General features: G+C 48.3%; 1 long non-coding RNA gene across 1 annotated transcript; it reads left to right on the top strand.

The window, feature by feature from the left end:
* Nucleotides 1-12,407: 12,407 nt before the first annotated feature.
* Nucleotides 12,408-94,329, top strand: LOC123765929 (uncharacterized). Its single transcript, XR_011230600.1, has 3 exons — nucleotides 12,408-12,637; nucleotides 39,358-39,428; nucleotides 94,050-94,329. It is a non-coding gene; the product is annotated as an uncharacterized lncRNA (long non-coding RNA).
* The last annotated feature ends 15,773 nt before the right edge of the window (nucleotides 94,330-110,102 follow it).

Raw genomic sequence — 110,102 nt, 5'->3', positions numbered from 1 at the left:
TTGCTGGAAGATTCTTAGAATTGTTAGCCCCCTTCATTGCTACAGTATAATTATTCGGAAAACTCTTTACTCATCCAGGATTGTTAATTAAGGAATCTCTTAATTCCTGCTGCCGGGCTCCCTCCCCCCGTTTTTCGTCTCCGTATTGATTCATCTAGGGTTTCCCTCTCGTCTGTGCTCTTGCCTGTCACGATAACACTGCATGCCGCTTCTGCCCACCCTTACTGCCTTATATCTTTCAGCCCGGGGGAGGTGATCTACGCGACAAAAAAATCGACGCACGCTCCGACTGGACCAGGTATCGCTTACATGGTCAGGAATCAACACTCTTCGGATCCTACAAGCGCTCCTGTCACCAGGCGAGATTTCTACAGGATCCTACACGCTGCCCACTCGGCGCTAGGCTTGCCTCCAGATGACTACGCCCGCACCCAGCTGTCTCGGGACGGGCTCGCCACATCAGAAATAATGGCAGTCGGCAGGTGGAAGAGTAGTGCTCTCACATCCTACGTCAGACGGGACGTTGTTGCTCTGCCACTTTGAGTGCCTCACGCGGCCAGCTGGCACTCGCCCTTCGGGGGGGGGGGGGGGGCCCGGCCGCTGGCCTGCGGTGGGGGTGCAGCGCCGGTCCCCAAGTGTCCCGCTGTTCGCAGCTAATACTTTGCCCAGTCTAGGTGCTAGTAAGCCCTACTTGTAGTCACACCCCCTTCTCCTTATTCATTAGGTCCTTTACGCGGCCTCTTGGCCGGGTACATTACGTGTTATGTGGTCTCTCACTTATTAGTTATTCTTTGTGTCCTGCCTGTTATATCCTAGTGTTATATAATTACTACACATTTGCACTCGGCCTTAATTCTAGTACCAGTTAACCTTTAGGTTTCTGCAGAATTAGTTTCCATGTCACTATAGGCTAAGGTCTCATACTTACTACGGGTGTACCTTTTAAGTTAAATCTAGTCCTCGGACTTGGAATTGTTACTGTTAATTCTTACTTTATATATTTACTTTATATATTTGAATATAAACTTTATATATTTACTTACTTTATATATTCGAAACTTTATATATTTACATGTTCAATATTAAGTTTAATATAATATAAACTTTGTTTATATGTCTATAATATAAACCGTGTTTAATATAAACTTTATATATTTACTTACTTTATATATTTGAAACTTTATATATTTACATGTTCTGCAGAATTTAATCTTCAATAAATTTAAAGCCCCATACTGCCAGTATCTTTCTCCCCCTGATCAGAAAATGGCCACTGCTTGATCGCAAGCGGGGATGTTTCTGATGGGGGAGAAAGAAACATTTGCGCAGCGCGTCCAGCGGCGTTGCGCGGGCAGTCTGGGGCTGTATAAATACGGGGAAACAGAGGGGCTCTGCCCTCACTCCGCCTGCCCCTGCCGCTGCCCTCGCAAAGCCCACCCACCTCCCCTTTGCAAGCGGCTGTCTTTGTACCCCCGTCATGCTTTGCACAGCTGTCCCCTTTTCTCCCCACTGCATGTGGGAAGGGGGGTGCAGCGCCGGTCCCCAAGTGTCCCGCTGTCCGCAGCTAATACTTTGCCCAGTCTAGGTGCTAGTAAGCCCTACTTGTAGTCACACCCCCTTCTCCTTATTCATTAGGTCTTTTACGGCCTCTTGGCCGGGTACATTACGTGTTATGTGGTCTCTCACTTATTAGTTATTCTTTGTGTCCTGCCTGTTATATTCTAGTGTTATATAATTACTACACATTTGCACTCGGCCTTAATTCTAGAACCAATTAACCTTTAGGTTTCTGCAGAATTAGTTTCCATGTCACTATAGGCTAAGGTCTCATACTTACTACGGGTGTACCTTTTAAGTTAAATCTAGTCCTCGGACTTGGAATTGTTACTGTTAATTCTTACTTTATATATTTACTTTATATATTTGAATATAAACTTTATATATTTACTTACTTTATATATTCGAAACTTTATATATTTACATGTTCAATATTAAGTTTAATATAATATAAACTTTGTTTATATGTCTATAATATAAACCCTGTTTAATATAAACTTTATATATTTACTTACTTTATATATTTGAAACTTTATATATTTACATGTTCTGCAGAATTTAATCTTCAATAAATTTAAAGCCCCATACTGCCAGTATCTTTCTCCCCCTGATCAGAAACAGATAATTTTAAGTAGAATATTTACAGTAATATCAACAAAAAATGATTACAGGTAATTTGAAGATATTTTGACACAAAAGCAGATCAGAATAATACACAATAAAGACAAATACCTTTTTGATATTCCAAGAGTACGACTTAATCAAACCAGAAATGCTCTACCAATCAAGGGACCCAGAATGTGGAATGACCTTCCCAATCATGTTAAAGACTGTACCTCTCTCAACTCTCTCAACCAGTACACTTTCGCACCCATATGTCGCCTGAGCGCGACATATATTTTTCCCTTGAATGCACCCAAATGCCGAGCTCAAGCGGCATTTGAAAAAATATTTCTATAACATCCAATTCTTATCCGCTCGACTTGGAGATAGTATAAACATGTTTGCCATAAAATTTTCGTTTTTTTTAATAGCCACATAGCCTATTTAGGAGAACGGCATTATCGTAGTAAGACCATTGTATTGTTTACACGACGAGTGTAATCGATCTAGTTTTTTATTTGGTGCCGGTCTAACGCATCTTTGTGTGACATTTTATACATATGTTCTTCTAGAACATTCTATTGCAAACACATTAGTAGAAAAACTTAAGTACGTACATCGAAAATTAAGGTCAGGACAGTGAAAAGAATATAATACACTTTTTAATAGGGGTTTCGCCGCTGTGCCGTCGTTTTTTTTTTTTTTTTGCAGGGATATTCCTGCGCTGGGCCCTAAGCCTCTGGCTGGCCCACTAAGTGTTGCTTGTTTCTGTTTTACTTGGGCGGAGTATGAATATTTATGACTCGTATGGTCGCTTCAGTAAGATTTTGCCATATGTGTTTAACAACTTCTTCTGCTCTGTTGAATCTAAGTTGAAATCTTAATGGGTTTGTAACTGTGCACTGTGTTAGATAATGTTCCAGTGGTCTGTCGGGCATTTCTCCTGTAACGGTTCTATTGTTACGTAAAGTATGGTGACAATAAACACAGACACTAAGATACTATATATATATTTGGTCGAATATACAGAAGTACACAGGTGATACTTTGGTGTGAGTTGAGCGCACTGAGCGTCGGTACAGTATCTCGCAAGTGTCTGCTCTAGACCACACTTGAAAGTAGACTCGTTAATGTTTGCTATTCTGCTGCTTATATGCTCGGGCAACACCTCACCATGTTGCCCGGGCAACGCCTCACCTCATTCATCTCCAAAGGTTGACAGGAATATTAACAATGCATTTGGAGCGAGTATATTATTGGGATAATCTACTCGCTACAGAACTCCCCCTCCCAGGGGATAAAAGGAAAAATACTTGATCAAGGAACTTAGCTGGTCGGTGAATTGTACGCCCTGCTCGCGTTACATAACCATCAAAGTTAACTTCCTCCTCTTCGCTGATGTCATCTAACTGGGGTCGTAGGGTGGGAGGTCGCACAGGATCGTCCGTCGTCGTAGGATCAGGTTGTGGTGCGGCTGGTAACTGGGGTTGTAGGGTGGGAGGTCGTACAGGATCGTCCGTCGTCGTAGGATCTGGTTGTGGTGCGGCTGGTAACTGGGGTTGTAGGGTGGGAGGTCGTACAGGATCGTCCGTTGTCGTAGGATCAGGTTGTGGTGCGGCTGGTAACTGGGGTTGTAGGGTGGGAGGTCGTACAGGATCGTCTGTCGTCGTAGGATCAGGTTGTGGTGCGGCTGGTAACTGGGGTTGTAGGGTGGGAGGTCGTACAGGATCGTCCGTTGTCGTAGGTGTCACTTGGTGTATAATTTTACAACAGCATAAATACATGTATAACTTGACTACAATGACTTAATAACATTAATACATATGCTTATATCCGGTAACTAAATAGAACATGGTCTGCAGAACGCGGAATCCTTATTAACTATTGGTACAAGTAAGGCAAACGTTTACATAATTTTCAAGTAGAATCAGGGCTTATAGAGTATCATATAGTGGCCTAACACATGACAGAAATAATGCGCCAATCCCAGACATAATGTGAAATGGTAAATTACTAGTAGCTGTAGAATACACCTATAGGACAAATTTAACAATACTCTTACAAGTGAGAGTAAGTAGCTGCGGACAGCGTAATACTTAGGGGCCGGCGCTGCACCCCCCCAGTTTACCAACAATAAAGGACAAAGTACATAGTACTGTGCGTAGGGTTATTTGCCGCTGACCATTGGAAGGGGAGGAGGGTGGGAAAATTTTTTACAATACAACAATACAATACAATTTTATTTAGGTAAGGTACATACATACAATAAATTTTTACAAGGATTGGTTGACTTATAGGTAGAGCTAGTACATACAATGCCTAAAGCCACTATTACGCAAAGCGTTTCGGGCATGATAAACTTAAATGACAAGCTTAATACTAATTGAGCATTATGAGTAGAATGAAAACAAGAAATGAAAACATAGATGAAAAAGCAGCACAAATACAATTATGTCGACAAACAGCGCTCTTTAAAGAAAAACAGACATTGGTTGACAATAGAAGGGTAAGGTAGGTTACAGGGAATTTATTAGGTATAGCTTCGTTTTTAACTTAAACTGGTTGAGAGAGGTAGTCTTTAACATGGTTGGGAAGGTCATTCCACATTCTGGGCCCCTTGATTTGTAGAGCATTTCTAGTTTGATTAAGTCGTACTCTAGGAATATCAAAACTGTATTTATTTCTGGTGTGGTGCTCATGGGTTCTGTTACAACCTTCTATGAAGCTTTTGAGATCAGGATTGGCATTATAGTTTAGCGTTTTATATATGTATAATACACATGAGAGAATGTGCAGTGACTTAATGTCTAACATATTCAGAGATTTGAGTAGGGGTACCGAGTGATGTCTGGGGCCAGAATTGGATATTGTCCTAATAGCAGCTTTGTGTTGAGTAATTAGAGGACGTAAGTGATTTTGGGTAGTAGAGCCCCAAGCACAAATACCATAGTTGAGATATGGATAGATAAGGGAGTAATAGAGAGTCACCAGGGCAGGGCGTGGTACATAATATCTGATCTTAGAAAGAATGCCCACAGTTTTTGAAACTTTTTTTGATATGTTTAGAATGTGTCCCTGGAAATTCAGCTTGTGGTCAATGAGAATGCCAAGGAATTTGCCATCTAATTTGTTACAAATTTGGGTATTGTTTATTTTGAGATTTATTTGATTAGAGGATATATTGCCAAACAGAATATAGAAAGTTTTGTCAATGTTAAGGGTGAGTTTGTTGGCAGTTAGCCACAGATGGACTTTATTTAGCTCAGTATTTACTGTGGCATTTAGAGCAAGGGGATCAGGACTGGAGTAAATGAAGGTTGTGTCGTTAGCAAATAGAATTGGTTTGAGGTGTTGGGAGGCATTTGGAAGGTCATTAATGTAGATGAGAAAGAGGAGAGGGCCAAGTATGCTGCCCTGAGGAACACCAATGTTGATGGGTAGGGTGGGAGAAATTGTATTATTCACAGAAACATATTGGAGCCTGTCAGTAAGGTAGGATTTGAGGTATTGTAGGGAGTGTCCTCTGACTCCATAATGATGTAATTTAAGAAGAAGGTTTTGGTGGTTGACAGTATCAAAAGCTTTATGCAGGTCCACAAACAACCCAACAGGGAACTCATTTTTCCTTTGACTTGTGAAGCGGAGCGAGGCTGGAGCAAGAGAGAACGCATCTGAATCTGAATAATACAGGAGAAGATGCCCATTGGGGCGAGCCTTGAAGTGGGGACAGCTGAAGAGTAGTCGGTGAGAGGAAATGCTGAAGTTGAAGAAAAAGTGCCATGGCTAAACCCAGCTGCGTGGCAATACGTCGATGCTGCAAACAACCCAATAACTGGCTAGGCTTGGAGGCGGGTCTGGAAGGCGGCCGTGGCAGTGCTTCAACATTCAAGGTGGAAACAATCTGTCTTCAGGTGGTGTCTTCTTCTTCTTCAATTTGGTGTTTCTTCTTTCTTCTTGCTTCGAGTAATCATTTGATGTTTGTACTCGTCGTAGTCTGGTGGGAAAAGATCCTTTGACAATGGGGTTTCGTCGCATTCAACGAAGATTACTTCGTTCCTTAGTGTGTACTTTAAGTTTGGATCATTCAGCAGGCATTCCGCATACCTTGTGTTGAGTATTTTGCTGGAGAGGCGTCTGTATTCGGGAGTTCCAAGTGTAAGTTTTTCACGTTGATCATATAGTGCGGAGACTCTTGGAGACTCCTCTGTTGCTGGAGATGGTGATTGTGCTTCAACGTCAATCGAGGCAGTAGAGTCATCATCGGAAAACAAGTGTTGGTTTGCAGAAGCATCAGGTGTAGGTACCTGTGAAGCTGGTGTAGTCTCAGGTGCGGCTGGTGTATTTTCTGGTGAAGCTGGTGAAGTTGGTGCAGTCTCAGGTACCACTGGAGAAGTAGATGGTTCGTCTGGAGTAGTAGCAGTGTGCAAGGATGTTGTAGAGTCTGTAGCAGGTTGCACAGGGTGGGCGTCAGCAGACAGGATATCTGCCAACGCAGTTGAAGAGATGGTGATGTTGATGTTAGAAGCAGAAGTGGTATTTGTTGCTGAAGTCGTGGCATTGGTGTTGGCTGAGGCTGTTGTTGTGAAGAGCTCGTCACGAACAGTAAATGTTGGTAAACCGTTGTCAGCGTACATAATGTTCAGAATTCGTACAAATTCCTTGGTGTTCGTGCCTGCAATCATTTCAGCAGTGCGGATGAGTCCCATTATGACATTATGGTTCCTGTTAGGGAGCAGCATCTGGTGTGGTGAGGGCTGGCTTGTTGATTCAGCAGAGTAAAGTTGTGGCTGTCGCTGCTGCGTCGATGATTGGTTGGCGGGCTGGGACCCAGGGCCCCAATGGGATGCAGTCTGTGCAGAAGCTCCGCCCCCTCCCGGAAGCAGAGGAAAGTTGGCGGCTTGCACGTTGAATGTTGACGGTTCTCGTCGTGTGGTGTTGGCTTGCCTGGCTTCGGTCATCTTCTGTATTTCTTGACGTCTTTGTGGACACTCAGCAGAGACGGCAGTATGGTGACCTTGGCAGAGAAGGCATTTGAGGAAGTCGCTGGTGCATTGTTTGAAGTGGTGATACTCGGCGCACTTGCTGCACCGTTGGTCCTGAGATGGGCAATGTTTAGTGAAGTGCTCATAACTATAGCACTTAAAACACTGTCGTAGCTGGTAGTAATGTTCTCTTGTTATTTGTCGGGGTGTACAAGCGAGGCCGAAGCACCGGAAGCCGTTGGTGGTAGCAGAGGTAGCTTCCTCAGGCGAGGTGAAGGTGACCTTCGTAGTGGAGAGGTGGCTGTCCTGCACAGGGATGAATTTTACAGTGACTGCAGCCAAGGAAGGGTTATCTTCGGTTATGCTGGTGGCGACGTCGGTGGTAGCTTTTTCGGAGATGAGGGAGCTCACTCTCCTTACAAAAACAGTCCTGGCTGCGAGGTAGTGTCGTGGTGGGGTGAGGAACATGTGCGCCTCCTTGAGAGCAGTGAGGTGAATGGGGTTAAAGAGGCGTTGTACGGCCTCGGCACTGCTGAACAGCAGTTGAGGGAGTCCTTCATCGTTGACTACGACGTCCAGGGGTGCAACATTGGTTGTAGTGGTGATCAAATCCGATATCTCTGATCGAGTAGGGGTCTGGTTCCCTCTGAATCGTACCTTGATTCGGTAGATCATGGCTCTAATCGTTGCTGCCTAATGTTTACCCACCCGGCAGTGCTAGGTGCAGGAGAGCCTGATCTAGAGGGTTGCACTTTCCTTAAGAGGTCTCCCGTCTCTTACTGGTTTAATGCACCGGATCAGGGTGGGGTCTGACCTCTTAAAGCAAAGTACTCGATGATGATGAACGCATGTCCCCTCCTCTCTTCTTATATAGTCCCCCCGCGGCGCTCCGCACGCTGCGCTGCGGATCGCGCTGTGCAATTGTCTTCTCCTCCATCAGAAATTCCTCCGCATTCCTACGTAATGCAGCGGTTATTTTCTGATAACGGAGGAATGAGACACCGACAGCATTGGGAACTATTTTATTTAATTTTTTAGTAGAAACAAATAAATAAATTTTTCAGACCATGTTAATGAACAGGTAACTTGTATAATTTTACAACAGCATAAATACATGTATAACTTGACTACAATGACTTAATAACATTAATACATATGCTTATATCCGGTAACTAAATAGAACATGGTCTGCAGAACGCGGAATCCTTATTAACTATTGGTACAAGTAAGGCAAACGTTTACATAATTTTCAAGTAGAATCAGGGCTTATAGAGTATCATATAGTGGCCTAACACATGACAGAAATAATGCGCCAATCCCAGACATAATGTGAAATGGTAAATTACTAGTAGCTGTAGAATACACCTATAGGACAAATTTAACAATACTCTTACAAGTGAGAGTAAGTAGCTGCGGACAGCGTAATACTTAGGGGCCGGCGCTGCTCCCCCACTCCGCAGAGCCAGCTGCATGGCCGGAGATCGACCCCCCCCCCCCCCCCCCCGAAGGGCGAGTGCCCGCTGGCCGCGGAATTGGTTTGGTTTGATGTCCAAAGAGCTTGGAAAGGATGTGTGAGGAAAAAAGATGGGGCGATGAAATTCTTGGAAGAGGATTTGGATGTGGAGAGAGGAGGCTTGAAATTTCGGTGGCCCGTCCACCTTGGATTGGAGATGTTTTTCCCAGCAAAGCCTGTAGCTTAAGTTCTTCTTGGGCGGCAGGAGGCTAGTGGTGGGGCAGGGTTATGTCGTCCTGGTTCACTTGAGGTGGTCTGTCTGGCTTGGAGGAGGCGTCTTCCTTATTGAGGTGGTGAGAGGTAAGTTCGCTGTTGCTTGGTGGTGTCTTGGCCACGAGGTATTCGCATGTACTTCCCAAATGACATCGGCGTTATTGGTGTTCCTGTCGGGTCTTCATCTTCTTCCAGGAAGGTCACTTGTTCCCTCTTGAAGTCGTATTTAGGGTCGATGTATTCACTCTCCAGAGCGCAGAGGTAAACATAATGTTCCACGGTCTCGTGGTGGACAAACACAGGGTAAGGAAAGCAGGTCTTGAGCTGGTTGATGATCCTGTTGCATTCTAAGGCAATGACCATTCTTGTGCTTCGATTGCTGTTGAAAGTGTCATCGTGAATGAGGTAAAATCCATAGTAGGGATTTTTCTTGCTTGATTTTCTTGGGTTTAGTTCGAAGTCTGGGGCCTCATATGTGACGGTCTCAGCCGAGGTAGATGGAAACAATGGTGATACTAGGAACTTGGTTGGTTGGCCTGGTGTGGACGTCTGTGTAGCAGGAGCAGAAACGTTGGGAAGCACTGGAAATGATGTAGCTTGGATATCGAAGCTTGCCGGCTGATTGGTTGTTGGGTTGGCAGTTACTGTTTATTTATTTCATCTAGTCGTACTTGGCAGTCCATGGAGACGGCGATGTGATCTCCTCCGCAATTGAGGCACAGTTTGTTGGGTGGCCTTGACTGTAGCAGCAGTCAGAGCCGTGTTTTCTGGTGTTGATGGTACCAGGGTCCTGGGTGGCGGTGTAGACACTCGTGTGGCTGACGAATATGGTTCGTTCAGCCAAGTAGCGACGGTTAGGAGTGATGATCAGGTTGGAGTTTCGTAGGGCGTCCTGGTGTTCTGGTGCAAACAGTTGCTCCAGAGCTTGCTCGCTTGTATAGAGCAGTACAGCGCCGTCAGCATCGTCACGGATGTCCAACGGGGCTGCATTCGTGATGTCGACGATTTTCCTTAGTAATTGGGGTCCGGTGTAGTATGTTTCGTCACGAAACCGGACCTTTATGCGGTAAATCATGGCTCTAATCGTTGCTGCCCAATGTTTACCCACCCGGCAGTGCTGGGTGCAGAGAGCCTGATCTAGGGTTTCGGTCGTCTGCTTTATTTTGTTTATTTTCATGCCTTTTATCTGGCCGCTGAAAGTTTTCAATGTGGAAGCGTGATGACATCTTGCCTGACATATGAGTGAAAACGTCACGCCTCCATCGTCCGACGGCCTTAATTGTTTCCTGCACATGCCCGTCAATGTGACAGCTGCGTGGCCCGTCCAATCCGTAAAGAATGTGGGGCGTAGTCATTGTGAGGGCGCAGGCCGCGTAAGGGGCATCAGCGTGTAGGGCGTTGACTTCTCATCTGACGTTGGGGGCCGTGCCACCAGGAATGGCGTAGCCGAAAGTTCTGCGTCGCGGGGTATCATGGAGTTTTTCCTTGTCTGCGTCCACGTCCGTGCCCGTACACCCGTTACCTCTGCTATTAAAAAAACAGTCAGGAATTTCCAGAACTGAAAAAAGGTACAGAGTCGGGCGTACATGGCTGATAAATGCTGCTAGGTAAGCAGCGTCCTGGAAGTGTCCAATGGAGCCCCTTCTGGTGCATGGGTATACAATTAAGGCGGCCGTCTTGATGTCCGCGTGTTTTATTTTTTCCTTTGACTTGTGAAGCGGAGCGAGGCTGGAGCAAGAGAGAACGCATGTCGATGATTGATTGATGAAGATTAAGCCACCCAAAAGGTGGCACGGGCATGAATAGCCCGTAAGTGGTGGCCCTTTTGAGCCATTACCAGTATCAATAGCTGATACTGGAGATCTGTGAAGGTGCGATTGCACCCTTGCATGTCGGGAGATGTCTCCCTTGTGAATGTGTTAAGATGAAGATGAAGCCACCCAAAAGGTGGCACGGGCATGAATAGCTTGTAAGTGGTGGCCCTTTTGAACCATCACCAGTATCAATAGATGATACTGGAGATCTGTGGTGGTGCGACAACACCCTGCGTGACGGGAGATGTCTCCCAGACCAAATGGTGACCAAATGGTAAGAGATCTTAGAGAGAGAGAAGATTAAGCCACCCAAAAGGTGGCTTGGGCATGAATAGCCCATAAGTGGTGGCTCTTTTGAGCCATTTCCAGTATCAATAGATGATACTGGAGATCTGTGGAGGTACGACTGCACCCTGCGTGACGGGAGATGTCTCCCGTGGAACGCATGTCCCCTCCTCTCTTCTTATATAGTCCCCCCGCGGCGCTCCGCACGCTGCGCTGCGGATCGCGCTGTGCAATTGTCTTCTCCTCCATCAGAAATTCCTCCGCATTCCTACGTAATGCAGCGGTTATTTTATTTAGAGTGACACGCAATTCGTCTTTTATGAGAGCCTGAACTATTTCAATACACTTTTCACCTTCACGTTCCACAGGAATATTTTGGGACGACACAATAACAGAGTCAAGCAGCTTTTGCTGGTCCTGTTCATCCTGGGAGATGGAATGTTGGGCAGATAACACATTTGCAGATGACACTAAGATCTATGATAAAGAAGGAAGTGAAAGTGATATTGAGACCTTACAAAGAGATCTACATGAACTCCACCAATGGTCAGATGACTGGCAAATGCTCTTTAATGTCGATAAATGCAAGACCTTGTCTGTAGGGCATAACATTCCACGTCACAACTACCAAATTGCCAGCTTTACCTTACAACAGATAGATGAAGAATGCGACATTGGAATCAGAATCCATCATTCACTAAAAGTTGCACAACAAGTGGGAGCGGCAGTAAAAAAAAAAAGCGAACCAAACCTTGAGAATAATCAAGCGTGCCTTTACCTTCAAGGAAACTAAAGTAATCCTTCAATTGTATAAGTCTCTGGTGCGCCCCCACCTGGATTATTGCATACAGGCATTGAGACCTTATCTTCAGAAAGACATAGCTGCTCTGGAGAAGATGCAACACCGGACAACAAAAATCATACCAGAGCTTAGTCATCTCTCGTATCAGGAAGGGTTGAGGGCCACTGGCCAAACAACACAGCAAACCAGGCATGACAGGGCGGAGCTCATCGAAACACTTAAAATACTAAACAATTTGGACGATGTCGATCCGGACGCTTTCTTCAAAAGGTCAGATGTAACACAAACGAGGAGCAACAGGTTCAAGCTCAACAAGCCACAATGTAGGACAGAAAACAGGAGAGGCTTTTTCACCCGTATGGTTGTAAACCCGTGGAACAGCCTACCCTCCAGAGAGTAGGTAAAGTAAACGCCAAAACTCTACTGGGTTTTAAAATACAGATAGAAAAGATCATCCAGGCAAATGGGTAGGACCTTTAACAAGCCGCCAACTTCCTGTCCTCGTTGAGGCCACCAATATTAGTGGCTCTCAGGTTAATTAAAGGTCGGCATATATCAGTAACCAAAGAAAATGGGAAGAGCGACGTGGCGGGTAAGCGAGCGAGCGAGTGACGTCATCACAACAACGGTTGCTATAGACGTCTCCACGACTCGTGAAGTTCGCCTGTCTTAAAGACCTGTGTCCACAATACCCGCCAAATTGTCCCTCCCACAGTACTCTCAGGACACTTATGGCAGTGTAAGTGTGTGGTGAGGCCACACCACTGAAGACATTGAGGATATACCACGAGGGAGAGACAAAACTGTTGAAGGAAGGAGTCACTGGCTCCACCTGACCACCTTGTTCCTCGCACTCTCATTATCCACCGTAAGTACTGGAGTACTTTCTGCTCCACCATTGTCTTACACCCCCAACATGCAATTGTTGGGAGTGTGGAAATAGGCCTATGGCATTGTTGGGGTAAATTATAAGCCTATGGCATTGTTGGGGTGAAATATAAGCCTATGGCATTATTGGGGTAAATTATAAGCCTATGGCATTGTTGGGGTAAATTATAAGCCTATGGGATTGCTGGGGTAAATTATAAGCCTATGGCATTGCTGGGGTGAAATATAAGCCTATGACATTGCTGGGGTAAATTATAAGCCTATGGCATTATTGGGGTAAATTATAAGCCTATGGCATTGTTGGGGTGTGGACATTGGCCTATCGAATAATAATAATAATAATAATAAGAATAATAATGAGAAAATCCCCTGGGACTGTGTGGTGTCGCAAACCCACGACCAAGGCATTGCCAGCCGCATACTCTACCACTGTACCACCACTGACGACTTCCTAAAAGTCTTACAATCAGATTTCTACTGATGTCACAGGAAGTCTGTGACATCCTTATATCACAGGAAGACTTGAAGCCAGTCCAAGTATTACGTAAGACCCCAAAGCACTCGGGTAAATGGGTAAAGTGTTGTAGTTGAACACTGTACGCCCATCTTCAGATACTACACTGAAAATCGCACTAAGGAAATAACATCACATGAGACCAGAAGACATGGCAGGATGTGCAGAATACCCCCGTTGAAAAACAGAGGTGCAACTGGTACTCTGAGAGAGAACTCTATCAACATCAGGGGTCCGATGACTGTTCAACACGCTTCCACTACACATAAGGGGCATAACTGGCCGACCCCTCACAGTGTTCAAGAGAGAACTGGATAAGCACCTCCAAAGGATACCTGATCAACCAGGCTGTGACTCATACGTCAGGCTGCGAGCAGCCGCGTCCAACAGCCTGGTTGATCAGTCCGGCAACCAGGAGGCCTGGTCGATGACCGGGCCGCGGGGACGCTAAGCCCCGGAAGCACCTCAAGGTAACCTCAAGGTAAGGAGATATACATCAATGAACGATCCACTGGGGCTGTGAGGTGATGCAAACATTGCAGGTTCGCATCACCTCACAGCCCGAGTGAATTTTCTCATTGATGTATATCACGTTAGTGTGATTTTCTGTGTATAAATAATAATAATAATATTAATAATAATATTATTATTATTTATTCAAAATATTGTGTGTACAAAGAACATAAGAGTAATAAATGAATAAATCCACAAGGGCCGAGACGAGGGTTCGAACCTACATCCGAGAAGATCCCAGACGCTCCTTAACTGCGCCAACCGAGAATACTCGGTTTGATTTTTTCGTACCCATTCTAAATTTGTGCGAGGTTGGTTGTGCACGAAATGGACTCTTAGGACCTCTAGTGAGAGGTAGCCATCTTGGAAAAAAATCCTCTTATGATCTAGGGCTGCTGGCTGGGTTAGTACTGAGTGAGCAACCATGAGTGGCGCATGCGCCTCTGGCTCCCAAACACCTGTCCGATGCGGAGTTGAAAGATCGGGCTTTGTCGGTGAAATTCAAACCTTAATGTTTGAAGAATATAAGGGTCATAATATTAGTGAAGCTAGGTGCAATAAGGACCTAACACAAAGGTCAGATGCAAGTGATACAGCACCTATGAGGACAATACAGCAAGCGTATCCAGTTGTAGCTCTTGAGCGCCACCCTTGCCCACCTATGCTATCTCCAATTTATTTAGATGATACATAGATGAATCGTTTTCTGCGTTCAGTGATGATGCATCTGATAGAAGTAGCATAGATAAACAGTGTTAGCGGCTTCCATGGTTGTGTTTTCCATAGATATTTTCAAGAATAGCTGAATCTCTTCTTTACTGACGGACACTCTTTGAGGCTGGCTGAATCTCTTCCAGACTGACGGACACTCTTTGAGGCTGGCTGAATTTCTTCCTGTGTGGGACCTTACGAGGCGAATTTTTCACGACTACCTTACAAATTGATCTTTCCCTGTAATCTTTGCAAGACTACTTTATGTTTTACAAGCTTACCTTGAGGTTACCTTGAGGTGCTTCCGGGGCTTAGCGTCCCCGCCGCCCGGTCGTCGACCAGGCCTCCTGGTTGCCGGACTGATCAACCAGGCTGTTGGACGCGGCTGCTCGCAGCCTGACGTATGAGTCACAGCCTGGTTGATCAGGTATCCTTTGGAGGTGCTTATCCAGTTCTCTCTTGAACACTGTGAGGGGTCGGCCAGTTATGCCCCTTATGTGTAGTGGAAGCGTGTTGAACAGTCTCGGACCTCTTATGTTGATAGTGTTCTTTCTCAGAGTACCAGTTGCACCTCTGTTTTTCAACGGGGGTATTCTGCACATCCTGCCATGTCTTCTGGTCTCGTGTGATGTTATTTCTGTGTGCAGGTTTGGGACCAGCCCCTCTTTTATTTTCCACGTGTAAATTATTATGTACCTCTCCCGCCTGCGCTCAAGGGAGTACAGTTTTAGGCTCTTTAGTCGGTCCCAATAGTTTAGATGTTTTACTGAGTGGTGTTATGATCTCAGCCTACAGGAGAAACGAGTCTCCCTCCTTGAGAGTTATTCAGCAAGCCTGACCTGATTAGAAGGTCTAGCAAATATTGAGGTGATAACCCATATGAAAAATAGTATGGTGGATTCAGTGAACAGTTTAAGATTATGGGCAGTAAGTAAGGAAATAGATAAATGACTGGCTAGGAGATGTGGACATTTTGCTGGAGGCGTGAGGCTCGCTTCTGGAGGGGCTTTGACCTTACTTGAGTGCCAGACATCGCAGGGGAAAGCCGCGCTCCGCTGAGCTCCTGTCAGAAAGGAACCCCTAGTGATATATCTCCAAGAGAAGAGAAGTGTGCAGACGTGCCAGCTGTAGAATTGAGCTGAGAACATTGTGGTCTCAAGTCTTGGACGGCGAGGAGAGTTTAATAAGCTGCTCAGAGGCATTTTCGTGGGCTGTGTGGAGCGCCCTGACCAGACGCCGTCAGAGGGAGAGCGCCCTCGACCAGATAATCTGTGGTTTGTCCTTTGGGGAAGAAGTTGCTGAGAACTTCGAAGCCAGCACAGATGAAGTAGTTGATGAGACTCTAAGGTAGTGGTGGAGCAGAGGACCTCGAGCTGTGAGGAGAAGCAGTGAAGAGGAGTATCATGTGCTTCTGTAGAGGTGGTGAAGCACCATAGTTGCTCGAGGAAACTTCATGGTGTAGCAGCCAAGAGAGCTGTGGAGGAACCTAGCCGAAGGGTGAAGCACCGTAGTTGCTCAAAGAAACTTCATGATAGCGGCCTGGAGAAGCTGCAGAGGATCCTGGTAGTGAAGCCCGGAAGAACCTAAAGATATCAGGGTAGTGAACTTCCAGAGGTGGAAGGGAAGTTCTGGTGGATTACTTGTAGGGAGTTGATAGTGTTTAGTTGTCATTAGTGTGCAAGACGCAGTGAGAGGTGAGTGGTTGTTTGCATTCTCACGTCAAGGAGTGTTTCATACTGAAGTTAGAGTTACAATCGTAGGATGGATTACCTACAGATGTATATGTTCTAGGACTGATAGAGCGATCGATTGATCATTGTTGTGTATCAATGAACATTTATACTGATATATGTTATTGCATTCAAATGCTGATTTTCTTTGTACACATTTATAGATACATATATATATTCTCTTGCTGATGGTGCAACAGTGTATGTAAACTTGATCAACTTAAGGAGGTTGATAGTATCAGGTGGTGAACCAGGAGATAGGACACCACTTGATAAGCTGATGATAGAGTTCTGATGATGTTGGAGTGCAACCTGATTGTAATAGTATAGAGTATAGGATTCATTATTACTGTATGTGTGTATGTATTGTGTATGTGCTGTGTCCAGTAAATGTATCCCAATTTGCCGGTGTTTGCCCTTGTCCTAGTGAGGCTTCCCAGGAGGTAGTAAAGAAGGAGAGAGAGAGAGAAAGAACCAAGAACCACTGCTGTGGACAGGGTAGAAGGTAATACTAGTAAGTCATAGGGGATTGAGGAGATCACATCTGATAAGGAGAGAGAGGGGAGTCACAGCGGCTTGAGTGGGTGTGTGCACGTGACAACGGGGTTAAGTGTTGGAGCCGCATCCCCTAAACGTGTGACGTTGAGCCCCTCTCCAAGAGCCAGAAGCGCCAAGGGTGATCTCCTAGTATAAGCACTCTACCGAGTTGTGGGTTGGGTTGTCCATAGAGAAGGATCAACGACGACAACACCAACCAACCCACAGACTATAATAGTGGATTCTAGCAGTAAAGGATCTCTGCACGCTCTCCAGGTCAGCAATTTCTCCAGTTTTCAAAGGTGCTGTCATTGTGCAGCAGTACTCTACTCTAGAGAGCACAAGCGTTTTGAAAAGTATCATCATCGGTATAGCATCTCTAGTGTGAAAAGTTCTTGTTATCCAACCTGTCATTTTTCTTGCAGTTGTGACGGCTACTTTATTGTGTTCTTTAAAGGTAAGGTCTTCCGACATGAGTATACCCAGATCCTTTACATTGCCTTTTCGTTCTATGTTATGATTTGCCTGAGTTTTGTACGTGGTTTCCGTTTTTATATTTTCATTTTTTCCATAGCGCATGAGCTGGAACTTATCTTTGTTAAACACCATATTATTTTCTGTAGCCCATAGAAAGACCTGATATACATCTGACTGGACGTTCGCCGTGTCCTCTATGTTGCCTACTCTCATGAAGATCCTAGTGTCATCTGCAAAGGATGATACAGTGCTATAGGTTGTGTTCTTGTCTATGTCCGATATGAGGATGAGAAAAAGTACTGGAGCAAGCACAGTACCCTGGGGGACTGAGCTCTTTACGGTTGATGGGCTGGATTTTATTTTGTTGACTATTACACATTGGGTTCTGTTGGTCAGGAAATTGTAGATCCATCTGCCTATTTTTCCGGTAATTCCTTTTGAACGCATTTAATGTGCAATAACACCATGGTCACATTTATCAAAAGCTTTTGCGAAATTTGTGTAAATTACATCCGCGTTATGTTTGTCTTCCATAGCATCTAATGCCATATCATAGTGGTCCAGCAACTGCGACAGGCAAGAGCGCCCTGTTCTGAAACCATGTTGTCCGGGGTTATGGAGTTGCTGTGATTCCATGTATTTTGTGATTTTACTTCTTAGCACTCTCTCAAAATTTTTATGATGTGCGATGTTAGTGCTATTGGTCTGTAATTTTTTGCCTCTGCCTTATTTCCTCCTTTATGAAGTGGTGCTATCTCTGCTGTTTTTAGTATATCAGGAATAACGCCAGTATCTAGGCTTTGTCTCCACAGAATGTGGAGGGCCTGCGATAGTGGTTTTTTACAGTTCTTTATGAATATGGAGTTCCAAGAATCCGGACCTGGTGCAGAGTGCATAGGCATACTGTTTATGGCTTCTTCAAAATCCAGTGGGGATAGGGTGACATCTGATATATGATTTGATGTTGGTATCGTATCCATAAAAAATTCATTTGGGTTATCAATCTTTAGTGTGTTTAATGGCTCGCTGAAAACAGAGTCGTACTGCGTCCTCAGTAGCTCGCTCATTTCTTTGTTGTCATCGGTGAAAGTACCATCTCCCTTTCGCAGGGCCCGATACTAGATGTGGTTTTTGATCTTGATTTTGCATAGGAGAAAAAATATTTCGGATTTCTTTCTATTTCACTGATGGCCTTTTGCTCTCTTTGCCTCTCCTGGGTTTTGTATGATTCTTGTAGCTTCCATTCAATTGTTTCTATTTCTCTACCTAACCTTCTTCGCCGTTCTTGAGATAGGGTGCGACTCTCAAGTTGTTCCGCAATTCGTTTGTTCGCCTATATAGGGAACGACGTTCCCGTTCCAATCTGCATCTCTTCCTCTTTTTTCTTAGAGGTATGCGGTTTGAACATATTTCTAGTGCTACTGAGCTTATTTTTTCCAGGCACTGGTTCAGATTTGCATTTTCTAGCTGTTCTTCCCAGTTTATTTCTGTGAAGTCCTGGTTTATTTGCTCCCAGTTTATCTGTTTATTATTAAATTTGAATTTGCTGAAATCTCCTCCACCGGGAATCTGGACTGGTTTTGAAGGTCTACTCCCCATGGTTGTCATAACTTCAATTAAGTTGTGATCTGAGTAACAGGTATTTGTAATCATTATGTTCCTGATCAATTCATCATTATTAGTGAAAATGAGGTCCAGCATGTTCTCCTTCCTAGTTGGTTCTACTATTTGCTGGTTTAAGGCAAACCTGTCGCACATCCGTAGCAGGTCATTTGCATGTGCCTGTTCATTTAGTCTACTTCCTGGTATTCTTTCTGATATTACTGTATTAGCCAGGTGCTTCCATTTCAGGTGCCGTAGGTTGAAGTCCCCAAGCAGGATGATGTTCGGAGCTGGATTTGTGAGGTTTTCCAAGCAGTGTTCTATTTTCATTAGTTGGTCTTTAAACTGCTGAGGGTTTGCCTCCGGTGACTTATATACAAGGACAATAACTACATTTAAAATCTCTATTTTGATTATCAGCACTTCCACCATATCATTTGAGGTGTTTAGCAGCTCAGTACAGATGAGTGTGTCTTTGATGTAGAGGCTGACCCTACCCTGAAGCCGGTGTTTCCTATCACATCTGAAAAGATTGTACTCTGAGATCCATATTTCACCATCATGGTAGTCCTTTGTGTGGGTTTCTGATTTCACCATCATGGTAGTCCTTTGTGTGGGTTTCTGATAGGGCTGCAAACACTGCATTTGCCTCATGAAGGAGACCATCTATAAATTGAACTTTGTTGGTTTTGCGTGTTTTTATACCCTGGATGTTGGCAAATATAAATGATGTTATCGTGTTAGTGGAAGTGCTGGAAGCCTTACTTGGTGTTAATATCTGAGGCTCTGGTAAGGAGGCCACTGTGTTTGCGTCCAGGGTGTGTCGTTTTGGAAGTGATTCGTCCAGTTTTGGTAGTAGGACGGGTGTTGTCTGGCGTAGTACCTGTGTGCTTGTTGATAATTTGAATTCCAGTCTTGTGGGTATCTCCGTTCCCCTTGACTACATACCACCTACAGGTACTAATGCCAAGGGTGTACGTGAGTGCGTTATTTGCAAGCACACAGAACAAAGAAACAGGAAGCAAAATTCTATCTGTACCTGGTGTAACAAGAGCGAAGTCGCACTGTGTATCCTGGACTACTTCGTTGATTATTACTCACTACCAAAGTACTGAGTGTGTAATACAGTGTGTTACTGTGTAGTGTGTGAAACTGTACATATTGTAATTTTAGTGAATTTTTAACAAGTAATATTGCGACAATAAACATTTATTGTAGACACATTGCTGACACATGTATCACAGTTTCATTGAACATTATGAACGTTCTACTGTATACATATTGTAAAGGATACAAATATGCATCATATACGATAAAAAACAAACAAATAAAACCGCATTGGAAATACATAAATCAGATAATTGAAAATATATTTGTGCCAACATCTGGTGCTTGAATGGCCCACGCGACTGTCTGGGCGTGTCACGCACGGGCGACCAGCCCCTGATGACATCACAACGCACCTTGTCCACGTCCCCACAGCCAAAGTAAGTGGAATTTGGTATTTATTTTTACATAGACATGTTCAGGGAAGGAAATTTATCATTTTACGAAGAAAAAATAATTTTTAGGGAACACTTTATTTCATGCGCACGAGGAATTTCACAATAAACTCGGCACAGCATGGTAGTTAATCGACTGAGCTACAACATGGATAATAATTGCAACCGAGAAATCAACTTGACCTACCACGGATCCTGCAGTCTCTCCGAGACACAAACTAGGTTTTTACACAATTCCCCCATGCACCTGAGCTCTGTCAATAAGCTGTTCTACCTCTTCGCCCTTACTTCATTACACACTCTTGGACGTAGATTTGAACCCTCGTCACGACTCTTGTGGATTTGTTCATTTCAAACTTGAAATGAAATAAACAAACTCATTTCAAATTTGTTCATATCAAACCTACCCGTACTATCAAAAATATTTGAAAAAATTATCTACAAACAGCTGTACTCCTACCTCGTAAAATTCGACATACTCGGCCCCTGTCAGTTTGGCTTCCACTCCAAAAGAGTACTAACGACGCAATTATTAGTCTCCTTGATATAATTTACTCAGCCCTTGACAAAAATGAGTTTCCGATTGGACTCTTCATTGACCTGAGAAGGGCCTTTGATACTGTTAATCACAACTACCTCTTATGTAAACTGCATCATTATGGAATCTGAGGCCATGCCCTGCACTATATCCAATCCTATCTTAGTGATAGACACCAATGTGTAGCCATCAATGATATAACCTCTTCCACTCTACCAATAACCATTGGGGTGCAACTGGGCAGCATCTTGGGACCTTTCCTATTTTTTATATACATTAATGGTCTGCCCGATGTCACCAACATTCTGAAACCTACATTGTTTGCTGATGATACTACCCTCATCTGCTCTAACCCCAAAACACATACACTAAATAATGCTGTTAATAATGAACTAAAAAAATGTCCACTTATGGATGTCAACCAACAAACTAACACTTAACATAGAAAAGACCTACTACATCTTATTTGGAAGCAAATCAACAAATGCAATTCAGCTTCAGATAGAAAATGTTAACATTAGTAATAAAAATGATAGAAAGTTTCTTGGCCTATTCCTAGATAAGAGACTCGACTTCAGCACCTACATACAACACATAACTAAGAAAGTCTCTAAAACAGTTGGTATACTCTCCAAAATCAGATACTATGTATCTAACTCTGCTCTCATCTCTCTATATTATGCACTAATCTATCCCTATCTTAATTATGGTATCTGTGCATGGGGGTTCAACCACTGCAAACCACCTCAGGTCCATCATCCCCTAGCAAAATCCCAGAATAATAACAAATTCTGCTTTCAGACAACACTCAGCCCCCATGTTTAACTCCCTAAACATGCTAAACATAATCTCACTCCACACATTCTCTTGTGTCAACTACATTTACAAAACCCTGTTCTTAAATGCAAATCATGCTCTGAAACTCTCCCTGGACAGATGTAGTAGGACCCATTATCACCACAACAGAAATAAATATATCTTTGATATCCCCAGAGTCAAACTTAATCTGTGCAAACAATCTGTGCAAACAATCTTTGCAAATAAAGGGACCTAGTCTATGGAATTCACTCCCTAATGAATTGAAAAGCTGTCCAACTTTTGCGTCATTCAAAAACAAAACTAAAAAGTACCTAATTTCATCTTCATAGTTTTCTACCTTGTTGCTTTAAAATCGCACTGTATCTAGTGCTACCCAATCTCCCAATCTTCATGTACCCAGTCCAAACAACTTTACCATTGTGATCATTGCTGTCTTCTTATATGTGCTTTCAATTTGTTGTATGGTGCCTATTAATCTTCGTTTAAATTACCAATCAAGCTGTCAATGCAATCAATCTGAACTTTAATATACCAATGTGCTTTAATATTCCTACTAATCTCTCTCATCTCATTTTTTTTCTTTCTTGCAATGTATCTGTTATCATTTTATTAATTCTGCTAGAATTTACCTACTTAAAATTATCTGTTAGATTAAGGACCCGCCCGAAACGCTGCGCGTACTAGTGGCTTTATTGTAAATACCATGCTATGTATTCTCACAAACCCAATGTACCTTCTTGTATATAAATAAATAAATAAATAAATTTGATGCATCACGCTATTGTGATTTCTATGTGTAATGGGAGTATTGTTCAATTGAAGGGACAGCAGTTACACATACTGTACTAATGAAGCCACTATTACGCAAAGCGTTTCGGGCAAAATTAATAGTAATATAGAATTTTTTTATTAATGTTGTGACGGGGTAAAACGCTTAATACTATAAGAGAAGTAAGTTAACAAAATGAGAATGTTCAAGGAAAAAACAAATAATACAAAGGTGATACATAAGTATGACAAGCATTTATTTATTTATTTATATACAAGAAGGTACATTGGGGGTTAAGAGAGAACATAGAAATGAAGTTGATTTTACATTCTTGTAAAGCCATTAGCACGCATAGAGTTTTGGGGAAGTCCTTAAACTAACAGATAATTTTGAGTAGTTAATTTACAGTCAAATTGACAAAAAATGTGTACAGGTACTTTACAGCCTTACTTTACAGGTACAGAGTATAGTCAGAGTACATGACATAGATTATTACATTATGGAGTCAGTAGTTCTAGCAACAGTACAGTAGTTTATTTACATTAATTACAGAATGGAAATACAAGGTGTAATTTAGAACTGCTCCTCATGACATTTTCTTGGAACATATCAGAACATAGAGTAACATAAACATACTATAATTTAAGGTTAATGGGGCCAACACTTACAAATAACCAAGATCATAAAGGACACGAGTAAACATTTTATCAAAGAAATGCATGAAATTAAATGACATTAAATGTAGACAGTAAATGTAGAAATTATATGAGTAATACAGTGTGCCCTCGCTTGAACGAGCTATATGGGGCGTAGCCAATTAATTTCAGTGTGGAATTCATTCCATCAATCCGGCCCCAGCATCCCCCTCCCCCCCCCCCAAAAAAAAAAATTAATACATATGTCAGTACACATTTGCCTTTTGAAAAATTTAAATAACAAAGAATTTGAATTGCAATGAAATAAATTGATATTGCACGTTACAGTACTGTACTTACCCTACCAGTTGAGTTTCATAGTGCAAACTTTGTTAGCCTTAATATCCTGAGAGTGCCACACATATGAATATAAATTGTTTAAAGAACAGTAACTTTTCTAACAAATGTACATTATACACTACAGTCTGTACATAAAGTACAGACCACTAGAATCACAGTACTGCAGTACACTTATATCATATAAACTACACTTTGTACATTTAATGTCATTAGAACTGTGCTGTACAGCTCAATTGGTACTCCCAGGTAAGTTATGGCTAGTGCTGGGTGCTGGTCTAGTGGCCTGGGCATCCTCAGAAGGTGTGTCCTTGCTAGTGCTGGTCCAGTTTCCTAGACATCCTCAGCAGGTGAGTCCTTGCTAGTGATGGGTGCTGGTCCAGTTGCCTGTGCATCCTCGGAAGGTGAATCCTTGCTTGTGCTGGGTGCTGGTCCAGTTGCCTAGGCATTCTCGGAAGGTGAGTCCTTGCTAGTGCTGATCCTGTTGCCTGGGCATCCTCGGAATGTGAGTCCTTGCTAGTGCTGGGTGCTGGTCCTGTAGGCCTACTGTGAAACCGTACCAAAAGCTTTTGAATCTTGGTTTGTTTCTTTGTTGTGAGCTTCTTTATAATATCTTTCATGCCCTTTAGGTGCAGGTAATAATCTCTCAGCTCTTCATTATTAGTTACAGCAACCAAATCTAGCAGATCATTAACCTTTTGCAATGATGCAGCATATGGAATAGATAACACACTATCATCTTCCTCTTCCACATCATTACTACCAGTAACACACTGGATAATCTCATTATCAGTTAATTCACAATAACCTGGATCATCAGCATCATTATCTAACCATGCATTCACATCAGAAAGTTGCAAATCTTCCTCACCTGCATCTTTGAATGTCTCAAAAATCGTATTATCAAAGCCCTGAAAATCAGTGATCTTCGTCTTTATTCTAACCAGGTACCGGACTCAGAATTATATTCCATGCATTCTTTAATGTGGTGACCTTCAACTCACTCCATTCCTTGACCTAGTTGTAAATTGCATCTTTAATTGAATATTTCTTGAAATTTTCTAGTGTTCTACTAGCCTTCGTATCCTTATTAGGCATCTCGTCTTCCTCAGAAAGCAGAACTTCCATAATATCTGAATTCATAGCTCTTTTATAAATCCTTTGAGAGCATAGATAACCCCTAATCCATAAGCTGTATTACAGATGTAGTGTTTGATGGTAAAGCCATACATGTTATTTTGCCATCAGGCGATGTTAATTTAGCAATGGGGGTGAGCTGGGGCATTATCAGTCAACAACATTGCCTTTACCTCAGCAGGATGAATTCTACACATATTGATCTGCTGCTTTTTTACTTCTTTACAAAAGTGATTCTGGAACCAATCCTCAAAAGTAATGTGTGAACCAGGCATTTTTTGTGTTGTAGTAGATGACAGGTAGTCTGTTCATGCAGTTTTTCAATGCTCTGGGGTTGGCACACTTCCCAACAATTGCGTACTTTGTTCGGTGACTGCCATCTGCGTTACAGCACAATAATGCTGAAAATCTTTCCTTCTTTACCTTGCAACCAGGAATACTCTACTCAAGCCTGAAGGCCAAAGTGTTTCTTTGAAGGCATTTCCAGTTAAAGCCTGTTACATCTGCATTGTACACTTAAAACCAATTTAAATTATTAGATATCATGTGGTGAGAAAGTTTAAGCTTATATGCATTAGCACTTCCAACATCTGCACCTAAGGCCTCGCCACAAATTTTCTTGTTAATGATGCCCTAACTCTCTTTAAATCGACATGCCCATTCAGTGCTAGCCTTGAAATTGTCTATGTTTAACTTTACAGCAAGTCTTTCAGCTGCATTTCTAATGGAATCAACTGAAACAGCAATTCTTTGCTGTGTAAACCATTTAAATACGGACGAGTCCAAATCCGTATACTTAGCAGGCTTCAATGTTTTCCTGTTGCCTATTGCATGAGTTTGAGCAAAGAATTTCTTAATATTATCCTTCTGGTTTTTTATATCACAAACTGTAGCTTTACCGACGTCGAATTCTTGGGCAAGTCGAGTGACAGTATCCTTGCTCTGCTTTCGCATTCAAATCAACTTTCTGATCAATTGACAAATGTTTTCTCTTTTGTTTTAAACCTTCATACATAAACCTTGTTTTATACAGTACAGTTCTGTATTAACCCTTAAGCTGTGCATGGCATACATATACGACAGGATCTGATGGCAAAATTAAATTTCTCAAATTTGCTCTAATGTTGTCGGAAAATCCGACACCATTTAATAATCATACAGATAATAGCTGTATTGTATAAACAAGTAACCCATAGAAAACGTAACTTGTAGTGGAATTACCGTCTAAAGAAAACGGGATATCATCACCACATACTATTATAATTCACCACCTATTATGGTGGGAATTATTCTTAAATACATTAGTCTTTGGACTTTACCATCATAAAAACATCTTATATAAATTAACTTAATTATCAATATTAAAGTAGAGTAAATGTGACCCTTCTATCACTTTCTGACATGTGGACAATGTAAGCCAGGCGTGAGGGTGAGGAAGGGGCAGCGATTGTTGTATCACCTCCGAGACGTGTGGAGCAAATTTGGCTCCTATCATATCTGGACAATGTCGGCCAGGCGTCAATAGTATGGAGTGTTAGATGCAGCCATTGTTGAGACTAGACCAGAGGCTCACACGGGAGCAAATTCGGCTCCTGTTAATTTACTTGGACGTAGTGTTATGGAAACCAGAAGTGTACCATTATCAACACGCTGTCTACAAATCAAGTTAAGTGTTCTTTCCGAAACCCATTATCTATCATTAGTGGCCATTAATGTCATTATATAGGGTGACCCGGTTAGAGCACGTGGAAGCCTCAAACTAAAGGTAATTAAGCCAGGTCTTCAATGTTCCATGTACAGTTTTCTCTGATATAGCTTGTCATATATAGGTATCTGGCTTCACAGCTAGCGCACTTTTGACAGGTCAAGACGAGGATGCAAGATTTTGTGCACCAGTTACTGGGTGATGGAAGCTACCTCAAAGAGGATAATTTGGTGTCTACACCCTAGTTATACCTGGTGGACTAGCCTGCTGTACTATAAGATAAGGAACCTCTTCAATGTATGTAGTTAATTCTGTAGTTTGATTGGCTGCATATATATAAACTAATAAAACCCCCCTAATGTGTAGAGGATCGATTTGTGAGATTATGAGATTATTGCAGAAATACAGTCCACTTAACATTATACAAATTGCTATTGAAGTATATAAATTAACGTAAATATAAATTCATATAAATTAAATAAATATAAAACTCACAGGTCGGTACCCATATTATTTGGTCCTTCGAACCGGATGACGGATTATTTGATCCTTTGAACCCACATTTGGTCATCTTAGTACCGGATGAACCAGTTAACCAGTGGATTCATTAAATATCTAGTGCAGTGTGATTTAAACAAAGGCCAGCCAGTCAAAGACAGCGCCTCGAGGGAGCTCAGGAGCCTCCCTCAGCCCAGATCAGCCTCATCAGCGGTTTCATGCACACCCACAGATATTTGGTGGCGTGTTATTTCGTGAAATGACAGCGCTAATATTGAAGCCAGCCAAATTAGTGGCTGTGTCCTCGCAAGATTGTTCACGGATTTCGTGGTGTTACATTTCGCGAGAGATTATCCACGAATTTTGTGGACTTTATTTCGCGAGGTCACTAATAATATTTAATACTTCTTGATAATATTAGAAGTTTCATAGAGGCTAATTAAGAGGCTATTATCAATAGTTGTGTATATTATTTCTCCAAAATAGAGAATTATTTAATATAAATTGCACTAGTGATCACAGTATAATATTTACTAATTGCCAACCCACAACAGGGTAGGATATTAACACTGACTAGTTGAACTATTATCGTTCATCCTAGTCCCATTATTACCATAGTCAGTTGTACTATATTGAATAACCTAACACCATTAATGAATGGTCCAGACCCTATTTTGGGTGTAATTTTTATCAACTCGAGTTGAGTTGTATATATAATAATTTACTTATGATCATTACACCTTTGAGTGATTAATTAGTGTCAATTCCATCCTAGGGTGATATAGAAGAGCTAACCTAAAGGTACTTCCAGTGACACTGGTTTATCACTCAAATTATTAGTGTGTATGATTGTATATATATAATGTGTATTAATTTTAAGTGCTAACCTCCAGTAGAGGTAGGATTATTGCCTAGTGAGTTCAGAATTTACCCTAGGCTACCATTAGTGTTTGTTCAGTATTATGAGCAGCCCAAGTACAAGTCCCACAAGGCTTCACCAACAAGCCAGTATGGATAATGCAGGGAGAATGAAAAGAACCCTTGCAGGTCTTAAAGGCCACTTAACAAGACAGATCAAGAAATGTGAAGATTTGTCACAACAATCTCAAGTTGATTATGCTGACCTGGAAAGCTATTATCAAGCAGCTGCAGGTAAATTTGAGCAAATCAAATGTCAAATAGCAACATATGTGGCTGAACTTGCCAACACCAATTTATCAGAAACAGAAATAGACGACATTATGGTTGATCTTGCGAATTATGAAGATCACACTCAGGCCACGTTACAGCCTTATGTCAAATTAATTGCCCAGAACAAGGCAACAGCAACAGCAACAACAACAACAGTTGCATCTAATACGAGTCAAGCAGAAGCTCGACTCCCTCCAATTAATTTACCCACTTTCTCAGGAAAAGATGAGGAAGATTGGGACGAATTTTGGAACAAATTCGTTGACCTTGTAGACTCAAAACAATCTTTACCAAAGAGTAGTAAATTCTCTTATTTGCAAGGCCAATTATCAGGTGAGGCTAAAACAGTAGTATCCCATCTGAGATTAACTAATGACGGCTATGATCTGGCAGTAAAACTCCTCAAGGATAATTATGCTGATCCAGAAGTGAGAACATCACATTTAGTTCATGAGCTGTTGCATTTACCCCCACCGGAGGCTTCAGCTGATTCACTCCAAGTCTTCAAGCTGGAGGTAGAATCATTGATCAATGCCCTCAGCCTGACAGCAGATACAAACGGGGCTGAGTGGGTCTTGAAAATAATTGTCCAGGAGAAAATACCTAGGGACATATTGAGACAAATGAGTGCTCATTACAATAAAAGTATCTTATCCATGAATGAAATATCTGGAGGTTTAAAGTCAGTAGTTCATCAATTACGAACACATGACAAATTAAAACCACCAAGTAAACCCTCAGAAACCAATAATAGTAAACCACAGAGTACCAAAGGTACTCCAACTCAATCTAGACAATATAATTCAACACCAAAGTGGAACAGTGGCAGTGTGGGCGTATATGCAGTGGGACCCTCCAAGCCTATAGTTACTGTGTCACCCAAGAACATGACACCAAAGGGTACAGGAAGCTATGGAACATGTTTGTTCTGCAATGAGAAACATTCAATGTACCACTGCTCTAATTTTCCTGATAGTGACGCCCGTGTTGAGCGACTCAAAGATTTGCAACATTGCACGAGGTGCCTCAGGAAACATAACATCAAGGACTGTGATACCCAATTACACACCTGTAATAGGTGTAACAAAGGTCAGCACCATGCAGCATTGTGCAGAGACACCAAAACAACGTCTCCAAACCCCAAGGTGGAAGATAGCATTCCCACCACAGTACAGTACTGCAAGGTGCAACAAACAAAGAGTGTCCAATCGGCAAAGTCTAAAGGTAATACGACTTTGCCTACTGCCCAAATTACCATCCTGAATAAGAGGGCCAAGGTCCATACCCGTGGGTTGTTTGACCAAGGATCCCAAAGAACATACATCACTAAAAGGTTGGCAGATGAATTACAATTAAGGCCTGTAGCCCAGATGTCATTCAACATCTCAGGGTTTGTAACAGATGCAGGACCTCAAGTCTACCAGGTGGTACAACCATCAGTACGCTTAGGCAGGTACGTCTGTCGAGTACAAGCCATTGTGGTGGACAAAATACCAGTAGACCTACAAGTTCAAGGTCTGAGAGCAACAGCCAAATTCCTGAGAAATAGAGGAATAAAATTGGCAGATAATATTAAGTCTGATCACCTCACTGACTTCGGTCTCCTTGTGGGGACAGACTATTGTCATCGATTCATCGGTAGCCCTACTAAATATCAGGGTATAACCATGTTAAACTCTGCAGGAGGTAAATTACTCTCAGGCCCAGTATCAAGCCTGAGGAGACCTATGCCTGCAGATAAACAATACCAGTAGAAATCTAAATTTGTCAGCTGATTATATTTCTCCAGTAGCATTATACTAAGGAGATTACAGCTGACTATACCAACAGAGGTTGATGTTAGTATCATCATTTAAAGCTGAAGATGAGTTCATGAGGCCTCAGTGGCAAATCAGTGAACAGTAGCCTAAAACAGCTACAAGTCACTGCGACCAATGTCACTGAACCCACTGCAGTCTCAGAACCATACTTTACTTTAATGATGAGCTATTCAATCTTCTGAATCAATTAACTAAATTAAACCCCAATAAATCTGATGACTGATTTGATACATTTATTATTTAATCAAGATGTATTCCATGGGCCTCAGTGTTTACATATCAGTGACCAGTTACCTGAAGAAACTTCAAGTTATATCTAATGTCACTGATTTCACTGCAGTCCCTGAATCATACTTGACTGTAGTACTTGATCACATCCAGTCTTCTGGGTTAAATAATATGTAATAAGGCTTGAATATTAGCCTTTCAAGATTTGACAGGGAAATGAAATCGCATTAGACTTCTAACCCCTGCAACTCTAGTACGGGACATCCGTCCTGTATGAACAGACACACAAATGTGTGATTACTAACTACTAACATCAAATTAATCTAATAATCCGAAGGAGGAGTATCGGTGTTCGTCTGTTCTAATTAGGACTTCGACCCGTGAGCAGCCCCTGGGGAATTATGTCGGAAAATCCGACACCATTTAATAATCATACAGATAATAGCTGTATTGTATAAACAAGTAACCCATAGAAAACGTAACTTGTAGTGGAATTACCGTCTAAAGAAAACGGGATATCATCACCACATACTATTATAATTCACCACCTATTATGGTGGGAATTATTCTTAAATACATTAGTCTTTGGACTTTACCATCATAAAAACATCTTATATAAATTAACTTAATTATCAATATTAAAGTAGAGTAAATGTGACCCTTCTATCACTTTCTGACATGTGGACAATGTAAGCCAGGCGTGAGGGTGAGGAAGGGGCAGCGATTGTTGTATCACCTCCGAGACGTGTGGAGCAAATTTGGCTCCTATCATATCTGGACAATGTCGGCCAGGCGTCAATAGTATGGAGTGTTAGATGCAGCCATTGTTGAGACTAGACCAGAGGCTCACACGGGAGCAAATTCGGCTCCTGTTAATTTACTTGGACGTAGTGTTATGGAAACCAGAAGTGTACCATTATCAACACGCTGTCTACAAATCAAGTTAAGTGTTCTTTCCGAAACCCATTATCTATCATTAGTGGCCATTAATGTCATTATATAGGGTGACCCGGTTAGAGCACGTGGAAGCCTCAAACTAAAGGTAATTAAGCCAGGTCTTCAATGTTCCATGTACAGTTTTCTCTGATATAGCTTGTCATATATAGGTATCTGGCTTCACAGCTAGCGCACTTTTGACAGGTCAAGACGAGGATGCAAGATTTTGTGCACCAGTTACTGGGTGATGGAAGCTACCTCAAAGAGGATAATTTGGTGTCTACACCCTAGTTATACCTGGTGGACTAGCCTGCTGTACTATAAGATAAGGAACCTCTTCAATGTATGTAGTTAATTCTGTAGTTTGATTGGCTGCATATATATAAACTAATAAACCCCCCCTAATGTGTAGATGATCGATTTGTGAGATTATGAGATTATTGCAGAAATACAGTCCACTTAACATTATACAAATTGCTATCGAAGTATATAAATTAACGTAAATATAAATTCATATAAATTAAATAAATATAAAACTCACAGGTCGGTACCCATAAATGTTTTCCAATTTTTTGTGCATACTAGCAAATCCTGCAACTTTGTCTAAATGATCATAAACGTAACTTGAAAAATAAGAAAATAAAAAATAATTATAAAATTGAATATTGAAAACTTCAGATTTTGAAATCAGCTGCAAAAGTATAAACTATCACCAATTGTTCATTTGGTGTTATTATGCTCTCAGAATAGTATATGATCTTCATTTTCATAGATTTAGAATATATGTTTTCAGTTTAGTTTACTGTAAAAAAATCGTCAATGTGGCATTTGAATTATGCGCCAAATTTACAAAAAAAAAATTGATAACTACAAACGTTTAGAGTTTGTGAAAAATCCATTCTAATAGGATTGTAGAACACACAGCAGTGAACATTATTTGTAAAAATGGTTAAAATCTGTTAGAAACTGAATTTTATTAAGCTGACTCAAAATTTTAGAGATACTTGAAGTTTTGAAGATACTTAAAGATACTTGTAATTGAAGTTGAAGTTATCGACAATGAATAAGGTAGTTCTACTGTAATTCATTAATTTACTTATATGTTTTAATAAACGTTGTTTGGCATTCGTACTCGAATATGTGAAAGTTGTAGGTCAATATGTGTTGGAATGATGTCAAGAAAAAATAACCCCCCAAAAAACTAAATATAGGGAAAATTATAATGATTTAGGGGATAAAAATGTATACTTTATAAGTGATAAAGCCCTAATCTGGTCCCTAATCATCAAAACTGCCTAAAGAGACAAAGAAAATAGAATTTGAAATCTGTGAAAAACTCAGTAAAAAAAAAATCAAAGTCCCAAGTTCTGCCAGTTGTGACTGATTTATCTGGTGATCAATTTCATTCTATCTTGACATAGTTAGGGATGGGTATGCACTCTCCAGGATGTAGAGGTTACAACAAAAGGAGATAATAAACAAAGGAGACAAAAAAAAGGACATTGGTGAAAGTAATAGATATTAACATTAGTCAATGCATTTTTATGATATTTAACAAAATAGAGCATGATAACATACTCATTATTATTGGTATTATTATGTATTACTCAGCAATGCTATACAGACACCAGCTGCATATTTACTGTGTGGACACTTCTTACTACTATTCTTCTTTTTTGTACATTGGACAAGTTCTTGCGTCTCTTTATTACTGCATTATCCCTCAGTTCCAGTTAATAGGAGCTGTTCTCCTTATCAACAAAATGTTCTTCTTAAAAAAAAATCTAAAATACATTTCTGAAAATATTGGAATGAAACTTTCATGATGCTTAAGCCAATAAGGTGAGATTTGTTTAACATTTAATATTTATTTTCACATAATTCAAATATTTTCTGGGGGGAGCCCCGTCGGCTCCCCGGAGCTTTACCGGTTGATATGCTAATGTCAGACTTTGGCATCAGTCATGTGTATGAAGTTCTAGGGCCTACCGGGGACCACGGCCAGAACCTGGCCCCCTCAGAGAGGCAAGGGGAGCAATGGCCTATAGAAACCCCCGTGTGGTAGGAAGCATTCTATGTCTGCCATCGACCGGGTCAAGCATCCAGAAAGGTAAGCATTCCAAAACAAACCCGTATTCTGGTGAAAATTGCTACCTAAAGCCGAACTAGTGGATAGAACTCTTCAACAGAAAACAAGGAAACTAGTATGACGTCATACGTCACCACGCCGCTGTCTGCACAGCTCCCCCCTCCCCGGGAGGGGGAAGGGGGAGCCCCAAACCTCCCACGCCGGCTATCCACCCATCAGTTCTTCGGCTGATGCTATAGGCACCGGTTATGTGCTCCGGCTCCAGTGGTTGTTTCAGCACTGTACCTAGAGTGTGGTGTATGTTTTCTAGGTGGTTCGTGAGCCGGGAGTGATTCTCCAGTACTCGGGCTGCATGCGCCTAGGGTTCCCTTCCCTAGGTGCCCTGTAAGTACTGCCCTTGGGGCTTGGGGCCGCCTTCCACAAGTTCCTTGGGTCCTGCCCCTGCTTGGCCGTTTACTGCTTGGTTTTCGGCCGCTCTTTGTGTGCTCGGGTGTTCTGTCTCCCTTGTTCGCCTTAGAGTAAGGGGCAGTTTTTGCACTGGTGAGGCGCAGGGTACTGTGCAGCTTGTCTTTACCAATCATAGCGGCCGGCTCTGTTCCGCTTGGGTACGCTGTTCTCTTGCGGGGTTTTCTTTTTCTTTTTGTTTATCTACCTGGTGGGGGGGTCTGCCTTCGTTCTTGCCCCTTGTGTCCCTTGTGTTCTGAGTATTTCCTGGTGGTACCCCCTGCTAGGTCCCCGTGAGTGTACACGTCCCGGGGGTTCAGCTCTTAGAATGTTGTTTGGTAGCTTTGGGTGCCGGTTAGCAGTACCCTGCCTGGGATTACCTGAGCGCGAGTCCTCTTATAGTAAATGCTCGGGACCCTGGGAAACCCCTGGGGGCGTGCGAGTCCGATGGATGTGACCCCAGAGTCCCCCCCTCGCTTCCTGCGAGTTTGAGGGTTGCTCTTACCCTTGTCTCTGGGTGACTCTCTGTTTTGCCTCCGTCTGCTGCCTGTGGGGTCAGTGACACCTTCGACCCGGAGTCCTGCGAGTTTGGTTGCTCGTTGTGCCATGGTTACCCAGTTGTGCTGACAAAGCTGGTACGGGCAGCAGGGGCGTTGCACTTGAGCCTTGGTGGTGGCAACGGTCTCGTGGTTTCCTCCCCGGGAGCCCCGGGGCTGCCCCGTTGTAGTTCGTTTTGGGACTTGGGGGTGTTGGTTGCTTCGGTTCCATCCACGCCAGCTTGTCTTTCCCCTGGATCACCCTTCCTGCCTGCATCAGGTTCCTTACCCTCTGTAGGTTCAGGGCGGGGTTTTTGATGGTGTTGAGACTCGGGCAGTCTCGGGGAATTCCCCCTCCGGGGTAGTGACGGGGGCATTTGAGCCTGTTCCTCCAACCGTGTTGTATGAGTCTGCCAGTGGGCTCCCTTCCTTAGTGTTTTCACGGCTGCCCCGGTGTTCTGGTACGGCCGGGGCTTTGGGGGAACGGCTCGGCCCCGGGGCCTGTCGTGTGGGTTCCCGGGGCTGGGGAGGGGCTGACTTGGGGGGCCTTGGCCCCATTGGACCCCGTGGGGTTTTTTATCCCCCTCTAGGCGGGGCTTGTGGTTACGCGGAGTGGGGTCTTTCCTCCCCACTCGTCGTACATGCTGTTGGGCGTCAGCCCCTTCCCGGGCTCGGTTCCTTGGCCTTTGAGTCAGTTGGTTCCGTCCTGTGGGTGGATGTTTCCTCCCACCCTTTTTTGGGACGGTGTTTTCGTCATGTTTCCTCGTTCGATGGGGTTCTACGTGACTTCTGATCTCGGATGCGCCTGCGCCTTTGTGTGCCTTCGGGACTAGTGTTGGCTACTGTGTTCTCGAGGGTTAGGGAAGGTTTTTCACTACTTCCCGCATTATTGGAACGTCTGTCGGCTCCTCGTCCTTGTCCCCGTTTCGGGCTACTTGTGGCCCGGTTGGGCTACTTGTGAGCCTGTTGGGCTACTTGTAGCCCTGTTGGGCTACTTGTTGCTCTGTTGGGCTACTTGTTGCTCTGTTGGGCTACTTGTCGCTCTGTTGGGCTACTTGTCGCTCTGTTGGGCTTCTTGTCGCTCTGTTGGGCTACTTGTTGCCCTGTTGGGCTACTTGTCGCCCTGTTGGGCTACTTGTCGCCCTGTTGGGCTACTCGTCGCCCTGGTGGGCTACTTGTCGCCCTGGTGGGCTACTTGTCGTCCTGGTGGGCTACTTGTCACCCTGTTGGGCTACTTGTTGCTCTGTTGGGCTACTTGTCGCTCTGTTGGGCTACTTGTCGCTCTGTTGGGCTACTCGTCGCCCTGTTGGGCTACTCGTCGCCCTGGTGGGCTACTCGTCGCCCTGGTGGGCTACTCGTCGCCCTGTTGGGCTACTCGTCGCCCTGTTGGGCTACTCGTCGCCCTGGTGGGCTACTCGTCGCCCTGGTGGGCTACTCGTCGCCCTGGTGGGCTACTTGTCGCCCTGTTGGGCTACTTGTCACTCTGTTGGGCTACTTGTCGCTCTGTTGGGCTACTTGTCGCTCTGTTGGGCTACTCGTCGCCCTGTTGGGCTACTCGTCGCCCTGTTGGGCTACTTGTCGCCCCGTTGGGCTACTTGTCGCCCTGCTGGGCTACTTGTCGCCCTGTTGGGCTACTTGTCGCCCTGTTGGGCTACTTGTCGCCCTGTTGGGCTACTTGTCGCCCGGTTGGGCTACTTGTCGCCCTGGTGGGCTACTTGTCGCCCGGTTGGGTTCCTTTTTGGGCTCTTTGCTTCTTTGGCCGGTTTTATTGTTCCTGCTTCCTTTTTTTGGCTACTTTCTAGTTCAGTAGTCCTGGTTGGCGCCTGCCCGCAGAGAGGGCTGTGCGGTTCGGCCAGCGTGTCAAGCGCATGCGCTGTGGAGTTTGTTTTGGTCTGGGCGGTGTTTCAGTGCTGGTGTTTTGCGCCCTTTTTGCTACGGTGCTTCGCCTCTCGTTCTTCTCCCTTGCTGCGGTATGTGCCTCTTCGCTCCGGGGGTGTCCTGGTTCCCAGTTGTGGGGAGGACGCCGCGGTTTTCCCTGTGTCATGGGTGTGGGCCGCCTCCTTCGCCTCTCCCTGCTCTCCTGCGGGTCCGGCAGGGTCTGGCTCTGGTGTCTTCACCTGGCGGTGCTCCCAGGTTCTTCTGGGCACGGTTGAGTCGTGTCAAGTTCTTGCCACCATTCGCCAGGTGAGTTTCTGCGGTCTGGGGCGCAGAAGCGCCCGTCTTTACCCTTCATGTGCATGTCCAACCCATGCTGGAGTCATTCAGGGGACCCACCTTTTTTAATGTTGTGAGGTGTGGGGGTTGTAGGGTTAGTTCTGTACTCACCTGGTAAGGCTCCTGGCTGTGCTTGCTCCTGGTTTGAGCTCTGGCTCTTGGGTCCCGCCTATCTGGTAGAACTTGCGGGAGAGTACCAGTGGAGTGCAGTGGTGCTATTGGCACATTTGGGGAACACTGTATTACCATCAGAGGTCTGTGCTTGTTACATGACCTACTTGCAAGCATAAGCCTTCTTGCTGGTTCGTCCGTGGACTTCCAGGACACACTAGCCTGTTTTCGTATAGCAGTTCCGGCCCATCCTGGTTGTGGGGGTATGTGGGCCGGCGGATTGCTCCTATCAGCTGCCTGGTGGGGCACCCTCTGGCCGGTCTAGCCTGGCCTTGGGCCGGGCTTGAGGTGTAAAAGAGCTCCCAGTACCTCATCCAGCAGGTATCGAGCGGGGTTTCTCCGCCGTCGGTCGCCTGGTGCAGGTTTCTGGGCCTGCAGGATTTTGTTGTGTCTCCGTTGGCCCTGTCTGGGGTCTGCCTGCTCTGTTCTCTGCCTTTGCAGAAGGGAGTTGCTATTTACATGTTGCATGTTGCAGTGGTGCCTGTTGCTGCTGCTGCACGTGTGCATTGGTACCGTGTTTCACGGTGGCGTGTCCTTTTTCCTGTGTCCGGTTGTGGTGTGGCACTTAGCTGCTGTTTTGTGCCTGGGGATTGCGTGGGGTTTTTGTCCCTGCCTGATTGTCCACCCCTGGTTGTTTTCCTGGGGTTTTTGTGCTTCTGCTCTTTCTTCCTGCCTCCTCTGCAGCAGGGGTGTTCTGCGTGTGTTCTTGGGCGTTTTTCAGCCTGTGTCCTGTGCTGTGCTTCTTTGTCTCGGTCTATTGCAGTTGTTCGTACCCCTTGGTTCGGGTACTGTTCTGGCGGCGACCCTTCCGCCTTCTTTGGTTTCCTAGATTGCCCTGCCATTTTTTTTTGGGGGGGGTCTTGCGATGTCTCTCGTCGGACCCGTCGTTTCTGAACTCCTGGCTGGCTTGCATGCTTTGGGGAGTTTTTCTGTTCGGCAGACGTTCCATCTCCTTGTGCCACCTGGGTTTCGGTGGTCGCGCCCGAGATCTTCCTGCGGCTCCACCTTTTCCTGGGCTCGGAGGGACCTTGTCGGGGCTGCTTATGTTCTGCCTCGCGGTCGCGCCTCCGGTTGGTGGTCGGGTGGCTTCGTGGTAGGTGTCCCACCTGCGTGCTTCTCTTGGCGGCTGTATGGGGTATTTTGGCGGTCCTTCCTTTTCCTGTCCCTTCATAGGTGATTACTCTTGTTAGCTTGGTTTACTCTCGGCTGGGTTTTCTGGTGGGGGTTGGGGGCCGTCGTCTTGCCACATACTGTCGCCTCTTTTCGTGCGTCGCTGGCGGAGCCGCCTCAGCTTGCTTTCGGTCTTGGTGTTGCTTCTGCACCGTTAGTAAGCTGTCTGGTGCGTCGTTTCACCTCCGGCCTGTTCGTGCGCCGCTTGCACCATCCTGGTCTCTGGTCAGCGTGCTCTGTCTTCTCCTCGGTTGGTAGTGCCCCTTCGGTTCCGGTGTGTTTTTTCGTCGGCTCTTTCCTTTTGGCCTTTGCCTCTGGGGGTCGAGTCGCTGAGTTTTCTTGCTCCTTTGATTTTAGCGTTTTGGTTGTTCGGTGGCAGCAGTCTCCATCTTTTCTGGCGCGGGGTGGGGCTGCTGCGTTCTGGAGGGGTCCAGGGTTTGTTGGTGCTTCGTTGGTCGGGCTGGGGGTGTGTCGTGTTTGGTGTTCAGTGGCGGCCCTCTGCTTTTGATTGCGTGCCACGGTGTTTGGGTCCAGAGCGTGTTTTGCGTTGATCCGGTTCTATTCTTCCCGGTTCGTGGATGATGGTGTCCTGGGTGGTCAGCCGTGTTCTTGCGGCTAAGCTGCCTGTGTTCTTCCCTCATGCCTGTGGCGTTCGTGGCTTCGCTGCTCTCGCTGCCATCTGGGCGACGTGGCCTTGCGGTCTTTCGGGCATGGATTTTTGGTGTTCGTGCGGGGGCCTTGCTGCTCGTTGTTCTCGGGACTTTTTGGGGCTGTGGCACCTTGGGTTGGCGTTTGCTGCCGGTTGTCTCGCTTCCGTGGGGGTGCGTGGTGTCCGCCTCCCGGTTCTGTCCCTTTGACCTTCCTCTGTGGGTAGTTAGCTCCGGGGAGCCGACGGGGCTCCCCCCAGAAAACCAGCGTTGAATGTAGTGAAACGCCATTTTCTGGGTGAGACCCAGAGGCTCCCCGGCAACCCTCCTTCCCTCCGGTCGGCGGTTTTTCGCGTGTTTTGACATCCAGCCTCAAAACTGATGGGTGGATAGCCGGCGTGGGAGGTCTGGGGCTCCCCCTTCCCCCTCCCGGGGAGGGGGGAGCCTGCGCAGACAGCGGCGCGGTGACGTATGACGTCATACTAGTTTCCTTGTTTTCTGTTGAAGAGTTCTATCCACTAGTTCGGCTTTAGGTAGCAATTTTCACCAGAATAGGGGTTTGTTTTGGAATGCTTACCTTTCTGGATGCTTGACCTGGTCGATGGCAGACATAAAATGCTTCCTACCACACGGGGGTTTCTATAGGCCATTGCTCCCCTTGCCTCTCTGAGGGGGCCAGGTTCTGGCCGTGGTCCCCGGTAGGCCCTAGAACTTCATAGACATGACTGATGCCAAAGTCTGACATTAGCACATCAGCCGGTAAAGCTCCGGGGAGCCTCCGGGTCTCACCCAGAAAATGGCGCTTCACTACATTCAACGCTGGTTTTTTGCCCAACCCCAGCTTTTACAGCCCAGGCTGTAACAGCTTATTGGTCAATGCACATGGTTTGTATTACGTAGGCTGTTAGAGAGGGAGGGAGGGGAGGCAGTCAAGAACCTACCCATACCTCCTTCCCAATTCCAGCCCACCCTCCTTATTCCAGCCCACCCTCCTTATTCCAGCCCACCCTCCTTATTCCAGCCCACCCTCCTTATTCCAGCCCACCCTCTTTACTCCTGCCCACCCTCCTTACTCCTGCCCACCCTCCTTACTTTTGCTCAAAGCATAATACCTAAAAAAAAATATTTAATTTTTCTAAACATGTACTATGTTTTGGTGGGAAAAATTTAGGCATAGAAACCTTAAATTTGTTTTATTTTGCCTTAATAGGTAATACTGCTTCCAGTCTCTGCTCGGCTACCCAGGACGATAGCAAACACAACTTTTGCCCATTAATGATGGTAAGGACAATTTTATTCTTACTGTACTACCAGTGTGTGTGTTTATCATGTTGATGTCAATAACCAGTGATTGTGAGTGTATTAATCAAGATATTTTCATTAGTGTATTAATGTTGGTGTTGTCATTTACCAGTGATGGCGAGTGTATTAATTATATTGTCATTACCCAGTGATGGTGAGTGTATTAATCATATTGGCATGACCCAGTGATGTTGAGTGTATTAACCCGTGTGTTGCTAAGGGCTATTTGTCCCTTGTCACCCACAGGCGTGTAACAAAAAAAGAAAAAAAAAATTCTTCCTAACCAAATAGGATTCCTAACCTAACCAAACCTGTTAATTTGTGTTCCCTGACCACGAGAGAGAGAAAAAAATTAATCGTACTGTACTTACAAATGACATAAATGAGCCGACAATATGAGCGATGACGTCACACCCTGCATGCTTGCTCATGCAAGGTGCGTCCCAGAGGCATTGCGCGCAGTTCTCAAGCAGTCAGAATTGCCACAAATTTATTTTTACTGCATTATTTACAGTGTCTAGGTATATTTTATCACAAATATTATTCAATAATTGTGTTGCATATAATGTTACTTCATGTTCAATGGTAATAAATGTTGCATACATTGAGTATACACATGTGCACAAAAATATTTTCCCATTATGCCAATGTAATATGTATTCACATTGTTCATTATTATATTTACACACACGCACACACTATTTACAGGTTTTTGCAATATTATTGCACATTTAAGAAGTCTTGGAGAGAGTGGTAGTCATTGAAGCAGTTGACAGCACATAATGGAACTGCACACGCTTCACACCATGTTTGCATACGTTTACGTTTCTGATCTCTTTTTTTTGTTCTACAAACTAAGCAATCACGTTGGCCTATTGCATGCTTTCCAGCTGGTGGCAAATGTTTTAGTCTGTGTGCTTGAAAGCTCTCCGTGTGAGTGAGCCTGGGTGTAGCAGCATGCTGCAACACTGGGTTCATGATGGGTCTTTGTATGCCAGGAACATCTTTGCCAAACTTTGCTAATAACTGTCCCAAGTGTAAAAGCAAACGAACGGAAACTTGGTTTACGTCCAGTTTTCACCAGATACATATTGTAGCTGTTCAGCATGCTTATGTCAACAAGATGGAAAAACACTTTTTTCATCCACTTCAATGTTTTCCGCACACACTCGACAATGCCCACCATCATGTCAAATTTATCAACCAAATGCATGTTGATATTATAGTCAAGAACACAATCTGGCTTATATACTGGATCTTGCATTATTCGGTTCACCTTGCCACTGTTCACCATTGTACCATCATGAACTGTTGTCAGCAAATTCACTTCTCTCTTGTCTTTCCACCTGAGCGTATTTGATAACTTTTTCTTAGCTAGCAGTCAAGTTTATTGGCAAACAATGGCATTTCCCTTCTTCTTGGCTATACTGTGCCGAACAATCCAGTTCTATTTTAAATCAAGAACCTAGCTTGCAAAGGACTTGTATAGCAGTTATCCGTGTATAAAATGTGGCCCTTGCTCATCCATGGTGCCATCAGTGACTTTACCACACTACCTGAGAAACCATGTTGGTCGTTACCGGGAATGTCTACATCGCTAGCAGAATACAAAATCGTGTGTAACACATATCCTGTTTCACAGTCACAAAGAACAAAGAATTTCAATCCAAATCTGTTGCGTTTGGTGGGAATATACTGCTTGAATGCAACACGTCTTATACAAAAGCACAAGGGAATCGTTAATCACCAGCTTCTGTGCTGGTACATAGAAATCTCTGAACTTTCCAATCACTTCATTCATATACAGTAGTGCTTCACTCGCCAAAGTCTATCATCCTCTGTCTGGTCTTCATTACTTGCAAAATAAAGACACCTGAGGAGTATCTGAAACCTGTCTCGGGACATATATTTCCCGAAGAAAGGTGTTGGAATAGTCTGGACTTTGCTACAGTAATCTGTGATAGCGTGTTTGACACAATGTTTCATCAACATACATATTGCCAAAAATACATACATTTCACCTACAGTATGTTTTTCCAACGCTGCAATCGTGAATATTCTCTTATCTCTTTTCCAATGAGATGAGTCGCATGAAGGTTCATTTCGTATACAATATATTCCATGAGCGGCTCATCATAAAATGCTGTAAAGTAATCCATTTCACACATGTCCTCACCATTATCAGGGAAAAGGTCTGTAATTCAACTTCTTTATTGCCAAAGGCAGGAATTAGAGGAATAAAATCGTCACCATCACTCCACACAAGTACACCTGCTGTCCTGCGAGACGCAACAGCGGCACGACAGCGAGGAAGCGTTGCACACCGTGGACCAGGAGCTGAAGCCCGTCTTCACAATGTACGGCCACTATGTGAACATGAGGTGAAATCACGTGAACATGAGGGTCTTGGTTCCTCATGTGGTGCCATGCGGCGGCGCTTGGCTGGGCGAGACGCCGCTGACACGACAAATTCTCGCCCAGTATCACCACTGGTACTAGCAACAGGCACGGTAACACTATGCTCTGAATCCACTTCACTAAAACCAGAAAATAAGTCACCTTCCTTTGACTCGTCGTCCAAAATATCCTCGTACTCTAAATAAGCACAAGAACTGTGTGGTCGTGGGTGAATTGGAGTAGACACTGGGCGAGGAGGCACGGGTGAGCATGTATGCCTTGCCGTGGGAGGAGACTGTATCTCATATTCACTGTCTGTGCTACTATCATCGGTCAATTGTCTGTAGTCCTTATCAATGTCAGAGTCATCAAAAATCGCTTTCCTCACCATCAGAAAATAGTTCACTAGTTATTTTCTCTTGAGTAAGTGATTGCGTGGTTCGTGCTCGGGAGGCGTTTGGCCGTGCGTTCGCCATGGTAACCGCTGCGTAATTGGGACCTCCCATGCATTGGTAGTGTGAGCTGGATTTTTTTTTAACAAAATGGCAGCTGGTTTACTATAGCCCCTGGGCAGCATATGGGCCCCCCCCCTACCCCGCTGGCCATTCAAATCTTGTGCGGTATTCCATCACCTCATATGACGTGATGCACAATTTATAGCAAGTTACTCAACACATCATATGACGTGTTGTGCAGTTTAAGGTTTAATCATGGTGTTATTAACCAGTTATGTTGAGTGTATTAACCCTCTGAAATGCAAATAGTGCATAATTTTGCTCAATCAGGGGTGCGCATAACACCTTAACCACTGCACTGCGCCAAACGACAAATGCCATTCGCCTTTACTGCACCGTACTGACAAAAGTATTTTTTATTTCTTTGTATACGGTCAAAGCGCGCTTGCGGTAGGTTGGGTACAAAATGGACTCCTAGGACCTCCAGTGAGAGGCAGCTATTTTGGAAAAAATTCCCAGAATGTTGTAGGGCTGCTGGCTGGATTAGTACTGAGTGAGCAACAATGGGTGGTACATGTGCCTCTGGCTCCCAAACACCTGTCCAACGCGGTGTTGACTTGGGTACAAGATGGATTCCTGACGTGTTTGCCAGAGTGAAAAAAATTCCCAGCATTCCCCACAGTCATGGCCAGGCTCATATGCAAGGTAGCAACCATGTCGTATTCATCCATATCGAGCTCCCAGCCCTAGTCGGCCATGTTTTAAGAAAACATCATCTGATGTTGGAATACAAGGCATATTGCTTGAAGATGAGCATGCCAATGATTTTGATAACCCAAATCTGGAAAAAGACCTAACACAGGTATCTGTTACTAGTGATAGGATAGTGAAGTGAACGATGTGGAGAGTGTGTACAGTACACAGCTCCCACAGCCCTGCCATGCCGGACTAGGTCATCACCATCAGTGGAACAACACAAATGAATTTTTGTATGTTCCACTGAACATTTAGTGCCAAATGCAATTCATTTGGACCATCCGGGAATTCGTTAGAGTGGGGTATGTTAGAGTGATGATGCACTGTATTTGAAAAGAAAAAGTGCAGGAATAGAGAAGTGATTGCAAATATTATTCAGCAGATATGTAAGTAATAACATTTAGCAGATACTGTACTGATATAAGTAATAAAATGTACCAGATATAAAAGTAAAAATAATGAAGAACAGAAGAGTGGGAAATTAGATAATTAATCAAATTAAGATTTCTAGAGTAAACAAATTGAGATTCAAATAATTAATCAAATGGAATACAAATAATTAGCTTAAGTTAAGAATTAGATTAATATTGTAATACATGAATATTATATGGTAATACAAGATGGGCAAGGATATGCAATATGAACAGGCAATACACAGGCAAAAAAAAAAAGAGAACAAAGTGAGAATTAGACAATTAGATTAAGATTGTGAATAAATAAATGGATTCAGATTCAAATTAATTAATAAAAAAGGAAACATAATTAATCAAATTAAAAATTCAGTAATCTCTTAAGATTGTAATACAGTAATATCATATGGTAATAAGACAAGTTGGATAAGGGTATGCAATAGAAACAAACACATATGGGCTGGAAACACTGATGTACTTAAAGCTTAAGAATCCATTAACAATACTGGAATATTAGACAACAAACAAGACTAGTAGCTAATATTAATGGGCAAATATATAAGTGAGAAATTATATTATTAATTTTTAATTCAGAAAGTAATGAATTAAAGAGTCAGATGATTTGACAAATTAAGAGTTCAAGGTTTATTACATTTTGGGAAATTGAAGTGTTAGTATCAACAGATAAATGGGTAAGTTGCAAATATTGTAAGCTAAGAATCTGATAACTAGACAAATTAAGCATTCAAAAAATTTTTACATTTTATAAAATTGAAGTCATTGTAGTAATAGTTATAAGAGGGTAAATTACATGAAATTGAGGCCAATAATATAAAAAAGAGCATTTATTAATTAACCCTCAAACCGCCATATCATATATAAATGATATCAGTGACAAAACCGAAACCGCGCACATCATTTATATATGATTTCGTGTCTAGTCCTATAATTTAAATGCCCCGCCTGGGATAGGGGCAGCTATAGTACAGCCACGACCGATAGTTGCCAGATGCCACCTAGAAAAAAAATCCAGGCCAACATTCTTGGGTGTTACAGCGTCAGTATTGAGCAAGCCACCAAGGCTGGCGCACGCAGCACGAGCACACAGCACCGCTGTTCAGCTTGTGACCACAGCATCGCCAACAAATACCATAATATAAATGATACTGCTATTATTTAGCAGTGATATTATTACTGAAGCCCCCTGACTGTGATAAAACTGACCAGGATTATGATAATAGCAGGATTGTGGTGATATTTAGCGCTGTGCTCCATGGAGGGAGGAGTAAAGCTGTGCGAGGGAGGGTTGTGGCGTTGTCTTCTGACTGTGTGTGGCCACCATTTATTGACTGCACTCACCATACCAGCTTAGTGGTTCGATATGGTGAACACAAATGTAGATACTTATATATAACGTTTGTATAGTGTGAGATAACAGAGAGAGGAGTAGGTTGAGAGCCGCCATTTTGGTGAGGGAGGAGCGTCGTCTGCACGACTTGGCGTGTTGTTTACTGGTGGCCACTATGATCTTTGGGCACCATACCAGCTTATTTGTTCAGGTATGGTGAATAAAACAAGTAGATACTTATATATAATGTGAGTGTATATAGCGTAATAACACCACAAACAATATTGTTGGAGGACAAATATTAGTGCCTTTTGGCCTTGAGGGCGGCCGCCGATCAGCTGACTGTGTGAGTAGCTACGTCTTATGGCCTTTACTCACCATACAAGCTTAGATGTACAGTTATGGTGAACAAAACATGTAAATACGTATATATAACGTCTGTGTATAGTGAATAAATACAGAAAGAGTATTGTGGGAGGTGAATGAGGGTGAGTGAGGAGGTGTTGAGGGAGGGAGTGGCAGTGAGTGGCTCGCTGGTGTTTGGCGGTCACTCCTCGTTGCTTTTTGACTCACAAGACCAACTTAGTAGTTCGTTATGGTGTACAAAACATGCAAATACTTATATATAACCTGTGTATATAGCGTAACAACAGCAAAACTATTTGTTTATTGTTTTAAGAACATAATAATTGAATCACTAATATGCACACCGTAATTTTGAGTACAGCGATGGTTCACACATTTTATAATATAAATATACCACAATTCACTGTATGGAATAATATTACTGCAAAAAAACTAAGAAAAAATCAGAGACATTGAAATAATTAGGTAATAATATATTTGTGGCAACTGCTGTCTGACAGCTCGGGCGGAGTAGACCTCGTCTGGCGAAGGCTCTGCCAACGCCCCTTTTTTGCCACACTTCCCTACCCTATTGCGGCTAAAATATGCCACCTACGATTTTTTTGTTATTTTTTCCGTGATCAGGGAACAAAAATGAACACTTCTATAAGACGAAAGAATTTTTTGGATTTTTTTTTGTGTTGCGCCTGTGGGTGTGAATTCCATTTGGGCCCCTAGCAGTTTGAGGGTTAATATAGAAATATAAAAAAGCCAAAATTTAAATATGGTTAGGCTAGGTAAGGCTTGGTTACTCATGTGTTAGTTTCAGCAATGACATTGGAAGTTTGCTGGTTTCCAGTTATGTCACAATCAACAAAGAAAGCCTATAATTGTTGGACATTTTTTTATTTCATGTCTTTTGCCTCTTCTTTCTTAGCAATGATCGTTCCATTCCTGGTGTAGCACTGCTTGATAAAATTTGGATTTTGTTTGCGAATATGATGCATTCTGTAGAGGAGGATCAACACTGCTTGGGTAGGCACTCATTAACCCCTTAAACTGTGGAATACATACATATACAATGGGAGTAACTTTCCCGAACACCACGCAATACATACATGTACAATTAAGGGTTTAGCGCACAATTTTATATGCCCCGCGAGGGACAGGGGCAGCTATAGTCCAGCCACGGCTGATAGTAAACAGACGCCGCCTAGAAAAAAAATGGTAGGTTAACATATCCTCATGTGAGAGCTTCAGTTCTGAGTGAGCCACCAAGGCTGGCACACGCAGCATGAGCTCACAGCACTACTGTTCAGCTTGTGACCACAGCATCGCCTGAAAATGTCAAAATATATATATATATATGTACTGTACATGGTATTATTTAGCGGTGATAGTTTTACAGAAGACCTCCTGACTGTGATAAAAATGACCATGATTCTGATAATAGCAGGATTGTGGTGATAATTAGCGCTGTGGTGGGAGGAGTAGTCTTGGTGGGAAGGGAGGTAGCGTTGTCTGCTGACTCAGTGTGGCCACCTTTTACTGTCTGCTTTCACCATACCAGCATAGTGGTTTGCTATGGTGAACACAAATGTAGATACTTATATATAATGTGTGTATAGAGTGTAATAACAGCAATAGGAGTGTGTTGGTAGCAGCCATTTGGTGAGGTAGGTGGTGTCACCTGCATGACAAGTCATGTTGTGTACTGGTGGCCACTTTGGTCTTTGGGCACCATACCAGCTTATTTGTACAGTTATGGTGAATAAAACATGTAGATTCCTATATATAATGTGTGTGTATATAGTGTAATAACACCACAAACAGTATTGTTAGAGGAGAATTATTAGTGCATCTGGCCCTTGAACCATTGAGAGAGGCAGCCACCAGCTGATTGTGTGTTTGTAGCTACGTCTCTTATTGCCTGAACTCACGATACCAGCTTAGATGTACAGTTATGGTGAACAACACATGTAGATACTTATATATAATGTCTGTATATAGTGAATAAAAGCAAAAACATTATGGTGAGAGGAGAATGTTGGCGAGTGAGGAGGTGAGGGAGTCGCAGCCAGTGGCTGGGTGGCTGTTGTATGGCGGCCACTCTATGCTCCTTTTTGACTCGCCATACTAACTTAGTGGTTCGTTATGGTGAACAAAACATACATATACAGTGGCACCTCGATCAACGAGTTTAATCCGTTCTGGCACCGAGCTCATTACGTGGAAAACGCGTCTTAAGAAACAAATTTCCCCATTTAAATTAAAGGAAATCAATTTAATCCGTTCCACTCCTAAAAACATCCATACTTGTATGACATTTTATAATGTAAATATGATACTGCACATGTAATTATAAATGTTTTTGTTGTACTGTTTTCATGTTTACCTTATGAAGAGTCGTTGCTGGCTTGAGGGTGGGGAGGGGTTATAGTGTGGATGGAGAATCCACCTCTGAGTCAGACGGGCTCTCTCTTCTTGGGAATTTCACCCCCACTGGGACCGGGTTGTGGTTCACTGTTACTGGCTCCTCTTTTCTCTGCTTTTGCAAAAAACATATTTATTGACAATTGCTTTTGTCTCTGTTTTAGGATGTTCCTAAAATGAGACAGCAAATTGTCATTAAACATGTTCACACACCGGGTTGTCACTGCTTTATCAGGGCAGCTTTTCCAAGAATGCGGTTACCTTTTCAAACATTCCCAACACTTCACTGATCTCACTGGAAGAGGCAGCATCCTCCCTTACCTCCTCATCCCCTTACTAATGGTGCAAATTGTTGATGAGGACCTGCCATACTCCCTTGTGAGATCAGTCACACAGACACCACGCTCATGCTTTGCTATAATTTCCTTCTTCAAATCCACAGTAATTGTGTGTTTCTTCCTCTTGACAACACTATCTTTAACAAGCAGCTTCTTTGGCAACATCGTGCGTTACAAATTGTAGTCACAAAACCACAAAAAACCAAAGAAAAGCGCAAATAAATGCAGAGGGATGCTTGTCGTGTGCGATACAACAACAACAACTCTGGCGTCGGAGGCGTCCGAGAATTTGCGAGAACCAGCGAGAAGTTAGGAAGCACCATGTGGTTTTGCTCGTTAATAGAGGTGAAGTTTGTCAATAGAGACAAATTTGCTGCGAGTGCTTCACTCGTTACTCAAAATGCTCGTAGATAGAGCCGCTGTTAATCGGGGTACCACTGTACTTATACTTATACTGTGAATATAGTGTAATAACAGCAAAACTATTTGTTTATTGTTTCATGAACATAATAATTGAATCACTGATATGCACACCATAATTTTGAGTATAGTGATGGTTCACACATTTTATTATATAAATATATCACTACACTTTATTGAATAGTATTACTGCAAAGAAACTAAGAAAAAATCAAAGACACTGAAATAATTAGGTAATAATATCTTTGTGGCAACTTCCGCCTGACAGCTCGGGCATAGCAGACTGCCTCGGACACTTGCTCTGTCAATGCCTGTTTTTTTGCCAGATTTCCCCGCCCTATTGCGGCCAAAATAAGTCACCTGTGATTTTTTTTTTAAATTTTTCCGTGATCAGGGAACACAAATGAACACTTTTATACGACAAAAGAATTTTTTGGATTTTTTTGTTGTTGTGCCTGGTGGTATTGCAGGCCAAAAAGCCCCTAGCAGTTAAAGGGTTAATGAATAGAATGTTTTTTTTATTTGCAGTTTATTGAATGAGATCTTATCATTGGGATAAGCGAGTTTAGTGAGCTAAATATCTACCTGTTTTATTCACCATACTAGTACAAATAAACTGGTATGGTGCCCAAAGACCATCGTGGTCACCAGTAAACAACACCGTCGTCTGCACGGTGGCGTCGTGCAGACGAAGTCACCGCCCTCACCAAAATAGCGGCTCCAAACCTTTTCTTGCTGTTTATACCCTCTATACACACGTTATATATAAGTATCTACATTTGTGTTCACCATAGCGAACCATTAAGCTGGTATGCTGAGTGCAGTCAATAAAAGGTGGCCACACATAGTCAGAAGACATCCCCACCACCCTCCCTCCTACAGCATTACTCCTCCCTCCATGGCGCACAGCCCTAAATATCACCACAATCCTGCTATTATCAGAACCCTGGTCAGTTTTATCACAGTCAGGGGTCTTCTGTAATAATATCATCGCTACATAATAGCATGAACAAGTATATTTTGGCATTTTTAGGCGAAGCTGTGGTCACAAGCTGAACAGCAGTGCTGTTACCTCATGCTGCGTGCATCAGGCTTGGTTGCTCACTCAATACTGAGGCCAATAACACCCGGGAGTTTGGCCCACAATTTTTAAAAAAAATGGCGTCTGTTTACAAGAGCCCTGATGAAGGTGTGGTGAACCCTGTGTATCCGCGGGTCGTTTAAATCTTGCGTAGTACTCCAACACATCATATGACGTGATGCGCAGTTGACTGGAACAACGTCCAACACGTCATATGACGTGATGCGCACTTTAAGGGTTAATTGTAATCTGAGATATAATGGGAAAGTTTTCCACCAGTCAGTGAATTCTGACCCAACATCTTAAGCAAATCCGCACATCCCGCCGCTTCGGCGAACCAGAGTACGCCAAACCGGGTGGTTATCTTGAGATGATTTCGGGGCTTTTTAGCGTCTCTGCGGCCCGGTCCTCGACCAGGCCTCCACCCCCAGGAAGCAGCTCGTGACAGCTGACTAACACCCAGGTACCTATTTTACTGCTAGGTAACAGGGGCATATGGTGAAAGAAACTCTGCCCATTGTTTCTTGCCGGCGCCCGGGATCGAACCCGGGACCACAGGATCACAAGTCCAGTGTGCTGTCCGCTCGGCCGACCGGCTCCCTCTGATATGATATTATTGACTGTGATAAAACTGACCAGGGTTCTGATAATAGCAGGATTGTGGTGATATTTAGCGCTGTGCTCCATGGAGGGAGGAGTACCCAGCAAACAATTTTAGGTTGCCACAACATATCTGGAAAGTATTTGAAAGTATTGGAAACGTTTGTTTTATCGTATCAGATACGATATTGTGTGTGGACTTAAATAGGTTTCCAAAACTTATAACCAAGACATATGTATCTAACACTAATTTGAGATGTTGTGGCAACTTTACACTCCTAACATGAGTCATTCATAATCCATTCATATACCAATATGAATCTCTTATGAAAGGTTTGAGCCAATAATCTGAACCCTTTTCACATCTTTGTGTTTAAAGTTAAATTTCTTGAAATTAAATTATATTTTATATTATATTATTTTTATTATATTTTATATTATATTATTATTTTCAATTTAAATATTAAAACCAATTTAAGGGTAAAAAAATCTAATAATTTATATTTCTTTTATTATTTACTAACAATTATAATTATTTACTAACGGAGAGAGGGGAGGCTGTACGGCGGAGAGTGGCGGCTGTGGCGGACAGTGGCGGCGGTGGCGGATAGTGGCGGCGGGCGGACAGTGGAGGCGGCGGGCGGACAGTGGAGGCGGCGGGCGGACAGTGGTGGCGGCGGGCGGACAGTGGTGGTGGCGGGCGGACAGTGGCGGCGGTGGCGGATAGTGGCGGCGGGCGGACAGTGGCGGCGGGCGGACAGTGGCGGCGGTGGTGGACAGTGGCGGCGGGCGGACAGTGGCGGCGGCGGGCGGACAGTGGCGGCGGCGGGCGGACAGTGGTGGCGGTGGCAGACAGTGGTGGCGGTGGCAGACAGTGGTGGCGGTGGCGGACAGTGGCAGCGGGCGGACAGTGGCGGCGGGCGGATAGTGGCGGCGGGCGGACAGTGGCGGCGGGCGGACAGTGGCGGCGGTGGCGGATAGTGGCGGCGGGCGGACAGTGGCGGCGGTGGCGGATAGTGGCGGCGGGCGGACAGTGGCGGCGGGAGGACAGTGGCGGCGGGAGGACAGTGGCGGATAGTGGCAGCGGGCGGAGAGTGGCGGCGGGCGGACAGTGGCGGCTGTGGCGGATAGTGGCGGCGGGCGGACCGTGGCGGCTTTGGCGGCGGTGGTGGACAGTGGCGGCGGCGGGCGGACAGTGGCGGCGGCGGGCGGACAGTGGCGGCGGCGGGCGGACAGTGGCGGCGGCGGGCGGACAGTGGAGGCGGCGGGCGGACAGTGGCGGCGGCGGGCGAACAGTGGCGGCGGCGGGCGGACAGTGGCGGCGGCGGGCGAACAGTGCCGGCGGCGGGCGGACAGTGGTGGCGGCGGGCGGACAGTGGAGGCGGCGGGCGGACAGTGGAGGCGGCGGGCGGACAGTGGTGGCGGCGGGCGGACAGTGGTGGCGGCGGGCGGACAGTGGTGGCGGCGGGCGGACAGTGGTGGCGGCGGGCGGACAGTGGAGGCGGCGGGCGGACAGTGGAGGCGGCGGGCGGACAGTGGTGGCGGCGGGCGGACAGTGGTGGCGGCGGGCGGACAGTGGTGGCGGCGGGCGGACAGTGGAGGCGGCGGGCGGACAGTGGTGGCGGCGGGCAGACAGTGGTGGCGATGGCGGACAGTGGCGGCGGTGGCGGACAGTGACGGCGGTGGCGGACAGTGGCGGCGGTGGCGGACAGTGGCGGCAGTGGCGGACAGTGGCGGCGGTGGCGGACACTGGCGGCTGTGTCTGGCGGTGGTGGCGGGCGGTGGCGGGTGGCGGCGTCTGTGATGAGTGGTGGCGGCTGGCGGTGGTGGGTGGTGGCGGCGGTGGTGGTGGGTGGTGGTGGCGGCGGTGGTGGTGGGTGGTGGTGGCGGCGGCGGCTGGTGATGGTGGGTGGTGGTGGCGGTGGTGGTGGGTGGTGGTGGCGGCGGTGGTGGTGGGTGGTGGTGGCGGCGGTGGTGGTGGGTGGTGGTGGCGGTGGTGGTGGGTGGTGGTGGCGGCGGTGGTGGTGGGTGGTGGTGGCGGTGGCGGCTGGTGGTGGTGGCGGCGGTGGTGGTGGGTGGTGGTGGCTGTGGTGGGCGGTGGCGGTGGTGTCGGCGGCGGCTGTGGTGGGTGGTGGCGGCGGCGGCGGTGATGGGTGGTGGCAGCGGCGGTGGTGGTGGGTGGTGGTGGCGGCGGCGGTGATGGGTGGTGGCGGCGGTGGTGGTGGGTGGTGGTGGCGGTGGCGGCTGGTGGTGGTGGGTGGTGGCGGCGGGTGGCGGTGGTGGGTTGCGGTGGCGGGTGGCGGCTGGTGGTGGGTGGTGGCGGGTGGCGGCTGGTGGTGGGTGGCGGCTGGTGGTGGGTGGCGGGTGGCGGCTGGTGGTGGGTGGCGGGTGGCGGCGGGCGGCGGGTGGCGGCTGGTGGTGGGTGGTGGCAGGTGGCGGCTGGTGGTGGCTGGTGGCGGGTGGCGGCTGGTGGTGGGTGGTGGCGGCGGGTGGTGAGTGGTGGCGGCGGGTGGTGAGTGGCGGTGGTGGGTGGCGGTGGCTGGTGGCGGGTGCACGCGGCTGATGGTGGGTAGTGGCGGGTGGCGGCTGGTGGTGGGTGGCGGCTGGTGGTGGGTGGCCGGTGGCGGCGGCTGGTGGTGGGTGGCGGGTGGCGGCGGCTGGTGGTGGGTGGTGGCAGGTGGCGGCTGGTGGTGGCTGGTGGCGGGTGGGGGCTGGTGGTGGGTGGTGGCGGCGGGTGGTGAGTGGCGGTGGTGGGTGGCGGTGGCTGGTGGCGGGTGGCGGCTGGTGGCGGGTGGCGGCTGGTGGCGGGTGGCGGTGGTGGGTGGCGGTGGCGGGTGGCGGGAGGTGGCGGGTGGCGGCTGGTGGTGGGTGGCGGGTGGCGGCGGGTGGCGGCTGGTGGTGGGTGGTGGCAGGTGGTGGGTGGTGGCGGCGGGTGGTGGCGGCGGGTGGTGAGTGGCGGTGGTGGGTGGCGGTGGCGGCTGGTGGCGGGTGGTGGCGGGTTTCGGCTGGTGGTGGGTGGTGGCGGGTGGCGGTGGTGGGTGGCGGTGGCTGGTGGCGGCTGGTGGTGGGTGGTGGCGGGTGGCGGGTGGCGGCTGGTGGCGGGTGGCGGCTGGTGGTGGGTGGCGGGTGGCGGCGGGTGGCGGCTGGTGGTGGGCGGCGGGTGGCGGCTGGTGGTGGGTGGTGGCGGGTAGCGGCTGGTGGTGGGTGGCGGGTGGCGGCGGGTGGTGGGTGGTGGCGGCGGGTGGTGAGTGGCGGTGGTGGGTGGCAGTGGCTGGTGGCGGCTGGTGGTGGGTGGCGGCGGGTGGCGGCGGCTGGTGGTGGGTGGTGGCGGGTGGCGGCGGCTGGCGGCGGCTGGTGGTGGGTGGTGGCGGGTGGCGGCGGCTGGTGGTGGGTGGTGGCGGGTGGCGGCGGCTGGTGGTGGGTGGTGGCGGGTGGCGGCTGGCGGTGGGTGGCGGCGGGTGGTGGGTGGCGGGTGGCGGCGGGTGGCGGCGGGTGGCGGGTGGTGGTGGGTGGTGGTGGGTGGTGGCAGGTGGCGGCTGGTGGTGGGTGGTGGCGGCGGGCGGACAGTGGAGGCGGCGGGCGGACAGTGGAGGCGGCGGGCGGACAGTGGTGGCGGCGGGCGGACAGTGGTGGCGGCGGGCGGACAGTGGTGGCGGCGGGCGGACAGTGGCGGCGGTGGCGGATAGTGGCGGCGGGCGGACAGTGGCGGCGGGCGGACAGTGGCGGCGGTGGCGGCGGTGGTGGACAGTGGCGGCGGGCGGACAGTGGCGGCGGCGGGCGGACAGTGGCGGCGGCGGGCGGACAGTGGCGGCGGCGGGCGGACAGTGGTGGCGGCGGGCGGACAGTGGTGGAAGTGGCAGACAGTGGTGGCGGTGGCGGACAGTGGCAGCGGGCGGACAGTGGCGGCGGGCGGACAGTGGCGGATAGTGGCGGCGGGCGGACAGTGGCGGCGGTGGCGGATAGTGGCGGCGGGCGGACAGTGGCGGCGGTGGCGGATAGTGGCGGCGGGCGGACAGGGCGGCGGCGGGCGGACAGTGGCGGCGGGCGGACAGTGGCGGCGGGAGGACAGTGGCGGCGGTGGCGGATAGTGGCAGCGGGCGGACAGTAGCGGCGGGCGGACAGTGGCGGCTGTGGCGGATAATGGCGGCGGGCGGACCGTGGCGGCTTTGGCGGCGGTGGTGGACAGTGGCGGCGGGCGGACAGTGGCGGCGGCGGGCGGACAGTGGCGGCGGCGGGCGGACAGTGGCGGCGGCGGGCGGACAGTGGCGGCGGCGGGCGGACAGTGGCGGCGGCGGGCGGACAGTGGCGGCGGCGGGCGGACAGTGGCGGCGGCGGGCGGACAGTGGAGGCGGCGGGCGGACAGTGGAGGCGGCGGGCGGACAGTGGAGGTGGCGGGCGGACAGTGGCGGCGGCGGGCGAACAGTGGCGGCGGCGGGCGGACAGTGGTGGCGGCGGGCGGACAGTGGAGGCGGCGGGCGGACAGTGGAGGCGGCGGGCGGACAGTGGAGGCGGCGGGCGGACAGTGGAGGCGGCGGGCGGACAGTGGTGGCGGCGGGCGGACAGTGGTGGCGGCGGGCGGACAGTGGTGGCGGCGGGCGGACAGTGGTGGCGGCGGGCGGACAGTGGAGGCGGCGGGCGGACAGTGGTGGCGGCGGGCGGACAGTGGTGGCGGCGGGCGGACAGTGGTGGCGGCGGGCGGAGAGTGGTGGCGGTGGCAGACAGTGACGGCGGTGGCGGACAGTGGCGGCGGTGGCGGACAGTGGCGGCGGTGGCGGACACTGGCGGCTGTGTCTGGCTGTGGTGGCGGGCGGTGTTGGGTGGCGGCGTCTGTGATGAGTGGTGGCGGCTGGCGGTGGTGGGTGGTGGCGGCGGTGGTGGTGGGTGGTGGTGGCGGCGGCGGCTGGTGATGGTGGGTGGTGGCGGCGGCGGTGGTGGTGGGTGGTGGTGGCGGCGGCGGCTGGTGGTGGTGGCGGCGGTGGTGGTGGGTGGTGGTGGCTGTGGTGGGTGGTGGCAGTGGTGTCGGCGGCGGCTGTGGTGGGTGGTGGCGGCGGCGGCGGTGATGGGTGGTGGCAGCGGCGGTGGTGGTGGGTGGTGGTGGCGGCGGCGGTGATGGGTGGTGGCGGCGGTGGTGGTGGGTGGTGGTGGCGGCGGCGGCTGGTGGTGGTGGGTGGTGGTAGTGGGTGGTGGCGGCGGGTGGCGGCTGGTGGTGGGTGGCGGGTGGCGGCGGGTGGTGGTGGGTGGCGGGTGGCGGCGGGCGGCGGGTGGCGGCTGGTGGTGGGTGGTGGCAGGTGGCGGCTGGTGGTGGCTGGTGGCGGCTGGTGGTGGGTGGTGGCGGCGGGTGGTGAGTGGCGGTGGTGGGTGGCGGTGGTGGGTGGCGGTGGCTGGTGGCGGGTGGCGGCTGGTGGCGGGTGGCGGCTGGTGGCGGGTGGCGGTGGTGGGTGGCGGTGGCGGCGGCGGCTGGTGGTGGTGGGTGGTGGTGGTGGGTGGTGGCGGCGGGTGGCGGTGGTGGGTGGCGGTGGCGGGTGGCGGCTGGTGGTGGGTGGTGGCGGGTGGCGGCTGGTGGTGGGTGGCGGCTGGTGGTGGGTGGCGGGTGGCGGCGGGTGGCGGCTGGTGGTGGGTGGCGGGTGGCGGCGGGTGGCGGCTGCTGGTGGGTGGCGGGTGGCGGCGGGTGGCGGCTGGTGGTGGGTGGTGGCAGGTGGCGGCTGGCGGCGGGTGGTGGCGGCGGGTGGTGAGTGGCGGTGGTGGGTGGCGGTGGCGGGTGGCGGCTGGTGGCGGGTGGTGGCGGGTTTCGGCTGGTGGTGGGTGGTGGCGGGTGGCGGTGGTGGGTGGCGGTGGCGGGTGGCGGCTGGTGGTGGGTGGCGGGTGGCGGCGGGTGGCGGCTGGTGGTGGGTGGCGGGTGGCGGCGGGTGGCGGCTGGTGGTGGGGGCGGTTGGCGGCTGGTGGCGGGTGGCGGCGGGTGGTGGGTGGTGGCGGCGGGTGGTGAGTGGCGGTGGTGGGTGGCGGTGGCTGGTGGCGGCTGGTGGCGGGTGGTGGCGGGTTTCGGCTGGTGGTGGGTGGTGGCGGGTGGCGGTGGTGGGTGGCGGTGGCTGGTGGCGGCTGGTGGTGGGTGGTGGCGGGTGGCGGCTGGTGGTGGGTGGCGGGTGGCGGCTGGTGGTGGGTGGCGGGTGGCGGCGGGTGGCGGCTGGTGGTGGGTGGCGGGTGGCGGCGGGTGGCGGCTGGTGGTGGGTGGCGGGTGGCGGCGGGTGGCGGCTGTTGGTGGGTGGTGGCGGGTGGCGGCGGGTGGTGGGTGGCGGGTGGCGGCTGGTGGTGGGTGGTGGCAGGTGGCGGCTGGTGGTGGGTGGTGGCGGCGGGTGGTGGCGGCGGGTGGTGAGTGGCGGTGGTGGGTGGCGGTGGCTGGTGGCGGGTGGCGGTGGCTGGTGGCGGGTGGCGGCTGGTGGCGGGTGGTGGCGGGTTTCGGCTGGTGGTGGGTGGTGGTGGGTGGCGGTGGCTGGTGGCGGCTGGTGGTGGGTGGTGGCGGGTGGCGGCTGGTGGTGGGTTGCGGGTGGCGGCTGGTGGTGGGTGGCGGGTGGCGGCGGGTGGCGGCTGGTGGTGGGTGGCGGGTGGCGGCTGGTGGTGGGTGGTGGCGGGTGGCGGCGGGTGGTGGGTGGCGGGTGGCGGCGGGTGGCGGCTGGTGGTGGGTGGCGGGTGGCGGCGGGTGGTGGTGGGTGGCGGGTGGCGGCGGGCGGCGGCTGGTGGTGGGTGGTGGCAGGTGGCGGCTGGTGGTGGCTGGTGGCGGCTGGTGGTGGGTGGTGGCGGCGGGTGGTGAGTGGCGGTGGTGGGTGGCGGTGGCTGGTAGCGGGTGGCGGCTGGTGGCGGGTGGCGGCTGGTGGCGGGTGGCGGTGGTGGGTGGCGGTGGCGGGTGGCGGGAGGTGGCGGGTGGCGGCTGGTGGCGGCTGGTGGTGGGTGGCGGGTGGCGGCGGGTGGCGGGTGGTGGCGGGTTTCGGCTGGTGGCGGGTGGCGGTGGTGGGTGGCGGTGGCGGCTGGTGGTGGGTGGTGGCGGGTGGCGGCTGGTGGAGGGTGGCGGGTGGCGGCGGGTGGCGGCTGGTGGTGGGTGGCGGGTGGCGGCGGGTGGCGGCTGGTGGTGGGTGGCGGGTGGCGGCGGGTGGCGGCTGGTGGTGGGTGGCGGGTGGCGGCGGGTGGCGGCTGTTGGTGGGTGGTGGCGGGTGGCGGCTGGTGGTGGGTGGCGGGTGGCGGCGGGTGGCGGCTGGTGGTGGGTGGTGGCAGGTGGCGGCGGGTGGTGGCGGCGGATGGTGAGTGGCGGTGGTGGGTGGCGGTGGCTGGTGGAGGGTGGCGGGTGGTGGCGGGTTTCGGCTGGTGGTGGGTGGTGGCGGGTGGCGGTGGTGGGTGGCGGTGGCTGGTGGCGGCTGGTGGTGGGTGGTGGCGGGTGGCGGCTGGTGGTGGGTGGCGGGTGGCGGCGGGTGGCGGCTGGTGGTGGGTGGCGGGTGGCGGCTGGTGGTGGGTGGCGGCGGCTGGTGGTGGGTGGTGGCGGGTGGCGGCTAGTAGTGGGTGGCGGCGGGTGGTGGGTGGTGGCGGCGGGTGGTGGGTGGCGGTGGCTGGTGGCGGCTGGTGGTGGGTGGCGGCGGGTGGCGGCGGCTGGTGGTGGGTGGTGGCGGGTGGCGGCGGCTGGTGGCGGGTGGCGGCGGCTGATGGTGGGTTGTGGCGGGTGGCGGCGGCTGGTGGTGGGTGGTGGCGGGTGGCGGCTGGCGGTGGGTGGCGGCGGGTGGTGGGTGGTGGGTGGCGGGTGGCGGCGGGTGGCGGCTGGTGGTGGGTGGTGGCGGGTGGCGGCTGGCGGTGGGTGGCGGCGGGTGGTGGGTGGTGGGTGGCGGGTGGCGGCGGGTGGCGGCTGGTGGTGGGTGGCGGGTGGCGGCTGGTGGTGGGTGGCGGGTGGCGGCGGGTGGCGGGTGGTGGTGGGTGGTGGAGGGTGGTGGCAGGTGGCGGCTGGTGGTGGGTGGTGGCGGCGGGCGGACAGTGGAGGCGGCGGGCGGACAGTGGAGGCGGCGGGCGGACAGTGGTGGCGGCGGGCGGACAGTGGTGGCGGCGGGCGGACAGTGGTGGCGGGCGGACAGTGGCGGCGGTGGCGGATAGTGGCGGCGGGCGGACAGTGGCGGCGGGCGGACAGTGGCGGCGGTGGCGGCGGTGGTGGACAGTGGCGGCGGGCGGACAGTGGCGGCGGCGGGCGGACAGTGGCGGCGGCGGGCGGACAGTGGTGGCGGCGGGCGGACAGTGGTGGCGGTGGCAGACAGTGGTGGCGGTGGCAGACAGTGGTGGCGGTGGCGGACAGTGGCAGCGGGCGGACAGTGGCGGATAGTGGCGGCGGGCGGACAGTGGCGGCGGGCGGACAGTGGCGGCGGTGGCGGATAGTGGCGGCGGGCGGACAGTGGCGGCGGTGGCGGATAGTGGCGGCGGGCGGACAGGGCGGCGGCGGGCGGACAGTGGCGGCGGGCGGACAGTGGCGGCGGGAGGACAGTGGCGGCGGTGGCGGATAGTGGCAGCGGGCGGACAGTGGCGGCGGGCGGACAGTGGCGGCTGTGGCGGATAGTGGCGGCGGGCGGACCGTGGCGGCTTTGGCGGCGGTGGTGGACAGTGGCGGCGGGCGGACAGTGGCGGCGGCGGGCGGACAGTGGCGGCGGCGGGCGGACAGTGGCGGCGGCGGGCGAACAGTGGCGGCGGCGGGCGGACAGTGGTGGCGGCGGGCGGACAGTGGAGGCGGCGGGCGGACAGTGGCGGCGGCGGGCGAACAGTGGCGGCGGCGGGCGGACAGTGGCGGCGGCGGGCGAACAGTGGCGGCGGCGGGCGGACAGTGGCGGCGGCGGGCGGACAGTGGAGGCGGCGGGCGGACAGTGGAGGCGGCGGGCGGACAGTGGAGGCGGCGGGCGGACAGTGGTGGCGGCGGGCGGACAGTGGTGGCGGCGGGCGGACAGTGGCGGACAGTGGCGGCGGTGGCGGACAGTGACGGCGGTGGCGGACAGTGGCGGCGGTGGCGGACAGTGGCGGCGGTGGCGGACAGTGGCGGCGGTGGCGGACACTGGCGGCTGTGTCTGGCGGTGGTGGCGGGCGGTGGCGGCGTCTGTGATGAGTGGTGGCGGCTGGCGGTGGTGGGTGGTGGCGGCGGTGGTGGTGGGTGGTGGTGGGTGGTGGTGGCGGCGGCGGCTGGTGATGGTGGGTGGTGGCGGCGGTGGTGGTGGGTGGTGGTGGCGGCAGTGGTGGTGGGTGGTGGTGGCGGCGGCGGCTGGTGGTGGTGGCGGCGGTGGTGGTGGGTGGTGGTGGCTGTGGTGGGTGGTGGCGGTGGTGTCGGCGGCGGCTGTGGTGGTTGGTGGCGGCGGCGGCGGCGGTGATGGGTGGTGGCAGCGGCGGTAGTGGTGGGTGGTGGTGGCGGCGGCGGTGATGGGTGGTGGCGGCTGTGGTGGTGGGTGGTGGTGGCGGCGGCGGCTGGTGGTGGTGGGTGGTGGTGGTGGGTGGTGGCGGCGGGTGGCGGTGGTGGGTGGCGGTGGCGGGTGGCGGCTGGTGGTGGGTGGTGGCGGGTGGCGGCTGGTGGTGGGTGGCGGCTGGTGGTGGGTGGTGGCTGGTGGCGGGTGGCGGCTGGTGGTGGGTGGTGGCGGCGGGTGGTGAGTGGCGGTGGTGGGTGGCGGTGGCTGGTGGCGGGTGGCGGCTGGTGGTGGGTGGCCGGTGGCGGCGGCTGGTGGTGGGTGGCGGGTGGCGGCGGGTGGCGGCGGGTGGCGGCTGGTGGTGGGTGGTGGCAGGTGGCGGCTGGTGGTGGCTGGTGGCGGCTGGTGGTGGGTGGTGGCGGCGGGTGGTGAGTGGCGGTGGTGGGTGGCGGTGGCTGGTGGCGGGTGGCGGCTGGTGGCGGGTTTCGGCTGGTGGTGGGTGGTGGCGGGTGGCGGTGGTGGGTGGCGGTGGCGGGTGGCGGCTGGTGGTGGGTGGTGGCGGGTGGCGGCTGGTGGTGGGTGGCGGGTGGCGGCGGGTGGCGGCTGGTGGTGGGTGGCGGGTGGCGGCGGGTGGCGGCTGGTGGTGTGGGCGGGTGGTGGCGGGTGGCGGCTGGTGGTGGGTGGTGGCGGGTGGCGGCTGGTGGTGGGTGGCGGGTGGCGGCGGGTGGTGGGTGGTGGCGGCGGGTGGTGAGTGGCGGTGGTGGGTGGCGGTGGCTGGTGGCGGGTGGCGGCTGGTGGCGGGTGGTGGCGGGTTTCGGCTGGTGGTGGGTGGTGGCGGGTGGCGGTGGTGGGTGGCGGTGGCTGGTGGCGGCTGGTGGTGGGTGGTGGCGGGTGGCGGCTGGTGGTGGGTGGCGGGTGGCGGCTGGTGGTGGGTGGCGGGTGGCGGCGGGTGGCGGCTGGTGGTGGGTGGCGGGTGGCGGCGGGTGGCGGCTGGTGGTGGGTTGCGGGTGGCGGCGGGTGGCGGCTGTTGGTGGGTGGTGGCGGGTGGCGGCGGGTGGCGGCTGGTGGTGGGTGGCGGCAGGTGGCGGCTGGTGGTGGGTGGTGGCGGCGGGTGGTGGCGGCGGGTGGTGAGTGGCGGTGGTGGGTGGCGGTGGCTGGTGGCGGGTGGCGGCTGGTGGCGGGTGGTGGCGGGTTTCGGCTAGTGGTGGGTGGTGGCAGGTGGCGGCTGGTGGTGGGTGGTGGCGGCGGGTGGTGGCGGCGGGTGGTGAGTGGCGGTGGTGGGTGGCGGTGGCGGGTGGCGGGAGGTGGCGGGTGGCGGCTGGTGGTGGGTGGCGGCTGGTGGTGGGTGGCGGGTGGCGGCGGGTGGCGGCTGGTGGTGGGTGGCGGCTGCTGGTGGGTGGCGGGTGGCGGCGGGTGGCGGCTGGTGGTGGGTGGTGGCAGGTGGCGGCTGGTGGTGGGTGGTGGCGGCGGGTGGTGAGTGGCGGTGGTGGGTAGCGGTGGCTGGTGGCGGGTGGCGGCTGGTGGCGGGTGGTGGCGGGTTTCGGCTGGTGGTGGGTGGTGGCGGGTGGCGGTGGTGGGTGGCTGTGGCGGGTGGCGGCTGGTGGTGGGTGGTGGCGGGTGGCGGCGGGTGGCGGCTGGTGGTGGGTGGCGGGTGGCGGCGGGTGGCGGCTGGTGGTGAGTGGCGGGTGGCGGCTGGTGGTGGGTGGTGGCGGGTGGCGGCTGGTGGTGGGTGGCGGCGGGTGGTGGGTGGTGGCGGCGGGTGGTCAGTGGCGGTGGTGGGTGGCGGTGGCTGGTGGCGGGTGGCGGCTGGTGGCGGGTGGTGGCGGGTTTCGGCTGGTGGCGGGTGGCGGTGGTGGGTGGCGGTGGCTGGTGGCGGCTGGTGGTGGGTGGTGGCGGGTGGCGGTGGTGGGTGGCGGTGGCTGGTGGCGGCTGGTGGTGGGTGGTGGCGGGTGGCGGCTGGTGGTGGGTGGCGGGTGGCGACGGGTGGCGGCGGGTGGCGGCTGGTGGTGGGTGGCGGGTGGCGGCTGGTGGTGGGTGGCGGGTAGCGGCGGGTGGCGGCTGTTGGTGGGTGGTGGCGGGTGGCGGCTGGTGGTGGGTGGCGGGTGGCGGCTGGTGGTGGGTGGTGGCAGGTGGCGGCTGGTGGTGGGTGGTGGCGGCGGGTGGTGGCGGCGGGTGGTGAGTGGCGGTGGTGGGTGGCGGTGGCTGGTGGCGGGTGGCGGCTGGTGGCGGGTGGTGGCGGGTTTCGGCTGGTGGTGGGTGGTGGCAGGTGGCGGCTGGTGGTGGGTGGTGGCGGCGGGTGGTGGCGGCGGGTGGTGAGTGGCGGTGGTGGGTGGCGGTGGCGGGTGGCGGGAGGTGGCGGGTGGCGGCTGGTGGTGGGTGGCGGGTGGCGGCTGGTGGTGGGTGGCGGCTGCTGGTGGGCCTCGGGTGGCGGCGGGTGGCGGCTGGTGGTGGGTGGTGGCAGGTGGCGGCTGGTGGTGGGTGGTGGCGGCGGGTGGTGGCGGCGGGTGGTGAGTGGCGGTGGTGGGAGGCGGTGGCTGGTGGCGGGTGGCGGCTGGTGGCGGGTGGTGGCGGGTTTCGGCTGGTGGTGGGTGGTGGCGGGTGGCAGTGGTGGGTGGCGGTGGCTGGTGGCGGCTGGTGGTGGGTGGTGGCGGGTGGCGGCTGGTGGTGGGTGGCGGGTGGCGGCGGGTGGCGGCTGGTGGTGGGTGGCGGGTGGCGGCGGGTGGCGGCTGGTGGTGGGTGGCGGGTGGCGGCGGGTGGCGGCTGGTGGTGGGTGGTGGCGGGTGGCGGCTGGTGGTGGGTGGCGGGTGGCGGCGGGTGGTGGGTGGTGGCGGCGGGTGGTGAGTGGCGGTGGTGGGTGGCGGTGGCTGGTGGCGGCTGGTGGTGGGTGGCGGCGGGTGGCGGCGGCTGGTGGTGGGTGGTGGCGGGTGGCGGCGGCTGGTGGTGGGTGGTGGCGGGTGGCGGCTGGCGGTGGGTGGCGGCGGGTGGTGGGTGGTTGGTGGCGGGTGGCGGCGGGTGGCGGCTGGTGGTGGGTGGCGGCGGGTGGCGGGTGGTGGTGGGTGGTGGTGGGTGGTGGCAGGTGGCGGCTGGTGGTGGGTGGTGGCGGGTGGCGGCTGGTGGTGGGTGGCAGCTGGTGGCGGGTGGCGGCTGGTGGTGGGTGGTAGGTGGCGGGTGGCGGCTGGTGGCGGGTGGCGGCTGGTGGCGGCCAGCTGGGACACACCCTTCACCACTGAAGGTCTGAGTACAACTAACCATATGTCTCTCTCACCCACCAGCCCAGTGTTGCCAGCTCGCGCTCTCAAAATGTTTCCTTCAAAGATTGTATAATATCTTTGAACAACAAGTTTGATTATCAAGGAAATAATGCATATATTATTGTCACATTAATACTGTGCAATATCTTATTACATTCCTGCTAAATAATTATAATTTGAAACAGGACAAAAAATCCAACATATATATAAAAACCAACATTAGAGATCACGAGGCCTAGGCCTCGCCTGTGACCACACATCCTGCCTCCCTGGCCTGCTACACTCACACACCTCACACTCTTAACTCTCTCATAATCACTCTCACTCTCTTACTCTGTCACTCTTACTCACTGTCACTCTTACTCTCTGTCACTCTTACTCTCTGTCACTCTTACTCTCTGTCACTCTTACTGTCACTCTTACTCTGTCACTCTTACTCTGTCACTCTTACTCTCTGTCACTCTTACTCTCTGTCACTCTTACTCTCTGTCACTCTTACTCTCTGTCACTCTTACTCTCTGTCACTCTTACTCTCTGTCACTCTTACTCTCTGTCACTCTTACTCTCTGTCACTCTTACTCTCTGTCACTCTTACTCTGTCATTCTTACTCACTCTCAGTCACCCTTACCCATTCATACTCACTCTCTCACTCTTACTCTCATACTCTTACTCTCAATTACTCTTACTCTCAATCACTCTTACTCCCAATCACTCCTACTCCCAATCACTCCTACTCTCAATCACTCCTACTCTCATTCTTACTCTTACTCTTACTCCCAATCACTCTTACTCTCAATCACTCTTATTCTCATTCTTACTCTTACTCTCACTCTTACTCCCAATCACTCTTACTCCCAATCACTCTTACTCTCAATCACTCTTACTCTCAATCACTCTTACTCTCAATCACTCTTACTCTCATTCTTACTCTTACTCACTCTTACTCTCAATCACTCTTGTTCTCATTCTTACTCCTACTCCCAATCACTCTTACTCCCAATCACTCTTACTCTCAATCACTCTTACTCCCAATCACTCTTACTCTCACTCTTACTCTCAATCACTCTTACTCTCAATCACTCTTACTCTCATTCTTACTCTTACTCACTCTTACTCTCAATCACTCTTATTCTCATTCTTACTCCTACTCCCAATCACTCTTACTCCCAATCACTCTTACTCTCAATCACTCTTACTCCCAATCACTCTTACTCTCAATCACTCTTACTCTCAATCACTTTTACTCTCAATCACTCTTACTCTCAATCACTCTTACTCTCACTAACTCTCAATCACTCTTACGCACTATTACTCACACATTCTCTCAGTCATCCTTACTCACTCTCATACTCACTCTTACTCTGTCACTCTTACTCTCTGTCACTCTTACTCTGTCACTCTTACTCTCTGTCACTCTTACTCTCTGTCACTCTTACTCTCTGTCACTCTTACTCACTCTGTCACCCTTACCCATTCATACTCACTCTCTCACTCTTACTCTCATACTCTTACTCTCAATTACTCTTACTCTCAATTACTCTTACTCCCAATCACTCCTACTCCCAATCACTCCTACTCTCAATCACTCCTACTCTCATTCTTACTCTTACTCTCACTCTTACTCTTACTCCCAATCACTCTTACTCCCAATCACTCTTACTCTCAATCACTCTTACTCTCAATCACTCTTACTCTCAATCACTCTTACTCTCATTCTTACTCTTACTCACTCTTACTCTCAATCACTCTTATTCTCATTCTTACTCCTACTCTCACTCTAACTCCTACTCCCAATCACTCTTACTCCCAATCACTCTTACTCTCAATCACTCCTACTCCCAATCACTCTTACTCTCAATCACTCTTACTCTCAATCACTCCTACTCTCACTAACTCTCAATCACTCTTACTCTCACTCTAACTCTCAATCACTCTTACTCTCATACTCACCCTTACTCTCAATCACTTTACTCTCACTCTTACTCATTCTGTCACCCTTACTCTCACTCTTACTCACTCTCAGTCACTCTTACTTATACTCACTCTTACTCACACTTACGCACTCTCACTCACCTTCAGTCACTCTTACCCACTCTCGCTCACTCTTACTCACTCTAGTTAATAAGAACACGCCAATATAAGACAACAAAACGTTTTCAGATTCTTTCTCACCACTTTCCAGCAACTTTTATAATTTATATAAATTATCTTAGGGAATAATACATAAATTATATATTTAAACATGATATTAGTGTTTAGTGGAATGCATAAGGAGTCAAATTGTGTTAAAAAGAGCGATTTTTAGAAAATTTGGAAAACTACTTTTTTCTGTTCATATTATAACTAAATGGATTTTAAAGGTTTCACTCAGCCAATATATATCATTCACAATTTATTAATGAATTTTACAAAAAAACACCATAAATTTTATATTTAAACATGTAAAAACTATTTGTTTTACATTTGGAAGAAAATAATTGTAGAAAAACAATTTATAATTAAACCTTTGTGTTTGGATTTTTTGAGTAAAAGTTTCTCAAAGGCTCTCCTGCACCATTCTCAATGCAAATCATTCCCACACCTATGGGAAGAGATAGGCGAACGTTGTGTAGATGATTTGTGTTTGCTGGGTAATGCTGTAGGAGGGAGGGTGGTGGCCATCTTTTATTGACTGCACTCACCGTACCAGCTTAGTGGTTCGCTATGATGAACACAAATGTAGATACTTATATATAACGTGTGTATAGAGGGTATAAACAGCAAGAGAAGGTTTGGAGCCACCATTTTGGTGAGGGCGGTGGCGTCGTGCAGACAATGCCACCGTGCAGACGACGGTGTTGTTTACTGGTTACCACCATGGTCTTTGGGCACCATACCAGTTTATTTGTACAAGTATGGTGAACAAAACAGGTAGATATTTATATATAATGTGTGTATATAGCGTAATAACACTACACAGTATTGTTGGAGGAGAAATATTAGTGCGTCTGGCCTTGAGGGCGGCATAGCCATCAGCTGACTGTGTGAGGTCCTCCGTCCTTGTGCCTTTACTCACCATACAAGCTTAGATGTACAGTTATGGTGAACAAAACATGTAAATACTTATATATAACGTCTGTATAAAAGATATACTGTAACCCCGCGATTATCCGGGATTCAAACTTCCGGAAAACGCCCCTATACGGCCAAAATCGCGATCGAATAAAGTTATCACAATATCCGGCCAAAATAGCCACAGGGACTGGATTAAAGCAGGTTTAGTTGGATAAAATGTTGGGGCCCGGTTAATTTTCTGCAGAAATTACACTATCCGGTCAGTCGCCCGGATAATCGTGCCTTTGTCCGTATATGAAAACATGAGGCGGGCCATACGGTATTAATCCCGTCTGCCCGAGACTCGAGGCGCATGGTGTAGGTGGGGGTGGGGTGGGTGGGTGGTGTTGGGAGAGAGGGGAACGTTGGGAGGGACCACCTGGGGGGATTAGGGGGGGATGGGGAGTGGCCTATACACTACAGTACAGTAATTACTATCAATTTTAGAACAATTCATCATAGCCAAAATCAAAAGAAATACTAGTAATTATATAATAACAAATTCCATACAAGTTTCCTAAAAACAATATGCACAGGCTGAAGTTTCCTTCAAAAATATATATTTTTTTTCCTCCTGGCGGCCTACGTAACGTGCTTCCTCCCTGCCCCGACTGGACCCGTCCAGGCCTGGTCAAGCCATGTGCTTTCTAACCTCGTGTTACACCACAGTGCCACGCCATTAGTGAAATATTTTTTAAATAACTTTTTTATTTTCATAGTAACTTTGAACATTTTTGGCCAAGACTATGTCTGGTAGCAGCATGAATCGTTCTGGAGGTGGTAAGAGGAAGAAGGTTGTCCTAACACTTAAGGACAAGCTACATGTTATACAGCTTTGTGAACATGGCCGGTCGACCTCAAGTGTTGCCAAGGAATTTAATATAGGCACTAGTACTGTTCCTGATATAAGGAAACAAAAAGAGAAACTTATGCAATTCATTTCAACCTGTGAAAGTGAAGGTGCAAGCACTAGCAGAGGTTGTGGTAAAAAAAACTATGAAAACTTCGACGCATGTGCAGTTGGATGAGGCTGTGTACAAGTGGTTTGCTCAGCACCGCACAGCTGGCGTGACAATTCGCGGCCCAGAAATACAAAATGCTGCAAGCAGATTTGCTGAAAGCCTTGGAATAAAGAATTTCGAAGCGAGTGAAGGGTGGGTTGCAAGGTTCAAGGGTAGGCACAATATTGTGAAGAGGAAAATTGTCGGTGAAAAACTGAGTGCAGATGAAAGCAGTGTAGAACCATTTAAACATAAATTACGAGAATATATTGTGGCAAATAATATATATTCGTATCAAATTTATAATGCAGATGAAACTGGGTTGTATTGGAGGAGTTTACCAGAAAAAACTCTAGCAATGAGGAGTGAGGGTTGTGTGCCAGGACGTAAGGTTTGCAAGGACAGGCTCTCAGCCATGATGTGTGGGAATGCTGACGGCACAGACAGAATCACGTGTGCAATTGTTGGCAAATCTAAGAAACCAAGAGCCTTGCAACATTGCTTGGACAGACTGCCAGTGAAATATTATAACTCAAAAATGCATGGTTTACACAGGAGATCTTTCTTTCCTGGTTTCATGACGTGTTCTGCAGGGAAGTTCGTGCCTATCAAATTAAGAAACTCAAAATAAGGCCAAGCGAAGTTCGGGCTTTACTGTTGCTTGATAATGCGCCTGCCCACCCCAGAATTGACACGTTAACCTCACATGATGGCAAGATAACGTGTATGGCACTTCCTCCTAACACAACCTCTCTCATTCAGCCTATGGATCAGGGAGTTATCTGTGCTACGAAGAGGTTGTACACCAAAAAAATGCTAAACGAAGTTTTGGTGGTTTTGCTTCTTCCGGAAGATATTGAACTCGGTGTGGATAACAGGGCTAAAAACCCCTTCAGAATTTGAAAAACTATACAATCAAGGAAGCCATTTATAACTGGGCCAAGGTGTGGAGTGAATTAAAGGAATCGACTTTGAAAAATTCCTGGAAAAAACTCCTCACGTCTACGGTCAGAAATGAGGAGGATGAAGAAATGGATTTTGAAGGATTTACAGATGAAATCCATGGAATGTTTAGCCGGTGAAAACTTAGAAAGGCAGGATGTGGTTGTTTGGCTTGAACAAGATGCCAATGATACAGGATATGGTGTGATGAGTGAAGACGAGATTCTACAGTCTGTTACTGGTGAGGTGGACGAAGAGGATGAAGAAGGCAGTGAAGAACCAACACCAATGACCACGAAATACAGTGTACTCATGACGTATGTTGACGGATTAATAAATTTTTCATCTAATTGTGCTCATCCAGAGGTTGGAAACATGTATCCGTACCTTAGACGAACAAAAGAGCTGATCATACAACTGGCCAGTGAACACAGAAGGCAAGCAACACTTGATTCATATATGATACGAAAATCAAACCAAGCGCCTTCAACAAGTGAGGCGGCACGCGCAACCCAAGCGCCTTCAACAAGTGAGGCGGCACGCGCAACCCAAGCGCCTTCAACCAGTGAGGCATCCTCAGCAGACAGTGAGAACTAACTTTGCCTAATGAACTGTACAGTAATTTTAAGTGTTAATTTTAGTGTTGTGTTACTATAAGTTACGTAAATTGTCAAGAATTTTTAACTTCAAGATGTGTCATCAGTCAAGAAGACGAACAACAAAAAGGTAAGTTGAGGTTCTAGTTGAATATTTAATAATTATATGTGGCATGTCAATTCAAATTATGTTATTTGTAGTATAAAAATAGTTGGAAATGATTAGTTTTGGACTCGTAGGTGAAAAAGTACCATTATCCAAAAACGTGCTAATCCGGCTGGGGGTCCTTCCCATATAGTCCGGATGATCAAGTGGAGACAGTATAACGTAATAATACCACACAGTATTGTTGGAGAAGAAATATTAGTGCGTCTGGCCTTGAGGACGGCAGCCATCAACTGTGTGAGGTCCTGGTTGATACCTGGTTGATGGGGTTCTGGGAGTTCTTCTACTTCCCATGCCCGGCCCGAGGCCAGGCTTGACTTGTAAGAGTTTGGTCCACCAGGCTGTTGCTTGGAGCGGCCCGCAGGCCCACATACCCACCACAGCCCGGTTGGTCCGGCACTCCTTGGAGGAATAAATCTAGTTTCCTCTTGAAAATGTCCACGGTTGTTCCGGCAATATTTCTTATGCTTGCTGGGAGGACGTTGAACAACCGCGGACCTCTGATGTTTATACAGTGTTCTCTGAGTGTGCCTATGGCACCTCTGCTCTTCACTGGTTCTATTCTACATTTTCTTCCATATCGTTCACTCACGTCCTAGTACGTCTTTGTGCCTTTACTGACCATACAAGCTTAGATGTACAGTTATGGTGAACAAAACATGTAGATACTTATATATAATGTCTGTATATAGTGAATTATAGCAAAAACATTATTGTGGGAGGAGAATGTGGGCGAGTCATAATGACTGGAGGGAGGGCGGGAGTGGCTGGCTGGTACACGGCGGTCACTCCTCGTTACTTTTTGACTCATAATAGCTACTTAGTGGTTCGTTATAGTGAACAAAACATACAGATACTTATATATAACCTGTGCTTATAGTGTAATAACCGACAAAGTATTTGTTCACTGGTTGATGAACATAATTAAATCAACAATATGCACACCATATTTTTGAGTACAGCAATGATTCACTCATTTTATTATAAAAATATATCAAACTACAAACTATTGAATAATATTACAGCAAAAAAAAACTATGAAAAATCAATCAGAGACATTGAAATAATTCGGTAATTATCTCTCTGTGGCAACTCCGGCCTGACAGCTGGCGAGCAACAGACCGCCTGGGACGCATGCTGAGTCAGCGCCTATAATTTGCCACACTTCCCCGCCCTATAGCGGGCAATATATGTCACTTACGACTTTTTTATTATTTTTCCCGTAATCAGTGAACACAAATTAACAGGTTAGGAAGAAAAAATAATTTTTTTTTTTCAAAATGACATGCGCCTGTGGGGATGACAGGATATTAAACCCCGATTATGTTAAGGGTTAATAATTCCTTCATATGACAAGTTGGATCATACATGTGGACAAGTGGTCCACAAGCTTACGATGTTGGGACAGAGTTTACAGACTGGTGAAAAACTTTCCCATCCTATCACAGGTTATAATTAATAATTCCTTCATATTACAAGTTGGATCACACAAGTGGACCACACAACAAGGGAACCATACGAACCAAACACCAGCCAGAATGGTCCACACAACAAGTGAAGCATGTTAACCAAACACCAGCCAGAGTGGTCCACACAAGTGAACGTCTGTGTTTCCACAATTCACTGATTTGTGGCGCACGTATCTTTGTAGATTACAGTACACACTTTAAAGGCTGAAGCATGAATAGCTAGCTAATATGTTGAAATCTTCATATATACATTTTCTGTGATGAAACAATATGAGTGAGGGTGGACATATAAGGGAATACTGTACTGTAAACCTCACTTTACAGTGAAGTTTCACTCTCTTTCATCTAGGTCGTCATAGTTCAGTGCCCCATGATTTTGAAAGTTTCAGATTAATAAATCATTTCTAAAACGGTGCTCTGATAGCTCTTTATTATCCTAATTAAACTAAACTAAATAAAACAAAAAAAATGTATTGGAAGACAATAGATATCTGCTGCTTGAGAAATTATTCATGTTATTGGCACAACAACTCCAGCGCGAGTGGACGGGTCAAATCTGTGCGCACACCACCATGCGTATTTCGTTCGATTTCGTCGCCACATTTCAGTGACCTATGGCTTTGAAATAATAAAATTAATAAATCAGTTCTGTATTAAGTATATTTTTATAGCGCTTATTATCATAATAATGTCACTAAACTAAATATATAACCCAAAAACATATAATTTGATGTGAATCCAATATTTGAGAGAAATTTATGTTACTGGATCTGGCTTGAACACCTGCTTACTGTAGGGTGTATAGACCTAGTCTGCGTTCATTTAGTAGGCACCCAGTGCCATTAGATTTGTCTGCGAGTGATGTGTTTGTCCGCTGGTGGAAGAATAATTGTGGAATTTACCATATTTTGACTACAGCTGTATTGTTATACTACAAGATGTCTCATGGGCTTGCTAATAGTGCCTTATTAGTGCTGAAAATGAGTCAATATTTTGCAAGAACTAGAGGCAGAAAATCAACCAGCACAGCCATACCCAGCATGAGCACAGCCGTACCTAGTACGAGCACAGCCGTACCCAGCACAAGCATAGCTGTACCCAGCACGAGCACAGCCATACCCAGCACGAGCACAGCCATACCTACCATCTGATACCATACCATACGTAGCGAGAGGGCTAGAGACCAAAAGACACAAAAATGGAATCAATACAGGAAGAGGCCGAACCCCCAAACATACCAGCGATACAAAGATGCGAGAAACAACTACACGGCAGTGAGGAGAGAGGCAGAAAGAAATTTTGAAAAAGGGATTGCAGACAAATGTAAAACAGAACCAGGTCTATTCTATAAATTCATAAACAACAAATTGCAGGTAAAGGATAATATTCAGAGGTTGAAAATGGGAAATAGATTCACGGAAGATGAAAAGGAAATGTGTGAAACACTAAACGAAAAGTTCCAAAGTGTGTTTGTACAAAATGAAATCTTTAGGGAACCAGATACAATAAGAATTCCAGAGAACAACATAGAGCACATAGAGGTGACTAGAGACGAAGTGGAAAAAATGCTCAAGGAGCTCGGTAAGAACAAAGCAGCTGGCCCAGATGGCGTTTCACCATGGGTTCTGAGAGAATGTGCATCTGAGCTCAGCATTCCACTTCACCTGATCTTTCAGGCATCCCTGTGTACAGGAATCGTAGCAGATGTGTGGAAACAGGCAAACATAGTTCCAGTCTACAAAAGTGGCAGCAGGGAAGACCCCCTCAATTATAAACCTGTATCATTGACAAGTGTAATAGTGAAAGTATTGGAAAAACTAATCAAAATTAAATGGGTAGAACACCTAGAAAGAAATGATATAATATCAGACAGACAGTATGGTTTTCGATCTGGAAGATCCTGTGTATCGAATTTACTCAGTTTCTATGATCGAGCCACATAGATATTACAGGAAAGAGATGGTTGGGTTGACTGCATCTATCTGGACCTAAAAAAGGCTTTCAACAGAGTTCCACATAAGAGGTTGTTCTGGAAACTGGAAAATATTGGAGGGGTGACAGGTAAGCTTCTATCATGGATGAAAAATTTTATGACTGATAGAAAGATGAGGGCAGTAATCAGAGGCAATGTATCGGAATGGAGAAATGTCACAAGTGGAGTACCACAGGGTTCAGTTCTTGCACCAGTGATGTTTATTGTGTACATAAATGATCTACCAGTTGGTATACAGAATTATATGAACATGTTTGCTGATGATGCTAAGATAATAGGAAGGATAAGAAATTTAGATGATTGTCATGCCCTTCAAGAAGACCTGGACAAAATAAGTAGATGGAGCACCACTTGGCAAATGGAATTTAATATTAATAAATGTCATGTTATGGAATGTGGAATAGGAGAACATAGACCCCACACAACCTATATATTATGTGAGAAATCTTTAAAGAATTCTGATAAAGAAAGAGATCTAGGGGTGGTTCTAGATAGAAAACTATCACCTGAGGACCACATAAAGAATATTGTGCAAGGAGCCTATGCTATGCTTTCTAACTTCAGAATTGCATTTAAATACATGGATGACGATATACTAAAGAAATTGTTCATGACTTTTGTTAGGCCAAAGCTAGAATATGCAGCTGTTGTGTGGTGCCCATATCTTAAGAAGCACATCAACAAACTGGAAAAGGTGCAAAGACATGCTACTAAGTGGCTCCCAGAACTGAAGGGCAAGAGCTACGAGGAGAGGTTAGAAACATTAAACATGCCAAAACTAGAAGACAGAAGAAAAAGAGGTGATATGATCACTACATACAAAATAGTAACAGGAATTGATAAAATCGACAGGGAAGATTTCCTGAAACCTGGCACTTCAAGAACAAGAGGTCATAGATTTAAACTAGCTAAACACAGATGCCGAAGAAATATAAGAAAATTCACCTTCGCAAATAGAGTGGTAGACGGTTGGAACAAGTTAAGTGAGAAGGTGGTGGAGGCCAAGACCGTCAGTAGTTTCAAAGCGTTATATGACAAAGAGTGCTGGGAAGACGGGACACCACGAGCGTAGCTCTCATCCTGTAACTACACTTAGGTAATTACACTTAGGTAATTACCTAGTACGAGCACAGCTGTACCCAGCACAAGCATAGCTGTACCCAGCACGAGCAAAGTCATACCCAGCACGATCACAACAGTAGCTAGCACCTGTACAACAACAGCCAGCACCAGCTCAGAAGCAACTGAAGCAAACACAGCAGCAGCCAGCGCCAGCAAACCTGATGCAAACATCTAAGAACATCGTTTGTGAAGTGTTCAGTTTGAACAAGAGTTAAATTTAGTTCATAGTGTTAATGTGTTATGATTAAGGTTGCAGTAATTTTAGTGTACAAAAGTTTCATAACCTGTTTTATAGTACTCAGCGTACAGCACAGTAGATATTTACTGTACAGTATTTACTGTACAGTATTCACATCATGAGAATTCAAGATGGACATAATTCCAACAATAAGGTAAATAAAAACTGTAACACAGTATTTTCTAGGGGGAGCCCCATCAGCTCCCTGGAGCTATCCAGGCTGAATGGATATGTATAACTTTCTGGCATCAGTCAATGTGCATGGAGTTTTTGCCTACTGGGAACCATGAGCCAGAACCTGGGCCCCCTCAGAGAGGCACGAGGAGCAATGGCCTATTAAAACCCCCGTGTGGCTGGGAGCAATCTATGTCTGCCATCGACCGGGTCTGACACCCAGAAAGGTAGATGTCTCAAAATGCATGTGCGTTGCTGAGCCACAGCAACCCTCCCCCGTCACCCTGTCCTTCCCACTATTTCCCCCCCCCCCCCCCTTCCCCTGTCCCCTCGTCCTCCCAACCGTTCCCCACTCCCCCGTCCCCTCATCCTCCCCACCATTCCTCCCGCCCTCCCCCATCCCCTTGTCCTCCCCACCATCCTCCACTCTCTCCATCCCCTCGTCTTCCCCACTCCCCCCGTCCCCTCATTCTCCCCACCATACCCAACTCCCTCGTCACCTCGTCCTCCCCACCATACCCAACTCCCCCGTCCCCTTGTCCTCCCCACCATACCCAACTCCCCCATCCCCTTGTCCTCCCCACCATACCCAACTCCCTCGTCCTCCCCACCATCCCCCACTTCACTATCTCCTTGTCCTCCCCACCATTCTCCAATCCCCTATCCCCTCGTTTTCCTCACCATGCTACACTCCCCCGTCCCCCTCATCCTCCCCACCATTATCCTCACCCTCGTCCTCCCCACCATTCCCCCAACTCCCTCATCTGATGCGTTCCCAAATGGTCTGATGTTCCCATCAGAAAAATGGGAACATCAAATGATCTGATGTTCCTATCACTTACAAATAAGTAGAACAGTTAAAAAAACAAAATGAAAACAATGAAAAAAATAAAAATAAAAAAATAAACTATACCCACAAAATGAACAGTATGGTATACAACACAGCTCAATTCCAACGCAATGTCACACAAAATAATTAAATCAAAATGAAATGGAATCGTAACATATTTGGTATAGTGTGTGTTGCTATTACGTGCAACAGATGGCGCTGTTTAAAAAAAAAAAATGCATGGTTTTTACCTGTCACAGATGAGGCATGTATATAGTAGGTATATAAAAACACGCACTTATTCAAATGCAACGTCGTGTCAAAATTTAAAAGCAATCGGTAAGGAGGTTTCGAAGATTTCCATCACATAAAAAACATGTGAAAAACACAGATTTTCAAGAAAAGCATGTTTTCTCCCATTACAGGCATGACATCTATATAGTATGTATATAAAAACACGCTCTGTTGTGAATGGAACGTCAAAATTTCAAAGCAATCTGTGAAGAACTTTTGGAGATTAGCGATTTTGAACAAATGAACATTTATATTTATATAGATGAACATAATGATTGAATCACTAATATGCTCATAATACTTTTGAGTATAGCGATGGGTCACACATTTTATTATATAAATATATCACACTACATACTATTGAATAATATTACTAAAAAAAAAACAGAAAAAATCAGACATTGAAATAATTAAGTAATAATATCTTTGTGACAACTCCCGCCTGACAGCTCGGGTGGAGCTGACCGCCTCCGACAATTACTCTGTCAACGCCTCACTTTTGCCAGACTTCCTTGCCATATTGTGGCCAAAATATGTCACAATTTATTTTTTATTTTTCCCATGATCAGGGAACACAAATGAACACTTTTATAAGACGTGTTGCAGGCTAAAATTGTAAGAGCAGCCCAGGGGTTAACAAAAACCAACTAATATCGGGTTTCGTGGCCTGATGAGGTTATCAACATCATAAAACCGAAACATGCACAGTCCCTGATGAAGATAATACCATCATCAATTAATTCATTTTTAAAAATTCAATTTATTGTCCAAATATTATGGGACTGGTTTTAAATGTGCCCCTTTATATTGTGAACAATTGATAGCAAAATGAATATACTTAGCATGAAAATTGAGGTTAGAAAGCTGAAAAAAGTACAGTATAAACATTTGAGTGTGGTTTGTACGCTCACGGCCAATGCGCAGCCTTCCTTGCGGTGTGTGCTCTAGGTCGCCTGCCGGGCCAGCAAAAGAGTTAATATTGACCTCTGTGAGCCTGATAACCTTCAAGTTGTTAGTTTCCTCAACTGTATGAATTTCTACTTGTTCATACTCTTAATTACTAAACCTTTTAGTATTACTGAAGCGACTTCCTTTACTCTTGACCACATCTAGACTAACATAACCTCTCCACTTACCTCAGGAATAATCACTGATAGGACCACAGGCCATTACCCTTTATTTCTTCTAACCAACATTAATAAACCACCTTTAGATACAATGAAGATAAGCTTTAGGCTGCACAATGAAACTTCTAAAAGCAGCTGTAATGCTGGTGCCTCTTAATATCAACTGGGAGTCTGAAATAGGTGACATAGTGAATATCAACCTTGCAGTGCAAACATGTCTTTACAAAACATTCAGCCTTGCCTTTAGGTGTTTTCGGGGCTTAGCATCCCCGCGGCCTGGTCGTTGACCAGGCCTCTTTGCTGGACTGGTCAACCAGGCTGTTGGACACGGGTGCTCACAGCCTGACTTATGAATCACAGCCTGGATGATCAGGTATCCTTTGGCGGTGCTTATCGACTTATCGAGTTCTCTCCTGAACATTGTGAGGGGTCAGCCAGTTATGCCCCTTATGTGTAGTGGAAGTGTGTTGAACAGTCTCAGGCCGCTGATATTAATAGATTTCTCTCTTAAAGTACCTACTGCACCTCTGCTCTTCAACGGGGGGTATTCTGGACATCCTGCCATACCTTCTGGTCTCATATGATATTATTTCTGTGTGCAGGTTTGGGACCAGTTCCTTTACTATTTTCCATGTGTAAATTATTATGTATCTTTCCCGCCTGCGCTCAAGAGAATACAGATTTTGGCATTTTAGTCGACCCCAATAGTTTAGATGTTTTACTGAGTGGATTCTAGCAATAAAGGATTTCTGCATGCTCTCCAAGTCAGCAATTTCTCAAGCTTTGAAAGGGGGCTGTCATTGTGCAGCAGTATTCCTCTCTAGCGTCTTGAAGAGTATCATCATTGGTATAGCATCTCTAGTGTGAACGGTTCTTTTTATCCAACTTGTCATATATATTGCAGTTGTGACGGCTTCTTTATTGTGTTCTTTAACCCTTAAGTTGTGCAACACATCATATGATGGGTTGAGTGACTTGCTGTAAAATGCGCATCCCATCATATGATGTATTGGAGTACTACGCAAGATTTAAACAGCCCACGGATTCACGGGGTTCACTTCACCTTCATCAGGGCTCTTGTAAACAGACGCCATTTAAAAAAAAATATCGTGGGGCAAATTCCCGGGTGTGAGGGCCTCAGTATTGAGTGAGCCACCAAGCCTGACGCACACAGCATGATCCTACAGCACTGCTGTTCAGCTTGTGATCACAGCATCGCCTAAAAATGCCAAAATATACATGTTCATGCTATTATTTAGCGATGATATTATTACAGAAGATCTCTGACTGTGATAAAAATGACCAGGGTTCTGATAATAGCAGGATTGTTGTGATAATTAGCGCTGTATTGGGAAGAATAATCTTGGTGAGGAGGGAGGTAGCATTGTCTGCTGACTCTGTATGACCACCTTTTACTGTCTGGACTCACTATACCAGCTTAATTGTTCGCTATGGTAAACAAAACATGCAGATACTTGTATATAACGTCTGGATATATAAGCAAAAACAGTATGGTGGGAGGAGAACGGTGGCGAGTGAGGTGAGGTGAAGGAGGGAGGGAGTGGCAGCCAGTGGTGGGCTGCCACTGTCTACCACTGCCACTGCCACTCAGCATACCTACTTAGTGGTTCGTTATGGTGAACATGAATGTAGATACTTATATATAACGTGTATATACAGTGTAATTTTTTTTTTTTTTTTTTTTTTTTTTTTTTATTATTTTCTACCACAAACGTGGCCACACATTTACAATGCTAACCAGCATATATACATTTTCTTCTGTCCTCCATGGACAGGGTTAGAGAAATGTTAAACATAGAGTTCAAGGGTTTATTGAACACTCAACCACAGAAGGTGATTCGGTGCTTTTAAAATGCTAAGCTAACCTACATACGTAAATACATAGATCCACAGATTTACGTATGCCCTACATAAAGTGTTTGATGTGACTTTTACGTAGTGTCATTAATGTACATTCACAAAGGTGAAATGTAATTCTGATCAGCTTCCATATATACTTTATACCCATACATATACATACATATACACACACATGCATTCACATACATCTGTCTCATTTACTCTGACAGGGTGAGATAGCTGATAAAGAAACTAGTGTGCAATTAAGCACTTATTCACTGAAGGTGATGAAGGTGCTTTTACAAGCTCAACAGTGTAATAACAGCAAAGGGAGTGTGGGGGGGGGGGGCAGGGGGGGGGGGAGAAGCCATTTTGGTGATGGGTGTGGCAACATCTACATGATTTGTCATGTTGGTAGGGTTGGCCACTATGCTCTTTGGGCATTATACCGGCTTAGTTGAACAGTTATGGTGAACAAAACCTGTAGATACTTACATATAATGTCTGTATATAGGGTAATAACACCACAAACAGTATTGTTGGGGGTGAAATTTTAGTGGGTCTGACCTTGAATGTGTGAGGGAAGCAGCTGCCACCTGACTGTGTGTAGCGACGTCTCTTAGTGCCTGAACTAACTATATCAACTTAGTTGTACAGTTGTGGTGAACAAAACATGTAGATACTTATTTATAACATCTGTATATAGTGAATACAAGCAAAAACAGTATTGTGGGAGGAGAATTTGGTTGAGTCAGGTGAGTTGAGGGAGGGAGGGAGGAAGTAGCAGCTAGTGGCAGGCTACCACTGCCACTCTGCATGCCAACTTAAGTGATTCATTATGGTGAACACGAATGTAGATACTTATATATAACGCCTGTATATAGTGAATAAAAGCTAAAACAGTATTGTGGGAGGAGAATGTGGGCGAGTGAGGTGTTGAGGGAGTGAGTGGCAGCGAGTGGCTGGCTGGTGTGTGGCGGTCACTCCTCATTGCTTTTTGACTCATAATACCAACTTAGTGGTTCGTTATGGTGAACAAAACATGCATCTACTTATATATAACCTGTGTATATAGTGTAATAACCGACAAAGTATTTGTTCACTGTTTGATGAACATAATAATTGAATCAACAATATGCACACCATATTTTTGAGTACAGCGATGATTCACTCATTTTATTATATAAATATATCGCACTACAACACAAATATAGAATAGTGGCAAGAGGCGGCATCAGCTAGGCTGTGTTTCCACAAGCCAAGAGGCCTACCTCAGGGCACGTCCCACAGTGATAAAATACGGAAAATATATAGTGTAATATGGAAATGTGGATCTAGGAATTAGTAATAAAGTCAGTGAGTACCATTGCAAGCCGGAAATTAGGCAGAAAATTCCTTGTAAGAATACAAGCAAAGAATAAATCAATGTTATAAATCCAGTAACTGGCAACTGGTGACATCAACCTGGGACAACAAGAGGTCACCTGTACCGACCGGGGACCAGCTTCGCTACCCTACGCTAAGTACCTGCCATAAAGTTTGAACAAAATAACATATATAATATTACAAATATACGGTATACATATAATATTATAAATATTAAATATATAAATATATACATATAATTTTATAAAGAGTTAAAAGGACTGACATCAACAAGTGATCCATACAGTGAAGCACAAATACAATACAATACAATACATCAGACAATGGAGAGGTGTGGCAAGTGTTCGGGAGTATTGGGAAAACGTAATGTAGGCGTCAAGTGTTGCATCTGTAACATAAGATTTCACCTGGGCTGTGCAGAATTATCTACAGAATGCACACAAAGGCAAGGAATTTACTGGATCTGCAAGGATGACAGATTAATGTTGGAGAACATAACTAAACTGATGAAAAACATTCCCGAGTCGCAGCGATTTTCATTCACGGAAAAGCTACCAATGATATATGCAGACTGGGGAAAGACAACATTGGATAATGACCAAAACTCGGGAACAGATAGTTTAGAGAACCGCAGTAGTAGTGTAGAGGCAGAGGGTATTGTGGTACAAAATAACAGCAATATTGCAGAGCCAGGTAATATAAACGATGAAAGCAACAGTGAGACAGAGTGCATAAATGAAGGAATTGGGACGATAGACGGAGATAGCTCCAATAAAGAGGAAGACAAGACACACAAGTATAATTACCTTGAAAAACGCAAAACCAGAACATATTTGCAAATTCTACGCTAAAGGAATATGCAAATATGGAAAATTAGGAGCAAAATGCAATTTTCTACATCCTCGAAAATGCAGGAACATGTTGGCGAGAGGTACATGCCGTTTTGGAACAGGGTGTAGATACTTTCACCCTAAATTATGTAAATTTTCAATTAGGGACAAAAAATGCTACAATTTTCAGTGTCCGGAATTCCACGTGAGAGGTACACAGCGTTATAGACAGGAAGATCAATATGACACTACTGGAAATTTTTTAGAGAAAGGCAGAAACAGAGTAGTAAATATAAGAGAGAGGAACAATCAGATGGAACCACTACAGGGTTACAGAGGGGAAGGGAGATACCCACAAGACTGGAATACAAATTATCAACAAGCACACAGGTACTACACCACACAACACCCGTCCTACTACCAAAACTGGACGAATCACTTCCAAAACAACACACCCTGGACCGGGTTAGATTGGGGGGAGAACTACCAAAGCCCACCAAAACTGACACGCAATGTGGAAAATCATTCATATTTGCAAACATACAAGGCTTGAAACCAAAATCAAGAAATAAAGCTAAGTTCATAAATGGCCTCCTAATAGAATCGAACTCAATATTTGGTGCATTTACAGAAACCCACACAAAAGACCACATGGATAGTGAAATCTGGATTCCGAATTATAGTCTATATAGATGTGACAGAGTAATTAGGTCAAGTGGAGGAGTAGGTCTGTATATTAAGTAGGGCTGTATATTAACCCTCAAACCGCGCATATCATATATATATGATATCAGTGACAAAACCGAAACCACGCACATCATTTATATGTGATTTCATGTCTAGCGCTATAATTTAAACGCCCTGCCTGGGATAGGGGTAGTCATCGGCGAGCCTCGACCAAACATAAACAAACCCCACCTGGGAAAAAAATCCAGCGTGGGTCCCCTTTGTGTACAGAGCTCAGTTACCCGGCGGACACCATGGCGAGCGCATCACGTTCCGACGACCGACCCCGCTCAGCGAGACGTTCCTCGCGACCTCTGACCGAGGACGAAATTACTCATAATTTGTTCCCGGATGGTGATGAGTCTGATATAGACGACTCAGACTTTGATCATGACTATACACAGCCCTCAGAGGTGGATACGACCGACGACGAGTGTGAACATGCTGGCTCCACCAGGGCTAGGCCTAGCATCTCACCCATGCCTCCTCGCCCTCACTCCACCCCAATTTCAGCAAGACCACACAGTTCATGTGCTCCCTTGCAAGATATTGATGTTTTGCTCGACGATTCTGAAGAAGGTGAATCATTTTCCGGTTTTAGTGACTTAGAATCGGAAAATAATTTTGCTAGTGCCAGTGGAAGAGTGTGTGGTGTTGCCAAGCAACAATTTGTCGCGTCAGCAGCATCTGGCCAAGCCATGCGGCACCGCATGGCACCACATGAACAAAGACGCTCAACATCGAGAAATTTTCCATCACCGTCCCGGCCCGCCCCTACTGTTCCTAGACCTGCTTCAGCTCCTGGTACACAGTTTCCTCGCCGTGGTGCCGCTATTGGCTCTAGAAAGACACCCGGTGTTTTTGTGTGGAGTGATGGGACAGATTTTGTTCCACAAATTCCTGTTTTTGATAATTCGGATGTTGGAATTACAGACATTTTCCCTGATAAAGGTGCAGATATGTGTGAAATGGACTATTTTACTGCATATTTTGATGAGCTGCTAATGGAACATCTTGTTCATGAGACGAACAAATATGCGAGTGATCTCATTGATGAGGAGGAGTTATCCGATTTTTCACGTTTGCAGCGATGGAAAGATACGACTGTAGGTGAAATGTATGTGTTTTTGGCACTGTGTATGTTGATGAAACATTGTGTCAAACACGTAATCGTTCATTATTGGAGCAAAGACAGAGCCAACACCAATGTTTGGCAAATATATGTCTCGAGACCGATTTGCGATAATCCTCAGGTGTCTTCACTTTGCAAATGATGAAGACAGGAATGATGAAGATAGGCTTTGGAAGGTAAGGCACGTACTGAATGAACTTATCGGAAAGTACAGGGATTTCTACGTACCAGCTCAGAAGCTTGTGATTGACGAATCCCTTGTGCTTTTCAAAGGACGTCTTGCCTTCAAGCAGTATATTCCCTCCAAACGCCACCGATTTGGATTGAAATTCTTTGTACTCTGTGACTGTGAAACAGGAATTGTGTTACATATGATAATGTATACGGGTACAAATGTAGACATTCCTGCTAATGACCAACATAGCTTCTCAGGTAGTGTTGTGAAGTCACTGCTTGCACCATATCTGAACAAGGGCCACATTTTATACACAGATAACTATTATACCAGTCCCTTGCTAACTAGGTTCTTGCTTGATAATAGAACTGATGTGTGTGGCACAGTGAAGGCAAAACGAAGGGAAATGCCAGTGTTTCCAGGTGCTATGCAGGTTGGTGATTGCGAGCTCAGAAAAACGGGTGGAATACTTTCAGTGCGGTGGAAAGACAGGCGTGAAGTGAACATGTTGACCACCATTCATGCTGGAACAATGCTGGACAGTGGCAAGGTGAACAGAACCACCAGAGAAATAATCTATAAGCCAGATTGTGTCTTGGACTATAACATCAACATGCGTTTGGTGGATAAATGTGATATGATGGTGGGGGCAGTGGAGTGTGTACGGAAAACAGTGAAGTGGACCAAGAAAATGTTTTTCCACCTTGTTGATGTAACAATGCTGAACAGTTACAATATGTATCTTGTCAAAACAGGTGGTAAACGTAATTTCCGTGCATTCAATTTTACTGTAGTAACACAATTACTACAGAAGTTTGGCAAAGTAATTCCTGGTGTACAGAGGCCCATTCTGAACCCGGTATTGCACCATGCTCCAACACCCAGGCTCGCTTTCAGGGATGCCTTTTTGACACACAATCTCAGGTTTTTACCACCAACTAGAAAGCGTGCAGTAGGCCAGCGTGCATGTGTAGTATGCTGGTCAACAACCAAGAGGGAACAGAAAAGAAAAATGGTGATGACTTGGTGCACAGCGTGTCAGGTCCCTCTGTGCCATGTCCGATGTTTCAACGAGTATCACAGTCTTGATGACTTCTAAATGTCCAAGACTGGTGCCAAAACATGTAAATACAGAATAAGTGAGTGTATATAATGGAAATAAATCATAAGAAATAGTATATTTTATTGTGAAATAAGACATTTCTGGGGGGAGCCCCGTCGGCTTCCCGGAGCTTTACCGGCTGATATGCTAATGTCAGACTTTGGCATCATGTGTATGGAGTTCTAGGGCCTACCGGGGACTACGGCCAGAACCTGGCCCCCTCAGAGAGGCAAGGGGAGCAATGGCCTATAGAAACCCCCGTGTGGTTGGAAGCATTCTATGTCTGCCATCGACCGGGTCAAGCATCCAGAAAGGTAAGCATTCCAAAACAAACCCCTATTCTGGTGAAAATTGCTACCTAAAGCCGAACTAGTGGATAGAACTCTTCAACAGAAAACAAGGAAACTAGTATGACGTCATACGTCACCGCGCCGCTGTCTGCGCAGCTCCCCCCTCCCCGCGAGGGGGAAGGGGGAGCCCCAGACCTCCCACGCCGACTATCCACCCATCAGTTCTTCGGCTGATGCTATAGGCACCGGTTATGTGCTCCGGCTCCAGTGGTTGTTTCAGCACTGTACCTAGAGTGTGGTGTCTGTTTTCTAGGTGGTGCGTGAGCCGGGAGTGATTCTTCAGTACTCGGGCTGCATGCGCCTAGGGTTCCCTTCCCTAGGTGCCCTGTAAGTACTGCCCTTGGGGCTTGGGGCCACCTTCCACAAGTTCCTTGGGTCCTGCCCCTGCTTGGCCATTTACTGCTTGGTTTTCGGCCACTCTTTGTGTGCTCGGGTGTTCTGTCTCCCTTGTTCACCTTAGAGTAAGGGGCAGTTTTTGCACTGGCGGGGCGCAGGGTACTGTGCAGCTTGTCTTTACCAATCATAACATAGCTCTGTTCCGCTTGGGTACGCTGTCCTCTTGCGGGGTTTTCTTTTTCTTTTTGTTTATCTACCTGGTGGGGGGGGTCTGCCTTCGTTCTTGCCCCTTGTGTCCCTTGTGTTCTGAGTATTTTCTGGTGGTACCCCTGCTAGGTCCCCGTGAGTGTACATGTCCCGGGGGTTCAGCTCTTAGAAAGTTGTTTGGTAGCTTTGGGTGCCGGTTAGCAGTACCCTGCCTAGGATTACCTGAGCGCGAGTCCTCTTATAGTAAACGCTCGGGACCCTGGGAAACCCCTGGGGGCGCGTGGGTCCGATGGATGTGACCCCAGAGTCCCCCCCTCGCTTCCAGCGAGTTTGAGGGTTGCTCTCACCCTTTGTCTCTGGGTGACTCTCTGTTTTGCCTCCGTCTGCTGCCTGTGGGGTCGGTGACACCTTCGACCCGGAGTCTTGCGAGTTTGGTTGCTCGTTGTGGCCCGGTTACCCAGCTGTGCTAACAAAGCGGGTGAGGGCAGCAGGGGCGTTGCACTTGAGCCTTGTTGGTGGCAACGTTCTCGTGGTTTCCTCCCCGGGAGCCCCGGGGCTGCCCCGTTGTAGTTCGTTTTGGGACTTGGGGGTGTTGGTTGCTTCGGTTCCATCCACGCCCCCTTGTCTTTCCCCTGGATCACCCTTCCTGCCTGCATCCGGTTCCTTACCGTCTGTAGGTTCGGGGCGGGGTTTTTGATGGTGTTGAGACTCGGGCAGTCTCGGGGAATTCCCCTTCCGGGGTAGTGACGGGGGCATTTGAGCCTGTTCCTCCAGCCGTGTTGTACGAGTCTGCCAGTGGGCTCCCTTCTTTAGAGTTTTTACGGCTTCCCCGGTTTTCTGGTACGGCCGGGGCTTTGGGGGAACGGCTCGGCCCCGGGGCCTGTCGTGTAGGTTCCCGGGGCTGGGAAGGGGCTGACTTGGGGGGCCTTGGCCCCGTTGGACCCCGAGGGGGTTTTTATCCCCCTCTAGGCGGGGCTTGTGGTTACGCGGAGTGGGGTTTTTCCTCCCCACTCGCCGTACGTGCTGTTGGACGTCGGCCTCTCCCCGGGCTCGGTTCCTTGGCCTTTGAGTCGGTTGGTTCCGTTCTGTGGGTGGATGTTTCCTCCCACCCTTTTTGGGACGGTGTTTTCGTCATGTTTCCCCGTTCGATGGGGTTCTGCGTGACGTCTGATCTCGGGTGCGCCTGCGCCTTCGTGTGCCTTCGGGACTGTTGGCTTCTGTGTTCTCAAGGGTACCTTACCTTGAGGTTACCTTGAGGTGCTTCCGGGGCTTAGCGTCCCCGCGGCCCGGTCGTCGACCAGGCCTCCTGGTTGCCGGACTGATCAACCAGGCTGTTGGACGCGGCTGCTCGCAGCCTAACGTACGAGTCACAGCCTGGTTGATCAGGTATCCTTTGGAGGTGCTTATCCAGTTCTCTCTTGAACACTGTGAGGGGTCGGCCAGTTATGCCCCTTATGTGTAGTAAGGGTACGGGAAGGTTTTTCGCTACTTCCTGCATTATTGGAACGTCTGTCGGCTCCTCGTCCTTGTCGCCCTGTTGGGCTACTTGTCGCCCTGTTGTGCTACTTGTCGCCCGGTTGGGCTACTTGTCGCCCGGTTGGGCTACTTGTCGCCCGGTTGGGCTGCTTGTCGCCCGGTTGGGCTGCTTGTCGCCCGGTTGGGCTGCTTGTCGCCCGGTTGGGCTGCTTGTCGCCCGGTTGGGCTGCTTGTCGCCCGGTTGGGCTGCTTGTCGCCCGGTTGGGCTGCTTGTTGCCCGGTTGGGTTCCTTTTTGGGCTCTTTGCTTCTTTGGCCGGTTTTATTGTTCCTGCTTCCTCTTTTGGCTACTTTTCTCGTGCAGTAGTCCTGGCTGGCGCCTTCCCGCAGGGAGGGTGTGCGGTTCGGCCAGCATGTTATGCGCATGCGCCATGGAGTTTGTTTTGGTCTGGGCGGTGTTTCAGTGCTGGTGTTTTGCGCCCTTTTTGCTACAGTGCTTCGCCTCTCGTTCTTCTCCCTGGCTGCGGTATGTGCCCCTCCGCGCCGGGGGTGTCCTGGTTCCCAGTTGTGGGGAGGACACCGCGGTTTTCCCTATGTCATGGGTGTGGACCGCCTCCTTCGCCTCTCCCTGCTCTCCTGCGGGTCCGGAAGGGTCCGGCTCTGGCGTCTTCACCTGGCAGTGCTCCCAGGTTCTTCTGGGCACGGTTGAGTCGTGTCAAGTTCGTGCCACCATTCGCCAGGTGAGTTTCTGTGGTCTGGCGTCTTTTGGCCGGGCGCTGGATGCGGTGTTGTTTATATACCTGTCTTTATTTAGGTATATTTTTGTACGACTGAGACCGTTCGCACACCAGTGACTGTCCCTTTTTCAACCCTTCCTGTCCTCCTCATGTGCATGTCCAACCCATGCTGGAGTCATTCAGGGGACCCTCTTTTTTAATGTTGTGAGGTGTGGGGGTTGTATAGTTGGTTCTGTACTCACCTGGTTAGGCTCCTGGCTGTGCTTGCAGGATTTGAGCTCTGGCTTTTGGGTCCCGCCTATCTGGTAGAACTTGCGGGATAGTACCAGTGGAGTGCAGTGGTGCTATTGGCACATTTGGGGAACACTGTATTACCATCAGAGGTCTATGCTTGTTCCACAACCTACTTGCGAGCATAAGCCTTCTTGCTGGTTCGTCCGTGGACTTTCAGGGTGCACTAGCCTGTTTTCGTATGGCAGTTCCGGCCCGTCCTGGTTGTGGGGGTATGTGGGTCGGTGGACTGCTCCTAGCAGCTGCCTGGTGGGCCACCCTCTGGCCGGTCTAGCCTGGCCTTGGGCCGGGCTTCAGGTGTAAAAGAGCTCCCAGTACCTCATCCAGCAGGTATCGAGCGGGGTTTCTCCGCCGTCGGTCGCCTGGTGCAGGTTTCTGGGCCTGCTGGGTTTTAACGTGCCTCCGTTGGCCCTGTCTGGGGTCTGCCTGCTCTGTTCTCTGCCTTTGCAGAAGGGAGTTGCTATTTACATGTTGCATGTTGCAGTGGTGCCTGTTGCTGCTGCTGCACATGTGCATTGGTACCGTGTTTCACGGTGGCGTGTCCTTGTTCCTGTGTCCGGTTGTGGTGTGGCACTTTGCTGCTGTTTTGTGCCTGGGGATTGCGTGGTGGTTTTTCTGTCCCTGACTGATTGTCCACCCCTGGTTGTTCTCCTGGGGTTTTTGTGCTTCTGCTCTTTCTTCCTGCCTCCTCTGCGGCAGGGATGTTCTGCGTGTGTTCTTAGGCGTTGGTCAGCCTGTGTCCTGTGATGTGCTTCTTTGTCTCGGTCTATTGCAGTTGTTCTTACCCCTTGGTTCGGGTACTGTTCTGGCGGCGACCCTTCCGCCTTCTTTGGTTTCCTTGCTTGCCCTGCTGGTTTTTTTTTTGGGGGGTCTTGCGATGTTTCGCGTCGGACCCGTTGTTTCTGAACTCCTGGCGGGCTTGCATGCTTTGGGGAGTTTTTTCTGTTCGGCAGACGTTCCATCTCCTGGTGCCGCCTGGGTTTCGGTGGTCGCGCCCGAGATCTTCCCGCGGCTCCGCCTTTTCCTGGGCTCGGAGGGGCCTTGTCGGGGCTGCTTATGTTCTGCCTCGCGGTCTCGCCTCCGGTTGGTGGTTGGGTGGCTTCGTGGTAGGTGTCCCACCTGCGTGCTTCTCTTGGCGGCAGTATGGGGTATTTTGGCGGTCCTTCCTTTTCCTGTCCCTTCTTAGGTGGTTACTCTTGTTAGCATGGTTTACTCTCGGCTTGGTTTTCTAGTGGGGGTTGGGGGCCGTCGTCTTGCCACATACTGTCGCCTCTTTTCGTGCGGCGCGGGCGGAGCCGTTTCAGTTTGCTTTCGGTCTTGGTGTTGCTTCTGCACCGTTAGTCAGCTGTCTTGTGCGTCATTTCACCTCCAGCCTGTTCGTGCGCCGCTTGCACCATCCTGGTCTCTGGTCAGCGTGCTCTGTCTTCTCCTCGGTTGGTTGTGCCCCTTCGGTTCCGGTGTGTTTTTTCGTCGGCTCTTTCCTTTGAGCCTTTGCCTCTGGGGGTCGAGTCGCTGAGTTTTCTTGCTCCTTCGGTTGTGGCGTTTTGGTTGTTTGGTGGCAGCAGTCTCCATCTTTTCTGGCGCGGGGTGGGGCTGCTGCATTCTGGAGGGGTCCAGGGTTTGATGGTGCTTCGTTGGTCGGGCCGGGGGTGTGTCGTTTTTGTGTTCAGTGGCGGCCCTCCGCTGTTGTTTGTGTGCCACGGCGTTTGGGTCCGGAGCGCGTTTTGTGTTGATCTGGTTCTGTTCTTCCCGGTGCGCGGGTGATAGTATCCCGGATGGTCAGCCGTGTTCTTGCGGCTAAGCTGCCTGTGTTCTTCCCTCATGCCTGTGGCGTTAGTGGCTTCTCTGCTCTCGCTGCCGTCTGGGCGACGTGGCCCTGCGGTCTTTCGGGCATGGATTTTTGGTGTTCGTGCAGGGGCCTTGCTGCTCGTGGTTCTCGTGTTGTTCCCGGGATTTTTCGGGGCTGTGGCGCCTTGGGTTGGCGTTTGCTGCCGGTTGTCTCGCCTCCTTGGGGGGTGCGTGGTGTCCGCCTCCCGGTTCTGTCCCTTTGACTTTCCTCTGTGGGTAGTTAGCTCCGGGGAGCCGACGGGGCTCCCCCCAGAAAACCAGCGTTGAATGTAATGAAACGCCATTTTCTGGGTGAGACCCGGAGGCTCCCCGTCAACCCTCCCTCCCTCTGGTCGGCGTTTTTCGCGTGTTTTGACATCCAGCCTCAGAACTGATGGGTGGATAGCCGGCGTGGGAGGTCTGGGGCTCCTCCTTCCCCCTCCCGGGGAGAGGGGAGCTGTGCAGACAGCGGCGCGGTGACGTATGACGTCATACTAGTTTCCTTGTTGTCTGTTGAAGAGTTCTATCCACTAGTTCGGCTTTAGGTAGCAATTTTCACCAGAATAGGGGTTTGGTTTGGAATGCTTACCTTTCTGGATGCTTGACCCGGTCGATGGCAGACATAGAATGCTTCCAACCACACGGGGGTTTCTATAGGCCATTGCTCCCCTTGCCTCTCTGAGGGGGCCAGGTTCTGGCCGTGGTCCCCGGTAGGCCCTAGAACTCCATACACATGACTGATGCCAAAGTCTGACATTAGCATATCAGCCGGTAAAGTTCCGGAGAGCCTCCGGGTCTCACCCAGAAAATGGCGTTTCATTACATTCAACGCTGGTTTTTTGTGCAAATACTTGTGACACTAATATGTGGATACAATATACATTGGCAACAGTTTTATGTTTATAAATCTTCTTGTGAGAACATATTGAAACACACCAGTGAAAAAAATGTGTGTAAAATACGCTATAGATACTGGAAATAATAACGCGAAAATAAATTCGCGGCAACTCGGGCTCCTCCGTCGCGCCTGACTCACCCCGGGCGCACAGCGGTCCAGCGAAGATCAGGCGTGACGTCATCGACGATCTTCTCGGGTCATTTATGTCCACGGTAAGTGTAATTAAATTTTTTTATTATTTTTCCCGTGCTCAGGGAACACAAATAGAGAGATTAAAAAGAAAAAAAAAATTTCTAGAATTTTTTTTTTGTTGCGCGTGTGGGTGTTAATTCCATTTGGACCCCAAGCGGTTTGAGGGTTAAAGAGGAGCTGGCATGCACAGAGCTCCTGAACTCGTGCAATGAGGTGGTAGAGATACTTGGAGTCAAGGTAGAAAATATGAATCTACTTATTATTTTTATATACAAACCACTTGATGCAACAGTTGAGGAATTCACTGAACAGATCCACAAAATAGAGAATATCCTTGATAACCTAGTAAACCCAGTACCAGATATCATCTTCCTTGGAGACTTCAATCTACCCAGTTTAAAATGGAGAATAGTAAACAATAACATTATAGCAGGAAGTTAACCTGGAAATAACCAACCACAGGTCAGAGAACTACTGAGATTCTGTGACAAATTCTCGCTTAGTCAGCAGATTACAGAACCAACTAGGAACGAAAACATGCTGGACCTGATATTCACGAACAATGAGGAACTAACCAGAGACATTACTGTCTCAGACACTACGTACTCGGACCACAAGCTCATTGAAGTGCCAACTAACATTAATAACTGTGATCACGCTAGCACTGTGATCTGATATATTTATATTTACATTATATATACACACTGTACAGTATCACACACTATATACACACACTCAATACTCCGCAAGTGTGTGATATGCTGCGAAACAGCCAACGGGGCAGAGTGGCACCTTGCACTCTACGCACCAGGTGCTGATGCATCTTCACTTCTGTGATCTGTGTGTAGTGTTCCTGCATACTATGCATGCATGTTTACCTTTCTCCCGTGATACTGTGCCTGGCATATACTCCAACATGTGTACCCCGAAGTTCTCAATCCCCCGCAGTCTGGAGCTGTGTGTGGCATTGTTGCTTGCACCCCGCGCGGTACGATGAAGCCCTCCCTGCCATACTTTACCAGCAGCTGTGACACAACGCTAGCACTGAAGGTACGTATAGGCGGTTTCCTGCCGGACTTCATTAGGTACATATTGAAGCAGTTGAGCACTGCAACATCCATGAGGTGGAAGAAGAACTTTTTCATAAACTTCACAGACCTGCGCACGCATTCCACACCACCAAGAATCATGTCACATTTATCGACGAGGCGCATGTTCACGTTTCAGTCTATGACACAATCTGGCTTATACATGGGGTTGCGTGTCTGAAAATGGACCTTCCCACTGTCCAACATGGCACCGGTGTGAATCTTCGTCAATATATTCACCTCGCGTCTGTCCTTCCACCGCACTGACAGCATATTGTCACACTTGCGCAGCTGGCACTCGCCCACGGATATACCTATACCGAACACTGGCATTTCCTTCCTGAGGACCTTCACAGTGCCACATACGCCGGTGTTGTGGGGCAAGGAGGTATCTGGTCAACAGGGGGCTGGTGTAATAGTTGTCGGTGAACAGTAACATGCCCCCTGTTCAGCAACGGTTCCATCAGGGTTTTTACGACACTGCTGGAGAACCCGTAGTCATCTTGAGCTGGTATGTCGATGTCTGTACCAAAATACAAGTTCATGTCCAGGACAATACCAGTCTCACAGTCGCATAGCACGAAAAACTTCAGTCCAAAACGGTGCCGCTTTGAAGGGATGTACTGCTTGAATGCCAGTCTGCCTTTGAACAGTACAAGCAACTCGTCGATAACGACATTCTGTCCAGGTACAAAATAATCTCTGAAGTTCCCTCTCAGGTCACTGAATACCTTGCGTACCTTCCACAGTCTGTCGGGTCTGTCCTCAATTGCGTTGTTCTCGAAATGCAGGCACCTGAGAATCAAGTGGAACCTATCCCGCGACATATACCGGTTGAAGACGGGTGATGGAACAAGGCTGTCTTTGTTCCAATAGTCCTGGACGACAGATTTCTCGGAGTGTTTCATCATCATGCATAGTGCCAGAAACACATACTGTACATCTCGTCGATTGTCGTATCTTACGTGAGGCGTGAGGCATGAGGCAGCTAATATGCCACCGTCTATGAGGGTGTGAGCATACATGTTTGTCTCGGTCACAAGATGCCTCATGAAGACATTGTCAAAATATGCCTGGAAATATTCCATGTCCGCCATATCATCACCGGTATACGGGAATAAAGATTTAACACCATCATCAAATTCATCAAACGTTGGTATTTGAGGGACAAATGTGGCGCAATCCTCCCACACAAGTACACCAGGGAGTTTGGTGTTGGTGCCAACACCACCACGAGCACCAAAACCACGGCTACGTCGTCTGCTGCTGGAGCTGCTTGTGGGTATGCTTGGAGCTGAGGTAGATTTTCGTACCATAGGCCTACCACGAACACCTGATGTTGAGGGCCCACTGTTGTCATGCTGCGAGACACGCTGTCACCTGCCTCGACGTGTTGCTGAGGCAGCAAAGCCTCGCCTGGTACCACCCCCGCTGCTAGTACTCGGGTTGTCCACACTTCTTGTATCGAAGCCAATGTTACTGAAGCCCGAGAAAGATTCATCACATGTACTGTCACTGAATAAACTAGCGTCTGGGGACATACATGATGGTGGTGAGGATAACGGTGTTGACTCAGGGTGGCGAGACAGGCCGGGCGAGGAACGTGTACCGTACACGCTCGCCACATCATCCACTTGTGTCTCTCCCTCACTCGTATCAGACCTCTGTGTCAGATCTTTCTCTGGATCATAGTCCAGGTCATCATCCACAGCACCGTCGTCGTACAAAATATCGCGAATCTCTTCCTCAGAGTCGTTTTCCATGACCGCGGGTCACCGTGGAGCGGGAGCTGGTTGACATCAGACATGGTTGCTGCTTGGGAACTGGGGCTCCCCACGGCCGCGGGGCATGCTAAAAAAAAACAATTCAAGATGGCGGACAATCACTGGGGTCCCCAGCCATCCATTCCATACCCGCATCACGGTGCGCCACTTTTAAATCGAACGTGAAAAATACAAATACCCGGAGGTGCGTAGCGCACCCCAAGCGTAGGCCTGCAGGCACGTTGCGCAGTTAAAGGGGTAAATATTCTAAAACTAAAAGATAGAAGAAAAAGAGGAGACATGATCACTACGTACAAAATAGTAACGGGAATTGATAAAATTGATAGGCAAAAATTTCTGAGACCTGGAACTTCAAGAACAAGAGGTCATAGATTTAAACTAAACAAAGGTGCCGAAGAAAATTAAATTTTTTAGAAGTGAATAAGAAAATTCACTTTCGCAAACAAGTGGGGTAGACGGTTGAAACAAGTTAGGTGAGAAGGTGGTGGAGGCCAAAAGCGTCAGTAATTTCCAAGCGTTATATGACAGAGTGCTTGGAAAACGGGACATCATGAGCATAGCTCTCATCCTGTAACTACACTTAGGTAATTATATAATTTATAGGTTGTGTGGGGTCTATGTTCTCCTATTCCACATTCCATAACATGGCATTTGTTCACCCTAAATTCCATTTGCCAAGTGGTGCTCATACACTTATTTTGTTCAGGTCTTTTTGAAGGGCAGGACAATCATGAATTTATGATCTCTGCCAGTACAATAGTCAGTTCTGTACATGCAGAGCTCAGTGACTTAGAAAGGAAAATTATTATTATTAATAATTATATATCCTCCCCAAAGCAATGGAATAGTATAGGAAACACTTATTTATGACATTCACTGGTTGAAAATATATATAGAAACAGCAGTGTTAAATGATGAAAACAGTCTGGAACTCTGTAAGACATACAAATGACCAATTTTGGGATATGAGTTTTGTATGAAAGATTATTGGAACCAAGCGAGTGCACACAGAGTGGAGAGCAGCAGCAAGTTGTCCATTCAGGCGGCGACTACTCCAGTGTCCAGTAGACGTCAGTGCGACACTTGGATGGTCTTCTACAGTAACAATAAGTGCATTAACTGTACTAGTGCTTTTTTTCTTTGTTAGTTTAGGGATAGGAATTTTAGGAATGTGTGTTTGTAGAACCCTGTGTGTCTTGTGTTATTTTGGGCTCATTCTCCCACTTTAAGGAGTTCTGTAACACGTGGTTTAAACTCCATCAACCTTGGTCCCCGTTAGTAAAGTGATTAAGTGTAGAGACCTTATATTGTAAAAATCCATGCTACATTTGTATATTACCAAGAGAGTGTACAATAAAATAATGACTAAGCCCAGATTTGTGTGGGACCAATAGTCAATTCATCCATTATGTTTATGTTTGGTGAAGAGTATCACTCAATCTCAACAATCCAGTAACGTAATCGTGTGTTCCCATAGTTAATAAGTGTAGAATAATCCGGAGTTGTTCAATAAAGCCCATTTGTTGTAAAGATTTAACCCCAGTGCACTTATTGTCCAACTTAGACTAAGAATACTTGACCCTTCCCCAATTATCATATATGATACATACGTTTCCTTCCATTATTCATAAGAAAGTAAGGACAGGTATTGTTAGTCTGTACTCTCAGGTACGTCTTACAGGCAGCCCTGCTGCTGCAATATGTTACCCAAAAATATTATCCCATACTCCGGGATATATTTATAAAAAATATTGGCCCTTGTGTGAATATGTTAATCTGTAAGTAATATTAACTCTGCTCTAGAATAGCTAATGCAAAGAATGTATATAAATATTATGCAATTTGTATTAGTAAATAAAGTACTGTAATATTACTTTTTTGTTGTAAATATATCTAGTTTAACCAAATATTCTTTTCCACAGGATAACAAGCCAGAGGAATGTTCAGTGTGTTTTAACGATTATGATGACAATCAGCTACGGCCTCGCAATCTGCCGTGTGGCCACACATTCTGCTCCCAGTGTATTGACAATGCTATCAAGAATGGTCAGCTGTCCTGCCCCAGCTGCCGTGCCCAGCACACTGCCACAGCTGCCACTCAGTTCCCAATTAGCTATGCTGTGGAGGCTTTAGTTAGGAAACTCAAAAATATCCAGCTAACAAATGAGGAAGTAGTGCCAGCAAAACCTTATGAAGGGCCCTCCAGAGGCATCAGTAAGAAGTTACGTTCCATGGTGCAGGAGCAGAAGAGCAGCATCAGCAGCCTCATTACTAGCTGTGAAGAGGTACTGTCCCAGCTGGGGGAGTATCGGGGGCAGCTAGGGGACTGGAAGACTCACCACCTCCAGCTCCAGGACAGACTCTATGCTCTGGTAGAGCAGAACAAGTCAGCAATGAAGCTCTTGGAACTGGAGGATACCAGTGTGATGGATATGACAACACATGGAGAGGAAGGGAAAACTCAGCTGCAGGCCATGTTGGGAAGCCTCGACACAGTCAACACCCCACAGGAGGTTGACACAACCATAGACACAGCTGATGAGTGCAGCATAAAGGTAGAAGATTGGCTCCAGAAGTGCCAAACACTCTTCCCAGATGTCAAGACTGTCCACACCTCAGTGAAGATACGCTGCTGAAGGTCACATTGTTCTCACCCAACTGAGTGTAGTATTGCCTCTATATAAACACTTTTGACATGGAGACACATCATGATGAAAGTTGACTTTATATATAGGAAACTTTCTGAGGGAAACCTCGTTGGTTCCCTGGAGCTATCCAGGCTGATATGGATATATTAGCTTTCTTGAATCAGTCAATGTGCATGGAGTTCTTACCTACCGGGGACCACGAGCCAGAACCTGGCCCCCTTAGAGTGGCATGAGGAGCAATGACCTATAGAAACCCCCGTGTGGATGGGAGCATTCTGTCATTGACCAGGTTGGGCACTCAGAAAGGTAGGCGCCCCAAAACAAAGCCCTATTCTGGTGAAAATATTGCCATTAAAAGCTGAACGAGTGGACAGACAAAAATTTTCGTGCTCCCCAAACAAAAATTAGCAAATGAGCATGACGTCATCACATTGCCACGCCACCATCTGCCCAACCCCCCTTCCCCAGGAGGGGGAAGGGGGAGTCCCAAACCCTCACGTCGGCAATCCACCCTTCAGTTCTTGGCTGATGTGATAATGGCGAGGTCTTGTGTCTCTGGCTCCTGAATTTGTCTCAGTTTCTGTGCCTTGTAGCATGGTCTGTCTCTACAGGTGGTGTGTTAGCCGGGAGTAATATTCTTCAGTACTTGGGCTGCATGCGCCCAGGGTCGCCTTCCCTAGGTGCTCTGTAAGTACAGTACTGCCCTTGGGGCTTGGGTCCACCTTCCACATATCACCTTGAGATCTACCTCCGCTGTGTCTTTTACTGCTCGGTACTTGGCTGCCCTTGGAGTCATCTGGGGTTTTTGTTTCCCTTGTTTGCCTCTGGGTAGGAGGTAGTTTTCGTCACTGGTAGCGTAGGGTACTGCACAGCTAGTTATCATCTATTATAGGGGCTGGCTCTGCTCCGCCTGGGTACGTTGTCCTCTTGCAGGGTTTTTCTTTTGTTTTTGTTTTCCTGTCTGGTGGGGTGGGTCTGCCTTTGGTTGGTTGCCCTATCTATATTTGGGATATATATATATATATATATATATATATATATATATATATATATATATATATATATATATTAAATATGACCGAAAAAGTAAGATTAATAATTCTAACACGAATTTTCTCGATCTTTCATACATTTCTTTTCACTGTTGGTGGTAATTCAAAAATCAATTCTCCAAAATTCATTTTTATTTCTAGTCTGACGCGACACTTGAGTGCGTTTCGTAAAACTTATTACATTTTCAAAGACTTTAGTTTACACATACACAACTGAATAGAACTTACACATCTCCGATTTGTTTATATCTACATTTGAGTGAGGTGGATGGGGTGAGGTGGTATTAATAGGGTATTAATTTCATCAACACAAGACAGAACACGAAACAATGGGTATTGAATGGAAGTGATTGTAGAAAGCCTATTGGTCCATATTTCTTGATGCCTCTATATTGGAGCGGAGTCTTGAGGTGGGTAGAATATAGTTGTGCATTAATTGGCTGTTGATTGCTGGTGTTGACTTTTCAATGTGTAGTGCCTCGCAAACGTCAAGCCGTCTGCTATCGCTGTATCTATCGATGATTTCTTTGTTGTTTACTAGGATTTCTCTGGCGATAGTTTGGTTGTGGGAAGAGATTATATGTTCCTTAATGGAGCCCTGTTGCTTATGCAACATATCTGGCAAAAATGAACCTCATACTCTCTGACCAAACTAAATTCCAAAGGGTAATGAAGGACACTACTGCCGAATTGAAAGCAAAGGTCAACAAACTGATTGAAACTGTGAACGCCAAGAAATCCAGACTCCACCTGCCAAAGATTATTGGGGAATATAAACCTGGATATGCGTATGGAAATGTCAAGACACACAAGCCTGGTAGCCCACTTCGGCCAATCATTAGCCAGATACCCACACCCACGTACAGACTGGCGAAGCGACTCAACGGCCTGCTGACTCCTTATGTCCCTTGCGCCTTCAGCCTGAAGTCTCCAAAGGAATTTGTTGACTTACTGCGGGGCACACGGGCCACAGGGTTAAGAGCCTCGTTGGACGTAGAATCACTGTTCACTAACGTACCTGTGGACGAGACAATCGGGATGATAGCCGACAGAGTGTATCGTGATCCAGCCTGTACTCCTCTTGACATACCAGAAAATATCCTAAGGAAACTACTCCAAGCTTGTACTAAAGAGGCACCCTTCTTGAGCCCGGATGGGCACATGTATAAGCAAGTAGATGGGGTCGCCATGGGTTCTCCCCTAGGTGTCCTGTTTGCAAACTTCTACATGGGTACCATCGAGCAAAAAGTCTTAGTCGACATGAACTTGAAACCGGCCATATACTGCAGGTATGTTGACGACATTTTTACACAAGTACCTGTTGTCAGACATCTGCAGGAGCTGAAGGAGGCGTTTGAGCAGAGTTCCGTGCTGCGTGCACGATACACTCTGTTGGCTATCATCCTGATTGTCTCGTCCACAGGTACGTTAGTGAACAGTGATTCTACGTCCAACGAGGCTCTTATCCCTGTGGCCCGTGTGCCCCGCAGTAAGTCAACAAATTCCTTTGGAGACTTCAGGCTGAAGGCGCAAGGGACATAAGGAGTCAGCAGGCCGTTGAGTCGCTTCGCCAGTCTGTACGTGGGTGTGGGTATCTGGCTAATGATTGGCCGAAGTGGGCTACCAGGCTTGTGTGTCTTGACATTTCCATACGCATATCCAGGTTTATATTCCCCAATAATCTTTGGCAGGTGGAGTCCAGATTTCTTGGCGTTCACAGTTTCCATCAGTTTGTTGACCTTTGCTTTCAATTCGGCAGTAGTGTCCTTCATTACCCTTTGGAATTTAGTTTGGTCAGAGAGTATGAGGTTCATTTTTGCCAGATATGTTGCATAAGCAACAGGGCTCCATTAAGGAACATATAATCTCTTCCCACAACCAAACTATCGCCAGAGAAATCCTAGTAAACAACACAGAAATCATCGATAGATACAGCGATAGCAGGCGGCTTGACGTTTGCGAGGCACTACACATTAAAAAGTCAACACCAGCGATCAACAGCCAATTAATGCACAACTATTTTCTACCCACCTCAAGACTCCGCTCCAATATAGAAGCATCAAGAAATATGGACCAATAGGCTTTCTACAATCACTTCCATTCAATACCCATTGTTTTGTGTTCTGTCTTGTGTTGATGATATTAATACCCTATTAATACCACCTCACTCAAATGTAGATATAAACAAATCGGAGATATGTAAGTTCTATTCAGTTGTGTATGTGTAAACTAAAGTCTTTGAAAATGTAATAAGTTTTACGAAACGCGCTCAAGTGTCGCGTCAGACTAGAAATAAAAATGAATTTTGGAGAATTGATTTTTGAATTACCACCAACAGTGAAAAGCAATGTACGAAAGATAGAGAAAATTCGTGTTAGAATTATTAATCTTACTTTTTCGGTCATATTTAATAATATATATATATATATATATATATATATATATATATATATATATATATATATATATATATATATATATATATATATATATATATATATATATGTCGTACCTAGTAGCCAGAACGCACTTCTCAGCCTACTATGCAAGGCCCGATTTGCCTAATAGGCCAAGTTTTCATGAATTGTTTTTCGACTACCTAACCTAACTTTTTCGGCTACCTAACCTAACCTAACTTTTTTGGCTACCTAACCTAACCTATAAAGATAGGTTAGGTTAGGTTAGGTAGGGTTGGTTAGGTTCGGTCATATATCTACGTTAATTTTAACTCCAATAACAAAAAAATGACCTCATACATAATGAAATGGGTAGCTTTATCATTTCGTAAGAGAAAAATTAGAGAAAATTTTCCAGTTCACCCATGCTACTAATCATGATATGAGGGTGCAGACAGCAACTGCATTGCATGCTAGGTTTAGGTTGCTGCAATGCGATAGGTTAGTTGCTTCCCCGGATGCCCTGAGAGTGGCCCGTTTTGGTTTTAGTGACCCGGACTTGTGGGTGAGAGTCACTTCGACTTTGGTTCCGTCCGCCCCTCCTTGTCCTTCCCAGTTTTCACCTATAACAGTGGCTGGCTATTTTTCCTCTGGGTACGATGTCCTCTTGCAAGGTTTTTCTTTTGTTTTTCTTTTTGCCTGGTGGGGGTGGGGGTTTGCCTTGGTGTGCCTCCTCCTTTATATTAAGTTTTTTTTTTGTTTGGTGTTACCCCCTGCTTTGCCCTCGTTAGTGGACACGTCCCGGGGGCTCAGCATTAGCAGTGCTGACTGGTAGCTTCGGCGCTGGTTAGCAGCACCCTGCCTGGGATTACCCTTAGCAGACCCAGTTTAGGGGCCCTGGGAAACCCCGCTGGGGCACTCGGGGTCCAATGGATGAGACCCCTGAGTCCGCACGCACTTTGTGAGAGTTTGAGGTTTATTCTGTCCCCTTGTCTCAGGGCGACGCTCATTATTTTTGCCTCCATCGTGTTGCCTGTTGGGTCGGTGACACATTTGACCCTGAGTCCTGTGAGCTTTGTTGCTTGTTTGTGACTCAGTTCACCCAATCTGATGATGACATTATTCGGGTGCAAGTGGCTCGTGCACTACAGGATATATCTTGAGGTTATCTTGAGAGGATTTCAGGGCTTTTTAGTGTCCCCGCGGCCCGGTCCTCGACCAGGCCTCCAACCCCCAGGAAGCAGCCTGTGACAGCTGACTAACACCCAGGTACCTATTTTACTGCTAGGTAACAGGAGCATAGGGTGAAAGAAACTTTGCCCATTGTTTCTCGCCGGCGCCTGGGATCGAACCCAGGACCACAGGATCACAAGCCCAGCGTGCTGTCTGCTCGGCCGACCGGCTCCCAAATAGGTTAGGTTAAGGTTGTTGCAAGGCGCTAGGTTGGTTGCTTCCTCGGATACCCCGAGGCTGTCCCATTTTGCTTATAGGAACCCGGACTTGGGGGTGTTGGTCACGTTGGCCTTGGATCAGTCCACGCCCCCTCGTTCTTCCCCTGCTGTGGTTCATTTGCCCCCCCCCCCTCATGCTTCTGGTTCCTAAGCGTCTGGGGGCTTCGGGGTTGTGGCAGGGTTTAGAGGTTTCTGAGACTCGGGCTGTTTCGTGGGTTGCCCCTTCTTGGGTGGTTACGGAGGCATTCGAGTCTGTTCCTCCAGCCATAGCTCCGGGATCTGACCAGTGGGCTCGCTCTCTTCCTGCTATTTCAGCCTCCCCAAGTTTTTCTTGTGAGGCCGATGCTTTGGAGGACGACTCGCCCCAAGGGCCTGACGTGGAGGAGGTTCCTGGGGGTTGGGGAGGAGCTGATTTGGGGGCTTTGGGTCCTGTTGGACCTCGCCTGGGTTTTATGACCCGCCAAGCAGAGCTTACTGTTACAAAAAGTGGTGTTTTCCTTCCCCTCCCCCCTCTGCATACGAGTTGGATTAGGGTTCAGCTTCTCCCTGGGTTTGGTTCCGTGTCCCTGCGGATCCTTCGATTCTGTCCTTTCGGAGGTTTTTGGCTTCCCGCATCTCGCCTACTGAGGTGCGGGCAGCCATTTCGGCTTACTTCCTGCGCGACCCAGAATATGCCTCTATAAAGGATCTGTCTTCCTTCAGGACTGGTTCTTCATCTCCATACTAAGCTCGTTATGAGGTTCCGGGTTCGTCTTGGCTTGTGGACTGCCCTTTGTTCTCGCTGGATGCTTGGGACTCCTGTCGTGCCCGCAGGCTTGAGTGGCACGAGGCATTGACTGTGGTCCAGGTTTACCTGAGGGGGCAATTTTGAGCATCTTAATGAGTGCCTTTTCGCTCCTGCCCTTCTGCAATGTTGGTGTGGTTCAGCTTCATTTGCCAGTTCCTTCCATGTCGGCTGCGCTTGTGGCTGAGGACTTGCACGCATGTGGCTTGTTGGCTTTGGTCCTTCATTTCTTTTCCCCCTCCTGGAGCTGTCTTCGGATTGGCTTTGCGGAGGATGTAGAGGCACTTGGGGCCATTCCTGGGTCAGGTGCCTTGGTCTCGGTTGCTCATGCGTCGTCTGCACTTTTGAAGCTGTTTGCACCAATCCTGCGGGATGTGCTGTCGCGGTTTTTCACATTTCGCCTGTCAACAGGTGGTGCTCGCTTCCTCCTTGGAATCCGCTTGGGCCCTGGCTCTTAGATTGATTTCCACCCTTGTGTCCTTTGCTGTTTGCGGCCTCTGCAGTCGAGCAGTATAGGCTGGTGGCTTCTTCCAGTTGCTGCCCGATGTCTGATTTGTTGGTTCTCCAGGGTTCTCATATTGGTTCTTCCCGGAGGGGTCATGCCAGGGCTTGCGGTTCCGCTCGTTGGGGTGGGCCACAGTTGCCGGTTTCGGAGCTGGTGCCGCCTTCGGTCCCAGCTGCACTTGGTCGGCGTGGTGCTCGCTCAGCAGGTAGGTCAGGTTCTCGTAAGGGGCATCAGCCCTTTCGCGGTTCACCCCATTGATGGGGCAATGGGGGAGAGGCTTGCTCTGTTTGCTCATGCCTGGTCTCACGATTCGTAGGATTTTCGGGTTGTTTCTCGCGGCCTGTGGTAGCGTTCGGTGGCCCCTCCTCCTTCGGGGGATTGGGGCTGGCAGGGGCAGGCCTCTTCTCCTGCACTCTGTCAGGTTGTTTTGGAGTGGGTGCACTTGGTCGTGGTCGAAACGATCACGTCTCTCAGATGGGTTTCCCGACTGTTTCCAGTTCAGAAACTGGACTGTGTGAAACTGTGATCCATTCTGGACTTGTACCTTCTCAATCCCTGGGTTTCTTGTCCCTCGTTTCAGATGACCACTCTGTCCCAGGTCCGGCTTCTGTTGGAGTCAGGCGCTTGGATGGTGTCACTGGACCTCAATGATGCGTATTTGCACATCCCAATTTATCTGGGGTTCTGGGACTGGCTCGGTTTTGTTGTGGGGTGCCAGAGTTATCGCTTTTGTTGTCTAACGTTCGGGTTGACCTGGCACCTCGTGTGTTCACATGCCTTACCTGGGTCATGGTGGCCCGTCTGCATCTGTTAGGTGTTCGAGTTCTGGCCTACCTTGATGACTGGCTGGTTTGGGTTCCATGTCAGTCCGTGTGTCAGCTCGCCAGGGATTTATTTCTTTCCGAGCTCGCCTGGTCCTGGTTCCAGGTGAACTGGAGGAAGTCCCATCTGGTTCCCTCTCAGGTTTGGTCTTGGCTGGGTCTTGTGTGGGACGCTCTGACTGCTTCCTTCTCTTCCTCCGGCAGATCTGCTCCGTCTGCGTTCCAGCCTTTGTCTGTTCCTGAGGGGCTCTCGGGTCACACGGCGGTTGCTCGAGGGTTTGTGCGGGGAAGCCTGAACTTTGCCGTGATAGTCTACCCACCAGGTTGGGTTTGGCTTCGTCGGCTCTTCTGGTTCCTTCGGGGGCGTCTCTTCTGCCTTTCTTGCGACCACTGAGTTCTGCCTCCTGAGGCTTTGCATTGGTTGCTGTGTTGCCAGCTTCCTCTAAGGGTTTTTCGGGGTACAGTGCCTTGGCTTTTCCCGAGCCCTCACTCAATGTGATCACAGACACATCATCTCCTGGCTGGGGCTTTGTGACCTGTGCTCACCAAGCTGGCCAAGAATGATGGGGTCTGTCCTTCTGTCGGGCTCACAGCATGGTGCGGGAGTTCGCGGCTGTGTGGATGTCGCTTCGGGTCGCTTGTGGGTCGACGATCCGACTCCATTTGGACTGTTTCCCAGTGGTTCATTGCCTGAACCACGAGAATTCGATGCGGTCCTTGGCTCTTTGGGGCTGGTCACTTTGGGTGACTCGTCTGCTGAGTTCTCAGGGTTTGGCTCTCCTGGCAGTTCACGTTTGGGGAGTCCAATGTCCTGGCGGACGGCCTGTCCCGCTTCTTTCCCCTTTCAATGGAGTGGACAGTCGACACAGAGTCGTTCAGTTGGCTCTGCCTCCGGTGGTGGACCTCTTCGCGTTGGCGTGGCGCCCTTCCTCGACTGCAAGCCGTCGGCATTGATGCTTTTCAGCAGGACTGGGCAAGGTGGGGTTACCTGAACCTCTCCCCCCCTGTTCATCTGTTGCTCCAGGTCCTGGCTCGCTGGGAATCTTACCAGGGTTGAGTTGTCCTTCTGACTCCTTGGTGGCCTGCCCAGCCTTGGTTTCAGGTGCTGCTTGCTCAGTGTTCGAACCCGAGGGTCTTCCTGCAGCTCTGACTCTTTCACCAGATTGATCCAACCCGTTATAAAGTTAGTGCGTTCTTCTCGAGTCTTCGCTTCTGGATTTTCTGACTTAAGTCTATCACAACTTGTATGATGTGCAGGTGGGTTTGTTGTTGGTCTCCCACCTGCGTGCTTCGACTAGGCGGCAGTATGTAGTTTCCTGGCGGTCATTTCGGTTTTTCCTCTCACTGCGTAGGTGTACTTCGGTCTCTGATAGGGTTGTTTTGTCCATCCTTTCATGGTTGTTTCTAGGATTGCCATCTTGTGCCAAATACTGTCGCCTCATATTGTGCGGCAGTGACGGAGTCGCTCCAACTTGCGTTCGGTATTGATGTTACGCCTGCTCCGTTCCGCAAGCTGTCTCGTACGTTGTTTCACCACCGGACTGCTCATGCGCCACCTGAGCTGTCCTGGTCTTTGGACCGGGTGCTCTCTTTTCTCTCTTCTCAGTTTGTTGTGGCCCCTTCAGTTCAGGACTGTTTTTCTAAGGCTCTTATCCTGTAGGCATTGGCCTCTGGGAGGTCGGGTTGGGGAGCTTCATGCTCTCCTCCAGCACAGGGGTTTCTGCTCTTTTGGTCCTGGTAGTAGGTTTGTTCTGTTGCAGCCGTCTCTTTTTCTGGCGAAGAATGAGTCTGCTGCTTTCCGCAGGGGTCCTTGGGTTGATATGCTTGGATGGTCAGGCCGGGGCTGCATCATGTGTTGTGTCCGGTTGCGGCTCTCTATTATTATTTGCGTGCCAAGCCTGTGGTGACTGGGGATGTGCTTAGGGTTGACCCAGTTTCCCTTCTTTCCTGTTTCCGGGTTCGGGTCTCCCAGGTCATCAGCAGGGTTAAGTCTAGCCAGCTTGCAGTCTATCCTCGTGCCCACGACATTCGTAAGTTTGCTGCACTGGCTGCCGTCTTTGGTAACATGTCTTGGGTTGATATTCGGACATAAGGTTGTTTGTGGTCGGACAGGGTTCTGGCTGCTCGCTACCTGGTCAAAGTCCCTGGATCTAGTAGGGCCTGTACTGCATTGGGTTGGCGGTTGTAGCCAGTTGTCTCAAGTTTCGAATTGAGGAGTGAGGACTGACCGCCGCCCGGGTAAGTCCCTGTTTTTCCTTGTCTATGGGTATTTTTTTTTTTGAGATATATACAAGAGTTGTTACATTCTTGTACATTCTTGTAGTTAGCTCTAGGGAGCCGACAGGGCGCCCCACAGAAAACCAGCGTTGAATGTAATGAATCGCTGCATTACATCGCGAATGTAATGAATACTGGAGTGAACGATATGGAGGAAAATGCAGAATAGAACCAGTGAAGAACATAGGTGCCATAGGCACAATCAGAGAACACTATAAACATCAGAGGTCCACGGTTGTTCAATGTCCTACCACCGAGCATCAGAAATATTGCCGGAACAACCGTGGACATCTTCAAGAGAAAACTAGATTGTTTTCTTCAAGGAGTGCCGGACCAACCGGGCTGTGATGGGTATGTGGGCCTGCGGGCCGCTCTAAGCAACAGCCTGGTGGACCAAACTCTCACAAGTCAAGCCCGGCCTCGGGCCGGGCTTGGGGAGTAGAAGAACTCCCAGAATGCCATCAAGCACGTATTGCCATTTTCTGGGCGAGTCCCAGAGGCTCCCCGGCATCCCTCCCTCCCTCCAGTCGGCGGTATTTTTCGCGAGTTTTGACATCCAACCTAGGAAGTGCAGGTTGAATCGCCGGCGTGAGAGTCTGGGGCTCTCCCTTCCCCCTCCTGGAGAGCGTTACATAGACAGTGGCGCAGCAATGTGATGTCATGCTCGTTTGCTAATTTTCGTTTGGGGAGTTCTGTCCACTCGTTCAGCTTTTGGTAGCAATATTTTCACCAGAATAAGGTATTGTTTTAGGGCGCCTACCTTTCTAGGTGCCAGACCCGGTTGATGGCAGACAGAGAAATGCTCCCAACCACACGGGGGTTTCTATAGGCCATTGCTCCTCACGCCTGTCTGAGGGGGGGCCAGGTTCTGGCTCGTGGTCCCTGGTAGGCAAGCACTCTATGCACATTGATGCCAGAAAGCTAATATATCCATATCAGCCTGGATATCTGCGGGGAGCTTCCATGACTCACCCAGAAAATGACGTTTCATTACATTCAACCCTGGGTTTTTGCTCTAATACCTGAAACATCGTTATTAATAAAGTCAACTGTCATCTTGGTTTCTCTACACTGTGGTCAGTGTTCACTACACCCATGTCAACTGTCATCTTAGTGACAGACTGACTACAGGTATAGGTGTAGTTTCAGTTTCCTGATGCCTTATCCAGTTACTTTACACAGAGCCTGATGCTTCATTATAGTCCAGTTACTTTACTCAGTGCCTGATGCTTCATTATAGTCCAGTTACTTTACTCAGAGCCTGATGCTTCATTATAGTCCAGTTACTTTACTCAGAGCCTGATGCTTCATTATAGTCCAGTTACTTTACTCAGAGCCTGATGCTTCATTATAGTCCAGTTACTTTACTCAGAGCCTGATGCTTCATTATAGTCCAGTTACTTTACTCAGAGCCTGATGTTCTGGAGATGACAGAGACAGGTGCCACAGCTGACCCCGTACACCTGGGAGACTCAGCCTCCACCATTAATGTTTGTGTTGGTAATGACAGGTGCAGGAGACCATCAGGGAAGCCCTGGAGATGACGACCATGGAGACAGGTGCCACAGCTGATCCTGTACACCTGGGAGACTCAGCCTCCACCATTAATGTTTGTGTTGGTAATGACAGGTGCAGGAGACCATCAGGGAGGCCCTGGAGATGACGACCACGGAGACAGGTGCCACAGCTGACCCCGTACACCTGGGAGACTCAGCCTCCACCATTAATGTTTGTGTTGGTAATGACAGGTGCAGGAGACCATCAGGGAGGCCCTGGAGATGATGACCACAGAGACAGGTGTCACAGCTGACCCCATACACCTGGGAGACTCAGCCTCCAGCATCATGAATAAAGTTCAGGAAATCACTGGACAGATCCCCCAGAAGCAATTAACAGTAAGTTTTTTCTCATATCACAAGATATTGAGTTGCGTTTTGAGGAGAGGAAGCTGTTCTTAGGTTTATCAAGGTTCCCCAAGGTCAACTACTGACTTAATATACAATACTCAATAGTTGCCTTACTCCTGAGATAAATATTACTGGTAGGTGAACAGAGAAATCTGGTGAAAGGAAACATGGGAACCATTTCTGTCCTGAGCAATGGTTCAACCTGTGATTCTCTATTGAACCCTGGATTCTGGCCCCCTCAGAGAGGCACAGACACTCCACCAACCTACCGGGAAAGCATCCAAGAAAACAGCGACCAAAAGAGAACACTATGTAAGAACACTACACTAAGAGGTACGGAGAGACTGAAGCCTTGAAACTACCAACAAATTCCCAAACAATGCCAGCACCAACCCCCTGCCAGTAGAGGGGTGGCTGGAGCTACAGGTCCAGCACCAACCCCCCTGCCAGTAGAGGGGGGCTGGAGCTAAAGGTCCAACACCAACCCCCTGCCAGTAGAGAAGGGGTGGAGCTACTGGTCCAGCACCAACCCCCTGCCAGTTGAGAAGGGGTGGAGCTACTGGTCCAGCACCAACCCCCTTCCAGTAGAGGGGGCTGCAGCTACAGGTACAGCACCAAATCCCTGCCAGTAGAGGGGCACTGGAGCTACAGGTCCAGCACTAACCACATCCCAGTAGAGGAGAGCTAGAGCTACAAATCCAGCACTAACCCCCTGGCAGTAGAGGGAGGCTGGAGCTACAAGTCCAACACCTACCCAATGCCAGTAGAGGGGGGCTGGAGCTACAGGTCCAGCACTAACCCCCTGCCAGTAGAGGGGGGCTGGAGCTACTGGTCCAGCACCAACCCCCTGCCAGTAGAGGGGGGCTGGAGCTACTGGTCCAGCACCAACCCCCTGCCAGTAGAGGGGCTGGAGCTATAGGTCCAGCACCAACCCCCCCTGCCAGTAGAGGGGGGTTACCTGGTTGATGGGGTTCTGGGAGTTCTTCTACTCCCCAAGCCCGGCCCGAGGCCAGGCTTGACTTGTGAGAGTTTGGTCCACCAGGCTGTTGCTTGGAGCGGCCCGCAGGCCCACATACCCACCACAGCCCGGTTGGTCCGGCACTCCTTGGAGGAATAAATCTAGTTTCCTCTTGAAAATGTCCACGGTTGTTCCGGCAATATTTCTTATGCTTGCTGGGAGGACGTTGAACAACCGCGCACATCTGATGTTTATACAGTGTTCTCTGATTGTGCCTATGGCACCTCTGCTCTTCACTGGTTCTATTCTACATTTTCTTCCATATCGTTTACTCCAGTACGTTGTTATTTTACTGTGTAGATTTGGTACTTGGCCCTCCAGTATCTTCCAGGTGTATATTATTTGATATCTCTCTCGTCTTCTTTCTAGTGAGTACATTTGGAGGGCTTTGAGACGATCCCAATAATTTAGGTGCTTTATTGCATCTATGAGTGCCGTATATGTTCTCTGTATTCCCTCTATTTCAGCAATCTCTCCTGCTCTGAAGGGGGAAGTGAGTACTGAGGAGTACTCAAGACGGGACAACACAAGTGACTTGAAGAGTACAACCATTGTGATGGGATCCCTGGAATTGAAAGTTCTCGTAATCCATCCTATCATTTTTCTGGCTGTCGCAATATTTGCTTGGTTATGCTCCTTAAACGTTAGGTCGTCAGACATTATTATTCCCAAATCCTTTACATGCTGTTTTCCTACTATGGGTACATTTGATTGTGTTTTGTACTCTGTATTATGTTTAAGGTCCTCATTTTTACCGTACCTGAGTACCTGGAATTTATCACTGTTAAATATCATGTTATTTTCTGATGCCCAGTCGAAAACTTTATTAATATCAGCTTGAAGTTTTTCAATCTCCTCAGCCGAGATAATTTTCATACTGATTTTTGTGTCATCTGCAAAGGATGATACGAAGCTGTGACTTGTATTTTTGTCTATATCTGATATGAGAATAAGGAAAAGCAGCGGTGCAAGGACTGTACCCTGAGGTACAGAGCTTTTCACTGCACTTGGACTAGATTTTATATGGTTGACCGTTACTTGCTGAGTCCTGTTTGACAGAAAAATGAGTATCCAGCGTCCTACTTTACCAGTTATTCCCATTTACTTCATTTTGTGTGCTATCACGCCATGGTCACATTTATCGAAAGCCTTTGCGAATTCCGTGTATATCACATCAGCATTCTGTTTTCCTTCTAATGCCTCAGTGAATTTGTCGTAGTGCTTAAGTAGCTGTGAGAGGCACGATCTTCCCGCTCGAAATCCATGTTGGCCTGGGTTGTGAAGGTCATTGGTCTCCATGAAATTGGTGACCTGACTCCTAATCACTCTCTCAAATACTTTTATGATGTGCGATGTTAGTGCAACTGGTCTATAATTTTTTGCCAATGCTTTGCTCCCTCCGTTGTGTAGAGGGGCTATGTCTGCTACTTTAAGTGCATCTGATATCTCCCCCATGTCCAAGCTCTTCCTCCACACTATACTGAGTGCCTGTGCTACCGGCACTTTGCATTTCTTTATAAATATTGAATTCCATGAGTCTGGACCTGGGGCCGAGTGTATGGGCATGTTTTCAATTTCTTTTTCAAAATTTAGTGCGCTCGTGTTTATATCAGTTATATTTACAGGGGTTTGAATATCCCGCATAAAGAAATTGTCTGGATCTTCCACCTTCATGTTGTTTATTGGAGTGCTAAACATGTCCTCATACTGTTTTTTTAGGATTTCACTAATTTCTTTGTCATCCTCCGTGTATGAACCTTCACTTGTACGAATAGGTCCAATACTGGCAGTGGTTTTTGCTTTTGATTTCGCATATGAGAAGAAATATTTTGGATTTTTCTTTATTTCCTGAATTGCTTTCTGTTCTAACTGCCTTTCTTCAGTTTCATATGAGTGTTTCAATTTCTGCTTAATTTCTTCAATCTCCCTATTTAAATTATTCCTTCTTTGACGGGAAATTCGTGTCTGCATAAGCAGTTCCGTTATTTTTTTCCTGCGTTTATAGTGTCGTCTGCGTTCTCTTTCTACGTTAGATCTCTTTCTGGCTATCCTCAAAGGAACATGTTTCAGACAGATTTGATACGCTTCTGAAATCAGTTTTTCTATTCCTTCTGTAGGACTTGTATTACTTAGAACAGTTCCCCATGGAATGTTTGTAAGTTCCCTGTTTATTATCTCCCAGTCTATCCTTTTATTATTAAAATTGAATATACTGAATAGCCCCTCTCGCTTTATCAACGTTTTAGGTCTATTCTGAGTATTGATGGTCGTTTGCATTTCAATGAGTTTGTGATCTGAGTATGTGGTATCTGATATCGTAATGTCTCTGATAATGTCTTCATTGTTCATAAAGACCAGATCTAGAATATTTTCATTTCTCGTTGGCTCCGATATCTGCTGATTGAGTGAAAATTTGTCACAGAATCTAAGTAGTTCTCTAATCTGTGGTTGGTTAGGTCCTGATAGATTTCCTGGTAGGTACCCTGGGGGCTGGAGCTACTGGTCCAGCACCAACCCCCCTGCCAGTAGAAGGGTGGCTGGAGCTACAGGTCAAGGACTAACCCCCTGCCAGTAGAGGGGCTGGAGCTACAGGTCCAGCACCAACCCCCTGCCAGTAGAGAAGGGGTGGAGCTACTGGTCCAGCACCAACCCCCTGCCAGTAGAGGGGGGGGGGGGGTTGGAGCCACTGGTCCAGCACCAACCCCCCCCCTGCCAGTAGAGGGGATGGAACTACAGGTCCAGCACCAACCCCCTGCCAGTAGAGGGGCGGGGGCTGGAACAACAGGTCCAGCACTAAACCCCTGTCAGTAGGGGGGGGCTGGAGCTACAGGTCCAGCACCAACCCCCTGCCAGTAGAGGGGGGCTGAGCTATAGGTCCAGCAACAACCCCTTCCCTGCCAGTAGAGGAGGGCTGGATCTACAGGTCCAGCACCAACCCCCTGCGAGTAGATGTGGGCCAACCCGTTCTCACACAAGACAGCACATATATGACTAATGCTTAAAGTCAATATGTTGAATGTGATTTAGTACATATGTGATATATTCCCAGTTACCTTTTTTACTAAGGACTAAACTCTTCCTCACATACCAATTTACGTCTCACAGTACCCGTCCAT

The sequence above is a fragment of the Procambarus clarkii genome, chromosome 37, assembly GCF_040958095.1.
Source record: "Procambarus clarkii isolate CNS0578487 chromosome 37, FALCON_Pclarkii_2.0, whole genome shotgun sequence".
Classification (NCBI taxonomy): Eukaryota; Metazoa; Arthropoda; class Malacostraca; order Decapoda; family Cambaridae; genus Procambarus; species Procambarus clarkii.
The sequence above is the reverse complement of the archived record's forward strand: the minus strand, read 5'-3'. Positions and strand labels throughout refer to the sequence as shown.